Source organism: Cydia pomonella, chromosome 5 (assembly GCF_033807575.1).
Source record: "Cydia pomonella isolate Wapato2018A chromosome 5, ilCydPomo1, whole genome shotgun sequence".
NCBI classification, from domain to species: Eukaryota; Metazoa; Arthropoda; class Insecta; order Lepidoptera; family Tortricidae; genus Cydia; species Cydia pomonella.
Window position 1 is genome coordinate 24,223,863 of NC_084707.1, and position 121,859 is coordinate 24,345,721.

Consider the following 121,859-nt stretch of genomic DNA (forward strand, 5'->3'; position numbering starts at 1 on the left):
TCAAAAAAAATGCTTTGATTTATTTACGCCATCTATGGTCACCCTCTTTGTTTTATCCATAACAAGTGACAAATTGAATGTCATCGGAGTCTGGTTAGTTTTGAATAATCGTATCTCACTCAAGTGTGACATTTTGTTTTCTTCATAATCAAACTGCTGTCATAACGGTTCAAGAGGTTTTATCTTTCTTAATTAAGTGTTGTAGGGTGTCCATGATTGTAGATTATCAAATTTGTCCTTCCCAAAAAGTTAAATAACAGAAATAAAGCGAGGTTGTTTTACTTAAATATGATGATTAACGGTTCATTAACATTTACTGATTATGTATGCTTAGTCCTGCTCACGTCTCATGAATCACCCTGTATATTTAACAAGTAGCTCTAGACTCAATTTATTGTATTTTTAAAGTACCTAGTTTCATTTGCCCTGGCTGACATTAACATATGTATTCCTACACTGCATTTACTGACTAAATATCAGTAAATATATATGCATATGCTGATTAGTGCACATTCAAATTGGTATTATTTACTAGTAAATAGTTTTACTCGCAATTCTTCGCTCGCCTGCGCGTCGTCCTAAAATTGTACGCTTAAATCTAGACTAGACTTAAAGCAACTCCAAGGTACCAGACCGGACCTAGGCTCGCAATGGATATTTTTATATAAAATATGTACTTGGCAAGCTTTGCTAATACTCTTTTAATTATAACAATTATTAATAATGGATTTTTGTAATGTTTTAATAATAAACTTTACATAGTAATTATTGTGAGATCGTTCACAGCATTTGTCGTATGTTTTGTAATTTATCACATTTTAAAGAGTACAAAATATTGGAATGTTATAATAATAATGTTGTTCATTAATGATAAGTTTTAGAATAATTCAATTTTAATGCTGTTTTTACATAATATCATTTGTCGTTTAATTATACAAAACTGATGTAAACCCCCAACTTGTAAATAAAGTGATTTTGGTTTGGTAATCCTGACTTCTTAATTTCCGAGTAAAAGATAAAGAGTTCTGATGAAGTCGTATTATAATTTAGCTGTTGGAGAATAGGCGCGCGAAGCAGCTCGGTCGGCGGCGGCGGAGACGGAGACAGAGACAGAGACGGGGACAGAGACAGAGACGGGGACAGAGACAGAGACGGGGACAGAGACAGAGACGGGGACAGAGACAGAGACGGGGACAGAGACAGAGACGGGGACGCAGGAGACGCGCCGCGCCGAGCGGGCGACTCGCTCCGTGTGGACTGTGGCCCTATGGCTCGGAAACCGGTTTTTCCAAACCGTTATCATGTACATGGCGCAACACCTTTTAATTTCGGTTTCATTCGAGAAACCGTTATTTTTAAACCGGTTTTTTAGGTTACCATAAAGTTCTTAAAACTTTCCCGTTCTTATAAGTTCGGAGGAAAACCGAAATAAACCGGTATTTTAAAACCGGTTCCGAGCCTTGCGTGGCCCCGCCTAATGGCAACGCGAATTACTGCAACAGCTCAAATCTTGAGCCTGACCACGTTGTCGTCCGCCAGTTTACTCGCAGATCTAGTGTGTGTCTTTATCTATTTAAGTAGTTTATAATTAATTTATGTGTATTAGGACTCTAATTCTTTCAATAACATTTTTTTTTGTTTTAAACGCACCTCCTACAATCTTTTCTGTTTTGCCCTAAAGTTGACTGGTAGAGAATGCCTCATGGCATTAAGTTCGCCTTTTGTACATTAAGTTTTTTCTTTTGTGCAATAATGAATAAAGTTTTAAATAAATAAAAATAAAAAGCAGGGGGCGACATTCGGCTCAGCATTGCTCCATATACGTGCACGACCACAGATAAGATTACTTGAATTTTAACAACCCTAAATGGCCGAAAGGGATAGTGCCATAAATAAGAAAGGGACAGCATAATTCGTCCCTGAATCGCTGTCAAACTTCAGTTATGTAGGAAGCGTCATTTCTTTACGGTAGTACTATTATTTATTCGGTGGAATGGGTCAAATGTTGGTAGCTAAATTTGACCCACTTTCCAAAAATTTGCATACATATGTAAATCGGATGACAATGCAATATTATGATGACATGGAGCTGATGAGACTAGAGACAGGAGGTGGCTATGGGAAACCTCCGATCAACAACTCTATATATCTCGATGAATATTAGTTACCTGTGGAGTACAGCCAGCTATAAAAGCTTGTACCAAGAAATTAAATTATTACCATAAACTTATTTCCAATGTCAAAAAAACGAAATATAATTACCAGTGCTTGTGATTATCCTTAAGTGGGTAAATAAAACAAAACATATTTTACCTGACGTGATTTAATCACCCTCGAAAACAATCGTACCTCTGGAGCCGACAGCTCGCTTATAAATTTACAAAACAATTTAGACTGCTGCAAATGCAAATCCGCTTTCAGCATGGAAATGAAGTTCACACAACTAGTTAATACTCTGGAAACCCCACTTTGTCAGTAGAAAAAGGCTTGAAATTCAAATGTTTTATGGAAGGACCTTTTTTTAACACATTCACCGCTGATCGTAGCCGATAACATGAGTTTCCCGGTAATCGGTATGTAGCGGGAATGCTTCGTAGAGGCAAAACGAGGGGTCGTGATAAGCGAGGGCTGTATGGTCGGTTTTTTATCATCTACCATCATGCCTGTCACGTTCTAACAAGTATGTAAGTGATAAAGTGTCGCATGACATGACAAGTGATAAAAATATGACCATAATACCGCCGCTGAATGGGTTAAAATTGGCGCCTTTTTCCACTGACAGAAATGGCCTGTAAAACTATAAAATCTTGGATATAGTTACGGCCATAAACATATAAGCTGGTCAACCATGTAATAGTCTATAAATGGAAATGGTCTACTAAAGTAAGGACGCTAAGCGCGAAGAATCTCGCACATTATAATATAGTCGACATCAATATACGGTGTAGAAGATAAGTCACATGTTTGTATACGCACAGAGCGACATCGTCACAACAGTGACAAAGCTCTTTAATAAAGATAAAAAAAAAAAAAAAAAAAAAATCAATATACGGTGTTTTTTTTAACTCCTTTAATTTTAAGGGTGCTTCTGAGCTTAAAATAAGTTACTTTCTTGAATACACCGGGATTCGGGATGTTTGCTAAATTTTATTGTATGGGAAGTTTCATAGGTCACTACTGAGTGACGTTGGCCAGTCCGTCAACTGTGGTCGGTGCAACTGGTACTAATTTACTCAATTTCGGAGATAATGAAAAATTTAGGTATTTTTATCTAGTAAGGCCCCTATGAACGTGTACCTTAGGGCTTGTTTACATATTGATTAGTGTGTCATATGAGTTTATGCATACTATCTCGGACGATCGATGTTCGAAATGATATTGATATGTCAAAGTTGTCAATTGTTTAGATAAATAGCATGCCCATGTTACAACAACGCTATATGCAGCATTTAATTACTTCTTAAGAAAAAAAAATAAGACAAAGAACTATGCCATTCAGTGGTAGCAGCTTGGTTCCTATCACTTGTCACTGTGCCGCTCACTTTCGGGCTTACATACTTGTCAGAACGTGACAGGCATGGTGACAAATGATAAAGAGCCGACCATCTTTGCCCTACAGTTTCTTTAACCTTTTGAAGCCACGCCTATCGCACGCGGCGCGTAATCGTGAACATAGTCGGTACTCATGATGGTTGATATTGGACTGTAGCCGCGCGCGTCATATGACGTCTTTGGCGGTCAAAAGGTTAAATGTACTTAGCCATACCTTGATGTTAACGGAGTTAAAAAAAACCCCGTATATAATTATGTCTTGCAATAGAGATAAGACCAGGCGGGTCAACGTACGAAATTGTTTGTGCTTAGCGACCTTACTTTAGTCATAATAGTTATTTGTTTTACAAGGGGGCAAAGTTTTTGTTTAACCACACGTGCTAATATTGATACCCGAGCAAGCGAAAGATTCCAAAATGGAACCACGAGCGTAGCGAGTGGTTCTAGAAGTGAAATCTTGAGCGTTGCGAGGGTTAAACAAACTTTGTCTCCGAGTGAAACAACATTTTTCACCACACCAACGCGAGGAAACAACTAACTATGAAATATCAAATTAAATCCAATCCAAATGAACGCAATAAAAAAATACGACTTGAAATCATCATTTAAGCTAACATAAGGAAACAACTCTTTGCATCTGATTACTTTGCCCCACATGTGTCTAAAATGCAACTTTATCATTCGTTTTTGAACAATCAAGAGGTCCGTCCAGTTGGTGTGGTGAAAATATTTTTACCCATTTCAATGACTTCAAGATACAACATTGCATACTTGTGACCGCAACAGTACAATCACGTGAGTTTGTTAGGGTAAACAAATTCCACAAAACGAGATGTACCCAGTACAAAATACAATAAAAACGCACTGAACCACAATGAAGTTAACCTTTTGAACGCCACGCCTATCACACGCGGCGCGTAATCGTGAACCTTGTCGGTACGCATGAAGGTTGATATTGGGTTGTAGCCGCGCGCGTCATATGACGTCTTTGGCGGTCAAAAGGTTAAGAACTGCCAATGTTTTTTACAAAGGTTACCACCGATCCCAGATTCATTCTCTTTCGAAATATTTCTATCTTAGTCAGACCGAGGTATAATTTTTCAAACGGATTTGGTATGGTGACAGATGTAATCTCAATACGATTTTGCGTTCTAAGTTTAGAAATTGTGCGGAGTATGGATATACATTTGTCATCGTACCCAATCTGCTTGAAAAAACGTGATAAAAGTAGTAATAAACGTCATGATAAAGTGTCGTTTTTGTCATTGCAAAGTTAGTTTGGTCCGACTATCTCTGATACTCCATAGCAGGAGCCAATTTTGTTTTTGATAGACGTATTAATATGACCAAAGAGAATTTGAAATAGAGGTGTATTGTCAAGGAAAACTTTGTAGCCACGTAAAATTACTGCCATCCAGGGATCGGAACCGGTTTTTTGCAAAAACATCGAAATAACCATATATTTCGGTTTATTTTATACTCTAAATGAAGGACTCAGTTGTGTTTTCAGATAACGACTTCGTATTATTAGATTGCCTAATTAGAAATGAAGTAATTAACAAAGAACGAAAATACCGTTAATACCGTTTTCGTTCCCATACAAAAAATACCGGTTTCCGATCCCTGCTGCCATCTTTCGACTTTGCCGGGCACAACCTAAAGGTTATGGCGCCATCGCTCGAAACGATACTGCCATACCTTTGACCTTTGATCTATTAGATGGCGCCACTTTTTGATATTTAACAAATTTAACACACATCAGTAACACATAACGATCAAAGTCAAATGGCTTTCTAAAAGTTTTAATCATGTGTCGAACGATTGCAGCAAATTTACTGTGGCTACAAAGTTTTCTTTGACAATCCACCTCTATTTAAAACTCGCTTTAATATGACGATGCAGTCTAAGGCCGCAGACAGGACGCATGCGACCAGGCCGTGCATACTGGTCGAGCGCTATGTACGAACAGCAACACTTAACTGTCCATTGGTGGACCTTATGCATTTTGTAATAAGGTCCAACGATGGACAGTTAACAGTGTGGGCGATGGTAAGAATGGCCGGCCATTCCGCGGCCTCATGGATGGCCCTCTGTAAGAAACTTGTAGTTTTTAACCTCATCATACCACACCAATACAGTAAAATACGTAAAGCAGTGCAAAACATTGAAGCGACAATTTGAACAGAAGTATTCAGCCCCGTAACCAGTGTTGTCAAGCGTTAAAGATTGACAATCTAGTTACTACAGATAGTCAAGCTTAATACGGGTGAGTGTACATACGGGCAAAGAGAATTTGAAATAGAGGTGTATTGTCAAAGAAAACTTACTAGCCACATACATTTACTGCCATCTTTTGATACATGATTAAAACTTTTAGAACACCATTTGACTTTGATCCGTATTATTTCACTGATAGATGTTTAATTTGTTAAATATCAAAAAGTGGCGTTCTTACTGGGCAGAACCTAAAGTTTATGGCGCTATCGCTCGGAATGATGCTGCCATACCTTTGGCCTTTGATCTATTAGATGGCGCCACTTTTGGATATTCAACAAATTTAACACATATCAGTAAAAGAATAAGGATCAAAGTCAAACGGCGTTATAAAAGTTTTAATCATGTGTCGAAAGATGGCAGTAAATTTACTGTGGCTACAAAATTTTCTTTGACAATCCACCTCTATTTCAAATTATCTTTGCCCATATTGACCTTAGATACTTCAGCTTGCAAACCAGCTAACAAATTTACACATACAACATTTTGCACTTTACGTGTCTTTATCTACTCACCACCTTTTTACTGCTTTTAAGATATGAAAGTACAAACTATTGTTTTAATTTAACAACACACAGAACAACCCGCCTCGCGGGGAATTTGCCGCGCGAAGCAGCCCGGTCTGTGTCGGGCGAGGCACGTCTACACCGGCCGAGCTGCTTCGTGCGTCTCGCTCGCGCGGCTCGTTCCGTGTGGAACCACCTATTAATATGAAATTTTAGTTTCATAAATTGGTTTAAATAATTTGTATCGAATTTCAATCTGGTACGACATAATGTCAATATTATAGTGAGACTGGTAATTTTCTAACGATATAGATCGTTCGTTAAGTTTCACTAGTATATGCACCTTCTACAAAATATAAGTAGTTTGAACCCTTTTCTCATGTTACCTTCTAATCCGCAAGTTTTAGATACCAATAAATGACTACACTTAAATCGACCGGGATACAAACCGTGATTACCTTTTTATATTTATATTTTATATGTGATATAAGATGCATGTAACTGCGTCGAAATATCGGGAGCTCATTCAGAACAATAAAATAAATAAATAAATAAAAATAAAAATAATTTATTCAGTAACTTCATAACTTAACAATATGCAGGTTGGCGTCTCTTTTTAAGTATACAAGATACCTGTGTCAAGATACACCGCTCTTCCTTACTGGTTTGCTAATTAACAATAACAAAACAATGGTTAAAAGAAACAAAAATTTAACTAAAAAATTAATTAAGTTACATTTTACGTAACAGGAACTTTGAATTTTATTAAATAGAAAGGAGCTAAATAACTAATTGAAGCCACATGTGTGTGTGTATGTGTGTGCGCGCGCGTGTGTATGCGTGAGGTGTATGTGTGGTTACAATATAAAAGGTAATCACTGTTTATATCCCGGTCGATTTAAGTGTAGTGAAACCAACCGTGAATCATTCAAAACTGTTACGAATAAATGATCTTGTAGGGATAGGTAAGCTTCATGTAACATTAAATTTCCCCATAATATTCCCTGAAGGCCTGCGCAAACCGGCGGAGCGCAGCGCAGATCACCTAGGGAAAATCCCCCGGGATACCGCGAGCGCAATAACAATAAAAGGTTCTATTGATACCGGGTGGAAAAAAGTGAGCCCTGGAGGGAAAGTGCCTTAAAACCTTACGTTAGCTCAGTTTACTTAAAGGAAACATTATTATATTCTTAAAAAGAAACAACACTATTAAAAAAAAATCGCTTGTTTCTTCCGGGATTTGAACCGACTAAAAATTTAAAAAAAAAATGGAAATTCGCTGTTTTATTCCACAACTCGATAGAGTTAATGTTAAAATATCCCCAAGAAACATTAGGTCTTACACTCGTCTGTCGTACAAAATATCCATAAAATCGAAAATTTGTACACAGAATATTTTTAGACAAGCGAATTGTAAAAAAAAACTGAATGCTATTTTTTTCTTATTAAAAATAAAATAATGTTTCCTTTACGTAAAATGAGCTAGTTTAAGGTTTAACGGTACTTTCCCTCCAGCAGGGCTAAGATGGTCGGCTCTTTATCATTTGTCACCATGCCTGTCACGTTCTAACAAGTATGTAAGCACGAAAGTGACGGGCATAGTGACAAGCGATAAAAATGGAACCATGCTGCCATTGCAGGGCCCATAAATTTTTTCCACGCTGTATACCCAATTTTTCTTATCTTAGTAAATAAGAAAGCGGAGTTTTGGTCTTATAAAATAATTTAAAAAACACGGTTCAATCATTCGGCCTTCTAGGTTAATTATTTGAGATGAAATTTTCTGTATGAAAATTACTAATCACAACATAATCATTTATTCTTCTAGGTAGCCTGAGAATCGAGTCAACAGTGCAAAATAGCTATTCATCATTATTTCTACGCTATGGTTATAATACAATTATTATAGATATGGTTTCATGTGACAAACACAACGCAAGACGAACTGAACTAAGGTACTAAACCTACCGGTGAGAAATTGAATTTAAACCTAACAATGACGTTTCAGCAGGCCTAAACATCTAGAAGTCCTAGAAACTTTTAAATTTAACGAAGGGTAAGATTGCTCTGATGGCGCTTGCACACGGCGCACGTTATATATTGTACATTGTCTGTAACTGGCCACTGGCTTGCACACGGCGCACGTTATATATTGAACATTGTCTGTAACTGGCCACTGGCTTGCACACGGCGCACGTTATATATTGTACATTGTGTGGCCGCTTGCACAAATAATTTGTACTAAGTATAGTCTTGTTTAAACGGTATGGAGTGTAGATTTAAAAGGAGTGAAATATCTTATGGTAGAACAGTTATTATATAGCTATCAATAATTTGATTTTCTTTTCAAGTATTCTAGGTATTGTAGCGCCACCTATTTAATGTTTATTGATGACGCTTTTTGGTACATGGAGATTTAATTCCTTACCTCCACCTTCCGTATTTAAACGTATGGAGTGTGGAATTAAGAGGAGTGACATCTCTTATGGTAGAACTGTTGCAAAAGTGTCCAGCTGTCAGCTATACATAATAGTTCCAAATCTCTCCAGAGTAGCGCTAGAGTAGCTAAGAACCTAGGCGCTATTGACGGAGTGAAGTGAGCTGTCTATGATTAGTTTTTTTTCTCAAGTATTCTAGGTATTTTAGCGCCACCTATTTATGGTTTTTTGTCGGACACTTTTTGGTACAGTCAAGTGCAAAAATATGTATCGAAAGAATCGTCTCATAAATATGGTACTACGCTCTTATTACACTGGAATAAGATGCTATGGGACATATTGTTGAGTAACAATGTACACCCATATTTTTACACTTGACTATACATGGAGATTTTGTTCCTTGCCTCTACCTTCCATAACTCTAGCGCTACTCTGGAGAGATTTGGAACTATTATTTATAGCTGACAGCTGGACACTTTTGCGATAATTCTGCCTAAAGAGTTTCTGTTCCTCGCTACTTTCCATACCTGCGTGTTTGAAAAAGACTATAGCCCGTTTATTTGCTCAAGACATGTGCTGGGACATGCAGAAGTCGTTGAAACCGCATGATTCTTTATATTATTGTTTACACGATGCATATAACCCACGCAAACACCCTCAACTTGCACATGTTACATGCACCGTGTGCAAACGTTATAAGTATTTATCCCTGAAGAAAATCTCCTAAAAGAAATTTCTCATAAATCTGGTTTATATCGTGACTTCTTATGTAAATACTACAGGAGTTTCTCCATTTAAAAAGATTATGAAGATAAGATCTTAGATGCTGCTGAAACCGACATTCAATTTGATTCTCCTGATCCCTGTATGGAAATAAACAAAAACTATTCGAATCAACCTACACTTCGAAATACTTGAACATAACAGCTAAAACTTACAATAAATTATATACAGAGCGTTCAATATAGCAACGCGACTACCTATGTACAGTAAAGTTTTGGATGCTTTGGCTATTTAGGGCTCCCGTTTGTCCTAAAAGCTACGTTTACATTAGCTAGATAATTATTGGGAGACTACGCTATCGTGGGGGCTTATACATTTAGACAAACAAGAAAAAACAATTTATAGTAAAACAAATAAAAACAAAACATTTCTTAGTAAATCTATGACTTTCCATTCTACATAAGTTTCACAGAAAATCACGAGTATTTTTGGACATTATATCGTAGCAGCCTAGGTCCTCAAAAATATCTGAACACGCACTCTTAACGCCTTGACAATAGAGGCGTGTTCAGATATTTGTGAGCACATTGGCCGCTCCGATAAATCTGACGACGACTACAATAACGTAATTTTTCCCCAAATAGTACAAGAAACTCGTATTGTGGAAATGGGTCTGAAATATGCCGGTTTCAACCAAAAGGACACTTATTGGTCGTTGTCAATAAGATGCTATTTCTATAAAGCTTCAATTTGAAATCAACCTTACATAGACAACCGAAAATGTGATTTTTAGTTGAAAATGTTGAAGTGCGTAGTAAACTTGCGTACAGTTTTTGAACAGCCCGTACTAAAACTACGTAGAAAGAGTAAATCAAGTCAAACTGAAAACTAAAGATATCTATTTGTCTATGTAATGCCCACACAATGGCGTGGTCTCCTTAGAATACGCCGTCCTAGCCTACAAACATTGGATAACGCGTAGAACCCTATACAATATTACACTTTACACTACCACCGCCCGAATTTACGAAATTTGACGACGAACTTATGCAAATATTCATGCAAGTACCAATATTTTAATTGTATTTAAAAGTGATATTTCAAAATCGACGTATATCTCAAATCAGACATGTTTTGGTGTGTTTTATCGTCGGTTCGTAATTGCATTGAGTATAATGCATAAAACCCAGCATGTCTCCATTACGCTAGCAATAGAATATGATTTGCTTTAAAATACTAGAAATCAACTCGTCGCATGCCGTCATTTAAAGTTCTATAAACGACTATTTGCTTTTCACGAAACAGGGTACGTTCGTTTAACGTAAACATTCCGATATATTTGTAATAAGCTTTTTAACGTCTGGAAACAAACCGGGCGAGTCTCGCATTCCGTACACCGGGCCCCCACAATCTATTAGCTAGTATTCTCACTCTTGTGGTTCTCGCTCATGGCGGCGCGCGGCGACACCGGCCGGAACGTGCACTCCAGCGAGTCCGAGTCCGGCGTGCCTGGCGTGCCTGGCGTGCCGGGCGTGCCGGGCGTGCCCGGTGTGCCTGGCGTGGAGGGGGTGAGGCGGTCGCACATGCGCTTGGGGAGGGGCGAGTCGGGCTCGTCGCCGCGACGCTTGCGCAGCGTGACGGGGCTGAAGCTGGACGCGCGGATGGCGATGGGGGACAGACTCCGCCGCGTCATGTACTTACGTGTGGGCGACGGGGATACCACTTGAGGTAACCTGAGGGAAAAGTATGTACTTATTGAACAGGGCTATGCTAAATACCATCGGGACCATCTTACAAAAAAACTGGCGAAGTGCGAGTCGCACTCGCGCACGAAGGGTTCCGTACCATTATCTATAAACGGCAAAAAAAAATACGTTTGTTGTATGGGAGGCCCCTTAAATATTTATTTTATTCTGTTTTTTAGTATTTGTTGTTATAGCGGCAACATAAATACATCATCTGTGAAAATTTCAACTGTCTAACTATCACGGTTCATGAGATATAGCCTGGTGACAGACGGACGGACAGCGGAGTCTTAGTAATAGGGTCCCGTTTTACCCTTTGGGTACGGAACCCTAAAAATGGACCTTCTCCCACGAGCTCAAAGCTTGTGAAGACTTGTAACAGAGCCCGTACATTTTATACTACGTCGGTACATTTCATGCCGTTGACAGAAAAATGACGTCACGCTACATAGAGTATGATTCCAATTGGTATTTTCGTAATAATTAATCATTTGTCAACCTCTTTAGGTAACTGATACATATACTTGACAATCAGTATAGAAACGTCTAACTGACTTTCATTTTATTGTCACACAAATAAATAATAGAATATTAATTTATGAAATAATACATATTTTTGGTTTTTAACAGCGTAATAAGCTTTTATTCACGTAACAAGTATTTATTATGATACCCATCAATAAGTAAGCTATCTAAATTTGTAGCAACTCCCTGTATGTTAAATTACGTCATTTTTGCGTCAACGGCATGGAAAGTACGGGCCCTGCTTGTAATTGTTGTTTCTATATTTTTTATATTTATATAAAGTAAAACAAAGTGTCGATCACAATATAAATTCCTAAGAATTTACCACGCGTAGTTTTGAGTGAAATTGTATATTGTGAGATATAATCATATCATATCATAAGTATTTCAACCCGAGGACATTAGCTGCGCCTCTGCTTTCATTTGCAGGCACATTGTATTGAATTTAGCACTTTACGAGCGCCGAATCGGCAGGCTCGCGGCCATAGTAAACCTAATATGTGTTTATTATGTTAATTTTCATTTTGTTTTATAGTAAACCTGTAATATGTGGCAATAAAAAAATTCTTATTGCTGTAGTCCCTAAATTACAGAAGCTGTATCGACTACAACAAATATTTCACAATTATTGGATCCATATTATTAAGACCCATTTATTTTCTAATAAGCAGTATGTTTATAGCACATCAACATCTTGCGCTATAGCATATCTACTATGTAACTACAACGACCGCTCTGGCGTAGTGGGTGGTGACCCTGCCTATGAAGCCGATGGTCCCGGGTTCAAATCCTGGTAAGGGCATTTATTCGTGTGATGAGCATGGATATTTGTTCCTGAGTCATGGGTGTTTTCTATGTATTTAAGTATTTATAAATATTTATTTATATTATATATATCGTTGTCTAAGTACCCTCAACACAAACCTTATTGAGCTTACTGTGGGACTTAGTCAATTTGTGTAATAATGACATATAATTTTAAAAAAAAAAAACTATTGCAGCAGGTAAGTACCTCAAAGAGCTCAAAGGATTTATTTGTCCTGTTTGCGTGGCGGATAGTACCTGTCTCGTCAGCACACTTTGGTCGACTGACCACATCTAACATAGTATTACCTAGTAACTCTAGTCGGTGAGTTGGACAAGCCCGGCAGCGTGAGGTCCTCACAAGACTGGCCAAGTTGCATGGCGGAGTGGACCTCCCTCTCGTGGGCGACCTCCCGCGTGTTGCTGACGTCGGCGCACTCCTCCAGGCGCAGCTGGTTGACGCGCGGCGCGCGGGGGCCCCAACAGTTCTGAATAACATACAATTTTTTTTTTATATACTACGGCGGTGGCAAACAAGCATACGGCCCGCCTGATGGTAAGCAATCTCCGTAGCCTATGTACGCCTGCAACTCCAGAGGAGTCACATGCGCGTTGCCGACCCTAGCATTCCCCCCACCTCCCCCCCCCCCCCCTCGTTGAGCTCTGGCAACCTTACTCACCGGCAGGAACACAACACTACGAGTAGGGTCTAGTGTTATTTGGCTGCGGTTTTCTGTAAGGTGGAGGTACTTCCCCAGTTGGGCTCCGCTCTAGATCTGGAATGACATCCGCTGCGCTGTGCCCTACCACACAAAGCGAGATGACATTCACAATGCCCATACCTCTCTTTTGGACGTAGTTTAAGGACGTACCCGGGTCCAAATATCCACTACACATGCCCATTTCTCAAACGGTAATGTAATGGCAACGCACTAATATTAGACTAATAACGTTCGAGAAATGGGCCCCAGGACTTCATTAAGGCATGCACTAATGAAGTCCTGTTGTCAAGACTAGCAGAAATGTATGGAGCTGCATTTTTGTTTCAGACGACGACGCTTGGCGCGATTGTTTCCTGAATCCAGCTAAGCTAATCATTACATTATAGGGAAATACCTAATCGGAAGTCTGCGTCATATTTGTAGCTAACAAATACTTTAGGTATCAGGCTTAATTTGACTAAAGGGTGAACCACAAAAACGTGAACCTAAGTTCCTTTTCACAGACATAATTTATTAGAATTTTGAAAACACAACATTCAACCGCAGTTTAGTAATATAGCTACTTTTGTGTCGACGTAGCACTATTATCTAAAGGTAAACATACCTATACATTATACAGGGTGATCAATTCGACGACCGGTTTGGCCTAGTGGGTAGTGACCCTGCCTACGAAGCTGATGGTCCCGGGTTCAAATCCTGGTAAGGGCATTTATTCGTGTGATAAGCATGGATATTTGTTCCCGAGTCATGGGTGTTTTCTATGTATTTAAGTATTTATAAATATTTATATATTATATATATCGTTGTCTAAGTACCCTCAACACAAGCCTTATTGAGCTTACTGTGGGACTTAGTCAATTTGTGTAATAATGTACTATAATATTTATTTATTTATTTAAAAAAAAAAAAGAAAAAAAAAAACTTAAAAAAAAAATCCAAACCGGTCAGTATGGAGAAGTCAGAAACTATGAGAGATAGCCACATCTGTTCTTAGGAAACATGGCTTCGATTTTAAATTTAATAATAATGACATTCAATCTTTTTTTATATTTGCTTATACTTTCAGGATCAATTATGCAAACAAATACTATTTACACGCGATTACATAAAGATTGACCAGGTTCGATTCCCGGTTATGTATTAGAGATTAAAAAAAGATTGAATGAATGAAATCGAAGCCATGTTTCCTAAGGGCCTCCGCTAGGTGACGCGGACGCCCGCCGCGTGCGCACGCTCGCGGGTCCTGCTCCCAGGCCTAATCCGTCGCACGCGCCCGCGCCAGTTAGCGCTGTTCATACAATTTCTTATTAGACGGGGCGTCCGTTCCGGATAATCCGCGTCAGCTAGCGGAGGCCCTAAGAACAGATGTGGCTATCTCTCAGATATGGCTATCTGTCTTCTCCATACTGACCGTTCTGGATTGATTACCCTGTATACACTGTTAGTTTAGTAATAATAAAACATGGTGTTCGAAACACATTTATAAATTCATACATACATTAATTATAAATTCACATTTTACAGAGTAATATAAAATACCGAAAATCCAAGAAGGCGTGTGTTAAATCGAGGTCATTAGGTCAGCTAAACACACGACAGTTTTGTGCGACGTCATGTGTTTCCGAAACTGGCAATTTGGGTCAATATTGACACCACGTTATAAATAATAGTGACTTAATTCGTAATAACTAAGAGATCTATTTTATTATTAACCGTTCTTTCTGTTCGCTAGCAATGCATTTTATAACCCTATTTTCTAAATTCCATAAAATCCTTAAAAATACCTACATATGTTCCAAATAATTAACCGATCGCGTTGTGGCGTTAGACTGCACGATTGGCTCAAATTTGTGTGCGTGACACCGCTGTACTGCCATTCTTATTGCCCGTAAGGCCCGTCCTTAGATATGTCAATGATCGTACATCGATTATTCGATGTCCTGCTCGAGTGAATTCATGAATGCTTTGGTAAGTCCTTTTTGCGTCTATGATTGACCAGAAGATTTCGCCTACGAGTGTTTCTACTGTACACTACCGATCAAAATGGAACCATGGATACATCTCTGTTATATTGTAGTAATTAATTATTTTAAGATTATTAGTGTTTACTGTCATCATTGGCTATTGTATTTATGAATGTTGCTACCTATGTATTTTTCATGTCACTGTAAATGTTGTATTGACTTGTAAAGGAGCCTTCCAGGCCTACTTCTTCTTCTTTCTTCTTCTTTGTTAGGGGCTATGTAAGGCTCTACAGCCTAAATATCACTGCGACCATTCCTGATCTATTGTGATCGTGATCGCCACCTACCACCTCTCGGAGCAAACCTGCAACTTGAGGCCTACTTACAGAATAATTCAGCTGTATTTTGAAACATCACTCTCATTTCGATTTATCAAAAACACCTCTGGAAACAGTAACAAGGCAATTGCAAGTACTTTAAGAACGAAGAATTTCGTACATCACCTGTCTCTATCACACGCGAATGATATTTATATTACTGTCCCACTTATACAGAGGCATTGACCGCCGGCGCGTACTTAATTGGTAAGTATTCTTACATTAGGGCTATGTGGCGTGGCTAAAGGGCTGAAACTGCCGCTGTGCCGTCGCGTGCGCAGATTCAGGTTGTTGTTGGAGAACATGCTGAAGCTGCTGAAGATCGACGTACTCCTGCAAAATAAAACCAAACACCTATGTTGTAGAGAAACTGCTATTAGATATATAGAATACTCATTATTGGAACACCTCAGAAAAAGATAGAAGAAAATAAACAATTAATTAAATGCAGAGGCAGACAACAGGAGGCCTTATTACTATTAGTTATATTATTATGATGGATTTCAACGCAAAAGACATGGAAAAATCAAATGAGGTTTTCAATGTTTTTTGTTCCATATTTGCCAAAGTAGTGGTATAAAATGGAAGGCTAAGACATGACTAGCGAATTCTTGCAAGAAAAAGGGTCTTTAAGAAAAAATGTAGTCCGATTAGTTTTTCAACAAAAACTTGTTTTTCTGTCAAAGGTCTACCGACTAAAGTCTGCAGGGCAAAGTCTTAACTGTGACAATGTGAAGTCAAAATCTCTTGTCGAAGACAATAAAAAACTGCATCCACGTATAGACATTTCATATCCATTCTGATCACAAATGTACCAAAGCGTTTCAACATTTTAAATGCAAATAAACAATGCATTATAGCCTTTACGCCATCACCAAAGGAGCTATAACTGCGAGTCGGATTCACATTAAGTTTAGATACGAAACGACGTATCAACCGCGTTTTTGCTAGTAAACTTCGGCGTTTGTTTAGAAGTGAAGTGCGTTGCGTGCGTGGCGTGGTGCCAAGAGTATAAAATTGCATTGTTAATTGCAGGGGGCGTAGGGGACACGTGGATTAAGAAAAAAAGGAAGCAAATAGTCAAGATTCGATCCCACGACATTTTCTTTAACACGCCGCCACTCTTTACCAGCTCCGTCTTTCCGTAGTCAACAAGAAATCCATTCGTAATGTACATATGTCTATCTGTCCGTTATTTAGCGCTGCATACCTTCGCAACTGGTGTTTGTTGAGGTTAAATACCAAATTAAGCAGGTAAGATCGTTTATTCAAATAATATCTTTGACGTCCACTGTACTCTCATATTAAATTGCAACTCCCATTCCCCCCCCCCCCTTTAGCTTAGGGGATGAATCCTGGGTAAAGAGTACGCTATGTCCTTTTCAGGTTAAAAATATGTGTGCCTAATTTCGTAGAAATTCGTTTAGCTTTTATCTTAAAGGCGGGCAACGAACTTACAACCCCTCTTGTGTTGTACGTGTCCATTGGCGGCGGTAATCGCTTACCAGGTGATCCGTCTATTCGTTTGCCTCCAGTATCATAAAAAATGATTACAGACCGACAGACAGACAACGGGAGAGGTGGAACTAAATAAAAGCTTGTAAAAAACAGACATTCAAATATAATCAGACAAAATATACAACTTACACGTTAATAATGTGAAGAAGGTGCCCGTTTGGAAGGACAGTCTAGATACTCTGGCGACACGATTAACTTAAAAACCCCCTACGCAATTATGCAAAAAAAATCCTACATCATTTTGGAAAAGAGCTGATAATCTTCAAACAGCTAGATCGATTTTCATCAATCATAGCTCAGAACCACGGCAAGAAACCGTGCTTTCACGTAAAAAAACCTCATCGAAATCAGTCCATCCGTTTAAGAGCTACGATGCCACAGACATTGACATCAAACGTATAACACCCTTCTATTTGCGTCAGGGGTTAAAAACTACATAAAGAATTGTTTCTTCTCCACATCCACAATTCCACACCTCTTATTTTTATGACACATTTATAAAACTAGCAAAACATGGTTTATCATGTTAGACTTTGGTCTACCTACAACATCAGCTTTCTTTAATCAGCATGGGAAAAACACAGACGGGAAACAGATGATAAAAATTAGCAACAGTGAAAAAGAAAGGAGTTATTTTTGTGGACAACTCCGTAATAAAACGCCCAGGCCATGGTATTTATTTGTCTATCTTATTTAAAAGCTCATCGGCCCGATTCGAAGAATGATTAAGACACGTTTAAAATCTTGGAAAAATCTTTAAAAGATCGATAACTAAACGACATGTCAAAATTGACGTTTATTTCGATTCCGCTGTGATCCCAATAAGATCTTCTTCTTTTAAAATATGGCTTCCATCAAATCTATGATGATTTTGCCAATGTCAAGTTTCGTTGTAAGTTTTAAGTGTGCTCGTAGAGCATGACGTTGTTCGGTAGTTGCTTTTAGTAAAGAGATAGCTGGACTTTACTAAAAGCCACGATGGATTGCCGGATATTGATTAAAACATGGTTAAACGCGTTTCAAGATTAGTTTTTCATTAACTGCACACTTCCACGATAGTTCACTGCATAATAAGCTATCAATACTACACTTTGAACAACATAAATGAGCAAAACACAAAAAAATATTCTCGAGACGTCTTCGCCATCTTGAATCTCAACGACAACCCATCATCATCCCAATAAGATCTATCTACGATATTTCTAACGTCAATGTGACATTGGTTGCCCGAATCGCGCTGCTTCTGTCAATTATACGACATACAAACTATATCTAAATGAGAACTTATCTAAACCAGTATCTCATTCTTCGTATGTATGTTTGTATGTATGTTCAAGTCGAATCTTGCAAGCTAAATTAAACCCACTTTCCATTATTCGATTGAGCTGATACTTCACATATGTACGTTGGGTGACAATGCAATATTATGGTACCATCAGCTGATCTGATGATGGACACAGGAGGTGGTCATAAGAAGTCTGTGATAAAACGACACAACATAAACCAAAGCGGTTTATTAGTCTTGATGAGTATTAGTTGCCTGTTGAAAGAAAAGTAGTCAGCGATAAAAGCTTGTATCAAAAATGTAATTTTTGGCAAAAAGCTTATTTAATTTAACCTGTCAATTAGAGCTTTTAGGATGACTAACAGGACGGCGTCCAATTGGTCGACCCAAGTAAGCCCGACTGCCCGATCGTCCACCCATCCTTTCGAGGTGGCCAAGCCAGTGGAGTGCTTTGGTCTCACCTATTATATTCGGCTCGGCTATTAGTTGTTCTATTCTGGCATTCTTTCGGATACTCACTGTCATCGTCTCTTCCTAAACATCCTAAATATCGTTGGGCGGATAGAGTGGAAGCAGATCTCCGTGAGCTCGGCGTCAGCGAAAGCTGGCGTGAATCCGCTCTGGACCGAGCAAAGTGGCGTGCTCTTGTGTTGGAGGTCAGGACTCATTTTGGGTTATCGCGCCAATTAGAGCTTTGCGTATTTAACTTCATTGTTAAAAAAAAATTAAGAGATAAACAAGTCAAGGTTTTAAATAAGGCATCTCAAAGCACCCAAATACCTTAAAGTTGTTCATTCTTTGCATAACTTATCACAGTTTCAGTGGCATCAGATAGCATTGCAAATAAGATATCAATATCTTGTGTTGGCAGTCTTGTCACTTGAGACAGATGGACGCAAATGCCATTGTAATCTCTTGGCATAGAGGAGATAACTTCCATTAAATCACGGCCTGTTTTTATACCGGTTTCATTTTTTAATTTATTTCACAGTACATATTACATCAATGTCAATTGGGCATACCCTTGTATTATTTAACACGTCAGGGTAGACGCTAGTTTGAAACATCGTGTTGATCAACACAACCAAGATGTCAGACACGACCGGTCAGACACATATGATTATATTTAACGATATATCGTATGTATCTACGGTGTCGTGCGTCTTTAACATTGATTGTATTGTCTTGTGTAAGAGTTCGGGTGTGACAATAGGGTGATATGTCCGTGTCACTAAGGTGTTGGTGTAGGTACTGTGCAGATAAGGACTCATCACTTTGAACCACAGACATGGACGCTATATGTAAAAAATGAGAATTAAAGGTATTTGGAACCTCACTATCCGCGACTTTTTCGTTAGAAATTTGGTCATTTAAGGTAAACACTTGAGTTTTATTAGTTTTAGTACCTATTTCATCGTTGATGACTTTCCAAATTTCTTTAGAAGGGTTTTTGGACTCTTTTAGCCTATTTTCTATGTGAGATTGCCGAGCACGAAGTATAGCAGACTTAATGAGCTGCGCATAATGTGTAATGCATTCTGAAATTAATACATTATCAGGGTATTGGTGGCGTATTTCCAAGAAGTCTTTGCATTTCAAAGATAATGAACATCAATTGTCATTTGCAAGGAAATTATTAACAGGCATTAAGTACAGAGCTGTGACACAATAGCCATTTAAGACGTCACGTGTCAGAGCCATATTTCACGAGGTCTGGCGTAATGACTTACGCAGACTTACTGACTGACTTACGGGGAGCAATTTGGGTCCCTTAGAGTTCATTTTAATGATAAATGACCTTCCTGACGGTGTTAAAGATTCCGTTTGTCTACTCTTTGCTGATGACCTCAAGCTTCTCCGCAGAGTTTATGTCAGCTCTGATTGTATTAAATTACAAGAGGACATATACCGGGTGGTTAAATGGAGTCAAACGTATAGGTTACGTTTCAACGCGGCAAAGTGCGCCATACTTTCATTCACCTGTACCCCTAGTGTAAATATTTTCGACAGCGAAACGTGACGTACGCGTTTGCGTTAAGTGTCATTTTGTATGAGATTTTTGACTTTCCAAAACGTCCCGCTGTTCTTCCAACAACCCAGGCGACGCTTGGCGCGCTGTTCAAAAACCCATACAAAATGAGACTTAACGCAAACGCGTACGTCACGTTTCGCTATCGACAAAATTAACACTAGGGGTACAGATCTCGGAATCCACTTCACTACCAATATGTGTTAGAAGAAACACCGATGTAGCGCGTGTGCGAAGTGAAAGACTTAGGGGTGTTGTTGAAATCCGACCTCACCTTTCGAGACGATATTGTTTCAGTATGTAAGAGGGCTTTCTGAAATCTGGGGTTTGTAATGAGACAGTCTCATACGTTTACGAACATTAATGCGATACGTGTATTGTACGAGGCAATAGTCAGGTGTCATTTAAAAGGTAATGCGGCCGTCTGGAGTCCACACGAGGTCAAATTTAGGCTAATGTTGGAACGTATCCAAAATAAATTGATTAGGTTTATATATTTAAAATTATACGGAGTATACCCTTTTTATCCTTTAATGTATCCTACATTGTTCGTGTTAGGAATGGTAGGATACAATAAACTAGAAGTTAGAAGGGAACTGGGGCTAGCTTCATATATATTTAAGCTGGTACGAGGCAAGTTGTGCAACCCTGGAGCTCTGGCAGAGGTGCGTTTGAACGTACCAGATCGGTATGTGTGTCGGCGGCGGCGGCCGAGCCTGCTGGCCAAGCCGCGCGCTCGAACGCAACTCCTTCGACAGGCCCCTTTTACGCGCGCAATTCGGACACTTAATCGATTATTATATACCTATTTACCTCCTATATACCTATGTAATTCTTTTCTTTTGTGTGTCAAATTCCATACTCCCACCGAGCCCACGAGGGCTATCTTATCAGTATCACTTTCATTGAACCACTTTCACTCTCATAAAGGTAAGGTCAGTGTTGTTATTAATAACGCCCGGAGTAAACTTGAAGCCGCATCAGACGTTTGGAACCCGCATGAGGACAAGTACATCTTGCTTCTGGAAAAAATCCAGAAAACCATCCTGCGATTCTTATACAAAAAGGTTTACGGGTATTACCCATATTTGTACCCATCAAAGTTCCTGCTTGGCGTTTTAGGGGATAAATTCCTTAGAGGTGAGGCGTAACTACGGGCTATTGACTACTGTATGTAATGTCTTACAGGGGAACTCGGACTGCCCTGAACTGGTTGCACAGCTCGTATGCCTGTTCGTTCCATCTGTGGATAAGGCCCAATTTAATTTCCGACCACGAAGTCGTCACCTATTAGCGGTGCCTAAAACACGCACTATGTCCCATGGCAAATCACCACTTGTCCGCGCTCCACAATATATTAACACGCTCCTTGCATCAGCACCGGAATGTGATGTATTTGCAAGTAGTTGGATGGATCTGTGTAAAGAATGTATGAAGTTCTGTGAGACGATGGATAAGCGAGAATCTTCTGTCTTGTGACTAATACATTTGTTCTGTTTTTCCTTTCTAGACTGTATCATGTACCAAGGTTGTATAAATACTGTCTATTATAAGACTCTCTTTGCCTTTTATTTATGTCTTCAGGAAAACATTTATGGTGGTATTAAATTTATTTATTTGATACACTAACAGCTCTGGGAACTGATGTGTGTATCTCGCAGCACTTGTGTAAGTTCTAAAATGTTTATCTAGTCTATTTTTGAAAGAGTTCACCAACGGTGCACTTACTACACAATTTGGCAACAAGTGTTTCCTAGGGTTGCTAGCACATGGAGGTTTGATTAGTTTTTTAGAGTGTCCTCTGAACCTTACATTCTGGCTTGATATGTATAGGTGTTTAATACTTGGAATATAGTATATAAAGAAATATGTCATAAGATAAGAGGATTAAAGAAAGATTAAAGAAAACACTTCAAAATGTCATCAAAGTATCAAAACAAATAGGTGGGGCTACTATTTAACACTTGTTCTACTCAAACGAGGATATTGGTAATGGTTAGACATATTACAGCTTGAAAATGGCAATATAATCTAACTAAATACTGTATGAAACATGTATGACACTGAAGTAATGCACTCACCTCTAAATAATAAATGCCTCCATTGACAGCCAACTAGCTACAATCATCATGCATGTTGCTGCAATATGATACTGCAAACTGATGACTGTTTGCTAAATTATCTAAACAACACGACGCAGTCACCGCCGCGCCCGTGCGAGCGCTCGATACGGCGCGGCACCCACGGGCGACCTCAGTAGCTGTCAAAAATAGGCAGTGGCCCGCCACTTAGCGCTATAGAAGGCGAAGCTTTACCTAGGCGTTGTCGTAGTAGTGGGCGAAGTCGCCGTCGTCGATGCCACCTCATTGATCAACGGTGCGCTGCTGCACCGCTTCAATATGTTCGGCGCATCCACATCCATTATCTAGCCACCATTTATTCACTGACGTATTATGTAGTTGTATGCATCAGGACCGCTGAGCGCTAGTTTATGTAACACTGTAAGTGCACTTATAATTCATCTAATAGCTCTATTGCGTCTATAAACATATACATTTTAATAATCAAATCAAATGATAACACAAAATAAAACTAAATACTCTACTCGAGAAGCTAAAAAGTGGCTTGAAGCTGACCTGTCAATTCGCCGCAAATAGAAGCGTTCAAATGTTTTTGTTGTCGGTACATTCAAAAGCAAGGAATAATGCAAAGAAAACTACATGTGTAATTAGATTGTCGGTAATAAGTATATATTTGTTCACTACATAATACATGTGACCGGAGAAATAAAAGAAATTGATGAGTTCGATTAAGTTTATCGAACAATTTAAATGTTATTCAAACTTAAAGTCAAGATTAATATTTAAATTTTATTATTGAACGCAACTAAACCAAAATGTCAAAATCACGTTTTGTTACCCGACATAATCGATTACATATTCAACGTTGATTTCTTATAAAATATAAGTTTCTTTAATTTTAACTAATTATAACTAACTTACCAATATTGTTTTTAATAAATCGTTACAAATGTCAGAATAAAATTAATATTTTAAATAAATAAAAGGCCAAAATAAATTAAGTTGACATTACAAAACAAAGCATGTGAACGAAACGTTAGAACCTGTGGAGCTTTGGTTCTACTTTATTACTTCAAATTTGTGTATGAAGATTAATTAAATTTTATTAATATTTATCAACTTTCAGGTTCATTTAATAAATATTAGTTTACAAAACGGTATTTAAAATCCAAAATCAATGTACATTCGACGAAAGTAAGGCACTTATTTTTAATTTAATTATCCATTTACCATATACTGATAAACGAAAAAATACGGTTATTTAATGTTGTTTTGATTTCAGTACAGCAGTTAAATACTGCTTGGGGATTGTATTAGGGGCGATTTTGTACGCTGAAGTGATTGTGTACTATATCCAAGCACTGCAATGGCAGGACTTACATTGCCAAGTGGGAGACAGAACTTGCACGAAGATACTTTTCATCGCCGACCCGCAGATACAGGGTGAATTAGCGGTGCCACCGCCTTTGAGCTATCTTTTTAACTGGGATAGTGACAGGTTAGTTGTGGATCTAATTTTTTTATTCAATATTAAAGGTAGTTTAGCCTAGATGCACAAGTTGCAAATGGTGCCGTATCTAACCTAAATTGTCGAGCGCGTATCTAACCCTTAAAAGCAAATCAATACCTTGTTTGAATTAACTATCAGCCCAGCACTGTCTTCTCTATATTTCATTTTTTTTAGCATTAGAAAAACAGGTAAACAATCTTGTGTTTTTAAAAATCAGTAACTTTTACTTATCAAAGCAAAAGAATGTAAAAGATTATATGTAATTTATAATTGTTACATATTTGCCGTGACTTATTTTTCAAGTGTTTTTCAATAAAAAGACATATCAAAATCGCTTACCCTCTTTCTAATGGTAAAAAAACGGCCTATAGGGGCTTAAGGGGCTATGTCAGTCTCCTAAGCCTCAATACCATTGTTGCATAGGTTTGCTGCATACTAAAGTTCTACATCTACTACTACAAAGTTCCCCGTCCAACCCTGCAACTTTCAGCAGGATCCTTTTGATCTTGACAGACTAACTCCTGGAAATACGGTGCTATCTTAATCATATTATGATATGATATCTTATCATGTACCAATTCCCTTGCATTTCAGATTTGTACAGATGACATTTTTAAGAGTTGTCCATCACTTCCAACCAGATGTTTTGGTGTATCTTGGAGACCTGATGGATGAAGGATCAATAGCTGATGCAGAACAATATTCGCACTATATCAAAAGGCTATCTGATATATTTGACAACATACCCTATCCTGTACATGTAAGATTGAAAATTCTACTATAAATAATTTTTTTTGAAAAATAAATATAGACAAATCATAGACAGTAGGCTTTTACACAGGCCCCCAACATGCGTTTTTGTGAGAAATCTTTACCCTTCCTAAGGGCCCCCAAACAAATTTTTATATGGGGCCCTGCCAAGGCATGCTACGTCACTGCTTTCACAATTGTTAAATTGTAAATAATGGAAGTCAGACAATATAGGTAAATAAATAGTATGTTTGTATGTGTATGTAACCACTTTATTGTACATAAGACATAATTCAGCCTATATACGTCCCACTGCTGGGCACAGGCCTCCTCTCATGCGCGAGAGGGCTTAGGCTATAGTCCCTAGTAGACTTCACATACACCTTTGAATTTCTTCGCAGATGTATGCAGGTTTCCTCACGATGTTTTCCTTCACCGAAAAAGCTAGTGGTAAATATCAAATGATATTTCGTACATAAGTTCCGAAAAACATATTGGTACGAGCCAGGATTTGAACCCGCGACCTCCGGATCGAAAGTCGGACACAATGAAACAGAATATTCGCAATGTACAAAACTTATCCCTAGTAAACCTTTGAGCAATTGAAAGTAAAACGTGACAGACAAACAAACACTATGTACAAAAAATAGTCATGCACCTTATCTCTATGCCTATGCCATGACATTTTTTAAAGTGCTTATAACAGAAATATAAAATTTAAAACCATGAAAATGGGGTTCACATTTTGAAATTTTATTAAGAGTATTTATACTACGTCGGTGGCAAACAAGCATACGGCCTGCCTGATGGTAAGCAGTCTCCGTAGCCTATGTACACCTGCAACTCCAGAGGAGTTACATGCGCGTTGCCGACCCTAACCCCACCCCCCTCGTTGAGCTCTGGCAACCTTACTCACCGGCAGGAACACAACACTATGAGTAGGGTCAAGTGTTATTTGGCTGCGGTTTTCTGTAAGGTGGAGGTACTTCCCCAGTTGGGCTCTGCTCTAGATCTGGAATGACATCCGCTGTGCTGTAGAGTATGTAGGGTTTTCAATCCTTAAGACTGGGTCGACCGTCAAATGACGCCCACTCATTAGGGGAATTGTGTTTTTTAATAAACCAATGAATTTCTGAATAAATCACAATCAGTAGGACAACAATACATACTGATTTATACAGAAACTTATTTGGGTTATTAGAAAACAAAATTACCCTAATGATGGCGCCACTGGATGGTTGAGCCGACTGTCTTAAATTGAAGCCATGCTCTAAACTAGTGAAATAGTGCCTTCAATTAAATTGTTTTCTTCTTTCAGCAAATCTGGGTACCAGGAGACAATGACATTGGAGGAGAGAATGAGCCCATCAAGTGGGATAAGGTGAAGCTATTTCAGAAGGTGTTTGCACAGCCACCAATAGTGGCAGTTAAAGACATATCATTCTACAGGTACTTTTATTATTTATTTTGAAACTTACAGGCCAAATCGAACATACACTGATATCAGAATGACATCGAACTGACGTCATTCAGTTATCGTGCATTTTGCTCGTACACGTATTGGGAGCGTGCACGACTGTCACGCAACCTTGTGTCCGCAAGTCTAGGGGAAAACGTCAATTCACTACATCTTATAAAACTACTCCAAAACTAAAAACTACTGAACGGATTTTCATACGACTTTCATCTATCAATAGAGTGATTCTTGAGGAAGGCTTAAGTATATAACTTGTTAAGGTTTTATGTAAATTGTTTGAAATATAACGATGTTGTCGGAAAAAATCACGCTGGCTAGGAGCTTTAATCGAAAACGCTGCCTAATCCGTTTGAGCTATAACAACACAATGTATGGTGGGGTTGTTTCTCATTCATAGATCTACAAAAAAGTCCGCGATGTTAAATGTCTATCTTTTAAGGATAACTTACTATATCCATTCTTAACTTCTAGAAAAAAATAACGAAATATGTGACATTTGCAAAGCTATTTACATGGATACATTATTAACAATTATAAAAAACATACGTTAGTTATATTAAGCATTTCATACAGATTACAATGGTCCCTTACACCATTCAATTTAAATGAATATTTCAGGAGTAATCGTAAATCAAAGTTTCATTTCGAGCTATATAATTGTACGAAATGTTAAAGACGCTATCCGCAGTTAGTTCAAATTTTTACCACCTTATGCGCTGGGATCGCTTTACTTACCCCCACCATGCACTTCGCACGGTCCCAATTGGTGCCGAGACACACAATAACTAAATCATATGATTTCAATATAAATCTGATGTCAGTGTATGTTCGAATTTGCCTGTTAAAATACCGACATCGAAACTCTAGAGTATTGTAGTATTACTAAGCCTGAAGAATTACCCGCATGTTGTCGTATCTTATTTTTTACCATACGTGCGTAATTATACGATTGTAGTCTCGCCCATACTGCTAGCAATCAATGACACTGTGCGAGCGGGACAGCAATATAAGAAATAATTGTGTAGTTTTATGAAGCCATGATGCTAGTGAAACTTATTTTCGGATTGGAGGTATTTAACTCGAAATTTGAGGAAAATTATTCAATATATTCAACCTATACACTATGAAATAAGTTTCCTTATCGGACTAAGGTAGACCCGGTTACAATACTTAATTCACGAAGGCTGATATTTGATGAAATCACATTTCATCAAATATATGCCTTAAGGTAAGGTTTAAGACGTCAAACTCTATCCGTGAAAATCAATATAACCTCGTGGCGCCCAAGGCTTTTTTGGCTCTTCTTTAACTATGACCCGACCGTCCTTCTTATAGGACATAATAGTTATAGTCCTATCCGCCCAAGATTTCGAGTTGAAATTTTTATGTGTTAGAGTTACCGGTTTGAAGTGAAACTTTCGGGGTATAATTATGATTATATTAGCATGTGTTTTGCAATTCAATTATTCGTCTACCTTTTGTTCTTTACAAAGGCCACTGGGCCACAATTACTAGATTAGAAGGAATTATTAAGTGATGTAAAATTAATAACTTTTTTAGGATTAATATGTTTATTTCAGTTATTTTTCAATTAAATAACAGTTATTTTTCAATTAAATGACTAGCTATTGTCTGCGTTGTCTCCATGATCTATTGTAAAATCTGCATCCGCTTCTCCGTCATCTTCAAACTCCGAATTGTCCAGGTTACCATCGCCCATAAAGGCTTGGATTTCTTCATCCCGCAAACCTGTGAATAAAACACCTTACGTATAGGTGATCAATGCAATCCTGAACCTCTGGCTAACAATACTGGGTTAGAATAGTGCTAGATAAGTGTATCTACACAGACTAGACACGAAAACTTAGTAGTGTAAAGAGTATTAAATTATTAGTGAAAAAGTAGCATTTTCATATTAGTAGTATTTCATAAACCAGCATAACATGAAGCCACAAACTAAAAACATTAAGATATTTTTAGTACTAGCTTCGACCCAACCGACTTCACAAAGTACATATTATTTCAAACCAAGATTTCGAAGAATTTAAGCTATAAAAATGCGAAATAATTATCTCCATTTAAGAATTACCCATTCATTAGCAACTTTTTGCATAAAAACATACTCGACAGTCACGGATTATCATAATAAAATGCGATTTACTTACCACGTGTTCGTGAGCCAGCCATACCGCCGTCCATTTATCAAAAAAATGACATCTGTCAATTGTGACAGCTAATGGTAGCATACCGGAAACTGTTCCCTAATATTTCGTTCAGAAATCGGAATAAATTATTTCTTTGACCCGCGAAATTTCAAAAATCTAGACAGAGTTTATTAATATGACCTTCTGAAAGGCGCATGAGCGGTAATTGAAAGTTACTGGAAAAAAGTTCTGGGCTGGAGTCGCCATGTTTATTTTGGTTTATCAAAAGGCGCGTGGGCGCCACGAGGATAAAGAATAATGACAAAAGACTATGAACTCTAAGTACTAGAAATAAAGTAGAATTTTACTAACGCACATACCCAAGGCCGGCTGTAATGTGACATGCGATAGATGGATGAAAAAATTTGATGCGATGGAATAAAAGTTTCACTTTAATTATGCGCGTGCGATAGAGATAGAAACAAGCGGGTCAATGTACGAAATTCTTCGTGCTTAGCATCCTTACTTTAGAGATGATAGATTGGGCAATTAAACTATCAGTTTATAACTTGGGGTATAAAAGAGGGTTTAGCAAACCATAGTTAAATATAAAAAAAACAGAGCTTAATATTATTGTTTTCATAATACTCTTTTAATCAATCCATTCTAATGAGCTTTTAAAATAATTTTATTGTTTGATTGACAGGATAAACGCCATCACGCATGCGTACCCCAAACTGCCCGAGAACGAGACAGACGACAATTTCAAGATAGCTGTCTCGCACTATCCGCTGCTGATACGACATGCCTTTATTACAGAGGTAAACGTGTCTAAAAAATCTATAGATACTAAAAACATATGTCAAATTGTTTATAAGTAATGTTCATTTGTGTAATTCCGAAAAGTTAACAATGTAGTGATAGTCCAAAAATCAACTCTAATTGATGGAATTATGGGTGATATTCGGAATTAGCCGACATTCTGAAGTAACCTTCGGACTTTTAATTTATTATGGCTAAACTACAGAACCGATTTTGATAAACAGCTTGTCCTGGAAATTTAGATAGCTTAAGACGAAACAGGAGCTGAGCCTGTACACAGATTTTTAGGTGAATATCGCCGTCGCGCTGACGAGTGCGGCATCGCGTAGCGAGAGACTATCCCTGTGTGTGTGTGTGTGTGGTGCGCGCACACATAGACCGCGAGCCAGGAACAGAGTCCCATGACCAATCGGCTCCCGGCCGAAAACTCGTGTAGTGGTTAACGTCTAGGTATGATGAACCCTCGTGGACTTCAGCTGCCGCTCCGTTGGTGGGTTGAGGAATGGCAGCCACCGGACGTAAAATAAAACAAAAAATTCATCACCTCCCGTTTCATACTTTGTCAAATGATAGTTCAGATGCTATTGTTAATTAAAAAAAAACGTCAGCTGGTTATATCGCGGTGGTAAGAACATCAGCTGGTCGCATCAACATGTAAAAAATAAGCGCTATACCTTTTCATGATAGCAATAACAAATCATGAAACTTTACATGTAGTATTTCATCAGGCTTTAACGCCTGAAAAGTAATCAGCGGATTACGTAATTTACACATTACGCATACTTTGCCGCACTTAAACTGGTAAGGCGCATATTTTTGACGGTCTTTCCACCTTTTTAAATATTTAAAACAGCATCTAGACTATCATCAAAGTATCAGCCGGGAGGCGATGACTGACGAAATATGCTTCTGGCGCTCGGTCTAACAGACGCGTACGCTGTTTGCGCTCGCGTCCGCGCGGGCTCCACGTGGCGCGGTGGCAGTGCGCGGCCCGCTCTAGCTAGAAGTTCTTGCAAACTTAGTCTTTGGTAATATTATAACACGTTAGCTCGTTACCGCCACTAAGCGCTTACTTATTCACTGTTCTTGATTTTAATAGGGTTGTTTCCATCTACAAATCTTAGGGCAGAATTGTATCCCAATAAATTCTTTTGGATTATAAGAACATGTTAAACTACTTTTAGAGGACCTCTGTAATGACCATATTTTTGTAAATATTGAATTTAAAAATATCTTTTGGCGCACGTCACGTGACCAAACTCGAAACGTCATTGAAGATTCTGATGACGTCACAACTCTCGGATTGACACTGTTGACAGTTAGGCGATAAACAACAAATGACAAATGTCAGTTGACAGTTCGTATCTTCTACGTGTGTATGTAGTTATGTGTCAAACCGTAAACTGTGACGTCACACAATTTTCAAAGAGCGTTTTGGGCGCGAAAGCATCTGTCAAAATATATTTAATTAATTTAACATATTTAAAGCCGTTTTTAGTATAAAAGTTGAATTTTAGGGCACCTTTTAGTTAATATAGAACGTAATACAAGCGTTTCAAAAAAATTGGAAACTACCCGTTTAAGTTAAATTTTAATCTTACGTTTAAATATAATAAGTTAAATGTAATATGATCCTAAGTTGGTCGAAATAAATGAATTTATATTATATTATTAAGAGTCCGCAGCAAGTACAGTTCTCCATACAAACGTAGTTACGCTCTCATTCTAAAACGACTAGCTAGATTGCTCTGAGACTGTCTGAAACTTACAATAGGATAAGGTGTGTCTATACCTGTAATTAGTTTATGTTGCTTCAGATACTATAGTTAAAAAAAATCATCAGAGGCCTTTGCGTCTATTGCAGACGATTTAAGCATTGCTGTTTAGACAACGGGTTTGGTGACTGTGGAGGCCGATGCGTGAGCGGCACGACCTCCCACATTTTTGGCAGAGAAAGCTCATGCCACCTGAGGTTCCAGTCCCGATTTGCTTTCTGCGACACCTTCTGCTATCTAACGTAGTAAACCAGGATTGGTCGCATAGCTTTCTCCCCTCCACAACACGCTTGCGCCATCCATCACGGTCTGCAGCTAAAGTTTCCCAGGCATGGTGGTCGATTTTAAATGTTGACATGTCACGCTTAACACAGTCTTTAAAGCGCAGCATCGGTCTTCCAACAGTTCCAACGTTCCTTTTAGCATACGCAACTGCACCAAGCAAGACACGTCGAGGTATTCTAGAGGACATTCTTTCGTTTGTTTTATAAGCTAATTACAGACATAGATACGACATATATACCTCATGTCAACACGTAGTTTTAAACCAATTTCATTTCACGTTCGAGGACGCGTAGAGAGGGCTGTGTTGTTGAACTAATAGAACATAGTCCACTAGAGCTGCGCTGAGCGATGATAGGTATTTAAATAAAGTGAGTCTATTTATTTTTATTTTTTAGGGTTCCGTAGCCAAATGGCATAAAACGGAACCCTTATAGTTTCGCCATGTCCGTCTGTCTGTCTGTCTGTCTGTCTGTCTGTCTGTCTGTCTGTCTGTCTGTCTGTCTGAGGCTTTGCTCCGTGGTCGTTAGTGCTAGAAAGCTGAAATTTGGCATGGATATGTAAATCAATAAAGCCGACAAAGTCGTATAATAAAATCTAAAAATTTAATTTTTTTTAGGATACCTCCCCTACACGTAAAGTGGGGGTGAAATTTTTTTTTCGCTTCAACCCTAGAGTGTGGGGTATCGTTGGAAAGGTTTTTCAAAACTAATACGGGTTTTCAAGAAACATTTTTTGATAAAGTGAATATATTCGGAGATAATCGCTCCGAAAGAAAAAAAAAATGTGTCCCCCCCCCTCTAACTTTTGAACCATAGGTCCAAAAAATATGAAAAAAATCATGGAAGTAGAGCTTAAGAAAGACATTAAATGAAAACTATAGCAGACATGATCAGTTTAGCTGTTTTTGAGTTATCGCAAAAAGTTTTCCCTTCATAGTAAAAAGACTTACTTTAATTAGGTACTGATTATGCAAATTTGCCTATTTGTTTAACTCGGGTGAAAGGTACCGTTTCATTCCTTGGTTAACAATTTACTATACTTTAAGCTCCAGTTTAGCTTATTGTGACGGAAGAGTAACTACGGAACCCTACACTGAGCGTGGCCCGACATGCTCTTGGCCGGTTATTTTATAATATTATAGGACATTATTACACAAATTGACTAAGTCCCACAGTAAGCTCAATAAGGCTTGTGTTGAGGGTACTTAGACAAAAATATATATAATATATAAATATTTATAAATACTTAAATACATAGAAAACACCCATGACTCAGGAACAAATATCCATGCTCATCACACGAATAAATGCCCTTACCAGGATTTGAACCCGGGACCATCGGCGTCATAGGCAGGGTCACTACCCATTAGGCCAGACCGGTCGCCGGTGTTTTTAACAAACACATCTCTCCCTACGCATCCGCACATATCTGGTGGAAACAACCAAAATCGTAGTTGTAGCTGTTACAAAATATGTAACATATCTACATTTAAAACGATTTACTTTTCCCTAGGTAACCAAACACGTCCAACCAGACATATACTTCTGCGCACACGACCACGAATCTAAATACACGACGCAAACGCAGAGGTTTGAACAGAACAAGATACACCAGTTCTACGGCAACGAAGTACTGGATATAGGGTTTGGGGGGGATGTCTATGAGATATATGTCCCGACTTGCTCGTATAGGATGGGTACGAGCAAAATTGGATATGGTGCGGCGGTTCTAGGTATGTATAAGTTAAAAAAAAAAAACATTTTTGGTACAAGATTACAGGCAAGTAATATTCATCGAGGCAATTCTAAAAACCCCAAACACAATTAGGTTGCGTTGTTTTATCACAGAGTTCCTATGGCCACCTCCTGTCTCCATCATCAGATCAGCTCGATGGTACCATAATATTGCATTGTCACCCAACTTACTATGTATGCAAATTTTCAGCTCAATCGGAAATGGGTCAAATTTAACTTGCAAGATTTTACCCGTACAAACATACATTGCAAGTTAAATAAAAGCTTGTACAAAATCATCTTGTAATATAGGTACTTAACTAAAATTAAAGCAATTAATTCTTTGGGAATATAGGGAACATTTAAGCCGAATGTAATATACATACAAAATACTTAGAAAGTGATAACAAGATGATAAATTGTATGACATTAACCTTTTTGACGCCAACGATGGCGACGGATATATCCGCACCGTAGCTCCAACGCCGAAGACGTATTAATCCGTCACAGATCACAGAGCAACATAGACCTACGTGCATATGCATAAAGTTCAATTATCAGTTTTGATACTTCGGTGACGTTGGCGTCCGAGTGACACCTTTTGTGTTTGACATGGCGTCGAAAATATGGAGTGTATAAGGAGGGAAATCTCTTATGGTAGAACAGTTGTAAGTGTCCAGCTGTGAGCTGTAAATAATAATTCGAAATCTCTCCGGTGGCGCCTAGGCTGACACAAGGACATGACGAGAATGGGGGAGGGGCAACAAATAAGCCGACCAAATTACGTAGGTTGTTTTTGGTATGTTGCCAGGAATAAAAAACGTGTTTTTAATTTTGTCGCATTGCGTAATATGTTCTGAAAATACTAGGTCTATGACATTTTATTTTGGTGTATTGCGGCGCCACGTATTTAATGTTTTTTTTCTGCCCTTCGGGCGGAAAGCGTCAACTTTGCTCCCGCTGCGCTAAACGAACTTGCCGGTTTCCGCCTCCGTCGAGCAGAAAAATAGTATGCGCACCACGGGAGGAAACGTAGGACATTCCATCCCGCGTGTTTGCCACCCTCGCCTTCGCCTCGGGTAACAATTTTACACGCGGCACGCAATTTCCTACTTTTCCTCCCTTGGGACACAAATAACTATTGATGGAGATTTTGCTTCTTATACACTCAGCCGAAATGGTAAATAAATAAATGTATGTAACATTTCAGACTACAACAACACGCGCCTGCGCTACGCCGTGCTCTGGTCGCCGCAGCGGTTCCTCTACCTCTTCGGCTACCTTGTTCTCCTGGTACTGGGCATTGCTTACGCGGCCGCTTGCCTAGTAAAACTGCTTTGTCAGTGGTATTTTAGGAGTACAAGCTTGCCTATGTATAGCAAACTTTAGCGGTGACAAATATACCCTACCTCCATGAACAAAATTGATATTTATTACAATGAAACATATGATAATAGTCGCCGCAGTTGGGGACGTTATCAAAGCTCAGTTGACAGAAGAGCAGTAGGCACTAATTGGTATACCCAAAGAGCATATAATCACTACGTTTTAAGAGACGGGACTTCCATACTAGCGAGTGGAATCCCTTTGTTTCGCAAATCATTACCAAAATGTACAACAAAGAACTGTCAAAGAACCATAGTACCAACATAAGCAATTTAAATAGTGTAGTACGCTACACGCTTGCGTTTCTTATCGATATCGATAAAATGGGGAGGGTTGAAATATAGACTCTTGTCTACAAATTTTGTACTCGAAATCAAGTTAGGATCGAGTCCACATTTAAGTTGTATGTTATATAGTGGATAGTTCTATGAAATTGAAATTGAAATGAGTGGACTAATACGTGGTCGAGCTTAATGTGGACTCGATTTTTTTTAGAACACCTTTTTGTTCTTCACCACTAGGAAGGATCAAAGTAGCACTTTTTTTCCCTACTAGGAGGGATCACTTTTTTTCCTCTTTTTGCATACTTCTTAGGTTAAATTATTTAATTTATTTACCATTAATTAAATTTATTTATTTATTTGTACCATAATAATTTCCTCATAGGTGATGTGAAAAGCAGTATGTAAATTTATCACGTGGTAGCAAAAATATTTCCACATTAGGGTGGTATTCCACCTATCCAATTTCTTGGTCCAATGTCATTGCGTCTCACTCTGTCATTAATCAAAATGTGAGACGCAATACACATTGGACAAAGAAATTGCATAGGTGGAATACCACCCATAGGCGTTAACACTTGAATCCCTCACTACGCTAGGATTCTATTTTAGAATACCTCGTTACACTCAGAATGTAATTATAAAATCCTTCACTATTTTTTTTCTTATTTTTTTTTATTAAAAGCACTATTTTCAAAATGATCTGCAGATACATGTTTCAATAAATGTAACTTTTCTATGGGAAGATGTATCAGGTCTTCGCTACCAACAAATTTAACCCACTGCCTGCATCTGAAAACATACAGCCTTGGTTATGTACAGTTTATATTCCAAGTGTTTGCTAATGAGATGATCAACTGATTATTTAGCGCTAATATGCATCTATAAATCATGTTTTTTGGCATCCAATTATCAACAACCCTTTATCAATGCTCTAACTTTTTATGTATTTATATGTCTGTTAATCATGAGAACCGGTCTGGCCTACTGGGCAAGTGGGCAGTAACCCTGCCTAAGAAGCCGATGGTCCCAGGTTCAAATCCTGGTACGGACATTTATTTATGTGATGACCATGCATATTTGTGTCATGTGTGTTTTCTATGTATTTATATGTATATATCGTTGTCTAAGTACCCACAACACATGTCTTATTGAGCTTCCTATGGGATTAAGTCAATTTGTGTAATAATGTCGTATAATATTTTTTATTGATCACAAAAAGAGAGATTAATTTACTTACATTTCAGATTAATATATTAAATAATGACTAGATTAAAAAAAATATGTTAAATAATGACCATTAATGCATAGATGATAGATAATTTTCCACTGAAAATCTTCGACGAATTAATTTTGTGTCATATTGCATGCAAGTTCTCAGGAAACTTCACATATTTTATTTAATTACTTACACTGATATACAAATAAACATACAATTATCGATAGTTTTAGTACATCCCTAGTTCACAACTAAAAATAATATAAAATATCAAATTTTCGATGTGTTTAAAGCCTGCTGCACCAAAATAAGGTCAAAAGTATCTAAAGCAATACGTACCGGTCTTTATCCAAGGGAAATTTCGCCATAAAATCCCTTTTTTCGTGATTTTGTCGAGTGGCTCGCTTGCCACATATTTCACACTTAGTAAACCGTTTTCTCGTTGGCATTGTAACAAACTTGTTCTTTACTCTGATCACGGTTCACTATTTTCGATATTTTCACTAAATAATAAAGAAATTGCACGAAATACCCGAACAAAACATTGAAGCCTTCATAACAAACAAAACAATTAGGCTGACAGTTGACTTGATGTAAACTTGACAGAATAAATAGCACTGACGTTTTATTTTTCTTCGTTGGCAAAGATTTGCGAAACAAGTTCTATACAAAACTTATTTTGTTCCTAGTTGCGTCAGCCTGGTATACCCTTGGGATACCTGCTAAGGCCTGTACCGAAAAAAAAACTGTTAATTTCAAACGGCTGTAATTTTGTTTCTAAGCGAAATGACCACGACTTTCTTACCACGATAGTAATCTTATTATTAAATGTATTTCAATATATATAATACTGGTTTTACGCTGTGCAACGTTACACCGGTAAATAGAAGAGATCACTGAAAATTGGTCTTTTGCAAATAGCAAGAAAATTCGTAACATTATATATGCTTGATTTCAAAACACTTAAAATTACCTCGAAGTTTCGTGCTTTTGATAATAAAAAACAGAGGCCTCGAAGCGGCAGACCTCTAGGAACTAGAAATAAGTGACCCGTCCCGGTCCGTCAGACAGATTGCTGACATAATTTGCGAAAACGAAGCATGCCTGTCATATTTATCGTATAAACTAGGGTACATATGCGGCTAGAGTAGAACGAATTACTACGAAAGTCAGTTAAGTTCTTCGTACGAAGGTTAGGATAACTAAAGTTACAGAAAATGTGTGTTACTTAATTTTAGGCCAAGTCGAAAATCATACAATTTCCTTCCTACGCAAATCGCATTTGGTAATTGACGAAGAGCAGGGTAACTATTATTGGGCTCAAATCAAAAGTGTATTAAAAGAGAAGAATTAAACAGCCAAAAAACATTAACAATACCAGCAGATGATGGGCTGATGCAGGCAAATATGAAAAACGGGTCAGTAAAAAGCTGCTACTGAATGTGTTAGGAAGAAGCTGCGTATCACTCCTATAGAAATAATCGTTTTTTTATCGTAGTTATCCTAAAAACCTTAGTTTGTTATCAATCGCATCAGATTTTTTCATTTGAAGCTTACAGTTTTTTTTTGTTACACCTCTTACTAGGGAATGCTCCCGTTAATGGGGAGAACCGGGAATTCCCGGTTCCGGTCCTGTATTTGTACGATGTCGTATAGAAAACTAGTACGATCTTAGCCGAAGCGTCGCACTTTCCCTTATTTTTAAATAATATCCATATACTATCTTTTTGAATCCTGATAAGCGACTTATCGCCAAAAATTTTATAAAATACTTAAGTTACGAGTAATTAAACTTTTTACTTAAGTAGATGACATTATTGAACTAAATATTATTCACATCACATTTATCAAAAATTTTATTTTTATAAGTAGTAGAAATTATACTATTAGACGAAAGATAAAAAAAAAGTTTCTATTATCGAGGAGTTGCGTTTAATAACTTATGTCTTAAATCATCGGTAGTTGTTGTTATAATTTATTTGATACATACGAATTTTAATGTTACAGAGCTTGCCCCATCCATACTTATTGTTATACTGTAGTGTTTATAAAGATACATTATATGGATATATACTCTTAGTTTATACTGTAGACTAGACCGTAATGAATAGAATAGCCTAGAAAAAGAATACGTTTTTAGGGTTCCGTAGCCAAATGGCAAAAAACGGAACCCTTATAGATTCGTCATGTCCGTCTGTCTGTCCGATTATGTCACAGCCACTTTTTTCCGAAACTATAATATAATAATAATAAACTATATAGCTATACAGTTCAAACTTGGTAAGTAGATGTATTCTATTAACCGCATTAAGATTTTTTCTTCTATTATATGCAGAGATCGGCGGGGGTGAGCTGCTTTTACGTCATTAATGTCATGTAGCTGTGTCTTGTAGATGTTAATATGGACATGGAGTATCCATATATAAATATTAAAAGAAAAGACAAGACTGAAATGATTAAACTAAAATTAAAATTCATTACAAAACGAGTGCTAAGCTTTTTTATTTATTGTAAATTTAATTTTATGTGCTATTGTAATAAATAACTATTTATCTCTATTTTCAATTTTTAATTTGTTTCGCCTTGAGTTTTATTTGAGCTTTATTTGTATATAGAAAAAGATCTTCCTACATCCACTGATGTGAGTCGAGTGAAATGGATATACAATATATTTATATTATTTAAGGAAGCTTGCTTTAATACCAGATGAAACTTTTTTTCTCACTTAAGCAGAAAGCTGTGCAAAATAGGTTAATCACATTCCGTAGATTGCGACGTGACGTGAAGGCAGCCGAAATAAAATAATTTAATTTATAATTATTAATTACAATTAATCGTTTATAATTATTTTATTTACTCAATATCATTAAATGACAAGGTATGTTCAAGTTGTGCAAAAACTGAAAACAGCTCACCCCCGCCGATCTCCGATTATATGCATTGAAAACGAGTTTATAATCCCTGATAGGTGGTCTTCACACTGACTGACTGAGATGCGGCTGCGGTATGCGAGCGAGACAGTGTATGCATGTCTATAGCGCTTTCTTGCTTGCACACCGTCGTCGCATCTGAATGTAGTAGAATGATAATAGTAATAGCGTAAATTTGGCCCAATGACGTTGAAAAATGAGTAAACGGAAGACGTGTATATAATTTAACCTTTCTTAAGGACAATATTATCGAGCCATTATTCTTATTCTGTGCAATAGTCGTAAGAGATTTTTTTTTAAGTTGGGGATATTAATATTAATCCCCAAATTATTCCAATATTATAATTTATTAAACTACCTCTTACAGGTTCGGTTTAAAACATTTCTTGTATCTACATCACCAACCAGCAATTAGTAATATATAATAGTTGCCACTAAAGATAACTAACTAACTAACTATTGTGGCGCAGTGATCCAAAGAGGGTCTTGGCCTCCAAAACGAGAGAATGCCTGTCCCGATCCTGTGCCACTTCCTGCCAGTTGTCGGCTTTGAGTTGGCACAGATCCGCCTGTACACTGTCGCTCCAGCGGTATCTGGGCCGACCCACTGGACGGCGACCAGTCGGTCGTCCCAAATAAGCTCTCTTAACACCTCGATCCTCACCCATCCTCAGTAAATGGCCGAACCAGCGAAGTCTGTGGCATTTCGTTTCGCCGATGATATTGGGTTCGGCCACTAACTCCTCGATTTCGGCATTCTTACGGATCCTCCAGGTGCCGTTGCACTAAAGATAAAGATTAGTTTATTATTCAAGTGGGCATATTACAATGCGCTTATGAACATCAAATAAAGCTACACCGGCTCTAACCCTACACCTCCGACCCGAGAAGACTTCCACATTGACTGATAGTGGATGTGGGCACGTCCAGGGCACATAGCCAATAAATATTTACATAAAAAACACGTTATAATGGAACACATTTAGTTCGATGAAATGACGTTTATAACTTTATAGCCCAATTTGCCTATTTTAAAATTTCCTCTGATGAGGTCTATAAATATCTATAAAGGGTCTAGCAAGCTAAGCTAAGAAGATTGGCCCCCGCAAGGGATTTGGTTGTAATTTGAGGTGCAGTAGTGGCAGGTCCTAAAAACACTGTATGCGTAATATCAGCCTTCGATCTTCTTTTGTTTCAGACTTATCCACGAAAATGTCAAAAAATCAAGGTAATTTTTAAACTGTTATTGCAGCTAAACCAAGCAAGCGAGAGCAACCAAATAAATTCAGAATTAAGGAGCATAAAATGGGGTTCATAATGCATATTTTTACAGACATTCATTTCCTTGAACTTGGATGAAAAAAATAATGTAATTTTTTTCTGCTCCATTTTTTTGCCACTTTTCGCGGAGACACAACTATCAAAAAAATTACGTGATAAGCCACATTTGTTAACTACGTATCCATTTAAAAACATTTTGAAAAATCATGGTGCGTCATATTAAAAAAAAAAAACAATTACGAACATAAAGTCGAAAATATTTGGGCTCCACATACCAGTGCAAATGTCTAAGGAGCTCTTTCTGAAATCCTTACCAGACGACATTTTTCTTACGGACGAAAATATTGCCCGTAAGAGAAGATGTGAATATTGTAGAATCGAATTTAGTTATACTTGGGACGATGAAGAGTATGACTCTGTAAAAATGGAAGAATTGTATTGTTCTGTTTGCTGTACCGAGTTATTTGTTAATATGGAATGGTAATAAAAAATGTTTTTGTCAATGACTTTACATCCAATACTTTTATGTACCCACTTCGTTTCTTATTTGCATATTTAAAAAAAAATTAAATAATACCTAAAGCAATCAATTTTTGCAGCGTTCTTTATCACTTTTTTAGTTCCATTTGTTTTGCATAAACATATATTACAACATTTACACCTTCTTTCAGATACATATTATTAAAATTGCATAAGAAATAGCTAGATAATGTGTCAATTAATTATTTCATAATGAACGAAAGAGGAAGTTATACTACAGACACATTTGCCACTAGATAGTAGGTACTACTCTATTGATATAATATGATATAGTAAACATATCTTCGTAATTGTTTTTTTTTTTGACATGACGCACCATGTATTTTCAAAATGTTTTTAAATGGACACGTAGTTAACAATTGTGGCTAATCAAGTAATTTTTTTGATAGTTGTGTCTCGGCGAGAAGTGGCAAAAAAATGGAGCAGAAAAAAAAAACTTAATTTTTTTCATCCAAGTTCAAGGAAATGAATGTCTGTAAAAATATGCATTATGAACCCCATTTTATGCTCCTTAATTCTGAATTTATTTGGTTGCTCTCGCTTGCTTGGTTTAGCTGCAATAACAGTTTAAAAATTACCTTGATTTTTTGACATTTTCGTGGATAAGTCTGAAACAAAAGAAGATCGAAGGCTGATATTACGCATACAGTGTTCTTAGGACCTGCCACTACTGCACCTCAAATTACAACCAAATCCCTTGCGGGGGCCAATCTTCTTAGCTTAGCTTGCTAGACCCTTTTTGCAAGTCCTAATCCTAATCAGCCAAAAATTTTTTTATTAATTTGACAAAATAACACCATACAGTAAAATACTATTAATATTATTATATGTATTTACAGATTTTTTAAAGTATAATCCAAAATAATTCCGTAATTATGATATAAAGCCGAAATCCACTTTAATGACTTTTGTTTATTTTTTAACCCCCAACGCAATTGACGCAATTACATTCGACGACAATGTCTGTCTGTGGCATTGTAGCTCTTCAACAGATGAGCTGATTTCGATCCGGTTTTTTTACGGGAAATCGAGTATTCTTATGGTGGTTATTGGCTATGTTTTATAGAAATCGATCCACCAGTTTGAAGAGTATCTGCTCTTTTCCGAAATGATAAGGTAAATTTTGCATAAAATGGCCATTGTTGGCATATAGACATAGCAGTTTTGAATTTAATAGTTACTTGCACAAGGTACAGTCAGCGTCAAGCCATACTAAGTATATGGTGTACAGAACTATTTGGCTACTTTGGTTGCTACAAAGTATTTGACGCTGACTGTACACCAGATCAGAGTGAAATTAATTTTAATTATTTAAAAATTAGACCAGTGTCCCCAAGTGCCCAAAACCATAGAAATAGAATTATAGAGATGTGTACGATAAGACGTAATATTTTTTTACTATGGAAAAATAGACAGATTTTGTTAGTCAAAATCCTCTTGTAATGACAAAAACAGAATAAACTTTTTATAATTTCTTTGACCTAGTTTAAACATGTTCTTATGATGTGGTTTTACTTATATATCTATCTCTACATATAAGGATTTATATTTGGTAGGTAAATTCCATATTTTTCTATTAATGAATAAAAAGCTTTAATTTGGAATATGTTATTACTTATCACCAAATCATTTCCTCAATTTCTTAAATAATAATTGAATACACCTAGTAATTATTAGTGATAATGCCATATATAGTACAAAAATGACAATTGCACTAATTGTGGGCACAAGAAGTGTTCTCATACTTATATTAATAGTTCCCGTTGCTATGTTACCTACTAAGAAATATATCAATCCATTCCAATTAACAATGCGCAGAATCTCCGGCAAATCAAAGTACAATTTATTTTCCGGATCCTGGAACAACACCTCAACAACATACATAAAGGTGCTTATACTTAAGAAAACTGCCTCTAGATATAAGCAATAACCTGCATTTGCTAAAGTTCTTGATGCAGGCCGGTATAAATGAATAATTTGGGATACAGCCCAAAGTAAAATAGACCCTAAAACCATTTTACATAGTAACCTAAATCTTGTGACAGATTTATTGTTTAACTCATTCTTTAAATGTGCGGTAAATAAATACATAGAGACATAACCGAGGCAAGACGATATGCCCTCACGATTTGCAGATAGCAAGGAACTGCGTGGTTCATCGCTAAACACCCAATCTTGTAAACTATACCATAATAATACTTCATGTACAAACATTGTCAATATGCTGAAGGATAATGCTCTGTTTGAACAGAACAAAAGAAATGTTGATAGAAATTTACAAACGGCTAAAGTAAAAAAGAAGTTCCAATGGACTCCATACTCAGTGACATGTTCTTGATAATCTAATTGTTTTACAGACCAAAATCTAGCAACACCCAGTAATAACAATACTGAAATTAACACAGCATTTCCATAGACAATACTTTTTAAGTTATCTTTTTTTAAATCTTTATGCACTATACCACTTATTAATACAAATAATCCAACGCCCGTGTCCATCAAACTATATCCAAAGCGCTCAGTTTTTGCTAAATATCTAGGAAAACATTTAAAATCCACAGCCAAAATACAGAAAACAGTTATAAGATATGTCAAAGCTCTGATGATACTCACTAAATGTAAATATTTCGTACCAAAACTATTTAATTTTCTAAATGACTGATCAATATAAATTTTAGAACAGTTCTTTACATATTCAAGTACCAACAAAAAGAAAACAATAAAGTTTAAATGTAGGAGATATTCTGTAAGTACTGTATGCACAGCGATAAGAGGTAAAACAATGACGGAAAACTCAAATAAGTACTGCTGCCAGCCTGGTCGTCGATGTCCAATACAGCAATATAGAGAGCACTGGATGGTGAAGAATATACTAAAGCATGTATGAAGCGCTGAGGATCCATGGTTGTTTTGCATTAACGACTCGTGGTATTGTTTATATTCAACATAGTTCAACTTTTCCACTTCACTTATGGATAATTGCGCCATTTCAATAAACTTGCACTAGATGGGTCTTGTTGTAAATATTATTCTATCTCTCTATCTATTTCCATACAATAATGCATGATAGTGAACTAAATAAAATAGCCGGCAATGAAGATAATCATGTCTCCTTCTATGTTCTTGTAAACATTTTGATACACTTATCACTTTCTGTCAGTGTTACCTGTCACTGTCAGCCGTCTACGTTCCATTCCACGATATGTCACGATGATAGAAAATATACTGTAAATATACTTGGATTACTCGTCCAAGTAAATATAGTTTACCAAGCCGTTACCGTTAGTAGAAAAAGGCGGCAAATTTAAAAAATGTAGACGCCATGTATTGTCCTCCCATACAAAATTTGAATCTCACGCCTTTTTCTACTGACAAAATGGGTTTGCCAGAGTATAACGTGCATCGAGTAAGATTTTCCTTAAGTAATGACCATTGGGCATGAGCCAATGGGCCCATATAACGTGACATGTTACAAAGTTGGACGCTAGATGGCGCTGTTCCATGACGTAAAAGTCCTGGGCTAAAACCGCGAAAATCGAAGTTCGTCAATTGCGGGCATTTTTCTCTGTCACTCTAATTACGTCATAGTGAGAGTAAAAGAGAAAGATCCCCGCAATTTGCAAATTTCGGTTGTAAGATTTTTCTTGGTCTTGCTTGCAAATCCTGCCGCCCCTAAACTGAGTCTTGAAAGGTGGTTAATGTCTTTCTAAACTAAATCATGCCCTGATTAATGTCTGTATATGTTAACTAAATCAGGCCTGTAAAGTTTTATGAATAAGGGGGTATACGTTTAGTATTCTTATTTGGGATATAATTCATAGATTTGTGGATGCCTTGATAGCTCATTAGAAGGGTGGCAAAGGAAGGATTCCCCGTTATAGGATTTACTGATTGCTATTGGGCTATTGACGACAAATATGTTCTTCTCCTGTCTTTGACATTTAAACTCTTGTTTTCAGGGGAATGTGGAAAAAAAGACGTTATTACAAAACATGTTTTTATTTTAAACCTTACATAAAGACTAGCTTAAACCTAATTTGTAACTTATTACGAACAAATACTTTATCGTACAGAAACATAAATAAGATTTAACCCTAGCAGTGATGTATCAATATCAACTGACGATTCTGCTGTACAAAATATTTAAAAAAAAAATTATAGGACATTATTACACAAATTTACTAAGTCCCACAGTAAGCTCAATAAGGCTTGTGTTGAGGGTACTTAGACAACGATATATATAATATATAAATATTTATAAATACTTAAATACATAGAAAACACCCATGACTCGGGAACAAATATCCATGCTCATCACACGAATAAATGCCCTTACCAGGATTTGAACCCGGGACCATCAGCTTCGTAGGCAGGGTCACTACCCACTAGGCCAAACCGGTCGTCTAAAATAATGGATACCTAGGAGATAGGGTGAAGTATTTATTTATGATGTGGCTAAGGCGATACTTAAAGTCTAATTACACATTGCAAACACAATATAGTCCCATCCCATTGGGTGAAATCCAGTCTTAACCAATGAAATCAGGTTATAATAGTTTTTACAACCTCCATGAGAGTACATAACATTGTAATTGTACCTGCCAACTTTTTTTTTCTATGGAATACGCACGTGTTACACTACAGTAAAATACCCTGTATCGCTGACGACGACGGCTGAGACGGAAGAATGTTTCATCAGCGATAAACGATACTTAGTCTGACCAAGGAAACCATAAAGTAGCTAGGACATTTAATAGCTTTTTATAACATGATAACCAAACGTAACGTTTTATGTTTCCACAAGCATCCTTAGAAGCTCTGGAAACCCTAATACTCGCCACCTACACAACACCCCCTACCTACGCAAGTACGCTGTAAATAGTAGTGTTATTGCTGTGGTCTTCTGTAAGATACTATTATCTGAGAGAGTGGCACAGTCGAGCAACAACTGGCCCCCAACTCTGATAAACTCAGTTCTAATATCTCCATTGACAATAAGACCAGCGATATTAGATGGCCTATCGCCAACATCGAAACGTCGAAAAACCCTATCTGCCTCTCTGCAGGCGCTCGAATTCGCAAGATTGATAGAGAGGCAGATAATATTTCGATCTGAATTTATCAGAGCATTCAAGACAGCTCACAATCAATTCAGCCTGTCTTCGTTTTACTAGCTATTATCCTGAGCTACTTTTTACAGCTAAGTTCTGGCCAGCAGGCGGTTTAGAAGTCGAAGTCGTAGGGGCGCTGCGGGCGCCTCTGGACTAGCGGGATGTTGACCTCCTCGGCGGAGCGGAACACTTGGGGCTGCTGCGGCCGCGGCGAGGGCCGCGCTTGCAGCTGCTGCAGCTGCTGCGGCGCCTGGCGGCGGGGGGCTTCCTGCTGGAACAACGGTGAACTTATTAAACGCTGATAGTCTGATTCCATTTACAACTTGACGATTGTCATTTATCCCCCTATTTTTAAACGTTTTCACAGTTGCTTGGTTAAGATATTTTCGGGCCGCCGCTTCCTCAAAATCAAGCATGATCAGTCATTACAGATTGGGATATATAAGTATTAAATTAACTGACAGGGATTTCAGCTAAGAAAAGAAACACATATTTTGGAACCAGTCGATTTCATAAGAAGACATGTATACTTTTTTTCTGGATATTCTTATTTTTATTTGCTTTGAGCCGCATTGAAATCTAAAATTGCCTCCTTATCGGTTTCATATTCAAACGATAGAGACGCAAATTACAAAATTCTGATTTACGCGGTAGGCCCTCTGAATTCATTCAGATTCAGAGCCATTCGTCCTTAGATCTGTATTCTGCTAGCCTTCATAATAAATCTAAGCGTTACCTCTTCCTCAGACTCCTCTTCGCCGTCATACCGGTCGTCCCTGTACACCTCCGCGGGGTAGTACCGGTCGGAGTACTTCAGGGACACGTTGGGCTTGCGCTGCACCTCCTCCTCGTTGATGGGCCGGTACAGGTACTCGTTCACGAAATGGTACTTCGAGGATTTCTGACAGATGTTGTCGTGGGTTGGCGGCATGCAGATCAGGTGGACCTGGAAAATGGTCAGTTAGGGATTTTGTATGTACATATATATAAGGATGGCACGTCTTGGCGAAGTCCTTGGTTTCACATCTCGTCTCAGTCTAGCTAGAGTTGGACTACGTTATTTTCTAAGTATGCGGTCCTATGGGATATGTATGCATTTGTAAACTACCAAGTAGGTGAAAAATTTATGATGATTAAAAGATGATCAAAAGTTTTGAGCGTCAGAATCATTGTATGGTAAATGATGTATCATCGTCCATACATGTTAACCGACTATGTTTTTGCAATTCGGTTTGCGAATAGTCGGTTTTCAAGTCCGACGTTGGCCAGTGGCCAGTTAGGAGTGCTCCTGTCCTCTTAGTACCTAAATGAGAACCTGCAATACAGATCTTGTCTCGCTTTATTTATTTATTTTCTTTCTTCTTGAATTCTTACTGTGGTTGGAGTTCCAGTTCCTGGCGTCTGGAAGTAAAATTAGTTTCATATCTTACTTCACTTAAATCGATATGTAACTGCGTCGAAATATCGGAAGCTCGATAAAAACAATATAAAAGGCAATCACGGTTTATATCCCGGTCGATTTAAGTGTAGTGAAACTAACCGTGAATCATTCAAAACTGTCATATATTATCTTACTTGATGGAATGTGAATCCCTCAGGGCAGATCCATGAGTGCTTGACGGCGTCCTGGCAGTAGTGGAACACTTCGCAGTTGAGCTCCTCATCGGCGTAGTACCCGGACTGCTTATTGCCGCAGTCGAACTTAGACTGCTGCAGCAGGGCTTGGAGACGGTCGGGCTCTTCCTTCTCTTCTTCGAGTTCTTCTTCTGCTTCTTGCTGCTGCTGGAGCCTTTGGCGTTGTTCTTGTTGCGGGTGCTAGAGACAAAAAGTTTATTATAGTGTAAAGTAAGGATGCTAATACGAATCATTTCGTATATTGACCCACCATTCCCTATCTCTATCGCACGTCCGTATTTTTATTGATGTATATCAATAAATGCAACAGTGCCTTATGACATTAAGTCAGTAAGTCCATGTGACGAAGGTTTACTTTTGTGCCATAAAGGTTAAATAAATAAATGTTGAAAAGTCCTCTTAAGTAAAGAATGAATGATATAGGATCTCCCGAGGTCTCTGCTTGTGTCCAACTATCTTAGATAGTAAAGGCGTGGGTCAAGGCTTCCCCCATAGGAGATCAATATTGACGTGGAAAACCACTAGCCAAATTACCTTGCGCTGAGGCGCGGGTCTTTGTTGCCTCTCTTCCTGATACTGCTGTTGCCGCTGCACGATGTATGCCTCCTGCTCTTGAGGCTGCTGTCTTTGTTGGTATCCAGCCAGCTCAGCTAAAGACGGCGTGGGTCTGAACCCAGTAGGAACAGTGTTTGAGAAGGCGCCGGGCGAGTAGGCGCGTGGCCGGAGATTCCGTGTTTCCTGGAAACGAAAGGGGTGTTGGTAAATAGAAATATAGGTACTTTTAGATTTTATGCTTAAGCTATTAACGTAACGCATTCGAGATTTAACTAGGAAATGTGCCTTGGAATTTGCTCTTCAAAAACTGCCAGGCGTTTTGTTCTATTTGAAGTTGAAAGCCCTTCTATAGGTACTTTAATTTCTTCTCGGAAACTGATATGGATACAAAAGGATAGATACAAAATTGCATAGTAGCAGTCAAGCAACAGATTATTCAAAACTAATTATAAGGGCCTTATATTTATGATAATTTATCTTTAATTTCGATCGTGATTTCCCTTTATCGGCGACAATTCATTTGACAATTTTTGTTTCATCCTATTCTTCTATATCACTCTGTTGTGTTCATAGATTGTTACCATTTATAGAACCTATTATTATGAGTACCATAACTTTTATTTTTTCAAAAATAATTGTTTAAATGTCTACTATTTATAATAACTATAATATAAACTAACTAAATGAAAAGTCCCCCGGGTCTGTCCCCTGCGGAAGGGTGCCCATAAGGTTGGCTACGTTCTCACGTTGAATGCCGATGCCTATTCTTTGGCCTAGGAATGGGCCAGCCCTAGGGTCACCCGTAGTTTCAAGCAGTTAAAAAAAAAATCTGGTTAAAGATATGGACGTCGTTGCTCCACGGCCCTAAGGTCTCTACTGCCAACGCCGAAAATATGTGGTTGTTGGAGAGACCAGCTTATTTGCGGCGCTTGAGAGCTTCAGCCACGAAGTGACGTGACGGCTAGATGGACGGTGCTAGGGTGTCCACACATGTGTCATCCCGGATGAGCGGCCGTCCCATTAGTATGACATAGGTATACATAGGTATTTTGAGCCAAGCACTCACTTTTGTTGCAGACTGTACATACTTTATTGGATTTTAACTTGCCGCAAAACTAAGTGGCGAGTCAGGTCATAATGCCATCTCTTTCACTCTTGGTTCGTCTTAACAAGGGTAAGGGAGATGGCATTTTCATCTAAGTCACCAATTAGTTATGCGGTAAGTATAGTATCAACGTCATCGAAACGTCGTGTCAGTAAGCTATAAAAACATTGCGATGGAGTGGATTGTTAAGTTGAGATTACAAATGCCAAGCGTGATACTTATAATGCGTTTATAAAATTAATCAACACCAATTGCAAATCCTTTCGAAACGTTTAATAGGCATTTTTATAGGTAATTTCAAATTCTTGTAATCGTGTGAGCCAATGCCTAATAATTTCCTGCTATTGCACAAAACCGGGCGACTAAATATAAGGAATTTTTAACTTTCATTTATGATTGTTATCATTGAATTATTAGGTAAGTACTTACGTTATGTTTGTATCACACTCGTATCTTATATTGTAATTTTAAATATTTATATTAATAATAAAAAAATAAGAAGTCCCTTTTGTGGAATTTCGCCTGCGCTGCGGCACCTATAAAATTAGTGTGTAGGTATATTTATGAACTCTGATGTTCAGAATACGAAAGGCCAGAAAGTAAAAAAGAGTCCTGTACCAGTGGTTCCCAAAGCTAACTGTGCTCCGATCCGACCCATCTAACAAAAACTGCTAAATAGCGGGACCCTCCTCTTGGCCGTCTTAAACAGGGAGCAAGATTATTAGTACCGGCTGTTAACCCTATCAGTCGGCCATCGGCATGTTGTTTTATCATTTAGGACCCACTCAAATTTCGCTCGCGACTCACCAATGGGTCGCGACGTATAGTCGCAATGGGTCGCGACCTGTTTGGGAAACGCTACCCTAGACCGAATTTACGTGCTCCAGCTGTAGCACGGTTATATTTTTATCACTTGTCACTATGTCTGTCACTTTCGCACATACGTACTTGTTAGAACGTGACAGGCATAGAGACAGGTGATAAAATGCGAGGAAGGTCTAAAATAATATTGCAAATTTGCTTTTGCTAAATATTGCAAATTATAAAAATAGTTTATAATTTGCAATATTTAGCAAAATTTGGATCCCATAATAATTGGTAAGTTACTCAACTGCTGTTAAAAGACGACTCAAGTCGAAAACATCACGTGATCACCAGTCAGTGTTGGAAGCCTCGGCCCGGACCAGCACCGTTTTAGTGTGAATCATCCTTAAACCTACTGCTTCTGCTTTTTTCTGCAGTTAACGCTTTCTATATGCAACTTGATCGTGAAATCTAACCAAATCAAATACATACATACACTGCATCCAAAGCCAATAACTTTCCATCTACTCAAAGTTCCTCAATACCTCCGCAACACTCGTGTTATATAATTCCTATAATAATTACCGCCAATGAGTAACAGGTCCGACAATGTTACAAGCTGATGCATAATACGTACGCGGTCGTGCGAGACGACGTAATTATATCACAAGTTTGTCGTTTGTAACGCGATATGTCGTCCGGCACGTGTTTCCCTCTTCCTAACTACTGACTACCAAGGCATCAATCATTTTTGCGTCTTCCAATTCACATAAGGCTTCTACACATGCAACAATTACCATGCGATTTTAGTTAATTGCTGGCTATGCAGGAGCAACGAATTCAATTCATCGATCCAATACCGCATCATCATAATCATTCTTTTAAAATTATGGTTTCAGTCCAATATTATGGACTGGGATGAGCTATTTCGCCAGTATATCAAGGTATTAGGAGCTTTGACAGACAAAACACAAGACGAAATGCAAAACGATGCGAGACGATGTGCAAATAAATGATTATGATATGATATGATATGATATGATTATGATAGCTGGACTTTACAAGAAGCACATGGACTACCAGCCGTTGACTGAAATGGTGGTTAACCTTTTGCACGCTTTGGGTCATAAACACAAACATCACTGAAACGCCAAGCTCCCGGGCGCAAGGGAGCTAATGTAAACCTTACTTGATAGTGTGAAGATTAATTTGACAGCGTCCGCCATGACACCTATAGTTGTCCTTGGCGATGTGGGCACGACTAGTAACGACGCCTTTAGGGGTTCTTGGCGTTCAAAGGATTAAACGCGTTTCAAGATTAATTCTCCATTCACTGCATACTACCACATTAGTTTACCGTATAATAAGCTATCGATCGACTTTAAACAATATTAATGAGGAAAGATGGCGCTCGAACCGGAAGACCACCAATACCGAAATGTTATTGGAAATCGCAATTGATTAGCGTTTGGAGAGGCCATAAGCTTAACGAGGTATCCAGGGGTCGTAAAATATTCAGGGATAGTTAGCTGTAATGTAGTAAAAGAAACTGGAGTGCTAAAGAGCCACATATGCTGATTTCATCTGTCTAAAATATAAGTAGTACAGCCCCAATTGCACTTCAAAACAAAAGAGTGGTTGACAACCCTTGGTGTAGGATAATGGACGAAGATCATTTGTTGACAGGACACATTACACTGGAATAAGATGCTATGGGACATATTTTTGAGTAAGATGTGTACACCCATATTTTTACACTTGACTGTACATTCATTAATGGCTCGATCATTTGGCTTCCTGACCCGGAATTAGAAATATTGGTTCACGTTAAGTAATACCTAATTATTTGCTTTCAATTGTAAAAAAAGTAGTTCAATACTCAATACAGTAAGTGTTGATTAAGCATAACAATATTATCAATTCCGTTATGTAATAGTTACATTAAGTTCAAATTTAACGACAGGTACCAATAACTAGTTTTTAATAAGTCCACCTTTTTACGATGGTCGACCTTCACTTAGTAATAATAGATTCACGTTCAGTCCCTTCACGTAATAGTAGATTTTTAACCAAGGGATGGATGTCACCCATTTCAGACGATTTAGTTAAATAGTCCGAGACTGAAATGGTGCCTTTGAGCTAACTTTTTATTTCGAATACGAGGAAAGTAAAATACACGTGCATTTAAAAAACACGGCTAAATATAAACTTCAGAGAAGGGTTCTGGAGGGTACTTTCAATTAACAATTTAGGTAAAAATATAGTTATTTATGGAATGGAGAGTTTAATCATCAGAATGGAAACTGTACAAAGTATACAACAAATCAATTTAAAACCAAAATTGTAATTGCTTATAGTAAAAATGAAAAAAATCTACTTGGAAAGTACAGTCCTCTAGAGCATAAACGTATCATTTACTGCACTTTTTAGAACAACAACGACCAACTTTCAGATCATGAGAAATGAAAAACAAAATACGTACTTGCTTCTATTCAAGCTCTAATTCTTTATCTGTAGTCGTTCCTTCTTTCATGTCTGAAGATAATAATCATCGAGCTACTTTCTGGATTGTATCTACTTATAGGGGTTATCACATCTATCCTTTTCAGGACATTCACTGAGAACGATAGAGAAAGGTTAGGTATCTTTATTTTTTCTAGGTAGGTTTAGTTTTAGTAGTTTATTTTATAAGTAGTCATAATTTAATTTTATTCAAAATATATCATTGCTCATCTTATAAAAAAAAAAAACAGAGAAAGGTCGTCGTATGTTGTTTCACTCTGTACCTTTTAGCATTATCAAACTTCACTTGATTTTTCTCTAATCCAGCTTTTTTTTAAATGTAATAGTCAGCAAAAGAGCAGACGACCCGCCTGATGGGAAGCGGTCATCGTTGCCCATGAACATAAGCAACATCACAGGAGAATACCCGCTTCTTGAAGAATCCCATGTTGTAGCGCAAACGAAATACCTCTGTAGGGCTAAAAGATGGTCGGCTCTTTATCATGTCACCACGCCTGTCACGTTCCAACACGTAGGTATGTAAGTGCGAAAGTGACAAGTGATAAAAATGGAATCATGCTGCCACCGCAGGAGGCAACTCATTCCACATTCTGGACGTTCTGGGACAAAACGAGCGAGATGTCCGCTTATTTTTGGAGTGCCATGTATCTAAAAAGTGAGGATGAGCTTTGCTCCTTTGGCGGGAGGTGCGGTGATAAAATTGAATCGATCATTTGGAATATGCTTTGTGTATACGTATTATCATCGACTGAAATAATACTCACAAAAAATAAACACTTAGGTACAAACAAAACTGAGGCGATCACATACAGCATCAATATATAATTGAGTTTATCGATGTATTAAATTCTGCCCGCAAAATTCTAATGTCTGGTCATAAAACTTCTTGTTCTTCTTGACCTGATTAGTCAACCACCTTATAGTCAGCAAGGAGGTTTGAGGTTTATTGAATAGGTTAGTCAATAGTTTACAGAGATTGCAATAAGTGACGATAGGCCATAAACACCTCGTAAAAATTGCAATAAACAGTTTCATCAAATAACACAAAGTGTCATTCATCAGTACGATCCTAAGCTAATTTCGCTACTAGCATAAGTAAACAACGGCTAAGTATATTACGGAACGCAGGCGCGTTGTTTTCTCACGCGTTTGCGCAAACTTATGTAAGAACTGGATCATACGCCGGCGTAAATCTTTTATTAACTTGCCTCGCGTATCCTGTTTTAAAGCATGATACTAAATAATATTCAGAATATAGGCATCTAAGTCGTCTATGTGGTTAAAGATGATGAAACAAACAATAGAATAGAATAGAATAGAATAGAATAATTTTTATTCGTAGACACAAACAAGACACATTAAATTACATGATATAACAAAAACAAAGGAAGTATAAAGTGCCACGAAATGGCCTCATCTCAGCATGTTGCTGGTGGCTTCCAGCGCTGATCTTCCGATGAGACCATCAAGTGAGAAAAATCACGAAAGGTAAGCATCGTAAACATAACACTGTATCGGTCAGGTCCAACCATACCTTGGCTGAACATTACAGCTGCATACGCAACAAGCGCCAACGGTAGCTACACGAACTAAAAGGCAATGACAGATTTGCATAGGTATCTATGTTAAAGTGAGACAGCATCAGAGTGTGAATGCGCTACCATAAACGTGAATTTCTTATGAATATATGACGTTTATAGTGGCATTGCCACACTTTGTCACTGCCATGTCCATGCAGCTTAGCCCCCAAGCCTTGACAAAACCTAACGAACTCTAACCAGAGGGTATGACGCTTAGAGTAGCGTCTAAGCCTTAGACGGACTCTATGGTCTCCTTACCTATCTTACCTATCTTTTTAGTTCTTTAGAAATTTATAGAAAAATACCTCATATTTTCAAATGACTTCGTATCAGAAACTTAAAAAAAAGATTGTGGTTTTATGGTCAATTTTGCTCACTGACCCATATCACTACGGTCTAGCACGCACAACTACGTCGGCTTTCCCGCCAAAAATTGTCAATATGGCGTCACTTTCGCGTTCAGAAATCGATTGAAAAAGGATGATTAAAAAATAATGAGTTGCTCTCTACTTTCACTGGTGCTAGGCCGTTGAACTGAAAGAAAAAAAATGCACCGGTGTTTTTGGTCACGATCTACCTATTTGCCGGGAAAACGGATAATTTGTTTAATGCTTGTATTGAACATCGAACACGTCCGTCCATGTAAATTGTAAACGGATACCGCACGAGTTTCTTGAACTAATCTCGTTGGAGAGTGCAAATAACTTGGATATTGGTACGTAATCTTGGTATTGGTACGTCTGCACAGAAGTTTACTTTCATACCATCCCTTTCAGTTAAACGCACTATATCTAATTATGGGCAAAATAGTTTTTTGTGTCGCGCAATTCGTAACTTGAATAATTTGTCGAAGGATCTAGATTATGGAAGGTAGACGCAAGGAACAGAATCTCCATTTACCAAAAAGTGTCCGACAAAAAACAATAAATATGTGGTGCTACAATACCTAGAATACTTGAGAAAAAAATCTAATCATAGACAGCGTACTTCACTCCGTCAATAACGCCTAGGTGTAAGGCGCAATGTATAGTCAATCAGTGCTTCTAAATAACATGTTGCAGGTAAAAAACCAGACATCTTTACATTTTAAAGGTGATTGTTGTAGATATGATTAGAGTTTGCCACTACTGGCCGTTAGGTAGATAGGTTCTTGCCCTGACTTTTTTTTTTTCAATTTATCCTAACTTTTCTAACTTTGGTATTTGCAACTATTCTATCCATTCTACCTCAATTAGTATTTACAGTCTCGTGCTATCACATATCGAAATCATTGCCATATCTTCCAAATCTCCAATACTCGTAACAAACAACCTATTAGCGTTTAATTGGTTTCGAATAACTTCCTTTTATCCGATGGACAGCATCGAAAGTAAACCCAAGGTGGGTCTTTGTTACGTACCAAGCAAAATTAGCCACTTTGCCTGTTTTATAAGCTTTTATCGGTAACACAAGGACTATTTTCGCGAAACTGTATCGATATCGCTCCAAATCTGAAAGCTTGAACACACCTGTCTTCGCCATGGCGCAATATATTGCTTTTTAAAAACAAAAGAGTAGACCATCGAGATAGTTCCAGCCATTCTGGGCCTAAATTTAATCGTGCTAGAGTTTAAAACTGGAGCAAACGTTTATCAATTTATACGTTTAAGATCTAAGATGTGATACAGTGGCTGATCCTATCTATGGAGTTATATGTAACGCTGGAGACGGAGACGGGACTTCCGGTTGGGGATGTGTTTAACATGTAGGTTGTACTTAATTAGGAATATTAGTTGAATTGAAGAGATAATAAGCTAGATGAGCTCTAGGATACGGTGATTTGCAGAACGCTATTGCTTTGAACAACTACGTCTACTTAGGTAGTTCAAGTAAGACTAATCCGTGCACTAGATTTTTCACTGTCCTCGAAATGGAGGAAGTTTCCATTCGTCAGGAGCTTTGTTTTAACTCAGCCAGGCAATGAAAAGGTGGCTAATATTACCTATGTTTATGTTTAGCTTTGTATCTAGTTATTTTTCCTCGTTTCTCGTCGACGCGCGGCTGGAGCTGGACGGCATTAGAAAATTATTTTTGTTTTAAAGAGTTTTAACAGTTACTCCCATTTTAATCCATGGAACTCATGAAGGAATTCATGGAACTCTTTAGAGAGAGACGCACTGTCAGTCGTAGCCAGAGTACGAATCATAAACTGCGAAATAGTAGTAAACGGAGTACATGGAGTGGAGTAACATACCTCCTGGTCCAGAGCGACTTCGTCTTCTTCTTCGTCCTCAATGCCCATGTCGGGCACGTGATCCTCCTCCTCGGCGGCGTGCGCGCGCGCCGCCAGCGCTACCAACGCCAGGAATAAACACCATCTGCAACCAAGGAAATTATCTATAAGCACAATGGTTATATATAAGGCCATATTTTATGGTTAAGGACATTTGCTAGTTCTGTCTTACAGAAAACAGCTCCAACAGCTCCATCTACTTAATGTCTTGAAGCAAAAAGTCCAATAGGTTTTGGCTTGCCCAGCTAACATGTTTCACGACGTGCCGCCACTAATGGCCATCGACACTAATCAGATCTAATAGAGAAACAAACCGACTCTTAACGCAGGTATGTCTGTCATGGCCCATTCACTCCATACATATGGATAATGTACCTAATGATTCTACCATTGCTAAGTAACATAAAACTTTATTTGCCTTCTTTCATAAAAAATCTTAATAAAAATTTAAGTCATAAAGGTCAAAGGCCAGGATGTAAATTTTGTACTACTAGATCTCAGAAGAGATTATTTTTAAGAGATTAATTACGTAACGTCTTCGTCAGATTTCTTCCTTGCCAATAACACCCTACACGCATGATGTCATCTGCCATGCCCTTATGCAGTTCAGACCCGGTATATTAAACAACCATACCCAAATACAACCGTAACCATTCATTACGATCTCATAAAAAGCGGTTACTTAACAACAAAATAATCAACCGAAATGTCAACGGGCAGCGAATTACGCACTCAAACCATACATGAAGAAACGAATTTGTAGGCCAGCAGGTGACAGCGGCCGAATTACCATTGCCGTTGGGAAAACCAGGGCCCAACTTTATCTGTACCTGATTAAAGGCGAAAATCCTGTTTTTATCAATTACCCAAGAGCATGGGTGTCTGCCTCAGGCAAGATTGACGTATATCAAGAAGGGCTTTTGCTTATTTAATGCTTTAAGTTATATGTGCTGTTTTGGAACAGTGGAAGCAATGTGAGGTGTTACTCCGTTGCGCCAATGCTCCAGGGCGCGGCATACAAGTATTTATGGAGTCATAATTACTTCGAAGAAAGCTGAAAATTGGGTTGTTTATTGATAACAATTTCTTACGTAACCGTCTTTTTTGCTAACACTCAATAGGTGTTCTAGTAGAAATAATTTCTAAACTGAACATTCTAGTGCTTTCTCCGTCAAAAGCATTGACTCGTGAAATAGAAACTTGCGTATTGGCAGTCCGTTGCGCAGGTCTTTAACAGTAATATCGTCTGGTATCTGGCCCGTGACCAAAGATTGAAATAATCTGGTTGGCACATTTTGGTATTATATAGTTTATTTTTAATCGATGAATGGAATTGTGTTTGATAATCGACCTGAGAAATGATTCAGAAGACACGGTTCAGCAAACAATCATTATTTTGTTATTATTATGAACTGTTCTAAATTCCAAGCATACTTGGGTCAAAAATATTCGCGGAAATGGCGTCTTTCTCGTAGACATTATGAAAGTTAACGATTTAAGTACATTTTACTTAGGCTTTCTTTCATCATACATATTTTAAGACACAAAAAGTTTGCGAATACCTAAAATGGTCTAGCAAGAAGATTAGGTAGGCTTTAAAGCGCGTTTGTTTTATGATGTCCACAGGAAAGGCGCATAACCTTAACTAGACTAAAAAAGTTTTTGACCCACCTACTTTCCTGGTCGTTAAGGTATTATGATTATGAATAATATCTTGATTTAATTCATAATATTTATTAAAATGATGCAAAGAGTAGGTACATTTTGCGTTCTTTCAGGAAGATTTTAGACACTTTATAACATCGCGGTCTTCATATGTTTTATGGTTTTAAAGGGTCGGCAACGCGCATGTAACACCTCTGGAGTTGCAGGCGTCCATAGGCTGCGGTGACTGCTTACCATCAGGCGGGCAGTATGCTTGTTTGCCACCGTCGTGGTATAAAAAAAAAGTACTAAAAGATTTTTTTCTGATTAGCAATGATACTAACAACTACATATTCCCTAACATTCGTATTCGCATTCAGACATTTGGATTCGCATTCAGATTCGCGAATGTGGAGAATGCGACATTCGCGACATCCCTGGTCGAAACACGATCACTATAGATTGTTTACAAATCTCACAAAATTCAACCAATGTAGGTTAATTCCACAACAATATTGACTAGTGCGATGTTGTAGTGTGATAAAATGGGATCTTCTTATTGAGGATAATAAGAGCTTATTTTCCTCAATAAAAAAGATAAATTTGATGGCAACAGTTAAAATCTGATTGCTACCGGTAAAAATAGAAAACAAAGTAAAGGTTAACTTCACAAGAGACAAAAACATTGCGAGACGGTGTGTCACAAATGTCACAACAATTTTCGCGACAGACACGACGTTTTTTAGACAGTTTCGTCGAAACAAAAGTTTATTAGTAAATGTCAAGAGTTTTAAGAGAACATGTACTTGTAGATAGTCCAAAGATTACTTGATTTGTCTTTAAGTTATCGCATTTTTTTATTTTTCATCACACTCGAAAAAGATCTTATTTCATGCAGATCTATTGAAGGACAAAGGCCTATATTGTTCCCACGGGAGTTACGAATTGTGAAAAGAAAGCCATAACTCCCAACGGAGTTATAGCTTTCTTTAATAGTGTCACTAATTCATACGAACCAACTAGGTATATATGGGTTTTACTTTTAAAATACTGAATATTGTAATTTATTTTCTTGTTTATGTTAAAAAAATATTTAATTTAATTGTTTAATAGTTCTTTAAAATATTTTTACACCATTTTCAGTCGTGGCTGAATGCCGGATAGGTCTGTGCCTTCGATGCCTAGCCTGTCAACGAATGACAATATGGTGGACGAATGTTTGAAATTTTACCGTATTTATTAAGAATTATTTCGCTTCTTTAGTTTTTTTCTTTGCAAGTATGATGAAAAACATTGCAACTAGGGAGGTAAGTGAAATTTTGCAAACGAGGTCTGATGCAGCAGCAGGCTGGAGTGCAATAAATACTCGAGTTTACAATATTCTTACCCCCGGAGTTGTGTCGTTAATATACTATTAACAAAACATTTAGGTTTACAGTTAACTTTATAAACGAAACCGGGTGGATTCGTGAGTGCAATCGAGCAATACATTATTCTTTATTACACATTTCGAATCACAACAACTGATATCTATAGGTGGATTTATCGCTAAAGAGCGATCTCTTCCAGACAACCATTAGGGAGTGGTCAAACTTTATACTCTGTATCTTTAGGTATTACCCCTAGTGTAAATAAATTCGATTTTGAAACGTGACGTACGCGTTTGCGTTTAGTCTCATTTTGTATTGGATTTAGAAAGAGCGCGCCAAGCGGGACGTTTTGGAAACTCAAAATCCTATACAAAATGAGACTTAACGCAACCGCGTTCGTCACGTTATGATGTCGATAAAATTTACACTGGGATACAGGTTATAGGTGTAAATCATTTCGATTGACAACTTTGGTATCTTCCGATCTTACCTAATTAAATTTTGTAGCTACATACCTACTACTCTTTGTATAAGGTTCTTAGATAAGAGCCATAAGACATTAGACGTAGAAGTTATCTAACTTATCTGCCTCCTAATGTCGAAGCATTAATCCTAATAGTCTAATGAGGCAATGACACAAAAACTGTTCACAGCATCGCTAACATGATTTAAAATGTAATTAGCAAACAATCGATGCTGATAGTTTCTTAATCCTTGGGCGAGCCAAGCCTTCACAATGCCCACGGAGCTGCCTACGATCTTTTGTACAATGTAAAAGTAGATTTACTAAGGGGGGACCTCAGCTCAGTTCTTCATACAAACGTAGTTACGCTCTCATTTTAGCGACTAGCAGTTAGATTGCTCTGAAACTGCGCACTTACAATAGGATAAGATATATCTAGTCCTGTAATTAGTTTATGTAGCTTCAGTAGCCCTAGTGTAAATAAATTCGATTTCGAAACGTGACGTACGCGTTTGCGTTTAGTCTCATTTTGTATTGGATTTAAAAAGAGCGCGCCAAGCGGGACGTTTTGGAAACTCAAAATCCTATAAAAAATGAGACTTAAGGCAAACGCGTTCGTCACGTTATGATGTCGATCAAATTTACACTAGGGGTACAGTTCTCCATACAAACGTAGTTACGCTCTCATTTTAACGACTAGTTAGATTGCTCTGAAACTTTGCACTTACAGTAGGATCAGATATATCTAGTCCTGTAATTAGTTTATGTAGCTTCAGATATCATAGTTAAAACAATGCAGCGAATTTAAGTTTTTCATACAAAGTTTTTGCTGTTTCGTTTGTTTTATAAATTGGAGCTATATGAACTAATTACACTACTAGATATACCTCATGTAATTGTATGTGCAAAGTTTCATTACAATCCAACACCTAGTTTTAAAATGAGAATGAAACTCCGTTTGTATGGGTAGGTGAAATTCGGCCGAGCTTGCCGGGGAGTCTTAAATAAATAAATAAATATTATAGTACATTATTACACAAATTGACTAAGTCCCACAGTAAGCTCAATAAGGCTTGTGTTGAGGGTACTTAGATAACGATATATATAATATATAAATATTTATAAATACTTAAATACATAGAAAACACAAACAAATATCCATGCTCATCACACGAATAAATGCCCTTACCAGGATTTGAACCCGGGACTATCGACTTCGTAGGCAGGGTCACTACCCACTAGGCCAGACTGGTCGTCGTCTTAAAGCGTATTGGTCGTACAGTCAGCATCAAAAGTAGCGGATCAAATAAGGTTTCATAAGTATCTACCATTCTGTAACAGCTTAACAAAAAGTGATGTCTTTAATATAGAGCAACAAGGACTGTAAAGTGGCTGATAGACGGGCGAGTAAGTTCGCGAACTTATGGCTCGACGACTTTTTTCGCTTGTAAAGTACGCGTACTTAGGCTCACACACGAGCGAAAAAGGTCGTCGAGCTGTAAGTTCGCGAACTTACTCGCACGTCTATCCGGGACTTTAAAGATATACTTTTGAGCGTGCATTTTAGAAATTTATCTATATTTGGAAAAGTTATCCGGAATATCAGATACTTTTGGTGCGTTGTTTCATCCGTTACTTTTGATGCTGACTGTACTTAGTACAACTATCATCAATGTAGCTTAGGTGGCCTAGACCAGGGCCGGATTTAGGGGAGGGTAACCGGGGCTACTGCCCCGGGCCTCCACAAAAGAGGGCCCCCCCACAATAGAGAATTCGGTAAATTTACCATTTTATTTGGAAAAAAATTGGGGCCAGGGGGCCTCCACTCCTTTATTGCCCGAGGCCTCCAGACCTCTAAATCCGGCATTGGCCTAGACTATTCTCAACAACATATTACACTCATTTTGCCACCTGGCGGGCCACTTGGTTGCCACCCAAAAAATATATCCGATATGTTGACAAATCGGAAAGTGCGTATTAGCTAAAAGCTAAAGAGACAATCGTTTCATCAGCGAGTCAGTCTGGCGCAAAGTTTCGCAACGATTAATTAGTGGCTGACATTGCCCGGGCTCTTGACAATGAAACTGTCGGCGTGACGCGCCGGCGCAGCTTGTCACGCGCCGGGTGGTTCTGGGGGCCTACCGCGAAAACCGAAATTCGCTAATTGCGGGGATCTTTTTCTTTTACTCTCACTAAGACGTAATGAGAGTGACAGAGACAAATGCCCGCATTTGACGAACTTCGATTTTCCCGGTAGGCCCCCTGGCCTCAAGACAAACGTTCGAAGAAAACGCCAGACGAAGCACCAGATAATATGTGGAAATGAACACGCCAGCGTCACTTGCAACTGTCATCCCCATTACATTGTACCTTTTCACTGGCATTTGTCGATATACGCCCCTGAAAGCCGTTGGAGGATGATATAGATATAATTTTACCATAATTTGTCCGTGCGTCTTGCTCGGGACATTACATGTAAGAACAAGTATGAGTGAAATGCACGCGCGAATAGTAACAAAATGACATCATTTTGATATCGGAATGTTAATTCGAATTTGCCTTTTTTTGGTTAATGTAAACTTGTGACGTGGTATTTTTTGATGAAATTTGAGAGCCTCCTTCCAATTACATGCAATGGATATTATACACGCTGTGCTTCTGGACAAACCTTAAATGTAAGTATATAAATATGTTTTTTAGGGAATTTCTGACAAAACATAAATAATTATATGGGGGTTTTTCTGAGTAGAAATAACCCAAAACTGTACCCCTAGTGTAAATAAATTCGATTTCGAAACGTGACGTACGCGTTTGCGTTTAGTCTCATTTTGTATTAGATTTAGAAAGAGCGCGCCAAGCGGGACGTTTTGGAAACTCAAAATCCTATACAAAATGAGACTTAACGCAAACGCGTTCGTCACGTTATGATGTCGATCAAATTTACACTAGGGGTACTGATAGTTTTTCGAAAAAAAGGGTACACGTCTAACTGGAACTGCCCATATAATAATTCCATTGCTATATATATTTTGCCCATTTATTTCCACAGGTTCACTGTATATTTAAGTAGATACTAAAGTTTACGTTCCAAGTCTCGCGTTCGTCGGCATTGCGAGAAAATCTCTTCCACAACAATGAATGTGTTGCAATGCGACTAGGTTTACAACTTTACACCTGCAAGCACTGCTAAATTACCTATACAATGGCTCAAGTCAAGAGCACATTCTTTTGAACAAATAGGTAAAATTATTGTAGAACCACTAGGGTCGCCTTTATGTTATGAATTATGATAGAAAATTGTTAAAAAGTGTCTTTAAAATAAAACAAAGGCGATATGAAGGGTGTTTTTTCAACCCCTAACTAAGTAAATGTTTAAGTCATACTAAATGATTTTTACTACGAGATTAGCCCCGAAATCACAAAATCAAAAATATCCGTCCCAAATCCCTTGAGATCTCATGTGTGCAATTCAATTCTTTTGGGTTGTAATATAAATAAATTGTGTATAATAATAATCATTTGTGGTCTAATTTGTAATTGTGATTTTTAATTGAATTAAGATGCATATGGACTCTGTCTGAAATGATGATATTTTTATAGGTACTTAAAGTGGTTCAGAGTGATCTATGTTTTTCCCTCGCAGAGATAAAACATATTATTATTATTATAATCTTACCAAGGATCCATATTTTAGGGTTAGTGTATAATATAGAAATAACATAGATCACATTGATATAAGGATGAAAGTCACCCAATACGTACTTAGGTATCTATTATGGGTTTTTAACAACAATACCTTAATCCATACAGAATCATCGTATGTAAATAATAAGAGCATTCTCACGGTGCACGTGCAAACAGAAGCTCGCGTGTGGATGCGACATTATCTCAGATTTCACTTTCGACGGTTGTGTAACCGCAGCTCATGGAGACAGGTTTTGCCACAGTACTATTGTAGGAACAGTAAGTTTTAAAGTAATTGTTATGAGGAGGCGGCTACTGTAAGTTAGAGGTTTAATCATCTTTAATAATACTACTGTATGTTTGTAGCCTAGCCTCACAAGTCACAGAGTCATATATGCAGTTTTTAATTTGGAACCTGCTTTTATTCAATTATAGTTTAAAGTTCGATTTGGTTTTGTCTTTTTAAAAAGACAGCGGGAGTTAGGGGGTTAGAAGAAGAGCGTGAAACTTTAAAACCGAAGATTGAGCGTTTTAACCATAACCTTGTTGGAAACTAGAGTTCTATTTAAGCTAGCTCCACACCGACTTTGATGTGACCAAGTGGGGAAATTATAAGCTATTTTTTATCATGTTGATAAGTCTGCAAGCGATACTACAGATTTAAAAAAAAAAGAAAAATTTACTGCTTTTTGCCCAAAAAAAGCAGTATATTTAAAGGAGGATTAAGGAAAAATTTACTGCTTTTTGCCTGCCCGTGGTTTTTTTTCATTTTCCTTAATTTGAAGTTATATCTAAGTGTCATATTTTCATTTTTTTTAAATGGGTGACACTACTACACTCTGTTAAAGTTTCTTTTCTTGCTAAAGTCTGTGTAAAGTTAGATTGGTCCGACTCTAGCCCTTGTTGCGCTTATTCCGGTTACTTGCCGAAAAACGTGATAAAAATACTAAATGATATTTTGTACACAGTTTTCTACAAATTCGCACGTCTTACTGCTCCATATCAAATCATATCAGATATGTAGTAGCTTTATCGTATAGATCGACAGAAAAATATTTGTAATACCCTGTTAAAAATCATAAAACATATATCTGAGAAATATAATTTCAGAAGATAAGACACTGTGGTCGTCCGGTTTTCCTCTGCGGACATTCCGGCTGTAGAATGAGCTCCATATCGAGGTTTTCTCGAGAGACTATTGGGTTATTCAAAAAAACAGAGTGTACAGGTTTTTAAAATTTCGGTAACGTGCATCTACCTAACACACCTGGAGTTGCATGTCCATGGATGTCCAATTGTCCAATTGTGTGAAGGAAAACATCGTGAGGAAACCGGACTAATTCCCAACGAGGCCTAGTTTACCCTCTGGGTTGGAAGGTCAGATGGCAGTCGCTTTCGTAAAACTAGTGCCTACGCCAAATCTTGGGATTAGTTATTAAGCGGACCCCAGGCTCCCATGAGCCGTGGCAAAATGCCGGGACAACACGAGGAAGAAGAAAAGGGGATGTCCAATTGTCCATAGCCGTAGCCTAACGGCTTACCATCAGGCGGGCCGTATGTTTGCTTGCCACCGATGTGGTATTACCTCGAATGACAAGTTTGCATTCGAACTGAAAGAAATTTTAAAAGAAATGTCGCTATATTCCGTTAAAGAATATAGCGAAAAATAATTTATTATGTATTTATTTTATATTGATGTTATACCTATTTTATTACTGTGACATTTAATTTAATTTAATTTAATATGAATTGACATTGTATTAATATTTTTAGCAATTAAGATCGTTGAAATATAATATATTTTCATTCTATTTTTCATTTAAATTACTTTACAGATAAAGTTATTTATAACTTAGTGTTTTTGTAAATATAAGTATTTGTTTTTTATTCTTTTTAGGGTTCCGTAGCCAAATGGCAAAAAACGGAACCCTTATAGATTCGTCATGTCCGTCTGTCTGTCCGATTCTGTCACAGCCACTTTTTTCCGAAACTATAAGAGCTATACTGTTCAAACTTAGTAAGTGGATGTATTCTATGAACCGCATTAAGATGTTCACACAAAAATAGAAAATAAACAATAAATTTTGGGGGTTCCCCATACTTAGAACTGAAACTCAAAAAATCTTTTTTCATCAAACCCATACGTGTGGGGTATCTATGGATAGGTCTTAAAAATGATATTGAGGTTTCTAATATCATTTTTTTTCTAAAGTGAATAGTTTGCGCGAGAGACACTTCCAAAGTGGTAAAAAGTGTGTCCCCCCCCCCGTAACTTCTAAAATAACAGAATGAAAAATCTAAAAAAAATATATGATATACATTCCCATGCAAACTTCCACCGAAAATTGGTTTGAACGAGATCTAGTAAGTAGTTTTTTTTTTAATACGTCATAAAATTAAAAAAAAAATTTTTTTTTCATCAAACCCATACGTGTGGGGTATCTATGGATAGGTCTTCAAAAATGATATTTAGGTTCCTAATATCATTTTTTTCTAAACTGAATAGTTTGCGCGAGAGACACTTCTAAAGTGAAAAAATGTGTGTCCCCCCCCCTGTAACTTCTAAAATAACAGAATGAAAAATCTAAAAAAAATATATGATATACATTACCATGCAAACTTCCACCGAAAATTGGTTTGAACGAGATCTAGTGAGTAGTTTTTTTTTGATACGTCATAAAATTAAAAAAAAAATTTTTTCATCAAACCCATACGTGTGGGGGGGGGGGTATCTATGGATAGGTCTTCAAAAATGATATTTAGGTTCCTAATATCATTTTTTTCTAAACTGAATAGTTTGCGCGAGAGACACTTCCAAAGTGGTAAAATGTGTGTCCAAAGTGGTAAAATGTTGAACAAGATCTAGCAAGTAGATTTTTTTTAATACGTCTCAAATGGTACGGAACCCTTCATGCGCGAGTCCGACTCGCACTTGGCCGCTTTTTACATTTCGACAATACCTAAGTTGGCCCTATCTATGTATACATTGACATTTTCTTTTTTGTCGTGACATTTCTTTATTTATTAATTTTAAATTTTTATATTTTTTGTTTTAATGTTAAGTTGACGATCTTTTAGTGAAAGCCTTTGTTTTATCCTTTTGTGTAAAATACTACTATTTATACTCTTTTTCTTTAAGAAATAAATAAATCTAATCTACGAGTAATCTATTAAAAAAAAAGTAACCTTAGGATACTGTAACACATTCGCTTATCTCTTAGGGATATTAGCGCAAATGTATATAAATTGCCATCATTGAGCGCAGTTACTTCAGTTTTTTACGCATTCGGCCCGAGATAGTTTAGAAAGCCGTTTTGGCACGGAATTAACTGGTGGCATATTCTGATTGTAATAACAGGATTTAAATTTGATGTGGACTTGTTACGACATGATCTAGAGTAGAGTAGACTCCGGTTGGAGCAAAAAGCTATGGAAACTTAGCAAAAGACAATTCCAGATTTTAACGGGTTTACTGTCCATTACGGGTTCAAAGGAGTTTTGGCTAAGATGGGACACTCTGACAACACCGATTGTCGAATGTGTGGCGAAGAGGAAGAGACAGTAACACACCTAATATGTGAATGTCACGCCCTCGCCAGAGTGAATAATAAAGGTATTTGGAGCAGGTTATCTCGACCAAAGTAAAGTCACTCAGAGGAATTTAAAACGCTGCCCATGAGTTCGATTATCCGGCCCATGGAGATGGTCGAAAAAGCTCTTAAGTAGTTGATGGATCTTCCTTAAGCAGATTGCACAAAAGATCCCTATGGGTCGAAGTGTCATATCTGTCAGCGTCAAAGGTGACATTTCTTCTACTAGAAACGTCACTTTTGACAGTGACAGATCAGATCGTACCCATAAAAAAATCTAGATTAAATGCATAATTTGTTTTTACAATAAAATTACGCCCCCTGTTGCGTCTACTTCTTGATCTTGACTAGTGTAGATTATTATTTATGAAGGACTATATATACGTAATAATATTTAGATCGTCCTGTAGTTCTGTATATGTATGGTTAAATGACATAAAAACAGTCTCAGAGTCGATTTCAATATTTAGATAGGTATAACTGACAATAAGGCAGCGAGGTTCCAAGAGAGAGTACAGAGCTGGTACCTAATTACATGGTAATTACCACGTGTAAGCGAATCTGTACAATACATTGATATCGATACGAGTATATTCATATGTCATCATTATTCGCTTGCCCTTATCCCATTCATTTGGGGTCGGCGCAGCATGTCTTTTTCTTCCATATCTTTCTGTCACCCGTCATCTCATCATTCACTCGCGTTCGTTTCATGTCATCTCTCACACAATCCATCCACCTTTTCCTAGGTTTTCCTCTCCCGTTCCATCCCTCCACATTCATTCGTAATACCTTTCTCGTCACATGACTTTCATCCCTCCGCATCACATGCCCATACCACGCTAGGCGATTCGCTCTTACTTTATCTATTATGGGTGCAACTTTCAGGCTTCCTCTTATATACTCATTCCTTATCCTATCCATTCTTGTCACACCACACATCCATCTTAACATTTTCATATTATTCAGTATATTCATATGTATAAGCGCTTATTACAATATAATATTCTACATGGTCGAACAGTTTGTAGGAACGCCAAAGGGTGCTTTTCTAAGTATAAATAATATTATAGGACATTATTACACAAATTGACTAAATACCACAGTAAGCTCAATAAGGCTTGTATTGAGGGTAGTTAGACAACGATATATATAATATATAAATAAATATTTATAAATACTTAAATACATAGAAAACACCCATGACTCAGGAACAAATATCCATGCTCATCACACGAATACATGCCCTTACCAGGATTTGAACCCGGGACCATCAGCTTCGTAGGCAGGGTCACTACCCACTAGGCCAAACCGGTCGTCGAAAGTATACATTTGGAGAATTTCTTTCTATGTATTTTTTTAAGTTATTCTTAAAAATATTCGTTTAATGTTTTAAGCCTGTTGTGCCTAAATGTAAAAATTCTGTTACACAAATGTCATGTACACGTATTTTAAAGTAATATTTGTGTATTTATTTAAACTTTATTGCACAGTAAAAAATGTACACAAGGCGAACTTAATGCCAGAAGGCATTCTCTACTAGTTAACCCTCGGGCGAAACAGATAACAATAATAATATTAAGTAATATAAAGAGCTCAACGAGGGTGCGGAGTGTTGATGTCGGCAACGCGCATGTGCCACCTCTGGAGTTGCAGGCGTCCATAGGCTACGGTGACTGCTTAAGTGCTTACCATCAGGCATCTGCTTGTTTGCCACCGACGTAGTATATAAAATATAAAAATATTCCCGCTGTCAATGCTCGGGATATAGTTAGAATATAATCTACTTTATAAATAAGACAAGTTATTACATATTACATCACTCCATGACAGAACATCAAGGTCACACCAAACTGCACGTAATTACGCCAAAATGCGGCCCAACTCAAATCGATTGCATATCGGTATCTGGCACGCTCGGATCCGGTTAGTATCTGACCACGTGAAGTATGTGCCTAATGGTATTTGACATGCTCCACATGTGATAACGACTGGGTGTGTACCGACCAGTTGGTTAAAAAGAAACGCCATACTAGTGTCTTTTGAGCGTCAGTTAAATGGTTTTCCTGCGCAGTTGCGCCGACAGTGCGTCGAGCAGCAGCCATAGAGTTGACTAGACGTGGACGCTCGGGAGACGTCAGTGTGAGTCTCTTTAAGTGCCTATACCAAATTGTGTAAATAACTCTCCATTTAAAATTGTTGGTTTCATCATTAATTTTCATTTATACATCCGCCAGTCCACTCATTGCCATACAAGAAAAACTTAATATGTTAATTAAATAACAATAAATAAATAAATATTTGGGGACAATATTAAACAGATCGACTTAGCCCCAAACTATGCAAAGCTTGTACTACTGATACTAAACGACGATATACAATTATACATACGTATATACATAAATACATATAATACATACAATACATATATACATAGAATTTTTTGTATTTTTCTATTCTCATCTCATTGATAAATCTCCTCGTATTTGCTAGAGTCCTCACGATACAGGTTTGACCTAATGTGAGGGCTACTGCTAACCAAAATAAAACCTACGCGTTTTTTATCATATATTTGATCTATGCCTGGTAACGAAATAAATTTTGTATTTTTGTATTTGTATTTTTTATATACTCAGCTAAAATTACACATTTTAGGCCCTTCTGGTTGGTGTGTACCCGCAACGACACACCTATGCACGTGGTTAGTGACTGGCGACCACATATGGCTTCGATCTCATACACCATGTATTCACGGAAAATGAAACCGGTCGACGTGTAACATATTATAATAAGGTTATAAAATACACCAAAACAGATTAAAATAGTTGTAATAGTCTTGGAACAAAGAAAAATATGTTTCTTTAGATTTGTCATATCTAAAGACATGTTTTTAAAAAGGGTTTAGGTCTTTTAGGTGTTGACTGCGGTATCTGAAGCTACATACACTCTTTACAGGCATAGATATATTTCCTATTGTAAGTACAAAGTTTCAGAGCAATCTAGCGAGTTGTTTTAAAATGAGAGCATCACTGCGTTTGTATGGAGAACCGAGCTTGTTGCGGACTCTTAAGATATTAATACTGCCGGCACGATTCGAACTTTAAGATACGTCAAAAATTTCCTAAAGATAATATATGGATTAGATATGTCAGTGTCAAAACGTGACGTTTCTTCAATCGAAAACGTCACTTTTGACACTGACAAATCCATATCGTATCTTTAGGAAATTTTTGACGTATCTCAGAGTTCGAATCGGACCGTACATTATAATTCTGCGAGTTTTTTCGCGCGTTGATGTCATAACTACGGCGATAGTAACGAAATTGATGATTAGTCTGTATTTTAACATATGAATTTAATTGGAAATTTAAACGGGAAGGTTAAGGTTGCATTGCATGTCTAAGTTTCTGGCATTTTATATATTTGACACTGTCATCACTCATCAGTGGCATTTTGTACGACGTATTTAATTTGTCTGAATAAAACAGGAACCGAAAAAAAAAACAAAATTTGATAAATTTCCCAAAAAAAAATTTGATTTTCTCCGGGATTTTCATCGTATCTAGACCTAATATTTGACGTATGATAAAGTTCGAATCGGGCCGTATGATAAGGATCCTGTCCGAATTTGTAGTAATCATTTAGCAATTTTTTTGGGAACGATTTTATCTGTAGAGCTAAGATGGTCGGCTCTTTATCATTTGTCACCATGCCTGTCACGTTCTAACAAGTATGTAAGTGCGAAAGTGACAGGCATACTCATAGTGTTGTGTTCCTGCCAGTGAGTAAGGTTGCCAGAGCTCAACGAGGGGAGGGAGTGTTGTTAGGGTCGGCAACGCGCATGTAACTCCTCTGCAGTTGCAGGCGTACATAGGCTATGAAGACTGCTTACCATCAGGCGGGCCGCGGCTCTTTGGTTCTTGTTTCTGGTAAAATCATAAAATGTTGCCAGCGATTAAAAACTGATGGTAAATACTTGTTTTACAGGATTTGTCTATACCATTCCATTACTGGTGCCTGTTCCATTATAGGGGTGTTTACTATAAACCGTAAATGGCTCGAACGACAAATAAAGTACACATTTACAACGTAATTAATTCTGAATGTCAGATTGTCAGTAACTTAGCTATTTTTTACAAAAATGCCATGTGACCTATCATTTAAAGATGAATTGACCTACTTTAGGAACGTTACAAATATAGCTTTCAGTTGTCAACGGGTCATTGACCGTAATCTCGACCTTTGTTCGGCAAAACAAACGTGTCTGCTTGAACAAAATAATCGATCATTATAATTTATACTTGATTCATAAGACTTATGGTTGAAAATCGCGCAACAGGTACACAGTTGTCTGTGGCAAAGCGCGGCGAATTACAAAACAATTTGTTTTCATTGTTTTAAGTAGTACCTTGTTAATGATATAGGAGTTAATTTAGTATAAGAGTACCTGGGCGACCACCGAGCATTGCTCGGTTATAACTATTTATTGTAATATGGTGGTGTATAGGTGATAATCTTATCTACATTTTTTTACTACATTAAACTTGTCTAAAACAATAAAAATTAAAAAATTATATATAAACTTGAACATATAAAAAAAAAACAAAAGTTAGTCACCGGGCGAGATTCGAACCCGTAACACTCGTTCAGCAGTCCGCGTCTTAACCCGCTGGACCAGACGGACAGTGGCCGGCAACACGAAATTAGCGACCATATTCTGCGTCGAAAGAAAAACGCATGAAAACTCGAAAACACGCGTTTTCCCAAACATAAGACTAATCTAGATCGATTGTTTACCCCCAAAAACCCCCATATACCAAATTTCAGTAAAATCGTTAGAGCCGTTTCCGAGATCCCGGAAATATATATACATATATATATACAAGAATTGCTCGTTTAAATTAAAGGTATAAGATTATAGTTTAATTTAATTTTAATAAATCAGGTTTATCTTTAAGTACTTAATAATCTGTTTTTATTATGGATGAAAGGTTAGATTCTATTACAGTGAGTTTTATTATAAAAAGAAGGAAATGATTTTTTAGATGAAATGTGGCTTTCCATTAGAGAAGGGTCCTTGTCCTTATCTTTAATGTGCATAAGGGACCCTTCTCTATTGGAACCACAAATTAGTTTAAAACATTTGTATTAACATGTTTTGGTTTTCTAAAAGTGTAAAATAACTTTCCTGCGGCAGTCGGTAAAAATTATGCCATAACATTTTTCAAAGATCAAAGTTTTTATTGTATGTATTGGGTAATATAATACAGCAAGATGTATTAGGTATATGTAAAAGATGTAAAAGTAAAGACAAAGAATTTGATTTCCGTACCATTTCGTACTCTGTCGCAATGACAATTGGCTACTTGACTGTTTTTTTGTAAATAATGTCAAACGATCTTGATTTTCCTGAGGATCAAATGTCTATATAGGACTCATGGCATTTAAGCAACACAAAGGTCAGAAATGAGAGTTAAAGTCTGACGCTCGCACTCGACGATTGAAACGCCTCTAACAAAATGATAAGATGATGTGACGTCACATCACATAAGTCTGTCCTAAATGTATGGAAGATCAAGGAAATTGGCATTTTGACCCTGAAATATTGCGTTTATGTGTATAGTTGTCATACAATTTATTTTTCAATAAAATGTAAGAAATCGAATGGTACCATTTTCTTTTCTATTTTTGAAAGAATGTTTTTTTTGAGATAACCGAGCTTTGTATTTTTTTATAATCTCAATATAATTTTTTAAATTCCACTTTTTTATAATCGATGGCTCATTTTCTATCCATTTAACTAAATTTTGTTATAATATTCAAGTACCCAATTAATATGCAAGTCGCTAGGGACCTCATACTAATTTTACTGTGACAAGGTACGAAATGGTATTGAAATTAAATTCCTTGACAGTACTTATCTAAACAATTTTACAGTTAACGTATATGACGGTCGATTTAATTAGCGACATTTGCAGTGAGTCCTTTTTATCTTTTAGCATAATTTTAAATTTCGACATTATCTAACTGAAGTGAAATATTTTTAGCGTAAACATGGCAATATGGCATTTACAAGTTGTTCATAACGAAACCTTTGTGTCAAATAAAAAATATATTTTAGTTCGACCTTTCAAGTTGCAATGTCAACTATAAACGAGGCTACAGATGTGCAAGTTGCGAAAAATTAAAAAAAAGTTGGTAAAGTTCTCGGAAATTTTATAGGAAATAAAACTTGCATATTGGAAACGAAAAATTTAGATCCTAATAAAAGAATTTAATATGGGTATTTTTAGATACTTTCTGACGACACATCAGGGCTACAACCGCGAAAATCGAAGTTCGTCAATTGCGGGTATTCTTTCTGTCACTCTAATTGGCAACATTTCATATTTATAAGTGCTACTTTTTATTGTCTACATCGAAAGAACGCACTAATTTAAGGTACCCGTATTTTTTTTATTTTGCATAAGTCCTATATGTATTTTGGTCATAAAATCTATTTATATTGTTACTTGAAACAAAAGGACGTATGTAACAAACGTCATTTGTGAGAATCGTGACGTCACGGATCTGTTTCATACACTGGAAAAAACGTTGAATTAATTTACGTTTGAGCATAGACAACAGTGCGAGTGACATAACCTCAAACGTTAAAAATAAAATCACAAATGGGGTTGGCCGGTCGAAGTATTAAACAGATGGCGTCATCATAGTTTGCCCTGTCAATCCCTAGAATTGTGTCAAATTCTTGTTTTTTTTTTTGGAATTTTGTGACCTGGATTCCAGTACTTTAAGCCAAATCTCATAGAACAAAACTAGAGACAGGGGCAAGCTATGATGGCGCCATCTATGCAAACCTTTGACAGTTGCCAACCCCATTAACAAGTGTCACACACGTCAAAACTCAATTATGTAAGTATAAAGGGTTAATTTTTCGCTTGACCTACGTTCTCAGATCAGATCTAATAGCTAATGAGCGGTTGACTCCTTGACACTTAGTTTCGCAATGATCTCATTTGATTCACAATAGATCTGTACCTCGGATCCGCACGAGCTGGATCGACGTTGGGCAATGAACCTTGGGGAAAAGAACGGGTTTGCTTTCATTCATTAGAATAAAAGTAATCAGTGAGCAATACAATGAATGGGCAGATATATCTGATAGCATTCTAAATCAAGGGCAGAGCTATGAGAGTCTAATAAAGACATAGGGGCATATTAATGATTCTTCTATTTACCAGCTTGTTTTCCAGCCCGTGTCCCTGCACTACATCGACATAATTTAAGTCTTCTATTTACGGAGAAATAATTTTAATTCAGTTACGCTTCATTCCTGGCTTTGTCTGTGTTGCAAAATCAGACTGAAGGTTCTGTACCAAAATTAACTTTCGCTAAAATAAAATAATTTAAAAGAAGAACAATAATTAGATCAAATTTCCCATACGTTCAATTTATCTATCACCTATTGCTATACTATACCCTATATATATCCAGTAATTCTATAAATCGCTCGTCTTCATCATAGAAATGGCGTAATTGAAAAAATTGCGGTACATTGCTGTCTTCAATGGTAATTATAAATTGTTCACTCAATCCCCATATTAACAAACTCTTTTAAATTTTGTATTTTTCTTACGATCACAAATGATAGGTATAAAATATTAATTACGGCTTTAGATTTAACAGACATCTATGAACGACGCAATTAATATTTATGATAACATAATTATGTTGTTTATTGAACCTCCCGGATCAATAAATATTGCAGGAAAACGTTAGAGAATCGGAAATAATAATATGTTTCGGATATCTTTGTTAGATAACAATTAACAATCGATTTTCCAACATTGTTGTAAGTTCCGCCAGCATTGAATAGTTCCGACTTCTGACAGGGAAACGATCTTGTCCTTCAGAGAAGGATTTTCTTGGTAGAAATTAGTTGCAGACAAGTAATTAAATGTACCTAAGTTCGTGTCTACCTACACAAAATAGTTTCTTAAGAATTATTTGAGATGCCGAGGACGGTAAGACTCGGGCATGTTTTTCACAGAATGGTGAGATTCCCAACCTGAATGAGAACCATTTTAGGATCAATTAACTCAACTCTTAATTTTGTGTATTTCTTTTTAGTTCGTTTTAAGGTTGCTATTGTGTTAAGAAATGGTTTTTCTCGCTTTCCTTCTTATTAAGCGCATAATTGGAATCCTACTCGAACTCAACTCGAACGACCACGGATTTCCACTTGCTACGATCCTGACATACCTCTTTCGCTTCCTTCACTCGTCGATTTAGGGTGCTGAAGAAAGGCCAGGTCAAGCCTGGCCTTTCTTCAGGATTTCCCCGATTTGATCAGAGAAAGTCCGCCGAGGTCTACCCCTTCCAGCTTCCTTGGATAACAGTCAAAATATTCTCACAATTCGGTAAAAACACCAGTTTTCCAACCTACATAACTGCATAATGCATTCGAGCGACACCGACACTAAATTTGGCAGTTTAATTGTGCATGCGCCGCGCCGCGGCACGCGGCATAACGATTACACATAATGCTTAGTCAGTCATAACGCATACGCATAACCGGTCTTCCGAGTGGTGACATGACATTACCGGTGTTGCCCGAAATTAAGTAAGCTCTTACATACGGACGAAACAAGTGCAGTAATGGTAGCACGTCAATTAAACGGTCTTATCTCGATTTCATGTTTTCGACAGGATTTTCGAGTCAGCTTTTTGTTTCAATTCACGTTTTGTGTAACACTTTACACTCACATTTTGTGTAATTATATCACCTGCCTGGGTAATAAATTTCGTTGCCCCTAGACATGAGAAGTCTGCAAATCCGGTAGCGTTTAAGTAGAGGCAAAAAATGTAGTTACTAATCCTTCATTAATCTACAGCGCTTTAATACTCAGTTACATGACTTGTCTATTATAGCGTATACTATAAAAATACCCCTTAGCACAACGCGGCGCTTTATGATGACTTAAAATTTTAACCAGTGTGATATTTCATAGGATTTCGAAAATAAATTATTATTATTCTGTGTTAAATTAAGTTAAACTAATGGTATGGTATGTTAGTGATCAAAAATGTGATTAGTGCTTACCCGAATATTTGTTAATTAATCTGTCGGTAGCCACGAAAATGATCCGTCTCTCCTACCCGCCGATTTTAATGATGAAAAAGTATAAAGTAGGTCACATGGGGTGGAAGGGGCGTTCTAGCTATGGCGCTTGACCAAGTAACAGAATCAGAATGTACTGTTTGTTAAGTTAAGATTGTTTAATAATGTCGACGTAAAAACTTGGGGTAAAATAGAAGTAATTATTTTTACCAAGGACTTTGATTCATGACACCAGTTTTTTTAGTTCAATGTCCTCATCGAACAAACGACATTTTTCGAAAAATAAAATAAACACTAAGTTATTGAACTTTTGAATAAAGCGTCAAGATCGCAAACACCGATACTAATACCGTAATAAAGTGCATTTCATTGTACTTAGTTTGGAGACCACCCACACATTCTGGAGGCCGATTGTGATTTCACATTTTGTTACGGTTGTCTTCTCGTTTGATACTGCCTTGATGATAGCTCACGATGCATCCAAAAATTAATGAAATACGCGTGTCAGATGCGCACCAATCACCACGGCGATCGACAAGGTCAATTTCTGCTGCATATTTCGTTTCAATCTTTTGGGCGAGTCATCCAAATAAAAAGCAGCGCCGGTTGATTTGTGTGTTTTTTTTTTTTTTTTTTTTTTTTTTTTTTTTTTTTTTTTTTTTTTTTTTTTTTTTTTTTTTTGGTATTATGTCTCCAGATGGTTAATAGTATTTTATACAATCGTGATATAATACACAGCTTTTCAGTGAGTATCGTGTTTAGGCAACGAAGCTTGCTGAATTGCCTAAGTAAAGTATGAGATTGAAAAGCTTGACTATATCACTATTATTGTATACAATACTTTTTCTGCGAGTCATCTAAAATAATACTTTTTTGACTATATAATCTAAATAATTAAAAAAAATTGGTATCTCAGTCGACAAAAATGTAGTAGAAAAGACTTAAACTCCGCGACTCCACGCGACCCCGCGCTCCGCGCCCGTTTAGTCTTTTCTAAGGGAGCGCGTGATTAGTCACTTTCTTATAGTTGACTACAGCGTATCGAAAAGAATCTTATAGTTGAGTTGGGAGCTACATGAAAATTACGCAATTATAGTTTGCTATACGAAATCTTAATTCAAGCATTACAGTCAACGAGTAGAAAAAAGTCCTTTTTTATCGACAGAGAAAATCAAAATATTCAAGATGAGATGTGATTGCTGATTTTAAACGTCTTTATAATAGTGTGATTATTTACACCAAAACTTTAAGGTATATTATTCGACTACGTACAAGTTACTCACATATCACTATCTCTCTCACTCTACCTACGACCACACGAGTGTGAACGAGAAGTCGACCCCGGTCGTCAGTTTTCTTCTACTATAGAAACATGTTTGTAAGCTCGTAATGACACCTAAGCGTTAACCAATCTCCTTAAACAATACATAGCAACACGTGTGACCCGCCATTAGCTATGCTAACTCGACTAATTACATGACACATGACACTTACAGCTATAACAATAAAGGTTATTTTCGAGTGTGCACTTGTGCAATACGTCTGGGGCTTTGGCTTTCCTCATTGAGTGCTTATGTGAAATAATTCCTTTGGTATGTTAATAATTGGCTACTTTAACCGTTTGGGAGTTACATTTGGTACAGGTATGTAACTAATACATTTTAAGATTTTATTCCTAATATTTTGTACAGATATTTTTGCCGCTTTGTCAACGTACAGATATTTTTGCCCTTGACTGTACTACGCTCTTATTACACTGGAATAAGATGCTATGGGCCATATTTTTGAGTAAGATGTGTACACCCATATTTTTACTCTTGACTGTACACACTCGTAGCGTGCATTAGCTGGATCGGATTCTAGCTACCTACATTCCAAATTATGAAATTTCAAAGATCATGTATAGGTGCATACTTTTACTAAGCGCTGGTGGCCTAGCGGTAAGAGCGTGCGACTTGCAATCCGGAGGTCGCGGGTTCAATTCAAACCCCGGCTCGTACCAATGAGTTTTTCGGAACTTATGTACGAAATATCATTTTATATTTACCAGTCGCTTTTCGGTGAAGGAAAACGTCGTGAGGAAACCGGACTAATCCCAACAAAAGCTAGTTTACCCTCTGTTTGTACCTAGATTAGTTGTCAAGCGGACCCCAGGCTCCCATGAAATGTGGCAAAATGCCGGGACAACGCGAGGAAGAAGAGTAAGTATGTATAAGTATCTGTATACAAGTAGCGTCATTTTATTGAAATAATTTTATATGATAACTTGGATCAAAATACCTTTTTTCATTTTTCATGCTCTGAAAAAGGGTCATTGTTGGTCTAAGAAGTGTGTAGAAAATGATAAGCACTCTAGAGCACCGTACTTTACATACGTTTTTTTTCTTTTTTTTACGATAAGTAATTAAAATTTGGATTTAAAAGGATTTGTTGTAAGTACAATTTCCATTCTGATAATTAACTCCCCATTCCATAAATAACGATATTTTTACCTAAATTGTTGATTGAGAGTTGGTACTGGTACCACTCAAGACACACTACTGAAGTGTATAAATAAAATAAAATAAAATAAAATATCATTTATTTCAGGCTTCTTATCTAGCCCATAACCAGAGATGTGACTTATTTGAAATACTTGTATTTAAAATGCAAATACAAAATGCAAAATACCTATTTTGTATTTTGTATTTAAATACCTTTTAAAGAAAACTATTTTGTATTTTATTTCAAATAGTTTTTGGGACCTATTTTCTATTTTCAAAATACAAAATACTTTTTATTAGGTGAAGTAAGTAGGAGTTACAATGTCTTCTGACGTTACAATCCTTGCAACTCTCTCATTCTTTTATGGCGACCGGTCTGGCCTAGTGGGTAGTGACCCTGCCTATGAAGCCGATGGTCCCGGGTTCAAATCCTGGTAAGGGCATTTATTTGTGTGATGAACACAGATATTTATTCCTAACTCAAGGGTGATTTCTTTTTTTTTTTTGTGTATTTATTCACTATGTTTTTTTTGAAACAGGGTTTAACACAATAAGCCACTATTGAAAACCTCTAGGGTTTATGTAATAGTTGGCAAGATCGCGCGAACCGATCACTTAGTTATGTTTTCCTGTCGAAGCTGTTATTGTATCTATCGTTTAAATATCGACCTTATGTATATGTACTTCAGTATTTATAAATATTTATCATTGTCTAGTACCCACAACACAAGCCTTAATGAGCTCATTACTGTGGGACTTAGTCAATTTGTGTAATAATGTCCTATAATATTTATTTATTATTTTAACATGGAACTGGTGAATCTGTTTAGTAACGCCGCAAATGACCACTAGCGTAGCGAGAGATTACAAATGTTGAATCTTAAGCGTTGCAAGGGTTTCAAGGCACGAGAGGTAAACAAACTTTTCTGCCCTGGTGAAACACAAACGAGACGTTTTCACCAACCAACGAGAGGTATATACTAGCTGTAAAACATTACAAATCTAAATTAATGCTTTTAATAATTGACCGTTAAAAACCAGCACTTAAAATAAAAGTCCATTCAACCGGTAAACATGAGGATACACAAAATTTGTATGTACTCTAGAGGACTGATATACACACTATTTTTAAAGAATAAAGAAAGCCTTTCCAACTTGTAAATTCCGAGCAATACTAACTTTTTAATTCAGACTAGGTATTCACTATTTAAGAGTATCTTTTATCGCAAAGTATTTGTATTTTAAAAAAGCATTTTGAAAATACCTATTTTGTATTTAGTATTTTAAATACAAATTTGAAAACTATTTTGTATTTTGCATTTGAAATAGTATATCAAGGAAGTACTTGTATTTTGTATTTAAATACTTTTTATAAAGTATTTTTCACATCTCTGCCCATAACTCAATGAGACAAAACACATTACGACACAATGGCATACACATACTACATATATTACTCGTAAAATAAAAGCAAATTAAAATACAATAAAAATAATTAAAAAAAAAATGAATAGCTTAGGGTGTATACTTGGCCGCGTTTCTTTAAATGCACATGTATTTTACTTTTCTCGTATTTAAAACGAAAAGTAGAGTGTTTAACTCGGGTAATAGGCATCATTTCAGTCTCGGACTATTGGCGTTCTGCGTTCGGACGCCAAACTCTCCTTGGTTACCATATTCCTTGGTTAACAATCCACTATTACAATTTTACCGTGCTCAGTGTCCCCACTGTGTTGTGTCCTGTTTGAGTACAGTTTGAGACATTGAATAATTCCCATAAAATATACTAGCTAATAACCTATTTATTGTTAGTAGCTAAATAGTGCTAGTCTAATAGCATGTTATGCGATAATACGTTTGTAACAATTATCTTTATGTATGTAAGATTATGCAGGATGATTAAGAGAAAGCCGTTAATTAAGACTAATGTGTTTCATACGTCAAGTACATCCGTTACGACACCGTTCCGTTATGTGTAACAAATCTGTATGCATACACGTAATTTAATACAATTGTATGTAAATGTATGTACCTGTATAAGTACTTGTGTGTAGATTATATAGGTAGCAAATAATATTATGCAGACACGATTATGCAGAAATTACAAATTAAATTCATTACAGTATTATTCAATCTATTGCGTGTTTTTTGACTCAAATAAAATAAAAATCATCGTTTATGATACATTTGTAAGCATTCTAGTCCATACACATATAAATATCATTTTCGGCCTTGTTACTACAAGGCCGAAAATGATATTTATATCTCTCTACCTGCTCATAATAAAGAGTTATGATATAACTTTTATTAAGAAATAAGTACTAAGAGTCAAATTAAAAGGTCCCCCGAAGAACGTGTAAAAATGCTATACCTATTTATGATTTACAAGTAAATAACGGTATTTACATTTCACTTTAATTTATGCAATAAAATTATATAAATATTAAAAATATCCATAAACTATTAGCGTTGATGACAAGAAGTTAACTAAAATAAAAACTGACACAATAATTGTTAACGCGTTATAAATTTGTCATATAAATTAAAACGTAAATTTATTTACGAGTTCCTATTACCAAGTTAAATAATGTCCGCATATGTTCGAAAAACGGCGGTTTCCTCCAAAATGGCGGTCGGTTGCGTGCGCGCACGCAAGCAAATCCGTGCACGCTGCATGGGAACTGATAAAACAATTGCACACATTCCAATTTAATCAAGGTCAATGACAAACGCGATTAACGTAATCGAAGTATGAAATCGAATTCGTAATTTGAATTTTAATTGAAGTCTGAAATCTATCTAATATAAAACAATTCTGTAAGTAATTTAGATAGTTACGAGTATAAACCAGACAGACAACGAGAGCGTAAATTGTTGATTCTACATACATACACAAATGTACATACATACACCGTGGGCCAATTAAACCCGACAGATTTCAAAGGTGTATTCTTGACCGTATTTATATAAAAAAATTTTTTTGGCGAATTTGGCCAAAACTCATATTACATTTTTTGCTCCTTATGACCTCAGGAATGCGTGGTTAAAATCTGTCGGGTTTAATTGGCCCACGGTGTATAATGCAGGTGCTAAGCGAATAGTTTTGCCGACTGTACATTGAAATTGTATGCTTCCAATGTTATACAACTTCACTATAAGAAAGGATTTTATAAAATTCTATCTAGAAGCCGGTAAAAATTTTGTGAAACGCTTTTTAACGATTTCCATGCGGAAAAAATAAGCCGATGTGACCGACAGCACACATACAAGATCCCCTCAAAATAATATATTATAAGTGTTAAATTCAAAAAATGTTGCCACAGCAATAAAATCATAAACCATTCAGTTTCAGCATTATACCCGAAGGTTAACTGCTTGAGATGATGGCTTTATACCTGGTCTTAGTGCCTATTTTAAAAAGTACCTACGCTTTTACATTTAAGAGATTAAGAACAGAAATATGTACAATGTTTTTTTTATTGATTAGCTTGGGTATAAATGGTTTCGTAAGTCCGGGTGTTCTCTTCTACTGATCGTAATTCACAACCGATTCTCTTGAAATTTTATGGCCAGGTTCGATGATCAGTGCCGCGATTTTTCAAAATTTGTCGATTCTGTTTGTCGAAATTTTTCAAAATGGCAGTCATGGGGGTTCGCGAGATCTACAGCTCACAGAGCCAATAGTTTTAATTTGTGCAAAAGTACCTACCTACTATAGAGTACTTACTATGTTAAATGTTAATAATTTTCAGTGTCTTAGGAACCGGGTCCAATAGTATCTAACACGCAGTCATTTGTAATGTTTGTAAGAGAGTTATGGGCATTGTGAATGTCATCTCGCTTTGTGTGGTAGGGCACAGTGCAGCGGATGTCATTCTAGGTCTAGAGCAGAGCCCAACTGGGGAAGTATCTCCTTGCAAAAACAGCAGCCAAATAACACTAGATCCTAAATCATAGTGTTGTGTTCCTGCCGGTGAGTAAGGTTGCAAGAGCTCAACGAAGGGGGGGGGGGGGGGGGGGGGGTTAGAGTCGGTAACGCGCATTGAACACCTCTGGAGTTGCAGGCGTATATAGGGTACGCTTGTTTGCCACCGGAGTAGAAAAAAAAATGTTTCAAGAGAGTCGTAATAGTAAAAAAAAGAATATTTGATTACCGGAAGAGTTTAAGAGGGAAACACGGATAATGTTTCCGTACTTTTGACAGCTTCTATCCTGAGCCAATCCAAGGATCCTGAATTAGAGAATCCAAGGATCCTGAATTAGAGAATCCAAGGATCCTGAATTAGAGAATCAAAGGATCTTGATTTACAGGAACCGGAAACATTCAACAATTGCTTTGCGTTTTCACTTTTGAGTTTTAATTGAAATAGCATTAAATTATCGACAGATAATACGAAATCGTTAACCAACCACGCTGTTTTTATGCCAAGTGTTACATCAACGTACATTTAAGGGATATGTATACATTCTTCTACTTCTTCATCGTTTCCTCATGATCATGACTGAGGGTCGCGAACACATAAGGTCATTGTTTTGTGCAACAAGGCTCTCCATTCTGCACTATTTTCCGCCGTCCTAATAATAGGCGCCTATGTCCCTGTATATGTATACAGTGTGTCCCTAGCCATTGGACAAACCCTGAATCATCTCATCATCATCTGAATCATCACCAAAGGTCATCCTGTATGTATGTATTTCACTGCAAAATCTGTGCAAACTTAGCGTGGTTGGATTCTATAAAGATTTCGCTTAAACCATCTATAAATCACAAGTGAATCTCGTTAGCTTTTACCCTAAACGAAAATAATTTTGAAATACCGGAGATATCCTTAATTAAGGAACCAAGGAAATTCAAATTGTAACGGAATCACGGATTACATAAGAGCTTTTCAATTAAGAAGCCTGTACATCCATTTAACGCATTTTGGAACGTATATCTTTGACATAAGGTTTCAAATTATATACACACGCTCTTGCGCAGCGGAAAACTGCACAAGCAATCGCTGTAATTATAGTGTACACAAACTATCCCGTGCAGTCGCCATCAGATATATCGGAGCGGCTGAGTTTCTCAAAAATATCTGAACGCACTCTAACGCCTTGGAAATACAGGCGTGTTAAGATATTTTTAAGCACCTTGGCCGCTCCGATATATCAGATGGCGACTGTACTAACGCGTCGCAGGTTTTGCTGACGCGCCTGCCAGATCACTTTCCATTTTGATGGCTTGCTAGTGTATGGTAGCGAGACTTGGAGTTCCGCTGCGTTGTTATGATAGTTTAATAGATTAAGATTACCTAGCGTTACATTGAATTGGGTCTATTTTCATCTGTCTACAATGCCTATCTTTGGACTTGTGGGTATTTTTGTAGTAGGTACGGTAGATGCCCCAACTAGGAACCAAGTAGCCATACTAATTATACAGGAAAGTGGATGTACCTGTGTAACAAAATAATACATAGTCAAAAATGTCAGGGTCTATATCTAAAATGCCAGAATGGAGATGTAAGATGGCGTTTTCAGTTTATCTTAAACTGAACCGATTGAGATGAAATTTGGTATAGAGACAGTTCCAGTCCCGGAGAAAGACTGGACTGTTTTTATTCTGAGAACCTTCCTTAAGCCCTTCGGCCGCGTACGCAACCAGGGCTTCGTAACCAGATGCGATCGAAAACTATTTCTGCCTTGTACGAAACCGGTTGCGATCAAAAACTAATTCTGTCTTACTAGTTATCAGTTACGATCGAACACTTTTCTTTGTTGTACGAAACCTTTCGACCGTTGATAAAGTCAGCTAAGATTATATTTATACACCTTGTTATACAGTATAAGTACTGTACACGTTATATATCTAGTCAAAAATCAGAACACAAAAATTGTAACAGTTCTCCTCTTCTTGTCGTAATAAAATCAATTTCAGCGTTTATATCATTCATTTTTATTACAGAGTACATAGATTATTTGCAGACATGCGAATAATAACTAATGACAGCTAACAATATAATGACATTATCTAGAGTAATCAGATTAGAACTCACTTGAAGTAATGTTTAAGTGGCCAGTGATTTGTTATATTACCCACTGTAAAGGTTTCATGTAAGATCTAAATATGTTATATTGAGTTTTGTTAAATCAATAGTTTCCAAAAAATGCACAGGATAAGAAATTATCATGAGTATCATGACAAAATATTTGAAAAAAAACCTATAGCTAGATGGCCCAGACATTGGTTTCGTGTAAGAACGAGAAGTGTTCGTTCGTAACTGGTTACGGGTAAGACGAAATTAGTTTTTGATCGCAACCGGTTTCGTACAAGGCAGAAATAGTTTTCGATCACATCTGGTTACGAAGCTCTGGTTGCGTACGCGGCCGAAGGGTCCTTAAGGGGGTGAAAAGTGTGGAATTTGCTATGGAAGTGGTATATGAAAATATTAATTCGACACGTACGAAGTCACGGGTAGTAGCGAGTATGACAAAAATAAGAAAACGAAAAATCTTAAGAACCGTGTGGAATCCACTCATGTATGTGTATGTACAAAATCAAGTTAAAATAAAAGTGTGCAAATATGCGTAACTTAAGCGGTTACTAAAGAATAATAAATTCCTTTGAGTTATCTGCTTTAAGACTCGACTCAGTTCAGAATCTAGTCATTAAGTCGAAACTTTACACCTTATCGAGACCTAAAGTCTTTTGTAAATACTTGAGCCCTTAAAGAGAACCCTCAAATTATATACAAAAGTTTTCTAAACGGCATTGTCTCCGCGTTAAATTTTCCTTTGTGTTACTGGTAGACAATACTACCTCTAAAATGTTTAATGAAGTCTTTATTCGAAGACTCGAGACCTTTTAAGTTGCACTTTTAAAAACTCGACTCGGGACTTAAAAGACTCGGATGTATTTTAACCACAGAGTCGCGTAATAACGACTCGAATTCTTCAAAATTAAACTTAAAAGACACGACTTTTTTTTAGAAGAACATTTTTTAGATGAACGCGATCATTAGTAGGTACTAAGAAGGTATGAGTAAGGTATTAGTACTCGGTAACTTATAGTACCGTATAATATTGATGTATTGGGCGCTTCGTCGTGTAATGTAAGATCTTTATACAGAAGTATAAAATATATATTATATTATATTGTATATTTATTAGTGTATTAGGTATTGCTTTAATAGTTATATAAGTAGTATGTAGTATGTGTGTTTGTGTTTAATAATCTCCATTTTTAGCTCCTTGCACTACCTGTTGACTTTTGTATGAGTTCTACATTTCCTGCTACCTAAAGGTTGTCTGGAAGAGATCGCTTATTGGCGATAAGACCGCCTTTTGTTACCTGGTTCTATTTTTCTTTAAAATTTATTTGTAGTTTTACATGCATGTAAAATGTATAATTGTTGGTGCAGTAAAGAATATTTACTTACTTTCTGTATATTTTTATGCTAGAGATAATATAATCTATATCGATATAGATATCGGTAGGTACCTTACACTCCATATTGTCTTTTAAAATACGAACGCAAATAACAGCTTCACCGGTCTCATAACTCGCGCTACCGGAGAAAGTGAATGATATCGACATATATATTGCTTACATTATATTACTTACTTAATATATTAACGGAATCGCGAAAGAAGAGTCCGAGAGCTAATCGCTTTCTCGATTATTTAGATGTAAATTAATGACTGATTATGTGTTTGAGTAGTTAAATAAATGTTAAGGTAAAAATGAATTATCAGCTTGGTGTAGTTAATTAAGTGTTTAGGGATGTGTTTATTCACGCCAACAACCATAACTTCTCTATTCAATACAGTGAAACTAAATTAACATCTTACAACAATAGAAAATCCCATGTTTACAATAAGAAGTACCCTCGTAAAACACGCCTCCTAAAATAAAACAAACAAAATTAAATATTACCTTATATCCATTTTAATGTGATGAAACGAATCCGTGCAATTGCAACACTGATTAAAAAGTTTAAATTAAAAAAATAAACGTCAAAAAAGCGCGGGTACACGGTACGCGTGACGGTTAGACGGAGACTGCGAGCGCAGTGCTTTCTCTGGCCTTTATAAGTGCATTTTCAACGTGGGGCGAGTCGATCGAATCGAACTAATTCGGTAAAATACAAACAAAACCGTTAAGTCAACAGATGACTTTGATTCGATCGCGAATCGATTGATGGTTTGAACTTAGAAAACGAAAGTTTTGGCGCCAATTGTGTACATGGATGATTAGGCGAAAAACGTTATTACGAGGTGTTACGATTTACAATTTTCATATTTACTTTACCTGCTTTACTTACCTATTAGCCATTTGTGTAACTCTTTATTTGATGCCATAATTTAGTGATATTTTGTGGAAATGATGACCCTGGCAAGAGCTACTCTGAAGGTTGTGATAACGGATGTCTAATATTTTATCCTCATCTTACCGTTTTTCCGGTTGCAACCTGAAGAAGTCCGAGGTGCGGACCTAATCTTAAGAATTGGCAGAGTGGTTTTAATCATGTGGCATTTGCCAAGACGCACGCTGTACCACAAGGGCGTAGCCAGCCAGTGAACTAGGGGTTCAGGTTGATATATCACCCGCATAAAATTTGAGCTTGGGGGGGGGGGGGCTGCTGCCTGTACGGGACAAAAAAAATTGACAGGTAACTACAATATTCGGTTGTTTTAAATTTAAACGCGGAAACCAAAACTGTTATTTATACCATCATAGTATACTTAATTCTGGCTATGAACAAGTTCTGTAAATTGGCACTAAGCATAATTCAGAGACCAGAAAAGCCTACATTGGTTACACATCGGTCCCATACCGAGCTTGTTGAGTCCTGGGTCGCCCAATATGGTGATCTATGTTAGTAGCCCAGTATCGGCATTGTATAACACGTAATTTCTTGCAGATAGGCACAGATAATTAGTGTAATTACTGCTTTTAGATTATGTTAATAAACCGATCATATTAATTACTTATAAATCCTTAAGTCCAGTTAATGACCCGTGTTTAAAAAGTTACGTAGTGTATTAATAACATAAAAACTTTTACTTTTTGAATACCCTTCAGAGAATATTCCTGTTATATCTTAGTGGATATGGTCCAAGGCAGTTACAGCTTGATTCAGGCTCATCACACAAATAAATACCCTTGCATTGCAACCCACCAGAACCATCGGCTCCGACTTAGGTGGAAAATGTAAATGTAATGGCACAATCACAAACAGCCTTCTTTTCCTAAAGAACCCTCGAGATGGTTGCTCCTTAAATACCTGTAAAAAGCTCTTGTGTAGTGCATGTAAGTATCAGTTCTATGAATGAACAATGTGCCCCACCCCACAAAGGACATAATAAGTATGTCTACAAATCTTTCTGTCTTTAAAATTTTATTTGACTTGCACATACCCCAAATGCCTGTGACTCCTCAACTGGTAATTGATGTTTATTCTTGTCACCACTATTATCAAAGCATCACTGTCTCAAATACATCCTTAACCAGAAAACTAGACAATCTAATAATTTTACGACAAATTACAATTCTAAAGTTTCAAAGAAAATTTGCTAATATTTGCTCAACTTTTCGAGTCTTTTAACACTAAGTCAGGCACTTAGGTAACCTGCGCACAATACTTCGAATTGATGCCATGACGGCACGCGTATTAAAGCAATTGATAGACCAATTCATTTGATCAAAGAGCAATTTCAACGTCCTATATTTGGATAAATATTAAATTCTTAAAAGAACGGTTTACGTCTGTTACTTTGATGGAATCGATGGAAAAAATTATATCATTCTATTGTGACGTTTTTAATTTGAATATCGTATACTCAACAAGTGTAACTAATAATAGTAGGTAACTAGACTTGGCTCACGAGATAATCGCCATGTGGGATGTTGATTCGACGATCATTGTCCCGATAGTCGTTTCAGCGAACGGTCTCATAGCGAAGAGTCTCGACCAGCACTTTGAGAGACTCTCGTTAGGTGGTTGGATCAAGGGTCAGATGCAGAAGGCGGTGATCTTGGACACGGCGCGGATAGTCCGGTGGTTCCTCTCTCTGCAGCCCTGACCACCGGCAGCTTGGGCCCTGCCCCGCTGCTGGCGGCACCCTAGGTTAGGTTTTTTGTAATGTGTTTATATGTATTTTGTATTCTTTTTGTATGATTTTTTTGTATTTTACTTTTATAATCATATTATAAAATGCCTAACCTAAGATCCAAAATAAATAAAGAGAGTAATAATAAATATAATTGGGCAGCTTGTGGCGAGCTGTTGGGGAGTAACGACTCCACGTATCCGAGTACTCCCGAGACTCAGTCAGGGTCTCCGTCTCCGGCGTATCTTCGTCGTTTGGGGTGGACACCAAGGGGATCCGCAGGACTCTCAGCTCTGGCTTGCCTTCATTGGTCGTCCAGAGAGGAGTCGCGTCGTTAGAGGTAAATGCTCCAGGGATGGAAGTGAAAAATTGCAAAAGACGCGAGTTGGCACAGTGGCTGTTATCAGCCACTGGGTAGAAAGCGGCGTACACCTCTCGACACCTCGGAGCCGCTCACAGCGGTGTTGCTCCTGGTCGTCTTCACGATGGCATGCCATGCACTACCATGGCAGTTTGAGGGGCCCATCTAATGGACGGCAAGTCACCGCCTGCCTCGATAACTAGTGAAAACATTGTTATGGCAGGTGGCCGAACGTCTTTGCAAAAACCCAGTCTCATTGTCCACCCAAACTTCAATCCATAGACCGTTATACTGTTCTCTTTTTCTACAATAGTCCCAATGCCCGCTGCGACCGGTTCATGGGTGTCTATTGTTGCACCTGTGAACGGGTTCCAGAAGGCGTTCTACATGGCATTAAAGCTCTCCAAGGGGCCTCTACGTGTTGGATCTATATCCTCACGCAAGCCTATCAAAAGGCCGGGATTTATAGGTCCGTGACATCCGATAAAACCTGTCATGACAGCCGAAAGGAGTGAGAGTTTAACAAACAAATAAACACTTGAAGGAAATGTGCGTACTCACAATCAGTTGTATTTGATTGGTTTGAGTTGTGTTTGGTGGTTTGACGACCTGTATGGCTTAGTGGGTAGTGACTGTATCCTATGAAGCCAATGGTCGCGGATTCAAATCCTGGTAAGGGCATTTATGTGATGAGCACGGATATTCGTTTCTCAGTCATGAGTGTTTTCTATGTATTTAAGTATTTCTAAATATTTATATATTATATTATATATATATCGTTGTCTTAGTACCCACAACACAAGCCATATTGAGCTTACTGTGACAATTTGTGTAATAATGTCTTATAATATTTATTTATTTATTTTGCTCACCACATGTCGGCTAAATATACAACACAAAGTACCAGCTTTAATTGTTTTTTTTTTCGAGTTGTAACCTAGGGTTTAATATCAATTGGCAACACAATACGAACATTTCAGTCTCCATTGAAGCGAAATGATTCAGCCACGAACAATGATGAGAATGCAGACCCACAAGGGCGTCCGGTCCGGAGCCGTCCGAGGTCCTTGATTGTATTAGTTAAGGCGACTGACTTTATTTATAAGAAAAAAAATTAAATACATAGAAACACATTTTATGAACTCCGGCTATACCTATGTATCTACTTAAACATTCACCTCACCCCCGTGTGAAAAATTGTAGCCTAACAAATCGGCTACCAAGCCAGCTATACTATCTGCAAAACTATCTGGCCGGTCAGGTCATAATGCCATTTCTTTCACTCTTGGTTGGTCTTAACAAGGGTAAAGGAGGTAGCATTATGATCTCAGTGGCCAGTTAGTTTTGCGGCAAGTATAACGTGAAACAACTTACGATTTGAAAACAAAACTTTCGTGAGACACAGACGTATTTATATTATGACCCGTTATATTATGACCCGTTGTAATATATTTAAATTACGATTTGGATTAAATTCCTTTGTGTCTCTAAAGGATTAATTGCAGTCTTTCGCACCGAAAAAAAAGAGCGCTTCCCGGGTTGATGTAGTCAATATTTAAAAACCGGTAAATTGAAGCAACTATCATTTTCTTGAAGGAGCCGAGCCAGGCACATCATTTGTAATAAAAATTGCAGAACTAAACAAAATACATTTTTGTCAGATTTTTGGCTTCCAAATTTAATATTCGTTTAACACTAGCCGCCTTAAGGTGTTATTTTTGAATTGGTAAGTGAAGGATAGCGAATACTCAATGGCTCTTGATGTCACGTAGAGATACCTAGAAATAAATAATCTTCAGAGGCCTACCGCGAACCACGTTCGACGTGTTGCCTCTCTGTCGCACTTATAAATTCGTACGTAAGTGTGACAGGGAGGCAACACGTCGAACGTGGTTCGCGGTAAGCCCTGATTTCAATGATCACAGTCACAGGAATGAAAATATAAAATGCCCTGTGTCGGGTTCCGTAGTTATATCCTTCTGTCACATTGCTATAAACAGACGGCCTACCGCGAACCACGTTCGACGTGTTGCCTCTCTGTCGCACTTGTAAATTCTTATGTAAGTGGGAGTCAACCCGTCGAACGTGGTTCGTGGTAAGCCCTCAGAGGCTACTAGCTATTAGTAACTGTCGTGTACAGTCAGCAATACAAATTTCTATGCAGAGGGGGGGGGGGACCGTTTATCTGTAGCTGACTGTACATTACAAGCACAATGTAATAAGTACATTCGCAGCGCTCTTGTACGTGTTTTACTAAGAGGGGAATTTTTGTGAGAACCGATCATGTTTGTACAGTGAAAACACGAAGGTATTTATTTTATTAAGCTTTTCTTTTACTATATTTTCATTTTTTTATCCCATGGTTCAATAGTTAGAGCCACCCCACGCATAGTTTTGTTCTTTCGAAGCGATAATTCCCGATAACTTTCACTTTATGACAAGATGGTTGTTGGAAACCCCACACCATAGGGTTATAAAGTGAAAAATACATTTTATTACCATTTTGCCGCCATGATTGATTTATAGGTACATGCCAAATTGCAGCTCTCTATCACGGAGAAAAACCATGGACATGGACGGACAGACGGACATGGCGAAAACTATTTTCTCCTCCCACCAAAAATGACAGATATATAGAATAGAACGAGATGGCAATTACGTCCCACATTTCCTTAAGGTCATCCGATTGCCTGGGTTGGCAGAATACCTACAAAGTTTTATAAAACCTCAAGGCTATAACTATAACCGCAAAAATCGAAGATCGTCACAATAGGGTTGTTTCCATCTACAAATCTTAGGGCAGAATTGTATCCCAATAAATTCTTTTGGATTATAAGAACACGTTTAACTACTTTTAGGGGACCTGTAATGACCATATTTTAGTAAATATTGAATTTAAAATACCTTTTGGCACACGTCACGTGACCGAACTCGAAACGTCTTTGAAGATTCTGATGACGTCACTACTCTCGTATTGACACTGTTGACAGTTAGGCGATAAACAACAAATGACAAATGTCAGTTAACAGTTCGTATCTTCTGCGTGTGTATGTTATGTGTCAAACCGTAAACTATGACGTCACACAATTTTCAAAGAGCGGTTTGGGCGCGAAAGCATCTGTCAAAATATATTTTGTTAATTTAACATATTTAAAGCAGTTTTTAGTATAAAAGTTGAATTTTAGGGCAACTTTTAGTTAATATAGAACGTAATACAAGCGTTTCAAAAAATTGGAAACAACCCTATTGCGGGCATTTTTCTGTGCCACTCTAATTACGTCTAAGTGAGAGTAAAAGAGAAAGATCCCCGCAATTTGCAATTTCGGATTTCGTGGTAGGCCCTCAGGTGTTTGCAGCACCCCAGCTCGCCTAAAAACTCCATTTGACTGCACTTGCACAGTACTGTAGCTTTCAAGCTTACGTAAACTAAATAGTAGGCGACATAGAAGAGGAGAAAAAATAAAAATGGTGATGTTTTCAGTCAAGCGGAACTAAAAAAGAACGATAGGTTAAGATTCAAGGCTAAAGCTATTCCGGTAGAATATCTATAGATCGTGTCATTCATGAAGACGCATTACTTGACTTCTATTGTCATGTTATTAAAGGCTAGATTTGACAAATCTGCGTGTCATCGTGGATGACACGAACTATACACGATCAATTATATTGTTGCTATTGTGAACTTACAGGCGTTCAAATATTTTTCTTTGCCGTATTGCGTATTGCATGTGGTATCCCGTTTGCTTTTACCACCTGTTAGGCCTATCACACACTAGCGTCTTGAGCGTCGGCGTCTAGTCTGCGCTATGGAACATGGAGTCGCTGCGCCAACGTTGCGTCAAGTAGCAGCTACAGAGTTAATGTGCGACCAGACCGCAGCTTAAAAAACGGTCACGATACGGAATCGCAGTGATGCGTCGTATGCGTACCGTTTTTGACGCATGCTCCCCACACCGCTGCTTAAAAAACGGCGACGGTACGGAATCGCAGTGACGCTGACGTGCTTCACGCGAATCTTTTTTGTTCGCAAATCTTTGGGTCTTTTACGTCACCGGTGTGGTGTCTGCCATAAGACCTCCGTGTAATATTTTTTGCGATTTTTACGCAGATCAATTTACGGTGCGTCAGCGTATTTTAAGCAGCGGTGTGGGGAGCATGCGTCAAAAACGGTACGCATACGACGCGTCACTGCGATTCCCTATCGTGACCGTTTTTTAAGCTGCGGTCTGGTCGCACCTTTAAATAGACAACATTGTGGGTTGTCGATAAAGTTGATTTTAAATTGAAGCTTTATGGAAATAGCACCTTATTGACCACCGACCATAAGCACCGATAGTGGTTCGCGATAGGTTCTTACAAGCGCAGGGAACTATAACCTAAAACCCGATCATGTTATCTTTCTCGGGCCGTAGAGTTTTTTTTTGTATACTACGTCGGTGGCAAACAAGCATACGGCCCGCCTGATGGTAAGCAGTCTCCGTAGCCTATGTATGCCTGCAACTCCAGAGGAGTTACATACGCGTTGCCGACCCTAAACCCGCCCCCCCTCGTTGAGCTCTGGCAACCTTACTCACCGGCAGGAACACAACACTATGAGTAGGGTCTAGTGTTATTTGGCTGCTGTTTTCTGTAAGGTGGAGGTACTTCCCCATTTGGGCTTTGCTCTAGATCTGGAATGACATCCACTGGCTGTGCCCTACCACACAAAGCGAGATGACATTCACAATGCCCATACCTCTCTTATGGACGTAGTTTAAGGACGTACCCGGGTCCAACTAAGCTAAAAAAAAGTTTAACTAAGCTAAACTAAGGACGCTACGAAGAATCTCGTACATTGACCCCCCATTTCGTATCTCAGTCGCACACGCATAATTATATTGCTGTTTCGCCGATGGTTACGGCGGTCATGCGGTCAATGACACTGGGAGCTCGCGTCGAATGATAAGTCCTAATACAACAGAGGGCCTACCGCGAACCACGTTCGATGTGTTGCCTCTCCGTCACACTTACGTACGAATTTACTAGTGCAACAGAGAGACAAGGGGGCCTACCACGAAAACCGAAATTCGGAAATTGCGGGGATCTCTCTCTTTTACTCTCACTAAGACGTAATTAGAGTGACAGAGAAAAATGCCCGCAATTGACGAACTTCGATTTTCGTGGTTATAGCCAAGAGTCTTAATGTGCTTAAGTTCCGAAATATGTCTACAAACATTTTATTTGACAGTTGCTCCATTTAAATATGAACTGTCATAGGGCATAAGCGCTAATTACATCCACCCTTCCCGATTTCGGGCCTGATAATCGTTTTCCGTTTCACGGAATATCAGTACAAACAAACTAACTAACTATCGTGGCGCAGTGATCCAAAGAGGGTCTTGCTTGGCCTCCAAGACGAGAGAACACCACCTATCCCAATCCTGTGCCACTTCCTGCCAGTTATCGGCTTTGAGTTGGCACAGATCCGCCTGTACACTGTCGCTCCAGCGGTATTGGGCCGACCCACTAGACGGCGCCCAGTCGGTCGTCATAAATAAGCTCTCTTAATACCCGTTACCAATAACCCGTTAACAATATTTGAAAAGAAAAAAATACTTTGTCTCTAATCGCCAAAAATGTTCAATGTTTAATATTTTACATTTTTTTACAATTTAAATACGTAAACGATGTGCTGATGTTTGGTGAAATGGAATAATATTATTCCTCGGGCCCAAAATCGAGTCTGATATCAGGGCGGCTACCGGGAAAATCGTAATTCGTCAATTGCGGGCATTTTTCTCTGTCACTCTAATTACGTCTTAGTGAGAGTAAAAGAGAAAGATCCCCGCGATTTGCGAATTTCGGTTTTCGCGGTAGGCCCCCAGGGCCCTATTTAATAAACATTACAATCCAACAATCTTGTAAAAAAGTGACAAATTTGTTAAATTTTACTTACAAGTGCTGTTTAATAAACCCTACAAAGAAGTAAAAAAATACAAATAAATAACTTACAATTTTCACAATTATAAAAGCTGTTTAATAAACGTTTACATATGTTAAAAATGCCTGTAGCTTTTGATGACAATATTGTGTTTACAAATTTGTAATGGTAAGGTACAATTTACATAAAATGTAAGTTTTTGCCACAAGTATTTAATAAACGAGGGTAGACTTCTTGCTTTTTAATTTATGATTTTATTAGTTATCTCACGCAATACATTTCTTATTGAATTGGTTTACCTATTTGTCATGAGGTAAGCTGCATTACGCTTTGTGTTGTGTTGAAGTTCTTGTCTAATTTTTGTTAACAAATATTCGACGGTAGTCTTACATACTCGAAATTTTTCGTTAATCGTGAAATCTGTCACATTAAAAGCAAAATGTAATCCTTTTACGAAAAACTCTTCGTCTTCGTTCAATTACATATTCATTATCACTATCGTCACTATTGCTGTCACTACTCGTTGTTAGAACCATTTTTTATTCTTAATTAGATTGTCCGGCACACCTCATCAAGTTTTTACACATCATGTGAGCGCCTGTCAGAATTATACTACAATTTACAAAATATGTAAACTTGTAATTACTATTATGTGTTCAATAAAGTAGTTTTCCATACAAAATTGTAAAATTGTACCTGTAAAGTGAAAATGTTTATTGAACCAAATTATGTAAAATTGTAGATACAATTGTACAATTATGTAAGTTTTCCACCATGACAAATTTGTAAGTCACATTTTTTATTAAACAGGAACTTATAGACTTGTAACCTGTCACCTACAATTTACAATTTACAATTTGTAACATTTATTAAACGGGGCCAGGGCCTCATAAAGTGTGGATGTAATTGGCACTATAGGGACAGTCATTCGACGTGAGAGGTACCTATAGTATATCAGTAAAATACTTTGTTACGTTTGTTTGGTACGTTTCATATTGTGAAGCCAACACAAAATAAAGTCAACATTAAAACATACAACAGGTAAGGTGAAATTAATGTACAAAAGGAACTTACTAACGATTCACTGCTGAGCCATAACAATTATTTATCTTCTTATTTCAGACTTCTGATGATGTTTGTCGCATCCTCTCAATTTCGTAAAGACATGAGCAACAAGGACAAAAATAGAGACGGAAAAATCTAGCTATTCTGCATTTTTTCGGTCTATTCGCAAAATAACCGCTGTCCCTTGAGCTAAGAGCTTCGGAAGAAAGATACTTCTTTTTTATAAAAGAAAGTGCTTCTTGCGTAACAGTGCGGAAAACTGTTATTTCTTCATTCCGTTCTTTTTCATCGAAGGACCCATTAGCTTCAGCATTCTTTTCTTCCCAAGAAGTTAGAGGCACCAAGTACTCTTCCAAGACGCTATGCTTTGAAGGAGTTTGAGATTGGAGTATCAGTGTTGCCAGGTTAACCATTGAAGAGCTATCCGGTTGATGGAGACCGTCACCTGTTACAATATTAGACACATTATCCTTCAAATTTGTGGCGTCCATGAGCTTCATCCTCAGTACAGTGATGTCGGAATCACTAGGCCAAGATACAACATCGGGCACTTGCCCTTTTTGACGAGTAGCTTTTTTGAATTGCTTCTTACTACTACTTTTAGATTTCGAATCTGACAGCCCAGTTTCTAAACTCTTCGCTACATTTGCGGATACAGTGCTTTCTGTTTCTGATGGTAACGCAAAGGCCACTTGCCTAGGATTGTAACTTCCTTTGGCTTTCTGCAAGTCTATGACATCTTCGATTTTTCTAATATTTTGATCCTTAGGTTCGATTTCTATTTCCATTTCCATATTAAAAATGAAATGCGTTCAATAATTTTGCAAGGATTTATAATAGATATTTTTAATTTTACAATTTTGATGGGTGGCTGTCATTTGTACTTCGCCCTGTCATTCTGCATGAACGTTACGGATAACGGATATCCGAGTCAACCTTGGAGGATTTAACAACCGGAGTCGTCTTTAAGAGCTTACTCCTCGGTCGAAAACCTCGCCCAATGATCATATATTATTTATTGACTGACGTTTAAAATCTGACATGGCTATTTCTACGTTACGTACTAATAGCCATACATTTGACATAACCCTTCCCCCCAAAAATCGGCAGACTGTTTTGTACAGAAAATTACAGACAAGGCGTCTCCAGTTGTTAAAGCGTCAAGAGGTCAACAGAAATGAACACGAAACTATAAATAATCATTTTCGCAAAAAAAAAAAAAAAAATATTGCGCGTAAAAAAAAAACTCAAACTAAAATAAAATAAATCAAATCTGTTTTTGAGTAGCAATTCGCGTCTAAAATTTTCATATTTACCGCCTTTCTAACTTTAAAAACTGCTTACAAAATTAAAATTGGAACGCTTTGGTAAGTTAGCTCTGAGCGCATTTATATTTTTTTCTCTTGGCAGCACCAACATTATAATGACGTCAATTGTCAAAGTCGTACGCTCGTACGTGTTTGTCATTATCAGTAATGTCAATGAATAGTGTTGTCACCGAAGCGATTCATTGTTTTGTTGTTTTCTCCTAAACCCTGTTGATCATCATCAGCCGTCCTACATTCAGTTTGATTAGCTTTAAATGATTCGCGCAGAGTGATCAAGCACGACTTGATGTGAACGTGGTTCGACAGTGTATTAGAAAGCAATGGGGATTTTCGGGAACTCATCGCCTTTCGACCAAGATGTCGGTACGTGTTTTTTTATTTTAATTATCAGTAATCAGATTGGCTAGGCGGCGCCCGGCGTGACGCGGGGCGCTGTGGTCGCTTGCACAACAAGCTGGTTTGATTACGTTTGTCTCAGCGGGAGGCGGAAGCAACTGCATAGTTGGCCTTCGTATTTCTGCATTGCTGCCTTCAAATGAACTGTATCTATACCTAGATACTTTATCAAGACATTGTTCCAGTAGATATTAAGACTGGGATATCAGTGATCCACTGACCATGTTCAGCTAATGCTTACTGTTTCTAGAAAGTGCTGTTGCACTAATCAATATAATTATGCAATTATTAAACTACAACTGCTACATTGTCAACTGACAGCAAAAGTAACTGAAATAAAAGGAATCTAAAATGTTTTAGAGTTCTAATCTGCCTTAATGGACTTTCACTTGGTATGGCACTTAGAATTTAGAGCAACCATTGCTAAGTTGCCTGGGCCTCTATACTTGTTATAGGCACTTGTTATGATGAAACCAGTAAACATTTTTTTTTACATTTATGATGTAAACTATGTCATAGGTTCCTAAATTATATGATTTTTATTTCACTCATTGGAAATTTAACTATTCAATATATCAGATGGGATACACCGATTACAAAGTATTAAAGGATGTCTGTAAGTTGTAAGAAAAGATCAAAGGACAATAGCAACAGTGGTGACTAGTATGGGCATTAAACAATGAATAACAGTTAAACTTTATGCAGATATTAGCATAATGTTCTTAACCCCGTTTTCTTCTCATACAGCTATTGTTATTGCCCTGGCATTAACCATTATTTGCATGATTTTACCTAGCTCTATATTTGTATAACCTTAATAAAGCGTTTTATATAAATTGTAATTAGTTAGTTTTCATAAATAAGGTAAAATGTGATGGTCCATTGGAAAAGGTACCTTATGGTGTCTGGCACTTACGCTGTTATCCCCATCGCTCCTATACAAATATGCTGCTAAGCGTCGTAAGCGCCAACCACCATAAGTTTACCCGTAGGATGTCACAAACAATTATTATTGCCATATTGAATACCTATTTGAAAAACAAGGAATTCTGAAGTATCTTAGTGCCCAGTAACTTTTGTTTTACAGAAGAAAATGTACTATAATTATGCCAAATTAATATTGCATGAGACAAAAAAAATTGTTTGTGCAATTTGTGACTTAAAAAGTGGACATACTAGCCTCCGTAACCATAATATAGTTCTTACTCCTAACTAAGTTGTTTGGTAAAAAGTTATTATAGCTAACTACAACCTGGTTATAAGCTTGGCTGTGTGCAACTAATTGGAACAATGTAAAGTTAGTAAAAATTTAATACTGAAACTAGATCTTGTGTCAAAACTAAACCTTCTACAAGACAACCACTGCACAACCTCTTTACCAACTGCCTGGGTTAAACGGCCAGGTGGCAAACAAAAATCAACCTTGTTTTTATACTAGTATGGTTTACTATTGCTCTAATTTGTGGTAGTAATTAATGAGTTTTGATTGTCACCTGACAAAATGATGAACCTTTAATTGACTGAATCATTCATAAAAAAAAGGAAGCGTAGGGATGGAAATATGGCCATGCATTGGGCGGACAGATTAATGTCAGAGTCAAAAGCCACATTGCAAGCCAGCATACTCTGGGCCCAAAATAGAGGGACTTGGAGAGTACTGGTGAGGAGTGCCCACAGTCACCACAGCCCTCAGCTATCAGCATACGACAAGGAAGAAGATCATTAATAGTTTTACTAGACTTAAATTGACCGGGATATGAACCATGATTATCTTTTCTATTATTTTTGAGCTCCTAATATTTCGACGCAGTTACATGCATCTTGTTCACGAGTAAGGTCCGACCGAGAACGCTTTTTTTGTCTCGGCCGAGACCGAGACCGAGACCGAGATTCAATGGGATTCTCGGCCGAGACCGAGACCGAGACCGAGAATTTATAAAATAGAGAAAAAATACGAATTTTGCACTAAAATTGTTTTTATAATCGAAATTCGACGATTTATCAGAAAAAAGTTATCATAATCAATTCCTAGCGCTATTAAACAGTATTTTCAGGGTTCTGTAGCCATAATGGCAAAAATTGAGCCCTTGTAGTTACGTCATGTCCTATGTCTGTCGGTCTGTGCGTATGTCACAGCCATTTTACTCAAAAACTATACGGTATATTTTATAACCAAAGTTGGAACGTAGGTGTAGATGTATTATGTAAGTCGCTTCTTAGTTTCGAAAAAAATAATGTAAAATATATTTTCAAATATATACTCCGTATAAATGTAACAAAAAGTAAAAAAAAATGTGGCTCATCATTAGATAGGTCTTTAAAAATACAGAAAGGTTGCTAAAACGTTTTTTTGTTATTAAATAAATACTTTTGACAATAATCGATTTAAAAAAAAATTGTGTGATCCCCTCTAACTTTTGAACCGGAAGAGCAAAAACCATTAAAAAAATTCTAAATAAACAAATAATTTTTCAGGAAAATTATTTTGAATATGGTCGGTTAAGCCATTTAAGAGTTATAAAAAACTGATCTTCTTATTAAAACGGCAAAAGTGCCACTAACATACGCTCTTTTGCTTGTACGGCTTTTTTGTATTATATGAAGGTACGGAACCTTCCATTATGCGTGGTCCGATACGCACTTGGCCGGTTTTTCAGTACGGATGTGCACAAAAAGAGGTAAAATAACAATAATCAAAATAAAGAGTTCTATATTGTAACCCAAAATATCCGCCACAGGTGTCGTTTTGTACTTACCTACTGCTTTGCTTTTTCCCGTTAACACAAATATATGTAGTATCCAAATATCCAGTGTCATCTTCCACTCACAACAAGTTAATCTAAGTTACATCCCGATAACAATATACACCCATTTATTGATCAATAACAACTACCACAAAACGAAAAAAACCAAATGAACAAGTCATTACTTGCAACCGCGCCTATCCGATCCCAACACTTAGTATTTGATAAGTAATTGGCTTAAAATGTGGCTATGAAACCAATTTAAATCACAAAAAACGTCACACCAACCGGGCGATGCAACCAACGAGTGGCTTAGACCCCGGGGCTCGTGCGCGGAAAATTCAAATTCACCAATGATAACTCATTGCTTATTCTCGGTCTCGGCAAGAATCTCGGCCCATTTTGGCCGAGAGCCGAGACCGAGATCTCGGCCCGATTTTCGGCCGAGAATGCCGAGACCGAGACCGAGACCGAGATCTCGGTCGGACCTTATTCACGAGTAACTGGAGATCCCGGTTGATTTAAGTCTAGTGAAACTAACCGTGAATCATTCAAAACTGTTATTAATAGTTTTATTTAAAATTGTAAAGTGCAATATCCTAATATAAGTAGCACTTATCTAATATTAATTATCTTATCATGAATTTTATTTAGTTATTAAATAATGAATCATATCTGCCTGTAGTAGATAGATCACCTCTACTACGGTGTAGAGAAATTTGATATACTTGTGACTCATAAAGTAAGAGCTTATTATCAATGGTTATTCATGTATTTATTTCTATAATGTGGTTAGGTTTTAATAAGGATTGGTACATGCAAAGATATATTCGTAATCTAATAATGGTTAGAGCAATGGGAATTTTTCTTTTATTATTTATTTATTTATTATTTAATAAGCAGGCAGGCAGTTTGACAACTGATATGACCTGTATCCAATATTCATAAAGATAGTTATCATGAACGAGTAGTAGATATCATGTGCTTGTCTAATTTATTTTTAAACTGGTTCACATTTGGTGCTGAAACCACTACTTCTGGGAGCCTGTTCCAAGCCCTCACCACTCGATTGCTGAAAAAGTGTTTGTATGGGTTACTGTGAGCCCTATGCCTTTCCAACTTTAAATGATGACCTCTCAGACGGTTGTTGTTGTTGCGCTTGAACATCTCTTGGAAATCCTTGAGGTCATAGTGCCCAGATAGTATTTTGTACGTCTCTATTAGGTCGCCACGTTCTCTGCGGTGCTTTAGAGTAGTGAGGTTTAGTTCCTTTAGTCTCTCTTCATATGGCTTGTTTTTAAGTTGCCTTGGCAGTTTCGTGAAACTGCGTTGTACTTTCTCGAGCATCTCAATGTCCTTGGCAAAGTAAGGACTCCAGGCTTGAAAAGCATACTCCAGTACGGGTCTGACATATGTTTTGTATATTTTTAGCATCATATACGGTGTTAAGGTCTTGAAGGCTTTTCTAATGAGGTAAATCATGCTTCTGGCTTTCTTAACCATTGTAGATATGTGCTCTTCCCACTTTAGGTCCTCAGAGATTTTAACACCTAGGTCAGTTTGTGCCTTTACAGCCGTTAGTGGAGTGCCTTCCAAGTTGTAAATCTGGCGGGGATTCCGATTTCCTATGTGAAGTACTGTACATTTTGCAGAATTCAGATTGATTAACCATTCCTTAGACCAGCTTACTATTGCATCTAGATCGTCTTGTAGTTGGCTGTAATCTAGGAGTGGGTTAGCAAATAACTTGGTATCATCCGCAAAAGTACTAATACTGCATTCTTCATTCTTTAACTTATTAATTTAGATATTTCGGTGATCCAAGATTTTGATGTAATTCAGAGACCTGCCATGCTTTTCAAAGTTTTAATGACACAGATATTAGAGAATAACCTTCAGATTTTACAATATTATTTTCTTCATACTTATATTTGGAAATTATTCATGACAAAAACAAAACCACAAAAATAATGCATATGTAAAATATCCGCAAAGCAGGCTTCGTCAGGTGGCAACAAATTAAAATCAGCAACTTGCTTCAAACCTTCAAAGATGATATCCGCAACAGGCTTCGTCATTCGATTTTTTTACTAAATTGTTTGTATAGTGTGACTTAAAATTACACTCCTTGATATATATCAAGTTGTACGAGTATGTATGTATGATAACATTGATAACAAACTCAAAGTCTTGCATGTATACAGAAAAGGCGACAAACGAGAACAACTCGAGCGAAGACTGGGCCTTAATCCTAGAGATCTGCGACCGTGCGGGCGCCGGGGCGACCGCGGCGAGGGATTGCCTGCGCGCCGTCACGCGACGATTGGCCCACACCGACCCTCATGTGCAACTGAAGGTGTGGTTTTATTATTGAGCTAATGAAGTAATAGCAATAGGCCATAGTCCTAGAGATCTGTGGCCATGTGGGTGCCGGGGCGACCGCGTCTACGAACTGTATGCGCGCCGTCACTCGTCGTTTGGCCCAAACTGACCCACATGTACAACTGAAGGTATTATTATTGTCTTCAGTCTGATGAAATAGAGCCCACGGCCTGAGCCTTAATTCTGAAGATCTGTGATTACAGGTACATACAATACAATGTTATATTTTGTTTTTCCTCGTAATCGACACTCGATAAATATTAAATACCTACCTACCCATGCTATCCTTGAGTTATATCGGTCTTATTAATGTTTATGTAATGTGGTTATTATGTTTATGCTGTCGTCGTACAATCTACAATATTCTGTAATGTTTACCAAATGGTTAACCTTAAGGGGCTAATGTCTATTTAAGATTGATATTAAAAGATGAATTTACGAAACGCTACTTTCATTTTTTACACACAACAATATCTTTAAATTTCTTGCCAAAACTATTCAAACCCTATTATAATCTAATTATTATCAAAGATTCATTAATCGTCCAAATATCTTGTGTCGTACTCGCTACTCAGCTGTCAAACGATTTTTTTAAAACTTATTATAATGAATAATATATAATTACTTCTTAATATAATGAATTTATGTATTTTTAATGTACGTATAATTATTGATGCAATAAAGAATATTGACTTACTTCTTTAAAAACTATTTGTAACTATCAAGTAGAACTTTACATATATTTATTCCTTCCAGGCCGCAACCCTCCTCGACGCCTGCGTCTCCAATTGCGGCCGCAATTTCCTCCTAGAGGTCGCCTCTCGCGACTTTCTTCACGAGTTCCGTCGTCTGTTAGCGCGAGCCCAGCCCCCTGTTGCACGCAGACTTAGAGCCCTTCTTCGAAAATGGGCGGAAAACGAGTTTAGAGGGGATCCTCAGCTTGATTTGGTGCCTTCATTGTATTTGAAGCTACGCGTTGAAGGTGAGTTGAAGTATAGCGTCATTTTAATGCCAATACAGATAAGGTTAAGAGTACTCGAGACATCTCGCGACTTTCTTCTCTAGTTCCGTCGTCTGTTTGCCCCCTGTAGCGCGCTGACGAGCGACTGACCCTTATTTATTTATTTTTGACGATTTTTTACTCCCTCCACCACGTGAAATTTAGTGAGATTCGGCTTGACACCTCTCTCTGAGCCTCACGTAATTAATGGCTGTCCCCTTAAGCGTTGAAGGTAAATGATTATAAAGGACTAAATTAATCTGTTATACCTTTAGGAAATGTTTTTCATAATTCTGTCCCTGATGTCTATAAGGGCACTTCCTTGAAAATGGGTGGAGACAGTTTAGAGGCGATTCCCAGCTCGATTGTTTACGGTAAACAATGGATGGAGAAAGGAAAAGATAGAGAAAGTTGGAAAAAACTGGAGGAGGCCTTCACCCAGAGAGGGATCCATATGAACAAATAAAACTACTTTTCTGTGTAAATTCTCTGTGTATCACGTTATTTTATATGGGTGCTTGCCTGAAATAAAATAAATTTATTTATTTTATTTTATTTTTTCAAAAATGAACAATATAAACGAAAAGAAAGGACGTGGAAGAAAAGGCTATAATATAATATTCCCAGCTCGATTTGATACCCGATATGTAAACCCAGTTGCAAAAGTGCACGGCCACTTTATGAATAGGCTAGTCCACACAGAACGAGCCGCCTCGCGAGGAAATTGCCGCGCGCAGCAGCTCGGTGGGTGGTGACGTGCCTCGCCCGAAGCAATGCGGCCAAGGCACGTCACCACCCACCGAGCTGCTTCGGAATGTGCGGAACTCCAGGTTAAACCCGATATCATGTGTCTTTGTTGTGTTATTTGACGACCTATCTGGCCTAGTGGGGTAGTGGGTAGTGACCCTGCCTATGAAGCCGATGGTCCCGGGTTCAAATTCTGGTAAGGGCATTTATTCGTGTGATGACCACGGATATTTGGTCCTGGGTCATGGGTGTTTTCTATATATTTATCGTTGTCTAAGTACCCACAACACATGCCTTATTGAGCTTACTGTGGGACTTAGTAGCAGCTGAACGAAATACGCACAGCATACGTATGTTAAGCGCGCGTGTAAGCAGTACAATGAAAAATGTACGGATGCAGATTTGTTTGGCAATTCATTAGGCCTTAAAAGAACCGTATATTCTTTATTAAAATACTTAACGGTTAAAAGTTGCAGCAACCCGATAGTAGGTTGTAGCAACCCGATCTTTTCTCAGTTCTATATTATTTATACATTTGTGGCGTTATTCATAAACGCGTTACAGGCCTGAATTAGATGTGAATCGTTTGTCTTTATCTGTCATATTGACTTATGTATTTGCAAGAAAGGGAAATTTGTTCAAAACATAACTAAATGCTTTTGATATGTACACTATAAGTTGACACTATTATTTTTCTTCAATAGACTGTTTGTTTCTCAATAAATTAAATTAAAAAATTATATTGATTTGTTGATAGCCGTTTTTTTTATTCCACAGGCCACGACTTCGAAACCAACGAACCAACCGCCGCGCCCGCCCCGTCCGCCAGCTCCGCCGCCGCCGCGCGCGAGCACGACGAGCTGGCGCGCGCCATCGAGCTGTCGCTGCGGGAGAGCGGCGGCGGCGGGGGCGGCGGCGGCGCGCTGTACCCGCGCGTGGACGAGGCCGCGCCGCCGCCGGCGCCCGTGCCCGCCGCGCCCGCGCCGAGGAAAGTGCGCGCGCTCTACGACTTTGAAGCTGCAGAGGATAATGAGCTCACGTTTTTGGCTGGAGAGATACGTAAGTACCATTACCATCCCTTTATTGTGTAACCTATCGTTTCCGTTTCAGATTCTGTTCTCCTTTGGATTTTCGGAGCAGGTACGATAATTATATAGATTTTCTTAGTCGATTCCGCTTTTAGAAATTATTCAAAATGGCGAAGCTATAGGTTTCACAAGGTCTACAGCACACTGAGCCGATGGTTAAAAATGGTATCTTAGTTCTGTATCCGCGTGTGAAGCGGCCGCGCCGACGCCGATCCCGGCGCCCGCCGAGGTAAGCCTGTATGACTGAGGCTGCCTAAGATAATGTGTTGACGTTTTCAGCTGCGGAAATTAGTAAGCAGCACACTATTAATTCTGTATTATCTGTAAGTAATTAGGCTTGTACCCGAGAATTCATGAAGCGGTCGCGCCGAATCCGAGAAAAGTGCGCGTGCTGTATGAATTAGTGCAATGAACAATATTGCTATTAGATATTACACCGGCAACTAACTTCATGGTTTGTTATCGGGTTGATTTATTGTGAAAATTTAGAATAGCAAAGAATTATTGATTGTTTTTTTTTTTTTTTTTTATACTACATCGGTGGCAAACAAGCATACGGCCCGCCTGGTGTTAAGCAGTATCCGTAGCCTATGTACGCCTGCAACTCCAGAGGAGTTACATGCGCGTTGTCGACCCTAATAACCCTCCCTCCCCTCGTTGAGCTCTGGCAACCTTACTCACCGGCAGGAACACAACACTATGAATAGGGTCTAGTGTTATTTGGCTGCGGTTTTCTGTAAGGTGGAGGTACTTCCCCAGTTGGGCTCTGCTCTAGATCTGGAATAACATCCCCTGCGCTGTGCCCTACCACACAAAGCGAGATGACATTCACAATGCCCATACCTCTCTTGTGGACGTAGTTTAAGGACGTACCCGGGTCCAATTGTTGAAAAAGTGCAAAATTTTAGAAAAAAAACGTGCTCAGTGTTAAACTACAGCCGAACTATATGTGACAGTCCACATCGAAAGGTACCTTATGGCGGTCGGCGCTTACGCCATTAATAGTGGCGCCTCAATACTAATGCGGTACTACGCGGCGTAAGCGCCGGCCGCCACAAGGTACCTTTCGATGTGGACTGCCACATATGTACCTTTACTTATAACTCTTTACACGAAAGTGACGCAGCAATACAATAACAAACCGCGAAGAGTTTAGAAACCATGTCGATTTTCATAAATACTATTTATAATATATTGCCTACTGAATTATTTACTTAAAAAAATTGGCGCATGGCCAAAACTACAAGTAACTATAGTTTGACCAGGGATTGTCTCATTTCAAACCACAGACCACCTAGATGCCGCAAACATGCTCAATAGTATGGGGACCGAGCGTGTCAATTTTTAGGGTTCCGTAGTCAACTAGGAACCCTTATAGTTTCGCCATGTCCGTCTGTCTGTCCGAGGCTTTGCTCCGTGGTCGTTAGTGCTAGAAAGCTGTAATTTGGCATGGATATATAAATCAATAAAGCCGACAAAGTCGTACAATAAAATCTAAAAATTTAATTTTTTTTGGGGTACCTCCCCTACACGTAAAGTGGGGGTGAATATTTTTTTTTTGCTTCAACCCTACAGTGTGGGATATCGTTGGAAAGGTCTTTCAAAACTAATAGGGGTCTTCAACAAACATTTCTTGATAAAGTGAATATATTCGGAGATAATTGCTCCGAAAGAAAAAAAAAATGTGTCCCCCCCCCTCTAACTTTTGAACCATAGGTCCAAAAAATATGAAAAAAATCTTGGAAGTAGAGCTTAAGAAAGACATTAAATGAAAACTATAGCGGATTTGATCAGATTAGCCGTTTTTGAGTTATCGCAAAAAGTTTCCCCTTCATAGTAAAAAGACGTACACCCACAGTTCATCCCTTGGTTAACAATCTACCATACTTTAAGCTCCAGTTTAGCTTATTGTGACGGAAGAGTAACTACGGAACCCTACTCTGAGCATGGCCCGACATGCTCTTGGCCGATTTATTTGATGCCTACTATGACGTCACGCAAGCGATTTTGTGATGTGCAACGCTATCGCTACGGTGATCCGATTCAAAGACGTAGGTAATAATAAATCGATGTTTTTATGATTGATTTATATCGATTCTTTTATCGAATATAAATCGAGTTAATGGACAAAAAATGCGAAGCGATTCCATCAGTACAGTCGGTGCTCCAAATTACTACAATATGAAGAATAACAATATTATCTAATCTCTCACTTTATACTTAAGCTTAAACTTCATAAAGATCTTCGTAACGCAAAATAGGCGCGAATTGCGACGTCGAGTTGCGGAAATCCAGCCCGCGAATACGAATAGGAAGATCTTCGTAACACGATACCGTCACAAAAATCGATTATAAATCGAATTGCACAGCGATACTGCATGAACCATCGCAGTGTACAACACTAGTGGCTTAAAATCGACCGAAAATGAGAAAATCCCTCCTACCATGCAACTAAACGATGTACGAAAGTATCGTTTGTTTGCTGTCCAATGCGACCTACAAATAAAATGCCTTTAGGCGATGCATCGAATATAAGCCGTAATGGATGGCGTACTTCGTAAAGACACTATCTTTTGACTATCTTGGTAGAAACGTCACGACATCATTACAAATTGAAAATAAATAATTTTAAATTAAATAAGGTGATTATTTAATTTAATACCAAAATTACTTACCTTTCACACGACTAACCACTCTCGTCGTATTCGCACAGTTAATTATGCTACAATGAGGCATTTTGTTGCGTGGCAATAAACGTCAGACACTTGGGATTTCATGAGCACCACTGAGCGAGAAGTAGTGCACTTTACTACTTAAAAACACGCGCAAGTCTTGTACTGGCGGTATCTAGTATTTTTTTTTAATGGTAGAGGAGGCAAACGAGCAGACGGATCACCTGATGGTAAGCGATTACCGCCGCCCATGGACACCTGCAACACCAGAGGGGTTGAGTTAATCCTAAATCTGTGTTTCAAACATAGATCGAGAAAATCATATTGTCTTTGTTTTACGCTAGTACTAGCACCCAAAAAAGGAATAATTTGTGTAATAATGTCCTATAATATGTAAATTAAATTTTGTTGCAGTGTGGGTGACGGACGCGAGCGACCCCAACTGGTGGAAGGGGAGCAACGAGCGCGGCGAGGGGCTCTTCCCTGCTAACTTTGTCAGTGCTGATCTAGAGCCTGCTCCAAGTTAGTATTGATACTGTGTATGGTGTATCCCCATTTGTCCCCGCTCCACGTGATCAATGCCATATATGAAGCGGGGACAAATTGGAACGGTTTATATGATTAATACGAATTTTGACATAAACTCAAATAGATGTCATATACGAAATAAGTGCCAAGAAATGAGTAACCAAGTCCTCTGCATTCGCGGCAGATGCATAGACAGCGGCATGGGTCGAATTTTCTAAAGTATGTATATGCAATCTCCTAAGGACTTAAGGACATTTCACTTGTCTTACTTTTTATTACGTATATGACATCTATTTTAGTTTATAATTGATATAATAGTGTTTTTATTTGAAATAACACAAATAAAAATATTTATATAAAATCATTTAATTTGTTTCCTAGGAGACATATACTAGACATCGATAACTATACTGTGTATCTTTAGGTATTTAAATAAAAGTAAACAAACAATTTGTACATTTTCGAGTAGTTAAAACATTTATTGGTTAACCAACCAAATACAAAACCGCCTGGATCTGTCACTGAACGACCTGACTTCAACCTACATTATTTGACCATGCAACGTTTTCATCTACCCTCAACTGGATTAAGGAGCCATTCGAGGGTAGATTTTGTTTACTTTTATTTAAAAGCTTTTCCCACAGAGACCGAGTCGCGTTCAGGCGGCAAGAGCGTTCAATTCGCTGCCTCCTCTGGTGCTATTCAAGAGGAAGTAGAGGAGGAACCGGAAATAGATGAAGCGGCGTTGGACGCGGCGTTGCTCGCGTTACACGAGGCCAGCCCCGAGGCACCGGCGCCAGGGGAAGAGGATCTTGCTAGGCATGAGGTAAATACAATGGCACATAACCTAGTTATTGACACTTATTTCTGTTCAAAACCTAGTAGTAACGGTTGAAGGTGCCAACCCTACTATGCTACTATGGTTACGTATGCTTCATGTTGATATGGCATTATACTTTGGGGTAATTTAAGTTATGTTAAATAGAGATGTATTACTCCAAAAGCAATGCGTTAGAAAGAGTCGCGTTCAGGCGGCAAGAGCATCCAATTCGCGGCCTCTTCTGGGGCTATTCAAGAGGAAGAGGAGGAACCGGAAACAAATGAAGCAGCATTAAATACAGCGTTGCTCGCGTTACATAAGGCTAGTTAATTTTTTTTTTAGCATTAGAAAGAAGGTAAGCGATCTTTACCTGTCTTATTATAAAAAAAAAACAATTTTGAAAAATATGTAACTTTTATAAATCATATACGATTATGTACATTATTTTGCGTTCATAAGTAATATAACAATTGGCACTTAATTTTGTTAAAAACCTATCAAGATTAAATGTGGCAATCCTGTCATGGTTATAATGGCTATGTATGCTTCATGTTAAGGTATGGCATTCTTTGGGGCACAATTAGCACGGGAGCAATTTTTTGTTCAACTGAATATTTTGGTGAAGTGACCTTGTTATGAGGTTTGAACACGTTGTTGTAATAATAATACTCGTAAAATGGGTGTTTTTTAACCCTTGACCGAGTTTTCCAAGGTGAATATGTATAATTTTGAGAACTTAACTTTTACTATAGTATACATCCCATAGTCACATAGGAAACAGACCAGCCAAAATGTATAAAACAGCTACATAATTTTCATTACTTCGGGTTGCTCTCGTAGTAAAAGGTGATTGATGACCATGGTGTTTTTTATAAGAATTTGACTTACTTGACTTATTGTCCTATGTCCCCTAGATGGGGCAGAGGGCGTCCACAGTGCGCCGCCATCTGGATCGGTCTTGAGCTTCGTGCTTGAGTTCACTCCAAGGCTTCCCAATAGCCTTCGCCTCTGCAATTATAGTCCGGCGCCAGGTCTGCTTTGGACTGCAACGTTTCCTCTTTCCTTGGGGATTCCAGTCTAGGGCTTGCCTCGGTATGTGGTCAGGATCCCTTCGGAGTGTCTGCCTAATCCAACTCCATTTCCGGCGCTTGATCTGCTGTTCGATCGGGGTCTCATTGCAGTAGTGTTGAGTTGCTCACTCGTGAGGCACCTCATTTGTACCACTCACTTTGTTAAATTGTCGCAGAACTTCACACCGCATAAATGTCATACATCACTCCTCAATTAATTTTACTCATTTACTCGCGCGCATCACACACAACTCTTACCACTCAAACACTTCAAATTTAAAAAAAAACTCTCAGCCTTTCAAACTCACTCGCGTTCCTCACAACTCGCAAGAGAGTCGCGAGGCGCTCGGTGCTCGCCGACATTCAAATGAAGAAATGAGTCATTGACGTCATCGTATTCATCGCTCATACTATCAACTGCCCAACTACAAACCTTATTGCAAGGACAAAAGGTCCACCGAGAAATGCGTTGTGTTTATACCATTCACTCGCCTCACTGTGACATCCCCTCAAAAATCCTTTCAAAATGAAACAATGAATTGGATTTACCGAAAGAGGGAGTGAGACAGACACGCGCCGTGCTTCAATAACACCTCATCGAAAATACGTTAAAAATGAAACACGAAAGAAAACAAGCGTAAGCGTCCGCAAGCTTACATACATATTACGCCATTTTGATCCTAGCATTGCTAAGTTACTTGTCAAAAGCGAAAAATCTAAGTCATCAAAGAACCTACCGAAGAAAGTTTTTTTTCTCTGTCGCACTTGTAATTTCATACGTAAGTGCGACAGCAAAGCAAAACTTCGTGGTTCGCGGTAGGCCTCCATATTTGTTAGCTATTATTGTACTAACGCGCATACCAGTATAACCTGACCTCAAGACTCATATTGCTGGTGTCATGTATAATCTGAATCAATTAGACTGGACAGTGAAATGGTTACTTGATAAGCGATTGAAATGCCAACCAAGTCTCACTGGGCATTTACGAAGCTTGCTTAAAAACAGTTATCGTTTAAGAGACCAAAATATTATTTAAATTTTTGAAATATAATATAGTGGCGTACACAAAATATGATAATTTACATTAGTTTATTAATAAAAAAAGTAAATATAATTTGTATAGGTGAAATAAACATGTACATTTTAACGATTTGAATTTGTAATACTTTTTGTTAACGTGCTTCGTAAACTATTTCGATCATTTATGATTTTGACATATTTATAATACGAGAAACTCGAAAAAGTTGTTCGTAATCTTTAGTTGTGTTTTATAAATAGTGATCAGTGACCATTCTTATAATTATGCCAATATAACAATATATTAACATTGTTTTCGCGATAAAATATACCTGTGGGTCTTTCGTTGTGTCTTTTGCATACAAAAATCAAGTGTATATTACACGCCGGTGGCATTACCGCGCGAACGTTATTGAGGCTTTCGTTTGTTATCATATTACAATGATATTATTACTGATAAATGATGAGGTGGTAAGTTAGTAATTTCTATATAATAATGGTACAAACAATATTGGATTTGTTCTCCTTAGTTTGTTAATTGTTTGTTTGGTAGTTTATGGTTAGTATTTATTTCAATATATGAATGTTAAACTTAAAATGATATCAAGTAGCAAAAATTGATACTGAACAATCTAACAATAAAAATAATAAACTGCTAAATTAGAACAAGTTTCATAAAAGCATCAAATTAAGTTGCAATAGGATGTATGTACTTTAACTCCTTAGTTTGATTCTTAAATGTATGTCTTCTGTTGTTAAAGTTCTGTTTTAAACCTCCAGAATTGCACTTCAATTAAATATTTAAAAGGAAGTTTAGCAATGCCTAAATATGTATTTACATTAAATATGGTTTGCTGCCGTTGGAGTTGATGGAATAGTCGATGCTGCAAAACTGCTAGTACCTCTCCTCATTTGAAGTAAGACATTGTAACACCTCATTTTAGAGAATGAGGTACTCATACAAACTCATTTTAAATTGATGTCCTACCCATCACTACATTGCAGTATCTCCAGAGGCTGGCATTAGAGATTTTCTCGGGCCAGTATATACCGAGACTGCGGCGGAGGCAGCCGTTAACACAGACTTGTAGCTGGCGCGAGATGGCTTTTGTGACCTTCCACGTCTCGCACCCATACAGCAATACGGTTTTTACGTTTGATCGGAATATTCTGAGCCTGACTCCGAGTCAGTTTACTTGATTGCCATGCGGGGCGGAGCTGTACGAAGGTTGCTTTGGCTATTCTCGAAGCGATGTCTTCTTCGGTCCCTCCAGTTTCCGACACGACGCTCCTGAGGTAAGTAAATTTGTAGACTTGCCCCACAGCCTCTGTGCCAATAAGGAGCGGCACGGTACAGGCCACTCTGCACCTCATCTCCTGGGTTTTCCGGGTGTTAACTTTGATTCCCGTCTTCATTGCCTCACTTCGAAGGTCGTCCAGCTTGGCATGCATATTAGCGCGTGTGTGGCTCAGCAGGCATAGGTCATCGGCATAGTCCAGTTCTTCTAAGACGTTGGAGAGTCCCCACTTTATGCCGCGGCGCTTATTGTCAATCGTGTGATGCATGATGCCATCGAGAACAAGAAGGAAGAGGAGAGGAGGAAGAAGACAACCTTGTCGCACACCCGCATTCACTAGAATATCCTCCGAGACGAGACCATTGTGCGTCACTCTACAAGAGTAATTCTTGTAGATAGCTTTAATGAGGTGATTTTCTCGGGGACACCAATTTCACGCAATCGGTTCCAGATACAAGCCCACTTTAGCGTATCAAAGGCTTTTTCAAAGTCTATAAATGTTAGGTACCCTCTGCCATTCAGTAGCCTGTTCCAAAATGATACGCAGTGTGTTGACCTGATCCGTGCATGATCTGTGGGGTCGGAATCCAGCATACTCTTTGCGTATGAGAGGTTCAACGGCTTTCGAAAACCTATCCATAATGATCTTGCAGAGAACCTTAGATGGGATCGAAAGCAAAGTAATGCCTCTCCAGTTGCTACAGTCGCTGAGGTCTCCCTTTTTTGGCACGGTGATGAGAAGTCCCTTGTTCCAGTCGCCCGGTAACTCTTCAGCAAGCCAAATGCTATTCAAGAGTGGTGTTAAGGCATTCACGGCGGTCGGCAGGTCAGATTTTAGCATCTCCGCTGTGATAAGGTCGGCTCCTGGGACTTTGCCGTTTTTGAGCGATTTGATGGCATTCGCTACTTCTTGTTCTGTAGGTGGAGACACGTCGATATCTAGTCTCAGCAAGGGCGAGTTGTCTGCGGGTGCGCTGTCAGTGCTGGGGTCGTTGGGGACACGGAAGATATCCTCAAAATGCTCACGCCAGCGTTCTAGCTGTCCCTCGGATGTCACAATCAGTTGGCCTTTTTTATCTTTTAGAGGTTTCTTCTTACGCTTCGGGGTCCGGCCAAGACTCTTGTTGCCTTGTACATCTCCCTGAGATTACCGGTTGTCTGCAGCCTGTTGGGCGGTATCGGCAACACCATCTGTCCAAACTCGCCTATCATACCGGGTACTACGAATTTAACACACCGTATATAAGGAAGAGGTATCTACGATAAACTATGTCACAAAATATAGTATCCTATTTGGAATGTAAAGCCCCATTTAGATGAATCAAGAACTTGCATGCAAATCATGCAATATTCGATAACACGATTCGTAACGAAAATCTCAAGCAAATTCTTGAAGTCTCTGAACTCTCTATGGCACGATTTACGCGAGGCTTGAGTTTCAGAATGAATTTGACTCGTGTATGATGAGTAATATTCTGCTTTTATTAAACAGCCTACTGTACTTAAATTATTGTCTTTTGTTACCGCGATAGTTACTTATTACCTTAGTGGACTCAGTGGTCAACGGGTGACCAGCACGAACCACGAACGCTGTAAAGTGTTCGAAACGTCGGGGTGTATTTTAAATTAATTACACGTGTATAATCCGATTACATAGTTTTATTTCATATAATAACGTACAAAATTGTGACCAGGCCCGAGCGCTCCGGCAAGCCGGCGTGGTGGACGCGGCGCTGCAGCGTGCCGACGCGCGCCACGCGCGCCTCACGCAGCTGTCCGCCGAGCTGGTGGACGCGCTCAACCTCTACCACCACCTCATGCGGGAGCCCCTGAAGCCGTACAACATGCCGCAGCCACATATGCCGGGGGTGCCCCCTGGTGTGCCAGGTAACTTATTCTTTAGGTTGAATTAAGACTTCGTATACCAACCTGTAATGGCATGCTTTTCACTATGGTCGATTTAAGTCGGGAGGACTCGACTATTATGACTTCTTACGAAACGGTTAATGAAGTATAATGAATTCGACCAATCACGTGTCGCCAAAGGATAGAACAAAGGTTTATGCCTACGTTACTATTTGTTGAATAAGAAGTGCTTAGATCTCTTTTGTACTATCTTTTTATCAACTGAGATACCTATTTTTGTTATTTCTTTAGGTTTTATAGTAGAAATAGTATTATTAATTGATACATAAAATAAGTATTGTATTCAATTGTGATATCAAGCTTTTCAATATCGTACCTTACTTAGGCCACTCAGCAAGCTTCGTGTCCTAAACATGGTACTTGACTAGAAAACTCTCTATTAATCACGATTGTATAATAATACATTGTGCAACGAGGGGGGAAGTGAAATATCGGAAACGATGGTGTTCATTCCCGGCAGCGGTTTGCAATATTATTAGTATTATTACCCCCGGAGTTACACACAATGTTCTTCATCATATTTGCGAAGAAAAAACTTGATTTTAAGCGAAATAATTCTTAAATATGCGGTTACATTTCTAATGACGAATCCGCCATGTTGTAATTTTTTGACAGGTTAGGCATCGAAGGCACCCATCTGGCATTCAGCCATGATTGGAAATTGTGTCAAAATATTTTTAACGGTTATTAAAATAATCAAATTAAATATTTACAAATATGCAATCCACAAAAAACATTTATAAACATCAGTATTTTAAAAGTAAAACTCATTTATACCTACTTGATTCGTATGAATTTGTGACATAATTGGAAAAATAGCTCCATCCATAACTCCCGCGGGATCAAGGCTCTGTCCTTCAGTACATCTGCACCATATCTTTTCCGAGCAAGTGTGATGTCATTCATGGGTAATTGTGTAAGATTTTACAATAAACTTCCTAATATTATAACTGTTAGTAAATTTAAAAATTATGTAAAACGTAAGCTTATCTCTAAAGCCTATTATAGCACACAAGACTACATGAATGATGAAACACCGTGGGATTAAGTGTGATTGTAAATAATGAATTATTTAGTGTTATGTTAATAAAGATGATATTGATAATTCAATGTATATATACCGTATTTGTTGACATTTAGATTTTATTCTAGAAAGTTTCTAGACTAGTATTTTTATACAATTTTGGTGTTTGACGATCCTTGTGCGAAATTCTAATTATTAAGTTTAACATATCTATGATAATTCGATGTTTTTTTTTGAGATCAATAATAACTGCATCAATAAATTGCTCTGATATTTAGATTAAGATGATATTTTGTAAAATTTGACGATTTAAAAGTGCTTGTTGCTAGGCCTATTTGAATAAAGAATATATTAACTTTGATGAGATATCCATATTGCGTGTCCAGGCGTGCCGGGCGCGCACCTGCAGCAGCTGCACTACTTCCCGCCGCCCGGCGCGCAGCACCCGCCCGGCCCGCCGCCGCAACCCAGGTAGGCCACAGAACATGATAACATAAGATAACACGTTTATTTGTAAAGTCATGTACATGAGATGCTATTATAGTATTTTACAGTACATATGGTGCTACTTTACCGCACTAGTGCGAAAATTTGCATATTACGTTACTGTGCCGAACATTTAAAGGGCCATATGTACTGTAAAACGTTGTACGATACATGTGCGAATAGGTAATTCGCAACTCGTGTCGATTTAAAACACTCCCTTCGGTCGTGTTTTAATTTATCGCCACTCGTTTCGAATTTCCTATTTTTCGCACTTGTTTCGTAATGTACTATCACAGTACATATGGCGCTACTTTACCGCACTAGTGCGATAATTAGCACATTACATGAGAAGATAAGATGTTATGAAGCAGTCGCGACACATGTGACATCTGGTGTCAAGTAGCGGTACTGATAAATCCACTACTTGACGTTAGATGTCAACTACAAAATAACTCGCGTTTTGGTAAGTAAATTGATGTATGAATGTTTTTACTTATACATCGTGTTTTTTTGATTTCCGTTAATTTAAATGGTTCATTCCTGAGCTTATATTAAGTAACTTTCTCAAAGACACCGGTATTCTAATTAGCTCCATTTCGGCGATAATCAATCTTATAAGGCCCTTGCGAGCGTGTACACTTGCCTTAGGGCCAGTTTACATATTGATTAGTGTTTAGTACGAGTTTATACATTTGCTACTAAACGTACGTACTATCCCGGACGATACATGTTCAAAATGACTTTGGTATGTCACAGTTTTCAATTGTTTGAGAGGGCTAAATGTAATGCCTGTATAACAACAACGCTATATGCAACATTAAAATACTTTTTACAAAAAAAAAACACATTTTTTTGAAAATTAACTATGCCATTTAATTTCCTTAACCGTACTTACCCATACCCTGAAGTTTACGGAATTAAAAAAAACACGGTGTATTTCTCTATCCTTAGAACCTACTAAAAACTGGCCAAGTGCGAGTCGGACTCTCACAGGAAGGGTTCCGTACCATTATCTATAAAAACGGTCACCCATCCAAGTACTGATCCCGCCCGACGTTGCTTAACTTCGGTGATTGGATGAGAACCTCGAGATTGGAAAGAAATATTTATTTTATCCTGTTTTTGGTATTTGTTGTTGTTGCATTTATGCTTTTTGGTTAAATGAGATGGGTAATTAATTAATACTCTCAATGAAAAACACCAACACTTTATTATCTCAACACAGCGCACATCGCTATGAAGGGGGACATTTTTTATCTGTCAAAATACAGGAAGTATTCAGTGTTGCCACACTCTTCCCCACATACATTAGTTTAAAAATATCTTAAACTTATTCTAAAAGCTGGCTACACTTTAGCAGCTGATTAATATGCCGTTTCCAGTTACCTCCGGTAAAAACTTCCAGATTAGAAATCGAGTTCATCTTGCAATTTGCTTGCTTTTCTGCAGTGCAATCTCGATATTCCTCTTGCTCTTCAATGTTATCCCGAAGGAATCGTCGAATCTCGTCAACCGAATTGTTATTTGTAAATTTTATATCTCCGCCACTCACTAACTTATTTGCAATTGTAATCAGTTCTTCTTTCTTTTTTGTTTGAATCCAGGCTTTTTTTCCCAACTTAATAAGTTCGGCGAGTTCGTCCATTACCAATTGTCGTTTGTTCTTATCATAACCTCAAAACACACACTAGAAATTGAAACTCATTCACTATATTAACTACTATTTATGACGCGTTGTTCGTAGTCGCCTCGTCGCCAGATTGTTGCATTTATGCTTTTTGGTTAAATGAGATGGGTAATTAATTAATACTCTCAATGAAAAACACCAACACTTTATTATCTCAACACAGCGCACATCGCTATGAAGGGGGACATTTTTTATCTGTCAAAATACAGGAAGTATTCAGTGTTGCCACAGTTGTTATAGCGACAACAGAAATAATATTTAGAAATTTCAACTGGCTAACTATCACGGTTCATGAGACACAGCCTGGTGACAGACGGACGGACGGACGGACAGCGGAGTCTCAGTAATAGGGTCCCGTTAGGCAGCGTAGTCTCAGTAATAGGGCTCAGTAATAGGGCGTAAGCCTAAAAAGCAAGTCATTTCATACAACTCCAGTTCCCCATCAACCAGTTTTAATAAATGGTTTTCGTTGATATACATACAGTATGCATAACTCATTTGGAATGGGAATTGCGAGACTTAAATTTACATTACCAAACGACCTCGCTCACTTTATCATACCGGAAATTCCTTATTTCTGTATTATTTTTATTAATGAAGTATTAAATAAGTATAGTAGTGTAGTAGTATGAAGTATTATGTTTTTGACGTCGTGACCCTGCCTATGAAGCCGATGGTCCCGGGTTCAAATCCTGGTAAGGGCATTTATTCGTGCATTGAGCATGGATATTTGTTCCTGAGTCATGGATGTTTTCTATGTATTTAAGTATTTATAAATTTGTATATATTATATATATCGTTGTCTAAGTACCCGCAACACAAGCCTTATTGAGCTTACCGTGGGACTTAGTCAATTTGTGTAATAATGTCCTATAATATTATTTATTTATTATTTATTTATTTATTCATTTATTTATTTATTTATTTATTTAATCTTTATTGCACAAAAGAAAACCTTATAGTACAAAAGGCGGACTTAATGCCATGAGGCATTCTCTACCAGTCAATTCATATAGTTATTTGTTTTACAAGAAGGCACGTAATGCCGCGATCGCAGCTGGAATACTTTCAGCTCGTAACGAATCTTCTTGCGGACATATTCCACCACATCTTCTGCCGTGGCGGAAACATGCAGGCGCGATACATATAGCGCCGTGTTCGGTGTGGCAACCCTCAGGCCAGGTTATGTGGGGGAGGGGGGGTTAGCGAAGAACCTCACAAAATATCACCAAGAGGGGGTCAAAAAAGTAGCCAAAAAAACCTCGCGTGATTTGTGCACAAGCCCAAACGTTGCCAGCTCGCCCTAAGGGACTTTTACACTAGAAAATCAAACGTTATTTATTATGTATGAAAAATTTAACATAATTAAAAAGCATAATTCGACCTAGGTTTATATAACATTTATTACTCCTTATGACCCCAGAAATGCGTGGTTTAATTTTTTCCCTTTCCAGATGGGCACCGTGTATATGGCCTTTTAAATTTTCGACATAGTAATGTAATGTGCTAACTATCGCACTTGTGCGGTAAAGTACCGTATGTACTTTAAAAAGTCTTATATTAGTATTTCTTTTCCAGGTGCTGAGACCCCGGATGCGTTGTTAATACGATTTTATTTTATTGTTAATCTTGTACCCGTATTTATTTCCAAATCGCACGTTAGTCGCAGAATCGCATTCCGTGCCTCCGCGCACTGTTTGTACCTTAAAGGGTTAGGTTAGTTTTAAAATTATCTGAGACCCTATTCGGATGTATTTATTAATTCTTAATATCGCTGATTTTTTTATATGACGGTCTATTTATCAAATACAATAGACAACACTGTGTTAGAAAACAGATATTGCAGAAAATTATTATTCTTTACTGCACCATAATTAAAAACAGATTGTAAATAAAGGTAGCAACAGGCGGTCTTATCGCTGTAAGCGATCTCTTCCAAACAGCCTTAGGATAGCAGGATATAAAGAACAAAAAGTGTTAAACACGAATTAAAAAAAAATTGAAAAGATGTAGGTAGTCTAAGAGAAATTATTGACCTGAGTTTCAAATAGCCCACCAAACGAAGACCAAAAACAGCCCGATGGCGGAAATAATTCGCGTATAAGCGAATTTTGGTATAATATTTGGTGGCCTAAAAGCTGGATTAGATGGCGCTGTACGAAAAAATACGATGGGAAAGGATTGTTCACAACATCTGTATTTATTTTAGACTTAACACATGTTATACACTCAATATACAGTGTGTCCCTAGCCATTGGACAAAGCCGAAATGTACATATGCATTAGGGTATTTAGAACCAGCATACAAAGTATCATAACAACCGGTGTAGCGGTTACGAAGAAATTAACTAATTACCATTTTTCACTTTGGAGCAGCCTGTATGTGTTAGTAGCTCCTGAGATAATATGTTCAAAGAATAGTATGGAACCTTCTTCGACCTTTTTGATTATCTTTTTTATTTATGACACTAATAAGATTCTGACTTTTGAAAAATGTCATCATTATCAAATATTTCGAACAAATTGTCAAAAACACTGCCAAAGATTAATACAGTCTGTTTCTTCTTGTTGTCGATTATTGCAAATAACTTTTGATCGATTTTTTTTTTATATTTTGTTCTAATTTAAAAAATATGAACGGTAGAGCATTCCTGAGAGTAGCCCTACGTGGGATTTCAGGGTTTTTCCAATGGCTAAGGACACACTGTATATTTGGTCTTAGGGCGTCCGCATGCTGCCGCGGGTGCACGGAGCGGGTGGTATAATTCCAATTTCAAAGCAAGCAATTGCAAGCGGTAGCGGCACCCCCGTTCTAAATCGTTTAAAATCGCTTGCGGTGGAAATCGGGATTTTACCTTTAGAGATCATAAAAAACATAGCGATGTCACGCACTGTCAATAAATATTTTCGAATAGGGCTGTTTTATTCCCGTGTAAGAAATATTAAAGAGTTATTTAAATCGTCGGAGTTGTCGATGGAAATATTTTAATCGAAATTTGTCTGTAAGCAAGTTTGTGTATCATAATGGACATGCAATAAAAGACTAATCATTATAATATTCTTTTATTTATAAATAAAATTATCTTTTGAACACCATTTGTTTTATCGAAAATTAAAAAAAAGCTGGTACAAACTAGTAAATATAAGGCATGAAGGCATGAGGGTAACTCTGACAAGGTATCTACTTACACTAACATATATGTTATATTATGGATATATACAGATATATTTTGACGACCGGTTTGGCCTAGTGGGTAGTGACCCTGCCTATGAAGCCGATGGTCCCGGGTTCAAATCCTGGTAAGGGCATTTATTCGTGTGATGAGCATGGATATTTGTTCCGAGTCATGGGTGTTTAAGTATTTATAAATATTTATATATTATATATATCGTTGTCTAAGTACCCTCAACACAAGCCTTATTGAGCTTATTGTGGGACTTAGTCAATTTGTGTAATAATGTCCTATAATATTTATTTATTTATACAGAGGATTACTATAACTAGCTTATATCTAAAATAGGGGTCTCTCTTGTTTCCCATATTCCCATAAAGTTTTAAGTCATAATGTATTGTTTGTCCGCAGTTTC

The 121,859-nt window shown here is 37.7% G+C and overlaps 6 protein-coding genes and 1 long non-coding RNA gene across 10 annotated transcripts; 2 read left to right on the forward strand and 5 right to left on the reverse strand.

Moving 5' to 3' along the window:
- Positions 1-6,898: 6,898 nt before the first annotated feature.
- On the reverse strand, positions 6,899-23,082 carry LOC133518155 (microtubule-associated protein 2). 2 transcript variants are annotated; one of them, XM_061851752.1, is made up of 4 exons: positions 22,778-23,082; positions 15,852-15,963; positions 12,877-13,055; positions 6,899-11,226 (listed from the first exon to the last, which is right to left on the reverse strand). In XM_061851752.1, the coding sequence occupies exons 1-4, from the start codon at positions 22,882-22,884 to the stop codon at positions 10,908-10,910; spliced, it is 717 nt and encodes a 238-aa protein (XP_061707736.1). In that variant the 5' UTR covers positions 22,885-23,082; the 3' UTR covers positions 6,899-10,907. The 2 variants fall into 2 exon arrangements, with proteins under 2 accessions (XP_061707736.1, XP_061707737.1); XM_061851753.1 differs by lacking the exon at positions 22,778-23,082 and adding an exon at positions 22,544-22,706.
- Positions 23,083-23,587: 505 nt separating this feature from the next.
- LOC133518152 (metallophosphoesterase 1) lies at positions 23,588-34,846 on the forward strand. Its single transcript, XM_061851750.1, has 7 exons — positions 23,588-23,737; positions 23,826-24,041; positions 24,648-24,813; positions 26,122-26,252; positions 29,131-29,245; positions 32,819-33,038; positions 34,250-34,846. Exons 1-7 carry the CDS (start codon positions 23,721-23,723, stop codon positions 34,426-34,428), a joined length of 1,044 nt encoding a protein of 347 aa, XP_061707734.1. The 5' UTR covers positions 23,588-23,720; the 3' UTR covers positions 34,429-34,846.
- LOC133518158 (uncharacterized) lies at positions 27,833-28,521 on the reverse strand. Its single transcript, XR_009799447.1, has 2 exons — positions 28,446-28,521; positions 27,833-28,029 (listed from the first exon to the last, which is right to left on the reverse strand). It is a non-coding gene; the product is annotated as an uncharacterized LOC133518158 (long non-coding RNA).
- Positions 34,847-42,268: 7,422 nt separating the features above from the next.
- LOC133518148 (uncharacterized) lies at positions 42,269-43,836 on the reverse strand. The gene has a single exon (XM_061851745.1). The coding sequence runs from the start codon at positions 43,662-43,664 to the stop codon at positions 42,303-42,305; it is 1,362 nt and encodes a 453-aa protein (XP_061707729.1). The 5' UTR covers positions 43,665-43,836; the 3' UTR covers positions 42,269-42,302.
- Positions 43,837-44,656: 820 nt separating this feature from the next.
- On the reverse strand, positions 44,657-86,681 carry LOC133518138 (putative mediator of RNA polymerase II transcription subunit 26). Of its 2 annotated transcripts, none has more exons than XM_061851722.1 (6): positions 86,535-86,681; positions 56,223-56,346; positions 47,957-48,160; positions 47,363-47,602; positions 46,524-46,733; positions 44,657-46,055 (listed from the first exon to the last, which is right to left on the reverse strand). In XM_061851722.1, exons 1-6 carry the CDS (start codon positions 86,543-86,545, stop codon positions 45,900-45,902), a joined length of 945 nt encoding a protein of 314 aa, XP_061707706.1. In that variant the 5' UTR covers positions 86,546-86,681; the 3' UTR covers positions 44,657-45,899. The 2 variants fall into 2 exon arrangements, with proteins under 2 accessions (XP_061707706.1, XP_061707704.1); XM_061851720.1 differs by having other exon boundaries at positions 44,657-46,058.
- Positions 86,682-95,958: 9,277 nt separating this feature from the next.
- On the reverse strand, positions 95,959-96,960 carry LOC133518139 (uncharacterized). Its single transcript, XM_061851723.1, has one exon. The coding sequence runs from the start codon at positions 96,849-96,851 to the stop codon at positions 96,111-96,113; it is 741 nt and encodes a 246-aa protein (XP_061707707.1). The 5' UTR covers positions 96,852-96,960; the 3' UTR covers positions 95,959-96,110.
- Positions 96,961-97,518: 558 nt separating this feature from the next.
- Positions 97,519-121,327, forward strand: LOC133518149 (signal transducing adapter molecule 1). 2 transcript variants are annotated; one of them, XM_061851746.1, is made up of 9 exons: positions 97,519-97,748; positions 102,730-102,881; positions 103,664-103,889; positions 105,432-105,713; positions 108,829-108,936; positions 109,575-109,768; positions 114,843-115,035; positions 116,485-116,569; positions 119,850-121,327. In XM_061851746.1, exons 1-9 carry the CDS (start codon positions 97,706-97,708, stop codon positions 119,854-119,856), a joined length of 1,290 nt encoding a protein of 429 aa, XP_061707730.1. In that variant the 5' UTR covers positions 97,519-97,705; the 3' UTR covers positions 119,857-121,327. The 2 variants fall into 2 exon arrangements, with proteins under 2 accessions (XP_061707730.1, XP_061707731.1); XM_061851747.1 differs by having other exon boundaries at positions 109,587-109,768.
- The last annotated feature ends 532 nt before the right edge of the window (positions 121,328-121,859 follow it).

What these genes read in the sequence shown, in the direction of transcription:
- LOC133518155 (XM_061851752.1), bottom strand. Translation starts at nt 22,884, where the DNA reads ATGGATGTGGATGCGCCGAACATATTGAAGCGGTGCAGCAGCGCACCG. An exon ending in ACTACTACGACAACGCCTAG is followed by an intron (nt 15,964 to 22,777) that starts GTAAAGCTTCGC and finishes TTTATTTTGCAG; the next exon opens with GAGTACGTCGATCTTCAGCA. An exon ending in TCACCGACTAGAGTTACTAG is followed by an intron (nt 11,227 to 12,876) that starts GTAATACTATGT and finishes CTTTTCCCTCAG; the next exon opens with GTTACCTCAAGTGGTATCCC.
- LOC133518152 (XM_061851750.1), top strand. An exon ending in ACATACCCTATCCTGTACAT is followed by an intron (nt 24,814 to 26,121) that starts GTAAGATTGAAA and finishes TTCTTCTTTCAG; the next exon opens with CAAATCTGGGTACCAGGAGA. An exon ending in ATATGGTGCGGCGGTTCTAG is followed by an intron (nt 33,039 to 34,249) that starts GTATGTATAAGT and finishes GTAACATTTCAG; the next exon opens with ACTACAACAACACGCGCCTG.
- LOC133518148 (XM_061851745.1), bottom strand. Translation starts at nt 43,664, where the DNA reads ATGGCGCAATTATCCATAAGTGAAGTGGAAAAGTTGAACTATGTTGAA.
- LOC133518138 (XM_061851720.1), bottom strand. An exon ending in AGGGATTCACATTCCATCAA is followed by an intron (nt 46,734 to 47,362) that starts GTAAGATAATAT and finishes ACCATTTTCCAG; the next exon opens with GTCCACCTGATCTGCATGCC. An exon ending in AAGAGGAGTCTGAGGAAGAG is followed by an intron (nt 46,059 to 46,523) that starts GTAACGCTTAGA and finishes CCGTTGTTCCAG; the next exon opens with CAGGAAGCCCCCCGCCGCCA.
- LOC133518139 (XM_061851723.1), bottom strand. Translation starts at nt 96,851, where the DNA reads ATGGAAATGGAAATAGAAATCGAACCTAAGGATCAAAATATTAGAAAA.
- LOC133518149 (XM_061851746.1), top strand. Translation starts at nt 97,706, where the DNA reads ATGGGGATTTTCGGGAACTCATCGCCTTTCGACCAAGATGTCG. An exon ending in GCCTTTCGACCAAGATGTCG is followed by an intron (nt 97,749 to 102,729) that starts GTACGTGTTTTT and finishes GCATGTATACAG; the next exon opens with AAAAGGCGACAAACGAGAAC. An exon ending in GGTGCCCCCTGGTGTGCCAG is followed by an intron (nt 115,036 to 116,484) that starts GTAACTTATTCT and finishes TTGCGTGTCCAG; the next exon opens with GCGTGCCGGGCGCGCACCTG.